This window comes from Daucus carota, chromosome 3 (genome assembly GCF_001625215.2).
Source record: "Daucus carota subsp. sativus chromosome 3, DH1 v3.0, whole genome shotgun sequence".
Taxonomy (NCBI): Eukaryota; Viridiplantae; Streptophyta; class Magnoliopsida; order Apiales; family Apiaceae; genus Daucus; species Daucus carota.
In genome coordinates this window covers 10,685,209-10,808,930 of record NC_030383.2, presented here as the reverse complement: position 1 = coordinate 10,808,930, position 123,722 = coordinate 10,685,209, and the positions used below count along the sequence as shown (strand labels likewise).

Genomic DNA, 123,722 nt, shown 5'->3' with positions numbered 1-123,722 from the left:
TGTTCTTCCTGGGAAGAAATAATAGATGTTAGTTCTTTGTCTTCCCGTGAAGAAATCAATCAGCTAGAATATCTCAAGCAAATTGTCAACGAGGTGGTCCTGCAAGACAAGGAAGACAAAATAATATGGGTTGCAACCAATAATTCTCTAACTTCAGCTGCAGTTTATCAAAGGTTAACGGAATTTTCACATAAAAATAGATCATGGTCTCAAATCTGGTGTATGAAGATTCCTCCACGTATTAAGGTTTTCTTATGGCAAGCAGAACACAATAGACTCCCCACTTACGACCTTTAGATCAGTCAGGTTTGAGAATTTATGTAAGTGGTGCAATGCTGAGGAAGAAACACAAGCACACTTATTTTTTCAGTGTTCGTTGGCTAAGATGGGGTGGGAATGTTTAAACAAATGGCTCGAAGTAAGCAGTTGGCAGGATGGAGTCACAAGTTTCTCAGGGAGTTTCCAACGGATACGCGTTCTCTACAAACATGTAAGTGGAAGCATATGTTTAGCCTCTATGTTCTGGTCAATATGGATTGCTCGCAACGAATTAATTTTTAGGGGTTTCAGAATTTCACCTAAAAGTCTGGAACTAGCAATTAAATACAGAGCATTCTTATGGGCCCGTGCAGCGAAGTTAATCTCTCAGAGTTTGATGAGCAGCTGGGCGATATCTCCAGCTCATTCAGTCCACATATATTCTCGGAAAAACCTGAATTCCTGGCTCACAAACTGGTTGTCCATCTATCAATATGCGGGCTTTATTGATGGATCGTATCAATTAAAGGCTGACGGAAATATACTGGCTGGTGTGGGATGAGTGATAATAAATAATAAAAGATTATGCAAGCTAGTTTTTTCAGGCCCTGTGGAAGTTCGGTCTAATTATGACACAGAAGTTAAAGCTTTAGTGATCATGATGAACCATTTACAGCATAATTGTCTGGGTATTCGCTCCTGTATTATCCTTACTGATTCAGCTACTTTGGTAAATAATTTCCTAAAGTTCAAACGGGGAGTTTACTGGGATACGCATTTACAGGAACTGCATAATAATATTTTTGTCCACAAAGTCACCCTTCTTTATATTCCTAGGCATTTAAATGTCCTGGCAGATCAATTCTCCAAAGATGGTTCTCCAAAGATGGAGCTCGCAGGAGGAAAATGATTGCAGGCTGGTGTGAGCATTAAAGAATCAGGTCAACTCCTTGGGCCAACGCATGTAGATGAAGATCTACCATCATGAGATCTCTGGTGAATTACAACATCTCAAGGTGTCCCTCCATGGTGTCCCTCCCATGGAGGATATTGACTAAGAAAATGCTTGTTTGTGGGCACTAGTAATATTAGGGCAAGCTACAACTGTAGTTATATGTTTTCGGTTGTAGCCTAATAAAGTTAGGATAGTATTTCAGTTCTAATTTCAGTTCCGGTAGTTTCGGTTCTAGTTTTAGTTTCGGATGTTTAGCCAATGTGCAGACCTAGGAAGTCTCAGTTTCAACCTTAGTATACTGTTCCCACTTTTCTCTTGTTGGAGATTGGTTATTAATAAAAGTTCTTGCGTTTAAAAAAAAAAAAATCTGAGCCGTGTTTTTTTTGAAAAAGTGGGTAAGTTAGTGGGATCTACTAATCTAGTGAAAAAAATAATAATTGCTATTTTAGGAAATGTTAACAATTGAGCGAGACATCTCAAAAATTAAAGTGTAGAGCAAGTTCAACTGTGTCTTAGTTGGAACCCTAGATATAATATAAAAAATTATGTCCTAGTAGTTTAGGACATATTCTACTAACTTAAACTCCAACAATTTGCCTTATTTTCACTATATGTTTAATATTTTATTATTAAAAATTCACTTTCACCATTAAAACATAATATAAAATATAGAGAGAAAGAGAGTGTTGGTAAGAATTTATTATAAAATATGAGATAGTGCAAGGAGAGAGAACCTCAAAAATAAAGATTGAATGAGTTGTCCTAGTGATATAAGGCATCACTAGGACATTGTTGGATCAAGTTTTTTCATCAAATGTCATATATTATGATTTAAACACTAAATAGGGCTAGGGATGGCAATCGTTCGGTATGATTCGGTTTTAACGAAAACCGAAATCAAACCGAATACTGTTTTTCAAAACCGAACCCGAACCGAATCGAAACCCGAAGTTCAAAAACCAAAACCGAACCACCGGTTTTCGGTTCGGTTCGGTTTTAACCGAAACCGAAAATTATATAAAAAATTCTAAAAAAATATATCTAAAATATAGGTTCATAAACAAGTCTTTTTCAAAATTTAACATATCCTCAAATTTTATTTATTTAGTTGAACAAATTTTTTGATGATACTTTTCTTTTGTTCAAATATTATTTAATACTAGATTATGTTTATTTTTTTTTATAAGAATATGTATTTAGTATTTATAAATAAATTTGTATTATATTCAATATTTGAATAAGTGATGAAAAATTATTTAAAAAAAATATAACAATATAATTATTCTTTTTTACACATATCTTTTCATCTAGTGATAATGACTACTTTTATATAAATATGACACACACACACACACACACACACACAGATATATATATATATATATATATATATATATATATATATATATATATATATATATATATATATATATATATATATATATATTGTATATCAGGTTCGGTCAGGTTTCGGTTTGGTTCGGATTCGAATCGGGTTTCGGATATTCGGGTCGGTATCGGTTCGGTTAACCTAAAAACCAAATCCGTACCAAATTCAATCGGTTTTTAAAAATAAAAACCAAACCCAAAACCAAACCATAAAAATCGGGTTCGGTAAAAACCATTCGGGTCGGTTCGGTCGGATATCTATCGGTTCGGAAAATTTTGCCATCTCTAAATAGGGCAGCTGTTGGACTTGCTCTAACAATATGTTTGGACGGAGGTAGTAAATGACTTAAAATGTGTTGCTTTGCAATTGTGATAGTACAACGTAAAATTACATGTTACATGTATTTGATACCCGCAATGATTTTGTCTGATACTTTTGCAATAAAAAATATAAATCTACGTCAAGTGAATATGCAAGCCTGCTTTTCTGGTTAAAATGATAAAAATGAGCCAGAGATGTGAGACATACGGATTACGGAGTCCTTGATAAATAATTATACAGTCAGAGCAAGTCTAAAGGTGAGCTAAAAATAAGTGTACTTATTGTTATAATATAACACCAAAAACAAAAAATGATTTTTGATGCTAAAATAATATAACATCTCCAATGGTTGGTGCTCATCTCCAATGATGAGCTATATTATTATATGTCTAATACAACAACCTTGAGGCATTTAATTCAAAGTGATTATATACCCTTTGCTCCAAATACATATTTTTATATATATATATATATAAAGGTTATTATTAACTTTTAACACTAACATATTTATTAGACATTAATGTCTAATCATTAATATACATTCAATTACTTCATATTTAAAACTCCAATACATATATATATATATATTTATATTTATATTTTAATAATAATAAAGAAATATTCAGTGTTATAAAAAAATGGGAATCCGGAAATCTACAAAAATATTCAGTATATTTTTTGGTTTGGTACTCTCCTTTTGGGACTACAAGTCTACAAATGTGGAGTCTATGACTATCTATTAGTTTTACATTGTTAAACAATGTCAAATACTAAAAACACTCATAACAATATATTATCATATAATATTTCATTCAAAAAATTGTAATGATGTTATTAATAAAATTATAAATATAAAATTTTGAATATCATTTTTTAACAAGAACCTTTATATAACTTTTTTTAAATTTAACGTGTTTTATTTAAATATAAAGACGAACCATTTACACGACCGTCTATGTTTGAAAAAGATTTGAATTTTTTGATTTTTTTTATTTTTAAATCTACGTGTACCAAATTCGGATTAAATGTACTAAAATCCCAATGCTGACGTGGCAGATGACGTGGCAGTGCCACGTCAGTAGGTGCCGACGTGGCAGATGACGTAGCAGCAGACATGCTGCCACGTCAGCGTGGGCCCTCCAAAAAATTATAAAAAAAATAAAAAATAAATAAATTGGAGTTATAATAGCAAAAATGAGAGTGAAAATAGTGGTTTTTAGATTTGTATGATAGCTTGGTTTGTAGTGGAATAGCCACCTATATATACAGAATATATATACACACGCACTAATTAAATATAAATTGATTTTAAGTTTATCACAAATTCAAATAACGTACTATAGCAACAAGTTTATCACAAATTCAAATAACATACTAATAGCAACAAGTTTATCACAAATAGACTAAATTGCACTTTAATGGCTTGTATTATAAAGTTTTTGCACATTGATGGCCGACGTTTAAGAGTCAGCATTTGTGTGGCTAAAGAAGTGATTTTTAAGCAACTAAATGGCTCCGCACTCTCTCCGTTATAAGACCTTTAACGGACGTTTGGTTTAATTGAAATAAAACATAATTCAAAGGTTAAAGCTGCTATTTAACAAACTACCGTAGATAAGTTTATATACTCACTCCATTTGTTCATCCAGATGCATAAATATATTATCATTGAAGCCAATCTTATCTCTCAGCTCAACAACTTTTGCTATTGTGTTGTCGAAACTTGATGAGATTCATCAAAAGATTTAGCTTTGCTCAGTGCTTCTGTTTCGAGCACATATCCTTTCTCTGCCATGGCTTTCACTGCATCTTGAGCCAATGACATTGCTTCTCCAGCATAAGGAACTTAAAGAATGCTTTCCATAACATGCTGCTGAGATAGTTGTATAGATGTTAATAAAAGGAAACAAGGTTAACATGGAATTAGCAAAAGTAAGAATTAGCACTGCCAATAAACAGGAGTACGCGCAAAAGAATGAAGATAGAGAAATCCATCATCCTGCGGTTTACTGAAGATGGAGAAACCCATCATCCTGCGGTTTATTGAAGATATATTACAAAAACTTCATAGATATTTTTTGACTCAAACTTTATTCTTTTTGTAAACATTATGCCTGATGCGGAGTGTTCAATATATGATAAAATGAGCACTGGAACAACCTCATACATCAAAACTTCTAGATTTGATCATCCTGGCCTTGACAAACTACTTGATTTTCTTTTAATACAGTTTTTATGGAGTTGAGTTTTTTGCGGACTTATGTAGGCATGTAGCTGACAAATTCATTCTAACTTGAGAATTTTTTTGAAGTAAATCATTATTTTAGCACAACACAAGATAAAACACCAAGCATCTAGATCCTTGATTAGAATAGTGCCTTCGGTTAGAGTTGTTTAACTTTTGTCCTGACTAGCACCCTAATCAAAATCACAGGAAGGTAAAGAGTCACGTTTCCATCATCTGAGTGGAATTTAAGTAGCTGAGTGAGATTTAAGTAGCATCTGGATTCAGATTCAGTGAACATTTGAATGTTATATTCATTAGCTCAGATCATTTTTTACTTTCATTTTTCTGAAAATCTTCTGTTCAACTCTTATAAGGGATATTAGGGAGGTGAGGTGAAGGTAATTTAGGATGGCAATAGTAGTTGCATCTCTCTTTGGCATTTATACAGTGTGTTTAAAGAATGGCAGAATATGAGGTAATCAGGTAATGTACAGTATAATCTACTCTTCACATTTATAATTTCTCTTCAGTTTTCCGTTCTCCCGCCTAGTAAAACATATGATTGTTTTGCATAGCAGATGACAATACATGTATATACACACAAAAATAAACCCACTAAAGTTCCCAAAACACCCTTCATTCAGTTAACGTCGTGTAGACGGAATATGTGGATCCATTTAATTGCTTTAAAAACATTTCTTCAGCTATACAAATGCTGAATTTTAAATGTTGGCCATTAACGTGCAAAAAAATTATCCACTAAAGTGCAATTTAGTCTCACAAATATTAAGATAACTCTTAGGCCTCGTTTGTTTCGTTGTATTTGGGGTATGTAACTCTAAATTCCTTGGAAATAAAATAAAACCCGCGTTTGGTTTGTAAAATAAAAAATTAAACCCAGTATCTTCTAATACCTGTGTAGTTGAAGTTCCCCCAAAACACGGTAACTAAGTTACCGCCCTAGAGCGTGGTCACTCCAAATCCGCAGCTGCTTACTGGATCAATTACTCCGATAAATTTGGGCGCCAACTAGTGTATCGATTGCCGCCAATTCTTTCCGATGATTATCTTATATATTCTTATCTATACCAGTCTTCTTTTGAGCCATCTTCAACACAGCTGCTGAATCAAGGGTTTGAAGAATTATCGTCGATTTCTCCAGGTATTCACATGTATCTTGTTACTCAATACAAGCAATTGATCAGGGATGATATAATGATATCATTCCATTGTTCAATTATCTTTTTATTTATATACTATCACTTCTCTGTTATAGCATAGTCTTGTCTCTTTTGTTTCGATTTTCTTTGTATAGTCCAGATAACCATTAACTATCAAATTATAGTTGAGTTTTACATTTTGATTTTATTTTTTTTTTGTTATTTCTTTGTGACTGCTGTACAGATGGCCAGAATGCCATTATCTAAGAAGAAACAAATTGTTGCAGCGTGTGTTACAATATATATATAATGAGATGATTAAAAAGATTACGGAGCTTTTGATTGAAATTCTGCATAGTTTTGTTCAGTTACATCTTAAGATACCCAGGCAAATAAATTTTCTTTTTGACAACTCTATAGATGATAGACTTCAAGCAAGATTTTTGAACATTAAATCCATTATTCAAATTAGTGACCAAGTATGTATAAACAATATTAGAATGGACAGAAATTGTTTTGACAAATTGTGTGGGATGCTTAGAGATATTGGTGGGTTAAGAGGTAACCGAAATATGGATACAGCTGAGATGGTCGCGTTGTTTCTTTACACACTTGCACATAATAAAAAGAACAGAACAATTCAAGTTTTTTTTAGAAGAAGTGCGGAAACGGTATCACGTCACTTTACTTGCGTTCTGAATGTTGTCCTTAAATGCTACAACCATCTTCTTAAGAAGCCAGAACCGATCACTGAAAATTGCATGGATTCAAACTGGGGGAGTTTTAAGGTAAACAAGTGTACGAGACTTATACTTTTACAAGTATAATTACATAAGAATATATTAACTAGTGTGTAACTATTTTTGTAGAATTGTTTAGGTGCTTTAGACGGGACACATGTGAAAGTGCGTGTTCGCGAAAATGACAAAGTTAGATACCGAAATAGAAAAGGAGAAATTTCCACTAATGTCCTCGGTGTATGCTCAAAAGATTTGCAATTTATTTATATACTACCCGGTTGGGAGGGGTCGGCTCATGATAATAGAGTACTCCGAGATGCTCTTTCAAGAAAAAATCCTTTGAAGGTTCCTCAAGGTAATGATATAGGCGTTAATATATTTCAGTTAGTGGTGGGTTTGTGATGCTAACTAATACATAATTTGCTTGTTTTAGGATGCTATTATTTATGTGATGCTGGATATATGAATTGTGAAGGATTTCTTACTCCTTTTAGAAGCCAACGATATCATCTGAATGAATGGAAAAATGGTCGACAGCCTGCAACACCAGCAGAGTTTTTTAATATGAAGCATTCTCGAGCAAGAAATGTTATTGAGAGATGCTTTGGGATGTTAAAACTCAGATGGGGTATTATGAGAGATACTACTTGGTATCCAATAAAAACCAAGTGCAGAATTATTTCAGCGTGTGCCCTGCTTCATAACTTTATAAGATCGAATATGAGAATTGATCCAATAGAGGCCAGGGTTGGTGAAAATGGAGAAAACGGAGATGCACTTAATGAAGATTTTGTTCTTCATCTTGAGTCAAGTGTTGCTTGGAATAATTTTAGAAATCAACTGGCCAATGAAATGTTTAATGATTGGCAAAACTCTAGGCACCTTTAATTATTTATATTTTAGAATTCTAAGTTTGATTTTCCTTGCAATGTATCTGCTTCACTTGGCTTTGTATGCATGCATTCATCAATTTTATATAATAATACATTAAAATTGGTTACTGCCATTTTCATACAGTTTAATTATAATGTCATGTTTCTTGTTTTTGATCTATTTTTGTACTTTGACAAAGTCTGCAGGTAAAGCATTATGGGTTCAAATGCTCAAGTAAAACAGGTAGCTTTTAAAAGCAATAATACTACTGTCAATGTTAGATGGGGAAGTAAAGAGGATGCTACACTTGTAAAGTCATTGTTAAAGCTTGTGGATGATGGAGGTTGGAGGGCTGAAAATGGACAACTAAAATCTGGTGCTTATGGCAAGCTTGAAAAAATTATGGGAGAACTCCTTCCTGGTTGTGGCATGAAAGCTCGTCCCCATATTGAGTCTCGGGTTCGACTACTGAGGAAACAATTTTTTGCAATCGAAGAGATGCGTGGTCCAAATTGTAGCGGATTTGGTTGGAATGAACTAGAAAAATCTATCACATGCGAAAAGAGCATTTTTGAGGAATGGCTAAAGGTGAATTATATTCCTCCTAACTTGTTTTATATTTTATCTACTGGCAACTATTTAAGATAGCAGAATTGATATCTTTGCCATAACTATTCAAGTTGTGTTTTATAACAAGCTAGTAGACTTGTATCTTTGCTACTTTTTTATGCAGTAAATGCTGATGTTTGTATCTTTTTTTTTTTTTTTTTGCAGAGTCATCCAAATGCTAAAGGGCTAAGAAATAAATCTTTCCCATTTTATGATGAGTTAGCTCAAGTTTTTGGCAAAGATAGAGCTAACGGGGAAGGTGTCGAAAGTCCAGCTGATGCAGTGGAAGAAATTGCTAATGACGAGGAAAGTAATTTGTATCAACAAGCTGGACAACAAAAAGATAATCTTGAAGATGAGGTGAGTCCTAGAAATGTGCAGCCTACAGATACAGGTGCCCGTGGGAGTAAAAGAATCAAAACAGATTCACTGGAAATTGTTAAAGAACTCACATTTGGGCTACAGAAAATCAGCAATGTTATGGAAATTGGAAATGAAAATATCGCAAAACTAACTAGTTGCTTCCAACACGAATCAGATGGTGCTAATAAAAGGATGATGGTAAACTCTGAGCTTTTGAAGATTGAAGGGCTAAGTCCAGACCAATTTATAAAGGCAGGGAGGAAAATTGCCCTTGATCCTTTAGAGACCGACTACTTTTTTAGTCTACCTGAAGATTATCGATCAACTTATGTTCAGGCTTTGCTGCTTCCTGATTCTTAATCTTAGATTATAACAAATGTTGGCTCCTGCTCATCATTTTGGAGGACAGTGTCTTTTGTTTGGTATTTATTTAAAACTCCTAGTCAATCTCTTCTTTTCCGGAGTACCTAGACAGGGAATACAATTTCCTTTACATATCTGTTTATTCTTTTCGTGGCCTTCTGCATGGAATTTGAGTGTTTACAAACTTCTTGCAAATTGTTTGGATGATGTTACTGCAAATATTGAAGATGGGCAAATATACTCTTTATGATATAAATATACTCCTACTAGTTTATTTATGCAGTTCAGGTATAAGAAGTATAAATATTGGGTTACCTTTATTTCTCATTCTGTCTTCTTGATATCTACCTCATTCTTATAACTGTCTCGCATTCTGTTTAACTTCATTGTTCGATGCACAGAGTCTGATGCCAGAGAGATGCTATCTTATTAACTAGTTTAAGAAACTTTTGTAGTTATTTGATCCTCTGGTGTAAGGCAAATTGATCAAGCAGCTACATGTTGGTTAGTTTTTTGGCTATTAAATTAGTGATTCTAGCTTCAGGTGAACTTGAGTCAATTTTTTGTCCTATATATACATAGATCACAGTACTGTGAATTTGCGATGGACGAAGTTGATTTCTTTATATACAACTGCTTTGATCCATTAGTTCATTAATTGCAAGAAATTCCTAGGAAGTTGATAAATGAACCAAACAAGAGTAACTATGTAAGTTCTAGTTACATACTAATGAACCAAACACAGGTTTTCAACTTCCCGGAAATTAAACACAGTAAGTCAGTTCCATGGAATTCCAAGTTCCCAAAGGAACCACAGAATTAGCGAAACAAACGAGGCCTAAATAAGTGGCAGGACAAAACAATTAAGTACAGTGCACTAGTCGATCTGAATAGTGTGGGTATCAGATACATCGTGCACTATGTATCTACCGATGCGAGGGATATCGGGACACGGAGTAGCAACAGCAGCTCGTCTCCTCCTCCCTCCCTGCACGGGTACCAGTATGGCGGTCCGAGTATCAGACATAAGTATTTGAGAAGCGCCACAGACCATAGTAAAACCAATAGAAAGCATGGCGAGCGTGTAGCAAATCCAATCATCAGCACCTGGGCTGGTCATGGTGTAGATCGAAACGTATATCGTCCAGACAAGCATCAACATACCCAGCAGATGTGAAATAGATTCAGGATAAAAAACAGCCCTATTGCGATATCTTGGCACATATTGAAAAAGTCTGACGTTGACAGATTTATAGTCAAGGGCTAGTTTTAATGCATATGCCATCCCATATAAAACAGTTAGGAAAGTGAGAACATAACCCCTTATCATGCGAGCATTCATCGTTTCCCCAGGATATTTCAGGGATATGAGAGCAAACAGTGCTGAAAAAAATATTGGACCGAATTTTGCAAATTCGGTCCAAGTTACCTGCATTACAAAATTGAGCACACTTCGATGACATTTAAAAAGTGTTGTGGTAGTAACTGATTATTAAGTAATATTAATCCTATAGTAGTCATCTATGGTCTGTGCAGTAAACAGCGAGTTTATAATACGGGAGTAGAATTTACCATTTCACACTCGATGTTCTCTTCCTCGGAATCAGAATCATTCTGTGTGGATGCATGACTTCCTGACCCATGACTTCCTGACCCTCCTGACCCTCCATGACTTCCCGACCCTCCATCCGAAATATCTAAGTTAACTGCATATGATTGTAAATAAGATGCAAATCAGTTTATATAAGATGCAAATCAGTTTATAGTATAAAAGTTGGGGGAAGGAGGGGTACCTTCGAACTCGGGCATCTCTTCCTCGACATTCCGTACTGTGATGGATAAATGACTTCCTGACTCTCCATCCGAAATATCTAAGTTGAAAACCACATGATTTTAAATAAGATGCAAATCAGTTGTATAATATAAAACATTGGGGAAGGAGGGAGACCTTGGACCGGGGGCATCTCTTCATCATCCAAATCTGTAGAGAAAATATTTAGTTTAGTAAGTACACTGAATTAACCTACACATGAAGACTAATTTTTCACACCCAAACAAAACACAGCCTAAAAATCTAACACTGGACTCGGTGACTCTGCGATTGCAAGAACTCAGGAACACTCAACAGAACTAGACACAAGAACTAAAACGCAGCATCACTGCAAGACATTACGAAAACGCTAGCAATAATAACTAAAGAGACGCGGTGAATTCAGCACAAATATGCATGACTCGGACAGTGATTCGGACTCGGCAACTACGCGTACAAGCATTCTAAACCTACTCAGCAACACCCAGCAACTCATGTGCACACTCAGGTTTTGAAAATCGCATGTGGGAAGGAGGGATACCTTGGCGCGGGGGCATCTCTTGGACCGGGGGCATCTCTTCATCATCCAAATCTGTAGAGAAGATATTTGGTTTAGTAAGTACACTGAATTAACCTACACATGAAGACTAATTCTTCACACCCAAACAAAACACATCCTAAAAATCTAACACTGGACTCGGTGACTCTGCGATTGCAAGAACTCAGGAACACTCAACAGAACTAGACACAAGAACTAAAACGCAGCATCACTGCAAGACATTACGAAAACGCTAGCAATAATAACTAAAGAGACGCGGTGAATTCAGCACAAATATGCATGACTCGGACAGTGATTCGGACTCGGCAACTACGTACAAGCATTCTAAACCTACTCAGCAACACCCAGCAACTCATGTGCACACTCAGGTTTTGAAAATCGCATGTGGGAAGGAGGGATACCTTGGGGCGGGGGCATCTCTTCATCATCCAAATCTGTAGAGAAAATATTTAGTTTAGTAAGTACACTGAATTAACCTACACATGAAGACTAATTCTTCACACCCAAACAAAACACATCCTAAAAATCTAACACTGGACTCGGTGACTCTGCGATTGCAAGAACTCAGGAACACTCAACAAAACTAGACACAACAACTAAAACACAGCATCACCGCAAGACATTACAAAAACGCTAGCAACAATAATAACTACAGAGACGCGGTGAATTCAGCACAAATATGCATGACTCGGACAGTGATTCGGACTCGGCAACTACGTACAAGCATTCTAAACCTACTCAGCAACACCCAGCAACTCATGTGCACACTCAGGTTTTGAAAATCGCATGTGGGAAGGAGGGATACCTTGGCGCGGGGGCATCTCTTGGACCGGGGGCATCTCTTCATCATCCAAATCTGTAGAGAAGATATTTGGTTTAGTAAGTACACTGAATTAACCTACACATGAAGACTAATTCTTCACACCCAAACAAAACACATCCTAAAAATCTAACACTGGACTCGGTGACTCTGCGATTGCAAGAACTCAGGAACACTCAACAGAACTAGACACAAGAACTAAAACGCAGCATCACTGCAAGACATTACGAAAACGCTAGCAATAATAACTAAAGAGACGCGGTGAATTCAGCACAAATATGCATGACTCGGACAGTGATTCGGACTCGGCAACTACGTACAAGCATTCTAAACCTACTCAGCAACACCCAGCAACTCATGTGCACACTCAGGTTTTGAAAATCGCATGTGGGAAGGAGGGATACCTTGGGGCGGGGGCATCTCTTCATCATCCAAATCTGTAGAGAAAATATTTAGTTTAGTAAGTACACTGAATTAACCTACACATGAAGACTAATTCTTCACACCCAAACAAAACACATCCTAAAAATCTAACACTGGACTCGGTGACTCTGCGATTGCAAGAACTCAGGAACACTCAACAAAACTAGACACAACAACTAAAACACAGCATCACCGCAAGACATTACAAAAACGCTAGCAACAATAATAACTACAGAGACGCGGTGAATTCAGCACAAATACGACTCGGACAGTGATTCGGACTCGGCAACTACGTACAAGCATTCTAAACCTACTCAGCAACACCCAGCAACTCATGTGCACACTCGGTTTTGAAAATCGCATGTGGGAAGGAGGGATACCTTGGCGCGGGGGCATCTCTTGGACCGGGGGCATCTCTTCATCATCCAAATCTGTAGAGGAATTATTTAGTTTAGAAGACTAATTCTTCGCACCCAAATGCAAAATTCATATTTCAGTACATTAATATTAAGAGATTCATGCATCAAGTTTATTTTTCAACAACACTCAATAAAACTCAATCCAAACTCAGATCAACGCAAGACATTACAAAAACGCTAGCAAAAATAACTAAACAGACGCGGTGAATTGAACACAGATGCATGACTCGGACAGTGATTCGGACTCGGCAACTACAAGAAAATCGCAGTAAATCAAAGAACAGCTTAAACAAAAACGCACCCAAACACAGCAAACAGACTCTCAGTACTGTTATACATACCTTTGCCGAGCTGTTGCAGATAGGCAACATATGGCGCATATGGATTATACGGAACCATGGCGAGTGGCCCGTACCCTTCGTCGCGGGGAGGAGCCACCGGCGGCAGAGCTGGCAGAAATATTGGTGGCAGATTCACCATCAGCTGGAATGCAGGAAGCGCCGGCGCCGGAACATATGGCCCGTACCCTTCGTCATGTTCGCCGGAAAGAGCATCTTTTTCCATGTTAGTACGCTGGAGGAGTGAGAGAGCTGAAGTTGTAGTGGAGGGGGGAAGTATATATGCTGATTCTGTTTTACTGTACCCAGCCTAACCACCTCTGCAAATGTGCACTCATTTTATCTCCCATATGTCGTAAAATGCCAAAAATTTTGTATGGAAATTAGTAGTGGATATTAGGAATGGAATGAACCAAGAAATGAAATTGTTAGACCTCAATTAAATTATAATTTTCAATCTAATTTTATATTTTCATTGAGTCGAATCAAATATAACATAAAAATGTTATTTCTCGGAATAAATAGCTACTCTCACACTTGCGCATTTAGTCCTTGTGAGCGAAGAAATCTGAAATCTACATGAAATGAAGTGTCACTTCCAGAGTTTTGAAATAATAATTCCGAAAATTTTAAATTTTCAGGCCAACTCCAATATTAGATTTAAAATTGGATCATAAAATGATTTATATTTATAACAAATCCAACTTTTATTATAATCCCGTGATTCAAATATATATATCTGATAGCTGTAGGGATTAGCAAGATGATGACAAGCAGTTCGGGCACCTAATTCAGTAAAGCTTTCGGTTTATATGGAACGGGCTCATAGGTCTAGGGGACGGATCGGATACCGTAGTCCTGTGGGTTCGGGAAGGGACATCGTATAGTCGGATTTTTGGTCCTAGGGATTTAGGAGCCATCAATATCACAATTCATACATTATTATTATATCTATATATCTATATACATTGATTTTTAATATTTTAAAAAAGATTAAACTAATTTCATCAATAATTATAATAATAACATAAATAACTAGACAAAGATAAAACACAACAAAATAATTCTAAAAAAAAAAATGGTACGTAAAAATAAAAAAATATATTAAAATATGATATAAAAATCATCATATTATAATTTTCATGTATTCTGAAATTTTATTCTAGAATTTATAATCATTTTCATTATATTCTAATCTTAATTAATTTATTTTTAATAACATTAACAAAATCATCAAATAATAAATATTTTAATATTAAAAATGTTTGGATTAATAAATATAATAATAATTCAAAATTTGGACCTGATTCAGATTTGAATCACTTTTTAATTCATTATTGAAGTAGTTTGGGATAAAATTATCTCAAATTAAAACTCTGAGTTACTGGTCCCTCATGCCCACGTGTAATGTGATATTTTGTGTATCGCTCAAATTATAAATTCTATAGATGCTTCTGTGATAGTTATTGGCGATTTTAACTTAATTGGAGAAGTTGCTGACAAAATGGGTGGAAATCAGCATATCTCTAAAAGTATCGATGAGCTTCAGAACTTTATTTCTAATGCAAATTTAGTGGAAGTTCCCTTTAAAGGGGTCAAATATACTTGGACTAATAATCGAGATGAAGCTCATCATGTTAGGGAACGAATTGACCGAGCACTTGTAAATGCAGATTGGATGGAATTGCACCCTCAAAGTGTCCTTACTCATGGGCCAATTATCGGAAGTGATCATACTCCTTTAATTCTCAAAACTAAGTTTCAACCTCTAGTTAAAAGGAAATTCAGGTTTGAAACAATGTGGTCGCGTTCAGAACAATGTGAAAACGTTATTAGGAGCAATTGGCAATATGATGAACATGCTAAGTCTTCTGATCTTTTGTTGGCTAACTTGAAGTTATGCAGTTCTGGTTTGTCTAAATGGAGCAAAAAATGTTTTGGCAATAATAGAGTTGTTATCAAATATTTGTCTAATCAACTTCAAATTCTTCAGAATCAGCCGCCCTCAGAGATTAACAGGCACCGCCAACAAAAACTTTTAGAGCAATTAGATGAATTATGGATTCGGGAGGAGATGTTTTGGCACCAAAGGGCAAGAGTTAACTGGATAAATTTTGGAGACTCAAACTCTCAGTTTTTCCATATCACAGCTTCTCATCATAAACAGAGAAATAAAGTTGTTAAGCTGCGAAATAATGAAGGCAAGTGGATCTCATCAGAATTGGAGTTAAAAAGTCATGTCAAAGATCATTTTTCTTCTCTTTTCAAATCTGATGGTAGCAGGGATTTCTCTTATTTAATCTCTTTGATCCCTCAATCTATTTCGGAAAATATGAATGCTACATTATGCAAGGAAGTTACCGAGGCAGAAATTCAGAGAGCTGTTAAGCAACTTGGGCCTTTGAAAGCACCTGGTAAGGATGGTTTTCCTGGATTCTTTTTCGAAAGTACTGGGATATTGTCGGTGTTCAAGTCAGTTCAGCTGTTAAGGAATTTTTCATTTCGAAGATAATGCCACCATCTCTTAATACTACTCAGGTAGTTCTTATTCCTAAAGTTCCGAATCCTGAAGATTTAAGTCAGTTCAGACCTATTAGCCTTTGCAGTTTTGTTTATCGCATTATTTCAAAAATATTGGCAAATCGGTTAAAACCGATTATGAAAAACATTATCACTCCACAGCAGTCTGCTTTTATACCAGGAAGGTTAATTCAGGATTGTACAGTAGTAGCTCATGAATGCTTTCATCATATAATGCATAAAAAAAAGGGTTCTATTTCGGAGATGGCTATAAAGCTAGACTTAAATAAAGCTTTTGATCGTGTTGAATGGGATTTCTTACTTGCTGTTATGAATAAAATGGGGTTTTCTTCTACATGGCAATCTTGGATTTCGCAGTGTATCTCGACTTCTTCTCTGGAATTTTTGATTAATGATGAGGTTTATTGTACAATAGAGCCTCAAAGGAGTTTGAGGCAGGGAGGTCCCATATCTCCGTACTTGTTTCTTATTGTGGCTGATGTTTTGTCCCGCTCTATCTCAAATGCAATTAATAATGGTTTACTTTCTGGTATCAAAATGGCTCGTGAATGTCCAACGGTCTCTCATATTTTCTTTGCTGATGACTCTATGATGTTTTTACATGCTACTGAATCTGCGGCAATAAATATTCAGCTTCTTCTTCAGGAGTATTGTCTAGCCTCTGGTCAGAAGATTAATTTTTCTAAATCTTCAGTTCTGTTTAGCCCAAATACTAATTCGGAGCTTAAACATAAAGTTATTGATATTTTGGGAATTTCGGAATCCTCTGGAAAAAGTAAGTATTTGGGTCTTCCGGCTATTCTTGGTAAAAATAAATCAGAGGTGTTTGCTTATATTCTCGAAAGAGTTCTAAAAAAGATGCAAGGTTGGAAGAGTAAGCTTTTATCGCAGGCAGGAAGAGAAATCTTAATAAAAGCTGTTGTCTTGGAAATTCCCTCATATGCTATGCATTGTTTTTCTTCTTTCTCAGAGTATGATTAATAAAATTATGACTGCAGTTAGAAGGTTTTGGTGGGGAGGTGATTCAGATAAGAATTGTATCTATTGGCGAAAATGGGATCTTCTTACAAAGGAAAAATCAGAAGGTGGAATGGGGTTTAGAGATTTAAAATCTTTTAATCTTGTACTGTTGGCCAAGCAAGGCTGGAGGCTTCTTGTAAATCCTTCTTCTTTTTGGGCTCGTATTTTAAAAGGCATTTATTTTCCGCGATCTTCTTTCTTATGTGCTAAAAAGGGTCCGAAAGCTTCTTGGCTTTGGCATAGTTTGCTTCAGGGTAGAGATATTTTGTTAGCTGGTATTCGTTGGCAAGTGGGTAATGGCAGAAGTATAAACTTTTGGTGTGATCGTTGGATTCCCAATAATCAGGGCTTTTTCGTTCGAGATGCTAAGGGCCCTTTTAATGTTAATTCTTCTGTAGCTGATTTTATTTCATCAGGTAAATGGAATCTGAGTAAATTTAAAGAATGTGTCTCTGTAGTACCAAGGTCGAAAGTGTGGAGCATATGCTTTTTGAATGTGAATGGACTCGTCCAGTTTGGTTTTCATCTTCGTTAGGTCTTCTAAGATCTTCTTTGCCTTCAAGTTCTGTTAGTCAGTGGTTATCTTCTATGATATCAATGTTTGAGTCGAAGAAGGATGTGTTGTTTTTCCTTTCGACTTTTGCTTTTGTGGGATGGTCTGTTTGGGTATCCAGAAATAAGTTTGTTTACGAAAATGTTCCAGTCAGCCCTGTTTCGACTTTAAAGGCTAGTGTTCAAGCTCAGGCAGAGTTCTTATCTTTATTAGAAACATCATGTTTAGAGTCTAGAAGCTCCACAGCTGTTTCTTCATTACAGTGGATCCCTCCCCCTGTGAATAAGGTGAAGTTTAATTGTGATGGAGCTTTTAAAAATGGCTCAGCAGCTATCGGAGTTATTGGGAGAGACCATGTGGGGCAGCTTGTTGATGGTCTGGGTTGTTCTGTTAAAGGTGTCTCCGCACTTCAAGTGGAATTAATAGCAATTCGAGAAGCATGTCAAACTATCAAGAGTCAACAATTATCTTCCGCAATTATAGAATCTGATTGCAAATTTGCTGTTGACTTCTTATCTTCGAGCCTGGATCCTCCTTGGAGTTGCGCTGTTTTAGTTGAAGACATCAAAGTTATAGCTTCTCAGTTTTCTATCGTCTTCTCTTCTGTGCCTCGTCTTTATAATGCTCATGCCCATTGGGTTGCAAAACAAGCTTTTCATGGTCTGCTCCCTCTTGATTGGGTTTCTAGCCCTCCAACTGATTTACTCTCTTTATTGAGCAGTGATTTGTCTCGTGTTTCTTGAACTGGTAGCCAGCTCTTCTGTCCTGTCCAAAAAAAAAAGACATTTAAAATAAATACGAGAGTTTGTTATTTTACCGTTAGTGTTTATGAGTATTTCTTCAAATCAACATAACCTGCTATTTAAATTATACACTTTTTTACGATATACTTGTCTGCCTAGAACAACATATTGTCCCACGTAAATAACTACATTTTTCTCCCTGAAAATAGAATTTGCATATTGTTCCATGTAAATAACTTTTTTTATCATGCCAGGGATGGCAACGGGTCGGATCGGTCGGATATGCAAAATATCTAAATCCAAATTTATTGTTAAAATCAAATCCAAATCTAATTGGGTTTCATAAATCAAATCCAAACGGGTTTCCCGATCGGGTATATCCAAAACCTAAATCCCAAAATATAAGTACTATTTGTAAAAAAAAAATTATGATTTTTTCGTCCTTGAATTTCATTTTATTTAAAATTAAACTACACTAATAATAAAATATTACACATTAATAAAATATCGAATCGTATCTAATAATTTCTAAACACAAATCTTCACTTTTATTTTGAAAGTAAAGAACTAATTTCATTAAAACGAAGCATCAAACAAACAAGCCTCCACCAAGTGATGAGAGAGAGATGTAAAAACTTACAGCAATTAATAACACATCTCTCCATTCGGTTCGGTTATTTTCAGTCGGTTTTTATCGTTTTTCACCGGTTTTGATTTGGTTTTGGTTTTTCGCTCAGCCCTATAAATAAATACATCTCTCCATCCTGCAGCATGTTATCGTACACACTTAGTGAAGCTGCTGAGCCTGTAGACCGCGAGAAGACCAGGGCATGATGAGAAACATACCAAACTAATACAAATTTTTATAAATTTAAAAAAATATGTTATTTGTATTCTAAGCTGATCATTTGGGTTTTTTCATTAGTTTTTATTGCAGTTTTTTTTTTTTTTTTTAATTCTGGTTTGTTGAAAACTCACCCTCTTGATTATGGAGTATTATCTAGACTCTAGAGTAGCTTAGCTGTAATTTAGTGATAGTAATAACAAGCATGCTCTTCAGTTTTCTATGTGTTTCCTTTTTGCTGCAAGTTAAAAGGGTGGTTGATATTTGAGCTTGACTTTTTGAAGCTCCTTTCGGATGACACTGTTACCAGATTTTCTGATCAAAGATAAGTATAATTAGGGGTTCTGTTCATGAATCTTTTTTCTGAGTATAGCTCCTGACAGTTGAAAACCCACCAAACTGGAAGTTTAATGGCTTTTTACTGCACTAGCTAGTAGCTATAGGCTGTCACACTTGTTTGCTACCGTTCTTATTTTGATTAGTCTGTTGGCGTGTTTGGCTGGACTTTAAATCTGGGGTGAACTGGAAACACTGGTGTAAAAGCTTAATGTTGTGTCCAAAGCCTTGTAAGAACCATAGATTAATGTTACGTTGTTCTAGTGGTTTGGTTCAAATGCGCTTGTAGTGTGATTATATGACTGGACTCTTTGCTCATGCCTATTGAATCATATCTATACTCTTGTTGGTTTCTTTGGATAACATAAATAAAATAATAATTTTAAACTCCTCCTAAATTTTTATATATATTATTTGATTTTTTATACGTAATTTTAGATATTTTGATCACGTATTTAAAATAATATTTCTATTTTCTAAATAAAATTTTACTTATAATTTATTATTTAATTGATTGTTAATGATTCAAATTTATAAATTAGTATTATTTTTCAAAATAAAAATTAACTTAGTCTGGAGTAAAATTTATTATTATAAAATTTTAGTCACAAATATATAATTTTAAGAAAAATAATATTACAACATATCTTATAAACTTTCATGTGAACATCAAGTCCTATCCGGTGATTGAGTAAATTAGCAGGAAGAAGGGGGACTAGGAAACCTGGTTTTCCAACTTCTGCTTATAAACCTCTGCTGCTTATTTGTCCAAACGCATTTCAGAATATGGAAATCACTTTTCAGACAGGAAAAGCGCTTCTTCTTTGTACCCAAACACCCACCAAGCATTCGGAGTACTCTTTATAAGAATAACTTTTTAAACTAAACTATATTCTTTTAAAACTAAACTAAACTACTACTACTTTATTTCATCTATATTATACATACTATACCATAATAAGAGCAACTCCAAGAAGCTCCTCTATGAGCTCCTAAAGTCAAAATTTGAGGAGAATGTAACAAAATTCTACTCCAACAAGCTCCTAAAGCTTCTTCAAATATTTAAGAGTCCCTTCATCCTCTTCATACTTAAGACTCTCTCTCCTCTCCCTACTTCATTTTTTATTAATATGCATCACCTACTTTACTTTTAACCTTGCATCTCCTTTTCTTTCTTAAAAAATTGCAAGTACAATTAATAATAAAAAACAACTTAAGAGGGATGAATAAAGATATTGTTGGAGATGATGAGTGATTCTTGTATCTTAAGTTGTTAAGAGGCAATTAATTATATTATTTTTAGCAAATATTTTAGGAGCTTGTTGGAGTTGCTCTAAATCAACAAAAATATAATTTGTAATCCAAAATTTTAGTTATATTTTTTAGTTCGGTATTATCTGGTTAAAACTACAAGTCTACAACATGTGAAGGTCTATTAGTCTTACATTACATTGTTAAATTATTTTAAATACTAAAAAAACTCATGACAATACATTTTCATATAGTAATTTATAAAAAATTATAATGATGTTAAAATAAAATTATAAATATCCAGTTTTGAATCTTACAAGAACCATCATAAAACTCTTTTAAATAATTTTCGTGAGAAAATATAATCAGTTGATTAATATAATTTAATTAAAATTTAATTCATTAATATTAAAATGCTAATAAAATGGTGTTCAAATTTAAAATATAAATTACGAACTTATATACCCGCTCGTAATTTCCACGGTTACAGGCTTGTGTATTAAAAAACGCCATCACAAAATGTAGGGGTGTACGCGGTTCAGATCGGATCGGTTTTAAAGTCAAAGTCGAAACAAACCGCAAATAGCGGTTTTAGAAAATCTACAACCACAACCGCATTTGCGGTTGCGATTAACCACATAATTTTTAACCGCGGTTTAACGATTTATGCGGATCGGTTTGCGGTTCAACCACCTATTATAAATATATATAATAATTTAAGAAAAATAAATGTGAACTATTACAAAATATTACATACCTTAAATCCAAAACATTATTTTTACCCAAAAATAAAATAAATGAGTCATAATAGATAATACATGATTTAGAATTTTGTAACTAGGAGAAGATGAGAATTAATCCATGCACATCCACGGAGCAGTCACATAAGCACTTGAATCATGAATCTCAACAATCCAAATCTTTTATCTACATGCAGATGAACAAATTCTGTAAATACATGCGCATTCATTTACAAATCTTATAATATCATAAAATTAATATTATATAAATATATTTGTGTATAATTTATTAATTTATATAGTATAATAATATATTTTTAAAAAATATAAATTACTATAGATATATATTTGCGGTTTGCGGTTGCGGTTTTACGATTTTTAAATATTTAAAACTGTATCGGGACCATAAATAAGCGATTATTTAAAATATCATTCGCAACCAACCCACATGTTACGGATATCCGCACAATATGGTTCGGATGCGATCGGTGCGAGCGGTTAATGCGGTTGAGCGGATCGTTTGTACCCTCGTGCTGTCAGATGATAAATGATAACAGAGTGTTGTAAACCGGCCACGACTTCTATGTATTTTGGCGTTAGTGCAAAATTGTGTGGATATTAGTACAAGAACCTTATTTTGACATAATAATGAATTTGTATTACCAATAATGAAATTAAATTATTATTGAGTTTTCTTATTGTATCACACCGGCAGAAGTCAGAATAAATGAAAGAATTATTTATCTAAGCATGCGGAGTTGGCCCGAAATGAGAACCAATATGTGATGCCTTTAGAGAGTTGATAAAAAATGGGTAAATTTCTGAAAATGCAGCATGCTCGCAGTTTTAGCAGGTTAGATGATATTATAGAAAAAGTATCATAGGATATTATATAAACACAGGACCACACTAACAGAATAAGAAAAACCAGAAATACTCCTAATTAGTCTTGGCTTATTACATGACAACAAGTGTCAACAAAAGACAAAATACTGGTAACTGAAAAGCAAAAGAAGCAAGCAAAAGAAGCTGAGCTGAACTGTCCATCTTGAGCTGTGTTATGCAGGCATTCCTCATTATCTATATATGGTTAAGCTGGTTGTATGCTCCAGAGTTGAATTAATCAAAGCAATCAAAGCATTGAAAGCACCTTTTGCTTTCTGTTTCTTGCTTCTTAATCTGTAAAACTATCAATATATTTGTTTAGCTGGAATTTTTGACTTGAGTGTAGTTTGATTTGGGAGGAAAAGGCCTTGTTCAGTTAGTTATTCAGGTTTACACCAAGCGTGCTTCTCGAAGGAGTTTCCATCTCTTTTTATAGGCTAAAATATAGAGTACTTGTTTGTATTTAAATAATGGAAATTGAGTGGCTTGTCTTGATTAGGCCAAGTGAGTCCTTGATTTTTATGCTTGAGATCTGTTTTTATTATTTTAGCTGTCATTCTTAGAGCAACTACTATTTCAATGACTTGAACAGTAATAGCGGAATTCTTGGTGGTCATAGAAAGTTCCACTACTCACATTCACATATAGACATTAACCATTGTCTTACAATGTATACTACTTATCCGTTTGTGATGTTAAAAGTGAAATGTTTGTCCGTTCTTATTGTTATGTTGCCTAACAAATTTTGAAAGATGACACGACACTGTTTATTCTCAATACTGTATTATGTTCTCCATGTAAATAGGATTGAGTGGAATTCCTCAAATTATCATCTTATTCATAATTTATGTCATTGCATGGCATAGCCTTTAACTAAGGTTGTAAAGTTCTAACGGATTTCAAATACAAATGCGCAGTTGAGAAGTTATACAATGTTGTGAATTCTTTACTGCATATCTTTATACAGTGGGTTAGTATATGATAAAGGGAATAAAAATGGTTTTATTTGTCTTGCTGGTGTAATTTTATTGTATATATAATATGTTCATCATCACAAAATTCGTTGAATTTTAGAGAAATATTATTCTGACCCAACTTACAAAAATAAATTACACTCCCTTTAATTTTTCATATAAATATATCAACTCTACAATCTCCGGCATCTCATTAATCCTGCGATAGGTAAAACACTTGGTAAAGATTCCTAAAGCAATTATAGTAGTTAATTTTGAACTATGATTCATATACAAGATTTTGTCTTTGAACTATGGCCAAGATTGTTCGCACATCAAAAGTTTAAAGCTGTAGTTCTATTTCAGCCTGAGTATCATGCATATAATATGCCTGGTGCAATTACATTGTCATGGTGGCAGCTGACATGGATTGAAGGGCAGTTTAGTATTTACATCTACTGTCCTAGTATTTTGTCTTATTGTAGTGTTGGTTGGTAGTGCAGAATAGCAGCACGATAAAAACAATATTCTATTTTGAATCAATATACAGTGCTTATCTTTCCAAGCAAGAAATTGTCTCTACTGTCTCTCCTATTGTTGTGCAGCATGCTACTTGTTTTGGGATCGTTTGGGTAAGTTTAAAATAAGTGTTTTTTGCTTAAAATAAAAAAGTGAAGTAAAAATCAGAAGCAAGTTAAGACTTATAAGTGATTAAACTGTTTGGGAAATAAGTAGAAGTCCTGAAACAAAAGCTAATAATCCTAACTTCTTTTAAGTGTTTCTTGACTTTTAACACAAACGATAAAAATAAGTGCTTATAATTTATAAACTCAGAAGTCGGCTTATTGTGGTCAGCCAAACACCACCTTTATCTTTAGTTGCCTATGCCAGGCAATGGAATAAAGAAGCTACAAAGTTAATTTTCCTGATGAGTTTAATAATTTAATGATAGGCTTGTAATTAAGTACTTAATATTTATACGAGAGAAAGAGAGAGAGAGTATGGCATGCTTTTCTTCGGTTTGCACTTGTGCAGTGAAGTTGTTTGCTCATGGTTTTTTCCAAAAGAATCTGTTCATCGTAAAATTCACTTCTTTGGGATCCATGTTTATGTGAAGAGTAGTACTAGGTGCACAAAATTGTGTACATAATTTTTGTATATAATAATGTGGCAATGAATGTGGTGAATTTTAATTGGGTGGTTGATGTAAATATAGGGGGCGCATCCCAATTAAAACCCAAGACATGTCATTATGTACAAAATTTTGTACACAATTATGTGCACCAAACATTTTCCTTTATATGAAATGGGTGGATGATCTATACTATGTTAAATTCGTTCCTTCACTTTAGTTCAGAAGCACAATATAAGCTCACAATTTACTAATTTAGTGTAAAAACAATAATTTTGTTACATGTGTATGGATATGTAAGCTCATCAATTTAAAAACAAATAAACAATGAAAGGGATTAGTGCTGTATTTTTCTGACAGTTGCACAAAGGAGTACGAGTGACATGTGTTGAAAAACAATAGTAATGCACAAAGCACTCTGAGTCTATGAAACATCACTGCTAAGTTTCCCTTATTTCTACTCACATTTAACTGAAGCGTGTGATAAGATGCATGGGTGCATTACCTGAGGTTAGCAAATGCAATGTTTCTTTGTTGAAAGGTAGGGCTTACGCATTTAGCTTTTTTCTGGGGACAACCGCCGTCACAATGTTATAGTGTTATCTCAATGTCAGTATCAGAAATAAATACAATTATATATCATCAGACATTCTGTTATCATATCATATGATCTGCTGCAGAAATCATTCTGTGGATTTGTTTTTCTAATTTTGTTGAGTATATTAGCGAAATTATATGTTGAAGCCTCTGGATGCTTTGCAAGGCTTATTTAGTGCATGTAGTTACACTGGAGAAGTGTGAAGTAGTATAGGAGATACTGTTCATCGTTGACATGAGAGATGTTTGGAGCAAACTGGTAGGTGTTTCTCCTTAGAATTGGTAGGTGTCTTTTAGGTATTATGATCCAAGGATTTCATCTTGGCAAGATGCTCCAAACACGTGACTTAATTTTCTAGGAAACTTTTACTTTATCAATCTTGCTCAGAGCAGTGACGATCCCTAGGAATATGTTCATAGTTATACTGTAACTAACAAACCGCGCTAAAAAATATAGCTGTTATATAAGTGAGAGAATCTTTTCGTCTGATTAATTTGGACTCATTATGCCCGGAATAGAATTTTGGTCACAATACAGAAATACAACTCTCAGTGTAGTTGATGTGATTATTTAATTATATATTTACCGCTGATATTCTAATTAATAATGACAATTTCTGAGAGAGGCCTGTCGATAACAATGTGTCTGGACTCTAAAACCCAATAACATTTGCAACCAGTTGTACCCCAGAATGATTAGTACACATCAATAGTGATCAATTCTAGTGCTTGCTTTGTCCAAAAATTTCATTACAGGCGTTTAAGTAGTATGTGGAGACAATAAATTTACAAGAGTACTCCTCTAATTCTACTAAGCTAGAATACCAACTTTTTCTAAGCAAATTTTCATAATTTCCATTGTTTCTACGAACAAAGGTTTATATTTTTATTTGTTGTTACCTGAAGATAAACGGACGACGAGATTTTGGGGGAGCTTAGAGTTATGGAGCAATCACTCCATGACCGTTTCTTAGAAAATACAACATTCCCATGCATTTCGAAAACATGCAGCTGGACGTGAATCTTTTTGCTTGTGCAGCGCGCAGTTGCAGTTGCGATGGTATGGCCTTCTCTCAATCTCCATATCGGCCATTGATAAACAACTATCAAAGGCATAATGAAGCATCATGTGACTTGCTGCTGCATCCGTTGCCTTGCTGCTGTCTTTTATCCTTTTTGTTAAATTTCGTTCTTGTTTTTGTAATATGGTTGAAACTTGAGAAGTGAGAATGAAGTTGATGCCGGGTTTATATACTGCACGTAAATTGATTAGAGGACTATGTTGTCTAGGCGAAAGTGTTAGTTAGCAAGGGGAATGTTTGTTGCAAACTGGTAACTGTTGCTTCCTAGAATTTGTTGTCTTTTAGTCGTAGTAACATTTTCCATGAAATTGTTTGTGTACTATATGTTTGAAATAACAACTTCCTCTTCTAGGCATCTCCAACTTTATTTTCAAATGTGCCACTGGTGGCATGCATCTCCAAAGGAATCTCATAGTTTAGTAGTAAGACAAAAAGTTGCACTTAAAGACATAAACTGTTATATGTAAGTAAACAAATCATCTCCTTAGAGAATTTTTATTGTTTTGGATTCATGGTTATGTATGAGATTGGTGGGTATGTCTATACAGCATTAAATCTGTATTATATGTTTTGTTAGTACACATATGCTGTTAGTTAATAATTATGAAAACCAATAACGGTATGCTATACTAGGTTAGTTGTAATGTCCTGGTAGTGTGGGAGTCACAAAATCATTCTTTACTAGTCAAAATGGTTTATAATGTCGTTGAAGTCTTACATAATCTTCAGTGTTTTTCAGTTCCTTCTTGAAGTACATCTTAAGTCGTTTCTCCATAGCAATCACTTGTTAACTTTTTACTCTTTGTATGTACTGTCAACTGATACGGGTTAAACAAAATGCCATCCACAGACTGTATTGATGTTAATCTGTAAGACTGTAACAGTATGTTTTTAATTTACAGTTTATTGCTTTGCTAGATACTCTACTCATATCATTCGTCAGTAAGTTTTCGAATCTTTCAGCCTTCATAGTTGATTCTGGAAACATCCAGTCTTCGAAATGTACCTAATCTGATTTCTTCTATTTAGAACTGAATATCAGGTTTGCTTTGGTTTGACTATTGAGCATTTGAGCTGCAGTGTTAATTAAAAATTTAAAATAGTGATATCCGCCTTTTTTTTTGTTACAAATTTGTACGCTGTGAAATTAAAATTTGAAAATGTGGCATATGGATTGACTGATTTGTTAGTGACCTGGTAGAAGACAAGAAAGAAGACTTGGCATATACCTTCTAGCCTTGCCAACATGTATTTAGTTGTTTTTTCTGTTTTTTTATTAGGTACTCCCACCGTCCCGATTTATAGGTCTCTTTTGGAAAAAAACATGCATACTAAAGAAAAATGTTGGTTAGTTATAATTTTATTTAGTGCATTGATAAGTGAGAATTGTTAGAATATAAGATCCTGGAAAGGGCCATTGTCTAACACCTTGAGGTTTTAGAGTAACTGGTTCCTTGACATGGAGAATAGAGTTGAGTTTCAAAAAAATCACAATAAATATAGAGATTTAGTGCATTGAGAATAATGTTGAGTTTCAAAAAAATCACAATTAATATAGAGATAAATTTGTATTGAAAGAAGAGAGGGACAAGTATTTTGAGATCAAATTTTTTTCCAAAAAAGACCTATATTTTGAGACAAATTAATATAGATTTTTTTTCCTTCAAAAAAGACCTATATTTTGTAATCTGCTTGATTATAAGTGAAATATGTTGATGCCATCACATGGTTTTGGGAGGGTATATACTGCATGTAATCTGAGGCTCAGAGAAATGTGAAGTTGTCGATCAGAATGTGTTAGTTGGTGAGGGCAATGTTTGGTGCAAATTAGTAACCGTTTTTCCCTATGAAATGTTGTCTTCTAGTAGCAGTAACCAAGGATTCCATTTAGTAATTCTTTTGGGGTTTGTCTATGGTGTCCCATAAGCACATGCTAAGCACTAAAATTCATAAATTTGAAGAGTTTTAATTGGTGTGGTTGTCGTAAATGTAGGTGAGTCTATCATTATTAGAGAAGTTAAGCCAATCAAAACCCTCCAAATTCATCCTTACAAAAAAAAAAAAAAAAAAAAACCCTCCAAATTCATGGATTTTAGTGCTTAGTAAACACTAGAAAAACCAATACTTTTGAAATAACAAATTTTGTTCTAGGTATCTCCAACTTTATTTGTTCTAGTGTTGAAAAACCAGTAGCTGAGAATTTGTAAAAGTTCACAAATTTCTTCTTAATATATTTTCACTGGTGGATCAATCATTCCACCCGTATTTTAAAATACTTGGTATTATTGCTTAACTGTTCTTGATTGTGTTATTATCTTGAATTTATTAAAAGTTTTAAAAGATAATTTCAAAAAAAAAAAAAGTTTTAAAAAATTGTATTCAACCCCTCTCTAAAATCTTTGTTCTAGTTCTGTGTAAAATAACAATTAGCCTCACTATAAGTGGCTTTTGTTTGCTTCTTGGTAACTCTCTAGTTAGCTGTCAATCTAAGAAGCAACATGTGGTTTCCAGATCTACTACAGAATCTGAACTTAGAGCTATTGCAGATACTTCTTGTGATTTAGCTTGGATGCATTTATTGCTTTCTAAATTGCTCATCCCTCAGTCTTTTTCTATTATTACCTCCATCCCAAATTAGATGGTCCCGTTGATTTTGGGCACGTAACTTCGTCTACTTCCGAAATTTATTTTTTTATTTTTTCTTTTGTAAATAAAAATTTCATATTTAAATATTTATTTGCAAAAATAAAATTTTAAAAATAAATCATGTAGCTATGCGGTCAATGAACCTTAAACTGTGTGCCCAAAATCAACAAAGCCATCTAATTTGGGATGGAGGGAGTAATATTTACGGTGATAGCAGGCTGATCCAGTTTTTCATCCATAGACTAAGCATTTTGCTATTGATTATCATTTTGTCAAGGAACAAGTTCAGTTGAAGATACTTCAGCCAATTTACGTTCCTAGTTCTCATCAGCTACATCTATTCTTACTAAAAGACTAAGCAGAAAATCTCATTGGTGTATTTTATCCATGTAGAATGTGTTTTCTCCCGATTTTAATCTGAGGGGGGATATTGAACCATGTTATAAGTCAAGTTGACATTTGTAATAATTAGTTGGACAAGTTGCTAAATTTTGTTACTGCAGCAATGTGTAGTAATGGTGTATAGGGCTGAGCATTCGGTCGGTTCGGTCCAGAACCGAACCGGACCGAAAGAACTGAAACCCGAAATTAGCTTTAGACCGAACTGGAACCGAACCGAAATAATTCATTCTCCGTTTTAGTTCAGTGTATTCGTACTTATTAAGTTCAACATATAAGTTCTGATAAGTCAGCTTTTCACAACTATATTCATGTATGGAAGCTAGCTTCTTAAGGTACTCACTACTCAGACAATTATTTTTTGAATCAACTAGAGATATGTTAGAATTCAGAAATCAGTGTTCAGGATACCAACTGCATATACAGACCAGCTGATATTTTAAGTCAGCAGAATGCATTTTAAATCAAAATACGTAAACAGCCCGCTAATACAGAAGTTTAGCAAACAGCTGCTAAACTTATGTTGCAAACAACACATACAAGCATACAACAGTAAACTATGCCATTCCTTGCAGTTGCACATCAGCTGCTGCTAACTTCTTATCATCAGGAATTTTGTTAGAATGAACATGTCGTGCAAGTTGAATCACTCCCACAATAAATCCCAAACCATATGCAAACTACAAAAAGAGATCAAGTTATGAATTTATGTAACTGCAGGCAAAATATACATCACGTGAAAACTTCAAGTAATACTTTATTTACTATAAGTAGAATATGAAACTTGTGAACTGCATTGTGTATTAATAAGATAATATCTTAAATTACCAAAACAATAACATCAAATCCAAGTGAGCCATAGAATATCCAGCAAAGATCATTGAGGGTGTTGGTCACCACTACAGGAAATGGCATGTAATCAGCACTCTCATCTACTACCTGTTATACACACATATATACATCATGTTCCGGGAGCAGGTATATAATCAGCACTGATTTCCTTTTTAAACAAATATATTTATTCTGGTTGTGAATACACCTAATAATTTTGACACACAAGCCAGACATACGTACCACATGGAAAAAACGGGATAAGTACATCATGAAGGCAGAGTAAACGCACAATAGTCCCATAATAAACCTTCTCCGCGAAATATCATCTACTAGCCCAGTAACCAGTCCACTAACAACACCAATCACTGCCAACTCAACCAACAATACACCTCCTTTGTACATCTGCAATATATACATGTGTATGCTTCTATCAGTACACATAAATTACATGAATCCCAAAGCCATTAGCCGTTAGCAAGTATAAAGGAACTGAATACATGCCCTTTCATTGTCTGTGGCATAGATGAGAAAGATGATGAGATAAGCAAGGTGCATTACAACACCAAAGCCATTAGCTGTTAGCAGAAGGATGTTTCCTGGACAAACAAACGGCATACTAAATAACACCCAGAGGAGACAGTTCATTGTCGCCAAAAGATGAAATTTAGGTTTGACCTCGTTCACTGAATTAGTCTTAATTACTCTGTAAAATGTTGGCCTGCACGTGAAAAAACAGGATCAATAAAAAAATCAAAACAGAAATGTACCTTGGCGGGGGGGGGGGGGGGGGGGGGGGGGTGCGAGAGAGAGAGAGAGAGATATTTTACACTGGAGAAGCAAACAGGCCAAACGAAATGATATTCCCTGTCCAAAGAGAATCCAAGAAAAGATGAAGGCATTTGAAGATATGTTCAACAATAAAATATGTATAATAAATCACAAACAATATAAGTGTATATACTAGTATCAATCTGTTATACTCGATCTCCAAACAATACAGATAAGTGATGGTATAGGGTACTTATTCAAAAACATAGTACATGTTTTCTTCAGCATATATACATGATACATCAAAACATTGTTTTAAAACTCATAAGCTCGTAATTGCACATCTATACCATTGTATAATACACGAAACATTTGAAAGTTTTGGTTTTCGGTTTTCGGCAATTTATTATTAATATTACTATTACTAATAATTAACCAATTACCTTTTTCAACTAAAACATCAATCACCTTTTTCAACTAAAACATATTACCTTTTCTATTTTTCCCAACTTAAACATCTACTTATTCAAAAATAACATGGTCAAATCTGTTAAATAAAATAGAGTGTTACACTATAATTATTAATAGCTCACCCAAAAACCTATTTTAGCTAAAGCACGTTACCTTTTCTAATTTCTCTAATCAAGTCCCATAGGCAATTCTATTAAATTACATAAAATAACAATATTATAATTGTTAATAACCAACCAATTAGCCTTTTAAAACTAAAACGCCTTATCAATTCAATTCAAATTAATGACATAATATTAAAATTTTAATTCAAATTAAATTAAAAAACCATACAACATTAAAAAAAATATCTGTGGACCGCATGGGTTTTAAGCTAATAATACCTTAATGTATACATATCACTTACATAATGTACACAAACATCTTTTTACCTGCTAGCTAAACATGTACCACATATAAAATTATAAACAAGTCGTTCGAACTAAAAAAGAATTATTATTAATTGAATAAAAACCATCACTATAAACACAATGCCACTCACATCTATGAATCAAATCAAAAAGCAAAAGAAAGCAAACAATATGTTTTAGCTGAATCAAATTAGCTAACTGGACGATTATAAACACATTCAATTCATTAAAAAAAAATCGACAAAAGCTTAGTAACATAAACGGAATAAGATTTCATTCCATCTGAATTAATCAGGTAATTCACTTCATTAAAAAAAGTATAGCTAATATACTATGCAACAGCCAACACCAATCCCTTAATTCACTAGCAGACTCGCCCTTTCCAATACCATAATATGCGTACAAAATCCATTAACACCTATAGTTAGTAATCACATTGTGCATCACAACTGACCCCTTCCAAACACAAAAGTGTGTGTGCCGCGGGGGGGTGGGGGGGGGTGGGGGGGGGGGGGGGGGGGATTGAAATTGAAGTGGATTTGCGGAACATAAACACCAATTAACAGTAAGACATCATCAAAGAACCCAAATCAAACACTCAACTCAATTAGCTAACTGGACAATTATAAACACACTCAATTCATTTAAAAAAAACCTTACTAATTCAGAAACCTGAATCTAAGAGCTCACCGATTATTCCAAAGACCGCACGGACAATGAGTTTGGCATGCACCATCCTTGAGATTTGTTAGAGACAAAATGAGATCTATTAGTCTGGTCTGGTATCCACAATCAGCAGTAAAGTGAGAATAGGATGGCAATCTGATCGGATATGGGCATAATTTTTTACCCATACCCGAACCTGAAATATACGATCCAATGGATTTCGGATATCACCCGAAACCCGAAAAAAAAAGTGGATTGTATATGGATAATACCCGAAACCCGAAAATTTTCGGATTTGGATATCTGAAATCCGAAAATAAATCCACAGGTAGTAGGCAGACTATACACATCTGAATCCTGATTCTCTGAATTCATCCATAACATACATCATTCCACAATTCATGATCAAACCAATTCAACATCATGGGTTGCATTTAACATAATTCAATCTTTTGTTTCTAAAACTCTGCGACAAGCAGGAACTAAAAACAACAAAATGACAAGAAACTAAGCTCATCCGTCATCGATAGAAACAAAAATCATTGTCTTGTTCATCCACATCCAAGAGGCACACTACAAAAGAAATAGAATGCATAGCACCGAAGATTGAGCGATTGAAGATGAACAGATGATACTAACCTGATTAAGTAGATAAAATTCTGATTAAGTGTTGACTGTATGGCGCCGAAGGATCGTGGAATCGCCAGAAGTTCGTGTAATCGCCGGATTTCGTTGAGTGCTGCGGCAGATCCGCTGTGGAGTTGAGTCTGCGTCTACCCCTAATCGGTTAAGTTACTAGTTGATATAATTCTGATTTAGTTTTTTTATTCGAAGCGGGCGGTAATGTTATTTTAGTTTTCATAAAAATATTATATATACTTAAAAATAATATTAGTGTAATAATTTTAAATAAATTATAAATTATTATTAAATAATTGATATTAATAATATTGATTATGTCTTCTTATTTATGAAATTAATACTTTTAAAATATAAAAATGAATCAATAATATATTAAAGTTTAATATTAACAAATTATTATAATATCTCTAAACAAATCACGTATAATTACATTATAATAGTAGGTTACACAGTTTACTATATAAATTAATAATAAATTATTTTAATATCATTCATGATACTGGGGCTGATTTGTAATTAGTTACTGAAATTGACTATTAAATCTTATTCAATAGTGTAAAATAAATTTTTCTATTTTATGCACTAATAAAAATATAATAACCCAAGTATGTTTATTAATTATTTTGAAAATTATTTTACCTAAAACGTATATTATTCTAATATAAATCTATACTCACACTAAAAGTAAATATCAAAACATACCCGATAAATTAAGGAATATTACAAGTGATTTGTACATGGCACACGGGTAATAAGTTACTACCTTTATCTCTCTTTTTTTTTATACTTTTTTTCATTTTAATTGTAGTGATACTTTTTTTATACTTTTTATAATGTAATTATATTTATTTATCAACATCAACATATTCAACATGCACACCAGTGAAGGTTAACCTATACCCACTATTTTACCATAAGGTAACATAAATTTACCCAACCTTCTCACACAAACAACCCATTTTAAATATAGATAGGTAACATAAATTTACCCAACCTTCTCACACAAACAACCCGTTTTAAATATAGACTAGCTTATAGCCCGTGCAAGGCACGGGAGCTTTTTAATTATTTATAAACTTTTTAAATATATTTTAAATGGTGTGAAAAAATTAATTTATAAATAATAAATTAAAATTGTATATATCATGCCAAAGTATTAAATTCTTTCTATCAAATTTTAAACGAACTCCTATTATATTATATTTATAAATGTATTTTATATTAGAATTATTATAATGTCATTTAAAAATTTTTATGGTTCGAGATTAAAATTGATGAACACAATTTGTTTTGAATTAAGAAGATGAATCATAAACGTGCAATAAGATGGTAGAATTTGTTTTGGATTAAGAATTTTTTTTTGTATTTGTTCCTCACATAAATCGGGCTTATTAATTTTGAAATATATTAGGTAAAAATAATTTTGTGACTGTGCGATTTATATGATTCTACAAATAAAATTGGTAGAAAATATTTATTTTGGATCAAAAAAAATCATAAACACGCGAAATACTGAATTTGTTTTGGATTCAGAAAAGGATTTATAAACATGCAAGTAGATATCAGCTATCTTATGGAACAAAAGTTAATTTTGTTCTAATCCGACGGTGCTTATTTGTTCAATATACGATCCGATGGATAAAAATAATCTTGTGACGGTGTGATTTATACGATTCCACAATTAAAATTTGTAGAAAATATTTATTTTGAATTAAAAAAAACCAAAAACACATGAAAGACAGAATTTGTTTTGAATTCAGAAAAGGAATTATAAACATGCAAGTAGATGTCAGTTTCCTTATAGAACAGAATTTAATTGTGTTCTAATCTAACGGTGCTTATTTGTTACGATCCAACGGATGATAAGGTTTTGGACCACAGGACCATGCGACCAAATTATCTCCCTTACGCTTATTATATATAAGTATATAATAGGCCGCATACTATACTTCACTTCTCCAATTCATTTTAAAAATAAATAAATAAATTAGGTAGACTTATTTGAACCAACATCAAACATATTAACATCAACATCTAACATAACATCTAACATATTCTTAATGCACACTAGTGAAGGTTAACTCATACCCACTAATTTTATTCATTGTATAAAATAAATTTACTCAACCCTCTCACACAAACAATCCGTTTTGAATATGGATAGTCCGCCTACTATACTTCACTTTTCCAATTTATTCTTCAAAAAAATACTCCCTCCGTTTTGAAATATAAGTCGTTTGGTTTTTTGCACGTACTTTTAAGTTCTTTGACCGCATGTTTAAAATCATTATTTTTGAAAAAAAAATTCTGAATAATAATATCAATCATATACTTTTATTCAAAAAAAGAAAATTTTGAAAATAATAATTTTAAGCATGCGGTCAAAAAACTTAAAAGTACGTAAAAAAAGTCAAGCGACCTATATTCCAAAACAGAAGGAGTAAATAAATTAGGTAGACTTATTTGAATTTGAAAAAGTGATAAGAGCATCTTTAGGGGCTCTCTAAATGAGCTATTAACTTCAAATTTAAAGAGTATGCCAAGAATTAGAGCTCCAATGAACTTTTTGAAGCTCTTTAAAAATTTAAGAGCTCATCATCTCTCCTCTCTTTTAAAGAGCACGCATGAACTCTTAACATTTTCTTAATGAATATAATATTACTTTCCCTCCAACTTTATCACTAATATTTCGCTATTTTTACTTTTTACTCTCATTTATATGAATAAAATATGAGTAAGGAGCAAATATAAAAAGAGTATTAGAGACGAATTTTTTTTTCAATGTCTTATATTTTAAAGATTGATTTAAAAATCTCACCGAAGATGCTCTAAAGTTAATCTCGGACTTATTTGTGGAGCCCGAGATCAGGAATCATCATCAGTTCTCGCTTTAGCATGTGAACAACTGCTCTTGGTGTTTTAAGTAATACAATCGCTAATGTCAATAATATCTCGATTTCAAAGATCTTTTTACTTATTCGCTCATTCTCAATCGTTGTTTCTCTTCGTAGCTTGGAAATCGATATGTGTCGTGAAGTTTCGAAGAAGTCGCCTAGGGCTTTTTGGGCTTTCCGGCGACTTGGTTATCAGGTGATATAGATAATGTCCAATCGAATCATGTTTGGGTTTAATTTTGTATAGTCTGCTATGGTTTTCACTCGAATTTCTATTCGCTTACATGTTTATATAATAATATTCATGTGATAGAAACTGGTTGATTTGGAGGCCTGGTCATCAATATCAGGTATCACAGAGCTTCAGATTCTGTACAAAATCAATAATCAAGTGTATTGTTATTCTATACTATCTAATTTACACATTATTATTTGCCAATAATCTTTCAAAAATAATGTTTTCCACATGCTACAGGTGACACTTATGGACTTGACAGTGTTAAATTTCAAGAAGGCAAGTACCATTCGATTAACTGATTAAGCGGACGAGTATTCTGTGAATTGTTCTTTTATATTTCCGGTAGTTGTTTTTTGTTATGCATGTGGCCTGATCATGCTAGGACATCTAAATGTTTTATCTAATTAGTATAGAGGTGCTATTGTGCTATCTAATTAGTATACTGTTTATCCTGTTAATAGCTTCTATGTTATGTTAATTGAGCTTGGCAGTGTAGATTATGTTTGCATGCTTCTTTTAATTCATGTGTGATGGGATACAAAGTTCTTTTTAACAATCTTGCTTTTGCCTAAGTAGCATATTGAGATTAATGACTAACATCATTTTTTTGTATTATTCATAGGGTGTATAGTTTTTCCTTGGGACAGAAAGAACTTCCCAAATTCAGGAGAAAGGGTGATGACCTTCACTGACTGAGGCCTTTTTGGCTAGCTACCGAGTTGTCTTTACTTATTTGGATGGCAAGCACTAACTAATTAAGTCTAATCAAGCATGGTACGTATATAAGAAGGTTTTTCTATATTGCCTTTTAGCATTTTGTGTTTTGGTATTTACTTATAATAATATTATTGAGCGGTCACAATCCCAGGGGGTCCAAACACTGTCCATTTGGTACTGTATAACTACTTAAAAAACCACATGCACAATCCCAAGAGTTGGCCAAGTCATAATTAGAAGGTATGATTTAAACCTTCCCACCTACATTAACATTACTATTACTTTTCCACCGGCATCATCAAACACAAACATCAGCTATTTTTCGCATCACCTTCCGGGACACTTGCATCACTTATAATGCTCTCTACTAATGAAACTGTTTGTCTAAGAGCCTGAAGCAATTTAAAGCCTTTTAAATAAGTAACAATCAGGATTATAGAAGGCAAATGATTAAAAATAAAACAAAATATAAGAGGTAAGATAATCAAAAGCCCTATACTTTGAGTTTTTTTGTCAGGCCTATACTTTGAGTTTTTTCAATATTAGTATCTCTAACAGTTTCATTTGAATAGGTATAGGCATGAAAATAAACAGGCCTATACTTCAAGATAAACAAAAGCCAAAATAGCTCGGAGGGATCTCACGTTTAGCTAAGCTAAGACGGCACACAAATCTCATGGCAAGTATGCTGATTAAGCTGCAAATCAGGACGCGATCTCCGCACAAAATGAAAATGGTAGGATGCTCTGTCACTCACTCTTCCTTACTCTCTCTTTCTCTCCCCTTTTTACGCTCTTGCTCTTTTCTGAATTTAATTAGGAATCTGTAATTGATATAAGTATCTCAATTGAATACCATATCAAACCTTTCCTCAATTAGACTCTGTAAGTGATAGCAATTGTGAAGAATTTCCCTGATTTCTTAGGCTGTCGAGTCTGTTGAGCCTGTGTTGAACAGTCCAGATTAGATTTGATCTACAAGTACTAGCCTCTGCTGACAAGCTCTTGAGTTATTTTTGGCATTTGCAGCCCCATTAAGGTACAATAATATACGATACACCTTTGGGACACAAACCACTGGAGGAAGAAGCTGACGGCATTCCTGTGTTGCAACTTGAATGATGAGTCTGACAAAAAATTTGAGCATAGCCACTCCTCTATCTTAAAGGAGTTGATATACAGAATATCACTAAAATATTAGGCAAGTAATTAAACTCGGATAGTTATACGAGAATTTTAAATGGAAAATACAGGAACCAGGAATCTCATCGATGATCAGAGTAGCAAACTCAAACTTTTTATGTTTTAAAATGTCTGTGCTGATTACATGCAGGTTCTAGAATGGAAGAAAAGCCGGATTCGAGCGAGACAGGTAAGTTCTACATTCTATGCCGTAAAATCCCTAACTATGCAGCATCTACTTTTCTTACCGTTTTAATGTTTTCCGTAGTCCGTGTGTTCTTTCAAATAAGGTGCGCAATTTGCTCCAGACATATCCTAGACATTTGACGGTTTTGTTGCTTAATGGCTTGAGTCATCCTTTTGGTTTGAGAATAATATCAGTAAATTCATGTTTACTCTTAGTTACTGATGAAAATAGTATGATAGGGCAGTGTTATTAAAAGCGCGCATATGCGCTCGCATATGCGAGATGAGATGCGATGCGAGGTAAATGCGCATTGTTCTGATTATGCGATGCGAGGTTAGAGATGCGCGCGCTTTTCTGCGCATGAAGAGCATAAGCGAGATGCGAGAAGCGCAGGAAAAGCGCGCTTTTTTATTTTTTTGACTGGGCTGTTGACTGGGCTGTTTGAATGGGTCTTTTTTAAAAGAAAAGGGTCATAAAACCCTAAAACAGACAGACACGCATCTTTGATACCATACAACACGTACATACACATACATAGGCGATCGATTGAACAAGATCTGTGCAGGATAATCTTCTTTCTTGTATACACACACACATATATACACACACATATCTATACACATACACACACACATATACACACATTCACACACACACACACACACATATACAGAAATATATATACATAATCTTGTCTATACATATATACTGATTATGATAATGATTATTTAGTACAGACATATATTATATATGTGTATATATACATGAACATATTATTTATTTTTTACTAATAATATATATATAAACACACAAATATATATATAATACCACTGAATCATCATCTAAAAGACGTTTAATTGATGAAAGTGAAGACGAGGAAGATGAAATTGAATTTACCGAAGGGAATAAGCATCTTGAAGATGATGATTTTGAAAATCTTCAAGAAGAGCTTGACGATGATGATGATGATTTTTAGTTTATGTCAAATTATCAACTACTAGGATTTTAGATTATCTATTTGTGCCCTAACTTTGAACCTGATTATCATCAACATGTTCTGTGACAATCTAATATGCTTATTACTTGTTAAATTTAATTGTTATGCATTTTTTATAATTTTTTACGCTTTGTTTCAAAAAGCGCGCATCTCGCATTGCGTGTTGCGCTTATGCGCCAGGAGGCCCTTTGCGCTTCAGTGCGCATATCGCATTTAATAACACCTATTGTCTGGGGGAAATAGATAAGCTGCTCCTGATGTTGATTTTAGCTACTGATATGAGCATGCTGAAACATCAGGAGTAGCCAGGATATGTTGCTGCTAGCTCAGATCACAAGAGTCTGTTGCAGCACAGCCTATGCTTTATTGTCAAAGGAACATCTAAGTTGGAGAGGAATAGGTGTGTTTTCTTACTATAAGGCTACATATATTTTCTTTGTGCACATTATGGCTAATGTTGTAGCTACTCCTGAGATAGCTGAATAGAGAGCATTTTCTATCGATAAATACTTAAATCTTATCCTCTTACTTCAATAATTCTCTTATATACCTAACGGATATAAAAGAAAAAAAAATCTTCTTCTATTGCGGATTATGCCCGGATAAAATAAAAGATAACTTCCTAACATGATCAACTTCTTTATATCCACCATTAGCTTGCTACTGTTGAAAACCAAAAAACCAGGTTAATAAATGGGAGATTGAAACTAGCAAAAAAAAATAAAAAATGGGAGATTGAATGCAGTAAGAGCAAGTCCAATGCAATGTTATAAGTGGTGCCATTTCTATAATTTGAAATCAAATGCTAAAAATCTCAACTCCAATGGGGTTCTATATTTGGATGCAAATATGCATATATGCATCCTTGGTTCTAAATTTGAAACCAAGGATGCATTTATGCATCCATGCCACATCATCAACTAACTATAATTGGTATGTATAGTGGTGAACTTTAAATAAAGTTTAGGAGAGAGGGACTAAAGTCACTTAAATTTGGAATTATTTGGATGCAAAATGCATCTAGCATTGGAGTTGAAGTTCTATTTTAGCAATAAAAAACACTTTTTAGTGCTAAATTATAACAATAGCTATAGCTATTTTGCATCTTGCATTGGACTTGCTCTAACACTCTACATTTCTGTTTTAAAAGACATTAATACTCCTGGCTATGCATTTTTTTTGTATTGTTATTACTTATTAGTGGATGATTACAATATTACATATTGTACAGAATCTTACAGAAACATTAAAATGATTTAAGGATGCTTTTGTTGATAAAGAATACACTCAGATTATAGGCATGGCAAAAAAAAATCAAAGTATAGGGCTTTTGATTATCTTAAAGTATAGGCCTGTTTTTGTCAGGCCTATACATATTCAAATGAAACTGCTCGAGATACTAATATCGAAAAAACTCAAAGTATAGGCCTGACAAAAAAACAATATTTTATCTTAAAGTATAGGCCTATACTGTATCTTTGCATAGGTACAATATTGGCTTCTTTGTTTTTTGTAGCAATTTTTTTTTGTCTTGCTGCTTTGGAAGCAGTTTCTGTGTTCTTATTTGGCATGCCTTCGTTTATTTTCTCCGTAGGAGAATTTGTATCTCTGCAAGGGTCTCTGCTGCATCTGAAGTAGGGAGTTATAAATAATTACCTAAAGTTAAAGCTCCCTACAAATACATGGCAGGATCTGTCTTTACTTTGTATGAGTAGTATCAACCTTGCTCTAAACTCTATAAACTATAAATACAGTATCAGTGATCAGGGATCGAGGCAAGGATGCTTGCATGACAACTAAGAAGAAACACATATAAAAAGATCCTATCTGATGCATTATAAGGCTGATAATCTTAGAAAAGGTGGGAGAGAGAATCAAATATATTTCAGGTTGGCTCTTATACACATTCCCAGAGAGATTTGTGTGCCGTCTTAGCTAAGCACGCCATTGAAAGATGAGTGTTAGCCTCATTATGTCATTTGGTATCTGCCCACTTGGCAATGTAGTAGAGGGTCCTGCCACTGGTGCCTCTTTAGGATCATCAATTTCAGGTGGATCAGATGCCACTGGCTGATTGAATGGGAATTAAGGGTCTGCTTCCTCGAGAATCCTACCTGAGCTGGCACAACCAATCGTAATGCCTGGCAACAAAAGGTACATAGTAGTTTTGAGTATGTTTGAGCTGTGTAACTGGAGCTTGCCCTTTTTTTTTTTTTCAATCGTACTAGGAATTAATATGCACAGATACAAGTGAGGTTGGAGGGTCAGGAGACTTGAGTTGATGAATTTGAGGATGTTACTCCTTAGTATTTGCAGTTTGTTTGTGCAACATGAAAAAGAAATGTAAGATCAAACAGAAGCAGAGATTAGTTGTGTGACTCTAATGTGGATTTTAATTCATTTAACCATATTAAAATATATGGGTTCTGTATTCTTCATACCCATATGAAGAATACAGTACCCTTCTCTCAATTAGAAGCTCTGTTATTCTATAATTGACCTATTCTCCTTGTTTATAGGATTGTTAGGAAATAAATCATTTGTCTTATGTAAACTAAGCATGTCTATAAGTCATGTGATGCGTAGGATTGAGTGTCAACATGATTGTTGCAGTGAAATGACGGGATGAAGTTTTATATATTTTTATATTTATATTGTTAGAATAGATTTGGCTTCTCTTTTAGTAAAGAAAAATGCAACTGGCATGAACTTCCACCTCAACCTAATTGTTGCATGGCTATAACCCGGTAATGTCAGAACTTTTTAGTATGTACTTGCTTATTGATTCTAATAATCCTACAACTAGCTGATTCAGAAAAAGGACAAGCTTCTCGAAATGGCGTTTCTTCAAAAAGACCTGTGATAACAAGCAGCAATAGACTGAGCTCTTCTGGTGAATTTGTCGAGGGACGCTCGAGCCGGTTGGTAACAAGCCTAGGTCGATTGTCTACTTGGCAGAGGATTCGATCTGGATCATCAGAGTCCAATCCTCCTGCATATTTCCGCCACACAGCTGCCAAGAAATCTCGAGATGAATACACATTATATACATATATATGTTAAAATATATGTTACAATTATGCCACCGTAGTAATAAATTTATTTTTAATTTATGTGATATAGATTGTATTTTCCTTATTACATTTAAATTAAAAATTAAAAAAAAAACAAATGAGAAGTTAAAGCGTTATTCAGACTAAAAAGTTATCATGACAAACGTATGAGTTTATGATTTAACGAATTAAGAGTTTGTAATTTTTTAGTTAATCTCAATAATGTACATGATTAGTTGGGTGATTCTTATTTATGTTGTTAAAACAGTATTTTTTTAATAAATTTGATAAAAATATTATTAATATCACAGTAAAACATTAGTTACCAATTATTTATCTAAAGGATGTTTATTGTATTTATCATAGTCTTAACTTAATAAATTTTAATGTGTAATTTTCATTATATAAAGAATCTTTTTCAAAACTATACTCTCGTCGTAAAATCATAATATCAATACAGTTATTTGGCTATATTTTATTAAATTCCATATTTTCATTTTTAAATATTTAATATTCAAAATTTCAATTGATAATCATATATATCGATAATATAAAGGGTCTTAGCACACGTAGTGCAGACATAATTTCCCTTTTGTATAGTTGTTTAACAGTATATACACATGTTTAATTATATATCATTTTTTGAATATAATGATGTTAATAAAATTAATAATTTTTTTACGAGGGTCTAAGCATATGCTTTAGCCAAAATTTCTCCTCGTTTAACTTTGTTTTTATCGCTACAATATATACAAATGTATAATCTCCTATCATTTTTTGAATTCATCAAAGTTAATAAAAATAATAAATTTTTACGTGGGTCCCCGCACGCGAAGCGCGAGCAAAATTCCATAGTTATAAATTAAAGTGGGTTAGCTTAACTTTGAAAATTTTATAGAATGCAAGTTTTAATGTAGCGATGGAGTATATTTTAAATTTATATATTATATATTATTTATATAAGTATGATTACAATTTTGGACAAAATTTGAAGATGATCATATCAATTTTTTTGAATGTTCGTAATTATGATAACTTTTTAGATTTAAAATAAAAAATAACTGATAAGCATCTATAAAAATAAAATGATATGAAATTAACATTTTGAAATAAATGAAAAAAAAAAGAATAGAAGAAAATCTACGTTAGTTTGTAATTAAAAAGAAATGGTGAAATATGTGAGAAATATGGATGAAAGAGAATTAGTAAATACTCTAATTTATGAGGAATAGAATGGTTCGTGAGAGATGATGTCAGCAATCAAAAGACAAGTTGACATGTGGCAGTGCTGATGTAAGGTGGGATTTGTTTTAGTAATAATAATGATTAGTATGCCTCTAAACTGATGGGATTTGGATCGAATTTACCTAAATTCATATCATAATTTATTTAATTTTACTGGACTCGGATTGGATCAGAATCGAATCGGGAAGTCGGATATTTTACAAGTCAATCATATTCGGTTCATTCGGATAGTGGATAATTGGATCGGAGAGCTGATCCACTTAATTTTAAAAAATATATATATTTTGCACCATGAACAAAGTATTAATCTTCCACAATGAAAAAAGCTAATATTTTCCAGCTATATTAATTCATGAATTTTAACTTAACAAATATAAAAAAAATTAATAAAGCAGTAAAGTAAAGTTTGCGGTTTTATGTTATTAACAAAAATTCAACCGAAAACCATCAACATAGAATGTATCAAGAGCAAATAATAAAATCGTAAATATTTGACGAGAAAACGCTCATCGTGATTTAATAGTAGCTAGGTTCGTACCATAGTTGCGAACGAGGTCGCAGAGAAAAGGGGTGGTGCGAGAAGGAACATCATGGGAGATGAGAACGGGGTTGGATCTTGTTGCCATTAACATAGACCCGTGATCTTTGCTATCTCCATACAGAAAGCGATACAAGTTGCCACGAAATCCTTGTTTTTTCAGGTGTTTTTCGAATTTTTTTGGCCTCAACCAGATCTAGCTGAAAACTCTCCATGCTAATGTAGTTAGGCCTGTCAATGGAGCGGAGCTCCGATCCGATCCGGGCCTTCTTAGCGGATATGGATTCATCAAAAAAAAATCCGATCCGAAATTTGATCCGATAATAAATAGAGCGGATATGGATTTAGGGTGATCCAATCCGTTAATGATCCGATCCGGTAATATATATATATATATATATATATATATATATATATATAGATATATATTAAAATATATATGTATATTAAAATATATATTATAATTTTTAATTGTGGTAGTTATTTTTAATTACGGATTTTTTTGTGTGTGATCATAGGCACACTAACAACCACTTTTTATTCAAGTGTTGAATTTTATTGGTTATTATCTCATTAATAATGACGGCCCTATGCATGCACAAAAATTTGTACCGATTAAAATTCTTCAACTAAGTAAAAAATAGCTGTTAGTATGTGCCCGTGCGCACATACCAGAAAGACCCTTTTAATTATAATAGTCACGGAATACATTTATGTGAGTCCTGGGTTGCGATTGCATTTTGTACTAGTATCCCGAAAATTTTACCACTTAATTTGTGATTTTTCTTACCGAATGAAAATGTGAAAATGATGAAGCTACTTGCATCATGATGTCTCATTTAATCTTGTCTTTTTTGAACTTGAAGTATCACCGACATGAATTTTTTTAAAATACTTTTAAAATTTAAGTAAAAAAGAATTAGAAAAAATTAAATGGATCCCAATATCCGATCCGTGATCCGTGATCCTAATGGATCCGGATATGGATCGACCTGTAAAAAATCCGGTCCCGATCCGATCCGAATCTGAATCCGATAAAATAAATGGATATGGATATGAATTTAGGCCGATCCGATCCGAACTCGATCCGTTGACAGGCCTAACTGTAGTTGCAACCACTAGCAATATCTCTGGGAAGCTGGCCGCCATTTTTAACCCAAACTTTAGAAAATGAACAAAGTAATCAATTTTATTATATCTAAAGGGATGCGACATTTATTTGGTATGTTTCATATATATATATTGGGTTAAAATGTTATATAGTATATTATATTATACTTATACACATGCAAAATTGTTTAAGAGTGTATATTCAATTGAGATTTTAAGAGATTTTATTTTTCATTTACGAGATTCAGGAGTATTCGATTCCGATTTAGAAAATGTATCGAAATCCTGGGTATTCAATTAGGATTCTAGATTATGCTAAAAAATCAGTTGGTATTCAATCGGGATTTTAAAAGTATGCTTAGAAATATGATAAAATTATTTAAAATCTATAAAAATATGATGGTATTCAAATGCCCCAGATATTTTTGGACTTTATCTTATCACAGATATCATGAGATTGTTCAGTGCATTTTAAGACTTTCAAATCCGACCGAAATTCATGAGATTTTAAAATATCGTACTTAGGGGGTGTATTGGATTGAGATTTTTTTTTTCATTTATGAAATCCGAGGATATTCTATTGGAATTGTTTAAAATCTATTAAAATCTTGAGATATTCAATTGTGACTATAAATTATGCTACAAAATCTGGTGGTATTCAGTTAGTATTTTAAATTATGATTAAAATCCGATGGTATTCAATTGAAATTGTTTAAAATCCTTAATGGTATTTAAATGTTGATGATTTTTTTGAATTTCAGAAATTGATAGATTTTTTTAATATTCTTTAGTGTGTATTTTAAGTTATTGGAACTTATACACTTAACAGTGGTTTCGACATTACCCTCTTCAGCAAAAGCAAGAAATCCTAACTCGTGAATGGTGCTAACAGGACAGGATGGTTTTAAGTGGATTTTACCCCAGATGATCTCAAAAATACATACTGTAAGTCAGATTTTACTTACTACTGTTTAACTCCTAGGATTAATGCTTGAAGTGAGTTCACAAGGTATTCATGAAAATGATATAACGTTCCTTTGAAATTGTAAACAGGACAGTAACCCAGGGAAATCTCTGTCGGCCACTACAATTCAATAAAAACTTTTTTCGAGTTGTTACTGTCAGAGATTTGGCTAGGCAGTGAAAGCCACCGGGATTATGGTTAAATATTCAGGTGACCTCTAATCTCCTTGTCATTTTTTGATAAATTTATTCCTGACATTACATTATAATTAGTTTTGATCAATCACCTATTGATCAACACAAATATTGGAATTGTGATTGTTTTGCAGCATGATGCTTTTTACAGCCATCACAATTTTACCATGAGAAGTTTTGTAATTTCTGCCTCTCAAAGAGTTATTGTGAATTATATTTCATCACCAGAGGAAATTTCATGAGAAGTTTTTTTACACAATTCAAGCCAAGCCCAACAAAACTTAATTTTCAATTCGGAGGACAGAATGACACAGAGCCTTCAACAAACCAAACATATGCTTCTCTCTTGAAGAATCTAACGTTCGTCAAAACATTTTCTTCTGGAATATTAGTGCAAAAGACTTACATATGGCCTTTAGATAAGGATCTATATCTGGAGCCTCATACCTCAGCTGTCCTGGATGCTCATAAAGAGGGACTCAAAATTTATGCGTCTGATTTTTCGAATGATGTGCCTCTTGCTTATGATAACGACTATGATCCTGTAGCTGAGTATCTGAATTTCATTGAAAATGACAACTTTTCAGTGGATGGTGTGCTTTCAGATTTCCCTATAACTCCGTCAGAGGCCATAGGTAACTTCTTATATCTATTCGTTGCAGTTTTTAATCTGAGTTATAAGTTCCATTTCCTTAGCTTCATTTGCTGGTGACAAACAAGTCTACAATGCATTACTATATGAAGGGAAGATCAGTAGTAGCCATTTTGCTATGCATCAGTTTGTTGGAAACCCCTGCCCTGTCTCGTCCATTTCTTGACTCTAAACAACCGTTTGTAACATCATCAGGCTCTCAGGTTAAGCCTGATTTCTCTTGGCTTCAAACTCCACCGCGTCTCCCGGGGCCCTGGTGGTGGTTTATCCCTCCCCATAAGCCCGGCTCAGCCACCGCCTCACACGGTAAATGGCCAGGGGCTCACCCTCCATATCCTCAGGAACCCCGTGATCAATCTTCTTCCTCTGTTGGCACTCAACAAGAAAAGGATTCAGCTCAAGTACATTCAGATTCCTTCTTTGCTTTACCTGGACGAATGCTTCCGTGGTGGTGGCTTATCCAGCCAGGTGGTTTACCACACAACTCACCTAAACGAAAATGGGCTCATCCACCACTTCCCCACTCCCCAACTCCTGCAAAACCTCCTGGACACTCCCCTGCTTCGGCTGGACTGGAAGCGACTGGTGACAACGATATCGAAGCGGCTGCTACTGCTGCAATTGAGAAATGCTGGTCCCCTTTGGCTGGAGTGGGAAACTGTGTTTATGACATTCTGTCTGCCTTCACTACTGGTACTGCCGAATTTGATTCCGCTTGTTGCTCTGCTATTAACAACATGGCAGAAGAATGTGTTGCTAGTTTTCACAATCAAGAATTTGCTGATACCCTTAGCAACTACTGTTCCATCCATTGAAAGTGATACATTAGGTGTGAATTGTGTGATGGACTAAGCAAGGTAGCTTACTAGGGTTTAGTTACAGGTGCAAATAAATGAGATGATCCTAGTAAGTATGTAGTTCTAGTAGCAGCTAGTTGATTATGTTCTTCCCCGATTGATATTGTAAATCGTAGTTTCTTATCATTTCCGATCAAGAGAGAATAAATGTCTTTTCTTTAACAGGTGTCTAGTCTCTAATTACGTAGCGCCAGTACATTTCTTGTTCTGAGAAGTATATTTTGAACAGGCATGATCAAAATCAGTGAATACTACATAGCAAATAAGGTATGAAGACTTGCCCAAATATCATGATCATGATGAATTTGACTTGTCCAAACACAACTAGAAAGCAGTATAAACTTTGCACTTTGTGGAAGCTATGAAAATCAAAGACAGGCAGCGCATAAGATGAACTCAAAGTTGACAATGTAAATATAGGTCTTTAAAATCACATTTTATTAGCTTTATATTTGAGGTGGTAAGTCTATATAAGCTTTTCCAAACATATTGTGCATACATTGCATCATCGCAGTCTTATATGGATGTTTATAAATACCAATCAAAGCTTGTGTAGAATCAAGCGAGCACCATACTCGGGCTGAAGAGTAATTTTATTGACCGGTGCATGCTTATAGGATGGTGAAAGCTCAAAGGAGAACTTCCTTAATATCCTGGCCATGGCTAGTTTTGCTTCCACTAAAGCAAAGTTTTGTCCAATGCAGATCCTAGGCCCTGCACCAAATGGGAAAAAGGCCGCTGCCTGATTATTTGTTGCCTTTGAAACACCTTCTGAGAATCTTTCAGGGTTGAACTCCTTTGCATCAGCGCCCCAAATATCATGATCTTGATGAATTTGATTTATGGGCAAAACAATTTGCATTCCTGGCAGTAAGGTCATATCTGCCAATGTAATTTCCTCTTTTATCTGTCGAATTAGAGCAGCTACTGGTGGATATAATCTCAAAACCTCATACAGAATCATTGCCACCTGCAGCAAAAAAAAGAGAGCGGATTTAGTTATGCCACAGTCTTTTAAATGCTAATTCTACCATTCCACCTCGATTAGCACGAAAATAAAGCACTTACAGTTTTCAGATGATTAAGATGGCCTATATCCGCTTTGCCATCCTCGAATACTTGAAGCACTTCTTGTCTAGCTCGATCTTGCCAATCCGGGTACATACTTAACAAGACCAACGTCCAGACAAGCAAAACTGAGGTAGTGTCTTGGCCAGCAAAATAGAACACCTTGCATTCTTCCATTACATCTTCAATGCTCATTCCTACAGTTTTATTTCCCTGTCCGACTTCTTTAGAGTTTGCTTCCAACATTCTTCCCAATAAATCGTCAGAGCTATCCTCTCCTGCTTCCACGGCCTTCATCTTTTTTTCAATAACACCTCCTAGCAAAAGTCGCACTTCTCTGGCAATTTCCTTCATCCTCTTGTTCCTCTTAGTTGGTATGAACCTGAACACAATGATTTGTGATTTCTTTCATTTCCTTCGGGTACAACTTTCTATAGAACTTAGACAATCAAATTTTACCATATCATTTGATAAGTCTATAATAAGAATTTACCTGAATCCAGGCAAGTAAACTGGTTGCACAGCCTTAAATGCGTGGTCTGCTTGTTCCATTTGTAATTTAAATACCTTTTGTCCCTCTTGATAGCTACTACCAAATGCAGTACGTGAAATGACGTCACTTGTTAATGTTTGAAGAGAAGGCCAAACATCTATCTCGCATGAATTTCTCTCCTCCCCTATCATTTCCATCCATTTTGTTGTCATCTCATAGCAACACAAATCGAATGCTGGTAGCATACCCTGCAATAGCAATAATAGTCATACCAGGTAAACTAGAGAAAAGCCGCACAAACTTTATTCTTCTCTCAAATTCATACCATGAAATACATACTTCGCATTAGATTTTTATGATTTCGCAGCATGCACAATATTTGAGGCCACTTAAATCATTACCTTCAACTTTTCAGCGTGAAATGCAGGATTAAGAAGTCTTCTGTGTGTAGTCCACTCACTTCCGTCAATTGTTGGGAGGCCATGTATGAATAACTTAAACATCGGGTGTTCCTTTGTCTTTTGATATTTGAAATTCTTATTTAAAACTTCTTTTACCATTTCAGGGTTCATAATAACTACTCTTGGTGCTGGTCCAGCCCAGAAAAAGGTTCTTTTACCTGAAAAACATAGTAACCTCAAACACAGTCGAAAATCAAACAAAGAGATGAAAGAAGTAAAAGAGTTGCACAAATTTTGATTCTGAAATATCTGCAGACCACATCTGTCCTAGAATCTTAACAGAGCAGCACAGTGTAGCTCCTTCAAATACTAGATCATCTTGATTCTGAACCCTGTTATGTTAGAGGTAAAATATACCTATGGTAATAACTAATAACACTATAATACATAACTGCATCCCAAAGAAAATGCATACGGACAGTTCATCACTGATGAACCCAAGTTGCTGCATTTGGGCCGGTGTGTTTCGGCTTATTTTCGGATTAGGAGTTTGAGACTGACCCGATTTTTTAAAAAAACTCAGGATTTGACTCGGGTTATCACATAGTAACATCTGCAATTCAGACATTTATCTTTCGGTGCACAACAAACATAGTAACATCTACGATTCAGACACTTATCTTTCGGTGCACAATAACTAAACAAGGATTTGACCCTGGTTGTCACATAGTAAAATCTACAATCCAGACACCTATTTCGGTGCACAACTAAAGAAGTTGTAATCCATAGGAACTAGTTGTCAATAGCAATTCATTAAGAATTTACGTTTGACTCAATCAAAGACATTCAGATACAAGCATAAATTTGATTATTTGAATCCACAACTCAATTTATATCACATGAAATTGACCATTTAAAATTAGTTTTATGATTCCGAACACAAAATATATAAATTCAAATTCAATATTATTGAAACTACAAATTATCACACCCATAAGTCGATCTAAACTCAAAATCGAGCGTAAATTGCTGATAGCAAAAACATAAAGTAAAATTATCATCTAAACCGAATACAGAACAATGATAAAAACATAAATATTTGACGAGAAAAAGCTCATCGTGACTTAATAATCAAGTAGCTAGGTACGTACCATAGTTGCGAACGAGGTCGCAGAGAAAAGGGGTGGTGCGAGAAGGAACATCATCAGAGATGGGAACGGGGTTCGATCTTGTTGCCATTAACATAGACATGTTTTCCTTGCTATCTCCATACAGAAAGCGATACGAGTTGCCATGAAATCCTTGTTTTTTCAGGTGTTTTTCGAATTTTTTTGGCATGAACCAGACCCAGTTGAAAACTCTCCATGCTACTGTAGTAGCTGCAACCACTGCTATTGCTATTGCTATCTCTAAGAAGCTGGCCGCCATTTTTTTACTCAAAACTTTAGAAAATGAACAAAGTAATAAATAATTTGGTATTTTTCATATATTAATACTAGTATATGTCGGCCAAAATGTTATATAGTATATTATTATACACGTGCCAGATGGTTTAAGAGAGTATATTCAATTCAGATTTTTAAAGATATTTTTTCATTTATGAGGTTATGAGGATTCCGCTCCGATTTAAAATGTATCATTATGTTAAAAAATTGGGTAGTATTCAATCAGGATTTTAAAAGTATGCTCAGAAATCTGATGATATTCAATTGAAATTATTTAAAATCTATTAAAATGAGATGGTATTCTGATGGATTTTTTTTAGACTTTACAAAATCATAGATTTCATAATATCGTTCAATCTATTTTAAAATTTTTCAAATCCGACCAAAATTCGTGAGATTTAGAAGTATTGTACTTAAATATTAAAAAATCTACTTAGCAAAAAAAAATCACATCAAATTGGCAATATTTTTTCTAGAATCTAGAATCCATATAAAATCAAGATCAGATACAATCTATTAAACTTAGTAGATTATATAAAATCTATTAAATTCTATTTAAATAAACATTTCTATTTTTTAAAAAATATTGATAATGGATACGTTCTTCGATTTTTATTTATTATACATTAAAAGATGAGTGCTTTTTATGAGTTCCTTGGTAAAGTCATACGTTGTTCTATTTTTATTTTTTTTACGTGTTAGTTTTTCTGTTTTTCCTTTTTTAGATAAGCACGGTTATTGAAGACACCTCCAACGAGAGGCGGAAGAAGACATTACAACCAGAAACTCATCCAGAGCCTGCCCCACTAAAAGACTAAGGGGTGTTTGATAACTCTTAATAGCATCTTAATGATCATTTTACTTATTCGGTCAGAGAATTAATTTTTTAATAGATTATCAAACATACTTAATGAAACTAAAACATACTCTTATTCGTCTTATTCGGTAAGAGAGACTCTGAATAGGGTTTTTTCAATATATATCCTCTAACCCAACCCTTTATTTTCACTCTTCCTGTTCTCTGTGTTTATGCGGGTGCTGTTTCATGTGCACATCACTTTTTTTTAAAAGAGGAGTTGATTAATCTTGATATCTGGATTATAAAATTATAAAAATTTTAGCTGATTTTTATAATTTTGATAAATTTTTTATGATTTTGGATAAAAATTTTAACATCATAAATCATCCAAAATTATAAAAATTTATCCAAAATTATAATTTTTATAAAAATTTTATAAAAATAGATCATAAATCATCCAAAATTATAAAAATTATAGTTTTATCCAAAATTATAAAAATTATAAAAAATTTAACATCATAAATCATCCACAATTATAAATCTTTTTATAATTTTGGATGATTTATGATGTTAAATTTTTTATAATTTTGGATAAAAGTATAATTTTTATAATTTTGGATAAATTTTTATAATTTTGGATGATTTATGATGTATTTTGGAATTATAAGGGTAAAATGATAAATATATTGTCATTCAGATATTTTAACATGATTGTTATCAAACAATAATTTTTTTCAGTAAATTTTTCATTCAGATAAAATTTTCATTCAGTGTATTCAGCAAATTTAATGACTCAGCATTTTTTATTCAGATTTATCAAACAACCCCTAAAACAAAACATGTTGATGCATGTTGCTATCGCATAGAGGATACTTCTACTAATGTGTTCTTTTTATATTTTACACGGACCATGAAATATGCTTCTACTAACCTGTACAATATTAATAATATATTATTTTTTTAATTATAACCAACAAATATATTCAATACCATCGAAGTAAAATATGTTACAAATTTAACGAATTTTACATAATATCCTACCGCTTCAATTTGGTATAATCACTTTAATTCTAATACGACATACTAGCTACTAATTAGAAGTTAAAAGTCCCCTCTTATACCTTTGATATTATCCTACATATTTTTAAATATCACTTAATTCGTTGCTTTGGTGCGGTTGATAAGGCTTCCGCGTAGAAAACATTAACGAGTAAGTCTCGGTTTTCTTTTGTTGATCGGAATGCGGGTTACTGTAAGTGTTCTTAATTAGAGTCAGTTGATTGAGTTAATTTTTTTGTCAATTTTAATTTTTATTTTCAAATTTGGTAGGAGATGCGCCCGTAGTCATTGCACGCGATGGCTTCTCTGGAATATTTCCAGATTCTAGTTTGGACGCATACAAGTTGGTGTTACAAGCCGGTTCGCCAACTACGATATTGTGGTCTGATGTGCAACTAACAAGTGTTGGAGTCGGAATCTGTTTCCTAGAACTTACACTTGATAGTGGTTCCGACATTTCGCGCTTGTTCAACAAAATCAAGAAACCCTACCTCGTGAATGGTGCTAATAGAATAGGATGGTTTTAAGTAGATTTCATCCTTAATGACCTCAGAAAGAAATACATCCTGTAAATCAGGTTTTACTTATTGTTTAACTCCTACGATTGGTGCTTCAAGTGAGTTCACAAGATATTTATGAAATGATTAAAATAAATTTCTTGAATGATAACGTTCCTTTGAAATTGCAAACTGGACAGTAACCTAAGGAAATTTCTATCGGCCACCACAATTCAATCAAAGCCTATTTCGAGTTGTTACTGTTAGAGATTTGGATAGGAGTTAAAGCCATCGGTATTATGGTTAATTATTCAGGTGACCACTGTATGCTCGTCATTTTCTGATAAATTTATTCCTAATTTTACATTATAATTTGTTTCGATCAATCATCTACTGATCAAAACAAATAATTTGTGATCGCTTTGCAGAATGATGCTTTTTACATCCCGCACAATTTGAGCATGAGAAGCTTTGTAATTTCTGCCTCTCAAAGTGTTATTGTGAATTATATTTCATGAAGTATTTTTACACAATTTAAGCCAAGCCCAACAAAACTTATTTTCGGATTCAGAGGACAGAATGACACAGAGCCTTCAACAATCCAAACCTATGCTTCTCTCTTGAAGAATCTAGCGTTCATCAAAACATTTTCTTCTGGAATATTAGTGCCAAAGACTTACATGTGGCCTTTAGATAAGGTTCTATATCTTGAGCCTCATACCTCAGCTATCTTGGATGCTCATAAAGAGGGACTTGAAATTTATGCGTTTGATTTTTCAAATGATATACCTTTTGCTTATGATTACGACTATGATCCTGTAGCTGAGTATCCAAATTTCATTAAAATGACAAATTTTCTGTGGATGGCGTGCTTTCAGATTTCCTATAACTCCGTCAGACGCCATAGGTAACTTCTTATATTAATTTGTTTACATATTTATCTAGTCTACGAATACCTTAGCTTACTAGAATCTAGATTCTGGAGGGAACATGTTATTTTTTTCAAAATTCGTTACTTTTCTCCGTAGGACGTGGGGCACAAAGACATGTGTTATTTATCATCCGACTTGATGCAGACGTAGTACTTGTGAAAGTGATGATAGTACTTATGTTAAATAATTTTGATGCTACAAAGTGCTTCTCTTATATGGGCAAAACTCTCAATGAACGAGGTATGTTGTTAATACATGATGTTTTATTAACAGCCTCTTCTTTTCTAAAAACTATATATTGACCTGCCTTGCAAGTTGTATCAGGCGATGCTGACGTTCTTGATTTCCTGTTCAAATGACCAAGGATGGAACACCACTATGTCTATGCTCTATAAACCTCATAGGAAAAAACCACGGCTGCTCAAAGGTTCAGTAGCCTAGAAAAAATATATTTCTGAGCTAGATGGTAATGGAATAATCTCCTTCAGCCTCAAATGGAGTGATATACAAAATCTGAAGCGTAAATGAGCATTTGTTTTTTCATACTTAGGCAGTATGTTGGTGATATGAAATTCATTGAAAAACACACTTGGAACTTTTAGTATATATTTTGTTTATGGTTTTCTAACTTTATGTAATGAATCAGAATCTCTGGCACACTAATATATAGTTAATGTGCGAAGAACGTGCGATGAACGTGCGAAACACGTCTGAAACCTGTGTGAAATACGTGCGAAGCATGTGCGACTATATAATTGAAATTTTATTTCTCATAATTGTTATGTTCAGCAACTAACCTCTAAACATGGCTGAAGTCGGTGAAGATAAGCACGTCGAAACTTCGATGTACAAGCTGATTGTCCCGCAATGTAATGTTCTTTAAAGTGATATAATTGATATGTAATTGCCGATTATTAGATATATATATATATACATATATATATATATATATATATATATAGGGATAGGATCAAATAAAAATTTTCTTAAGTTACTAACTTACAAACTTTTTTTTTGAATTTTTTTTATTCTCCCATCGTATCAGTCATTAGTTATCGAAAATATACATGTTGAAAATTCTCGAAAACAAATCACAATTTTTAAAAATAACGCATAGATAAATCGTGCATTCAACACATTTGTAACTGGGGTTCAACATGGGGTGTAGAACATTAGTTATCATTATGTTGAATATATCAATAGAGATGCTTAAACTATAACTCTGGGGTTTGGGTAGGGTCTAGAAAGATAAATATTGGTTTTATAATACTTTTAACTTAGTTTTTACACAGAAAAATTAGTTTATGTACTTCTCTAACACAATTTTAATCGATGTTCAACAAAATTTCTTAAAAAATGTTGAACTCGAGTTATATATGTGTTGAACAATAAAAGTTTGTAAGTTTGTAAGTTTGTACCAGAACCCTCCCCTATATATATATATAGAGAGAGAGAGAGAGAGAGTCTTATTCTAATACAAACCATCTTAATCTACAAACTAAAAATTACAGCCAGCCCACACATATATCAGCCCAACCCACGCTATTACAACTGGCGCCCATCGTTCTAACATAATTCTGAAATATACACGAAGTATATATACAAACTCTTACATATTAACACAAACCCACTTTCTCTTCATTCTTCATCTTCTTCGATTTCAAGATGTAATTACAGCATGTTATTGGTGTTTTGAGCAAAATTTATCTGTTTTAAAGTATGATATTCTCGTTTACAGGTGTTTTGAAACACAACAAATGTGAGTTTCTGCTCTCGAGTTCACGGATATCACTAATTTATAAAGCGAATATCACTAATTTTAAAAGCGAACATCACTAATTTGCACAACATAAATCATCGATTTCTATAACTATATCAACAGCCACCCCACCTCCACCTCTTCCATCACCTTCATCTCGACCTCTGTCATCACCATCCCCACCTCGACTTCTACCACTACCACCTTCACCTCCGCGCGCTACCTCAGCCCCTACCTCTGCCATACCTCCACCTCGACCTCCACCTCCGACATCTCAACCCCACCCCTGCATCCTCTATGCCCTCGCCCTCTCCATGTCCACACCTACATCCCCACCACCGCCACCACCACCGCCACCACCACCAGAGTCAACAAATAAGAACGAATCTGGAAGTTTTCATTAAGTTCTGGAGACTATAATGAATATCACTAATTTCTACACCGAATATCACTAATTTCTAAAGTGAATATCACTAAAATGTACAGCAGTTGGTGATGGCGGAGATATGACGAGGATAGTGATGACGGGGAGAGAGTGTGAGAATTGGTAAAGAAGATGGTGAAATGAGGACGGTGAGGTGGGTGGTAGTGTTGGCTTGGGTGGGATAGCAGAGGTGGAAGGAGCGGAGAGATCTTGGGCAGATGTGGATGGGAGGTTATTATGCTGGGTTATAAGAGTAGGTGAGTGCCTTTAGTAATTAGAAGAGTTGCAATAGTGGTTTTTAGTTTTTATTTTAAGATTGGTTTGTATTTGATCATTAGCCTATATATATATATATATATATATATATATATATATATATATATATATATATATATATATATGGGACCTGTTCTACAACCATAGTTGGATATGTTTTATTATCCAACCAACCCATTTTTAACCCTCGAAATAGATAATCAACGGTCAGATTGAATGACTTCCACTATATAATATAGCGTATACGCTATATTATATAGAGTAAGTATCTTAATTTGTACTTAGGGTTTTTCGCCTACAACTAAAAAAAATCTGAACCTACGCTATATTATATAGAGTAAGTACAGATAGACCAACACTGCATCACATGTTCCCTCTGAGATATAATATAGCGTATTATCTTAGCTCTCTGCAGGTATAGTTTTAGATGTTCAATGTCTTGCCCATCTTAATTAATTTTAGATGTGCTATCACGTCCTAGTCTGCTACTTCTTATGGATTTCACACTCCACATTTACAGGACTCTATTAAACCTACTGAAGCTTCCGGAGTTGGAAGAAGTTTGAAGAAGATAATAAAAATTAAACTTTTATTTGTTAATATGAAAAAAAAAATATCTAAAACAAATATTCATAAATATAAATAAGATTAACTTAAAAATGAGTTCTGTCAAAAAATATCTTAAAAAATAAGAATTAAATGAATCAATTGATTTTAAATTATTTTAGAGATATTGTATTAAGTATTTACTAAATGTAATAAAATTTATTATTCAAAGCTATAATATTTTTTTTATTTTTCATAAGTTTTACATTATTATAAATTATGTGATTTCTATTTTTTGTGTTATAGTACGTACTTTTGTAATATTTAATTAGTTGAAGTGTTACATCATTATACAAATAAATCTAATAATAAATAAAAAGAACAACATATAAAATGGGAATTAAATTTTGTGTAAGATGAAAATATAATTAATTATCATCTTGCCATAAATAATTTGTGTGCATAATTTTATAATAATCTAAAATATACATTATTTTAAATAAAAAAATATTTTTATATATAGAAAATGCCTCCTATAAATATCCGTTTAGGGCGTCAAATATAGTTGAGTCGCTCTTTTTGTGTACTCATACATAGCCATCTATTTTGTTGAGTAGCAAATGAAAATAGAACACGTATACTTGATTTATCTTGTGAAAGAGTGAGGACAAAAGAGAATACAAACCAGCATTCGCACAGTTAGGGTCACACATGGTAACATCAAAATGCCACACAAAAACAGTGAGTCTATAATAGAGCGTATACGCTCTATTATATAGCGTAAATTACGCTATATAATATAGAGTAAGCACACATTTTTTAACTGTTGATTATTATTTTTAACGGTTAAAGATGGGTTGGTTGGATAAGCCACCATATCCAACTGTGGTTGTAGAACTTTTTCCTATATATATATATATATATAAGGCCAACGGATATTATATTTTTTATTCTACTTTTTATTGGATGTAATAATTGTAGAAATTAGAGTGTTGGAAGCTGAGAGGTCCTCACACAACTTACAAGTAACGGGTGGAAGCCCATTCGGATTAGCCCACGAGGTTTTTGAATTATGGTCCCGTAATAGAAGAAAGATGCTCCCAACATCCACGTTCCCTCCAATATTAGCGGAACCGTTTTCTCACTCCCGCATCGGGCGGGCACATCATAGGGAGTCGTTTCTAGCTCTTTAAATACACATGTAACATTACTTCATTATTCACTGATATACACACAAATCCTTGCAGTTTTCATTATTATTCAGCTAAACCGACTGGCTTATTCTCACTGAATCGAGGAATAATCCCTTGCGTTCTTCTTGCAAATCATATCGGGCTTTACATCTCCGGCAGAAAACTGATTGCAACATAGAGATAGGAACTATCTTTCTCAAGTTTTAGCATCATTTAATTAATTTGTCTTCAGTGACTATGGGTATTCATTGAATTTTTACGGTATTCATTGAATTTTTCCAATATTTTTTGGACGAGGTTCAGTTAAAAATTTTTAAAGTATTCTTATCATCGTTAAGTAATAAAATATTCCTTGCATTTTCATTTATGAAGTTTTAAAATTTGTTAAATTTATAGAACAAACATCAATATAACAATCGAGAAAATGTATCTTAATAACTTTGATTTATTAAACTGAGTCGAACTTTTAATTTTTTGGGTAACATGTACGTCAAATTTTAAAGTAAATAAAAAATAATTAAAGCTCGCATAAAATAATTGTATGTTATAGTGTTCAAGAAACTCTAGTCAACTAGCATTATAACCACAAGTTCGAATGCAAATTGAACACTTTTAGAATGCACTCAGTCCGAATATGTTAAGATGTAGTGTCAAACTGTTCTCTATTTTCATTATTATTTTGATTTTCTCAATTTCTAATGAAAGTCAATCACTGAAGATACATTTTTGAAAACTGTTTCTAGAACTAGGATTAAAGAAAAGATCAATTTTCAAAACTATTTTATCATATTCAAAATAAATATAATATCAAATCTACTAGAGCATCTCCAATAGTCTCCTAACCCACTCTTAAATCTATACTATACTATAAAAAGCCAACATAGGTATAATTTGTAGTCGTACAAAATTTTTGTTTGGTACTCTCCTCTAAAACTAAAAGTCTACAAGTAGATATCTATTAAACAATTTCATATACTAAAAACACTCCTTATGTATATTAATATCTTTTTAAATATAATTTGTAATTAGTTAAAAAAAAAGATGAAACTACTGTTAATAACATATATTAATATTAAAAATTACTTATAGATAAACGTATAACTAATTATAAATATACAATTTTGAATATCTTTTGTTTAAAATACATATAAATAATTAAAGACGCTACTTTTTAATTATCACGTGTTCTACTCGAAATTTAACACTTACGTATTCTATTTCATTACAAACACGAGCCATTATGAAGATATATGAAATATGAAAAATTTGATTTAAATTGAATAATAAATTGTCACATATTAATATAGAAAAATATTTATAGATAGATAATAAATTGTGAAAGCTAAATTTCCGTTGGAAGATATAACGAGTTGGTTAATATAATTTAACTAAAATCCAATTCATTAATACTAAAATACTAATAAAATGGTGTTAAGAATTAAATTATAATTAATAAATTACGAATCATATACCCGCCCGTGCTTTGCACGGGGTTAAAGGCAAGTATAATATAAATTATTAACTCTTAAGTGATTTAAAGTGGGTTCAACTCCAACAATACTACTTATGTTCACTCCTTATTTTGTTTTATATTAGGGGAAATAGATTTTTTTGTCACCGAACTTATTATGTTTTTAGAAACTTGCCACTCAACTAATTTTTTTTTCCTTTTAACCACTGATGTTAGGTTCAGAATTTTTTTTGCCACTAAAGTTAGGTTCGGATTTGATTATTACCATTATATTAATTCTTTGTAGTATTATTAAAATATAGTGATAACCTGTAATATTTTGATGATCTGATATATGTCTATCTTTATATATAGTACTTTTATGTACCCAAGAGGCCAAGATCGTTTATCTTCGGTGATAAGAGTTAAACACGCATTTTACGGTTTCTAAAAGTGTACTCTCATAAATTATTTTATTTTTTCTTCCGAATAAAAATTTAGTATTTAAATTTTTATACGCAAAAAGAAAATCTCATAAATCATCGAAAATTAAGTTTTCCTCTCTATTTATTTATCTTTATCTTGATAATTATAATAAGATAAAGTTATTAAAAATTATGAGGATAAATTTAAGAGAGATCTTAGGCTGAACTAGGTGATTGAAACTTTAATAGTGAAAGATGATGCATCGTATCACTCAATTAGACTTTATTTTATCATGGAGAGCATAAATTATTTGAAGTCATTGATTCCATACTGATGATTTAATGAATTTCTAGAATTCTAATTACGATTTTTCCTGATTTTAATATTATATCACCTCATTTTATGTTATTATTGCTATATACAAAGATATAAACATACACCATATTAGCAAAAAATTATATACTATCACTATGTATTAATGATGCTACAAAAAATTATCACAATGCTAATAATCATATCCGAACCTAAGTTAGTGACTAAAAACAAATCCAAACCTCACATCAGTGACTAAACGGAAAATTTTTTTAGTTGAGTGGCAAGTTTCTAAAAACATAATAAGTTCAGTGACAAAAAAATCTATTTTCCCTTTATATTATTAAAAGTAAGTTATGTGCATAAAAGTACAAAAGAAAGTGGATGGAGAGAGAATGTGTGGTTACAAATTTATTATAAAATATTAGTTAAAAGTGACTAGTAGCTCTTAAAAGTGAGGAGAGAGAGGAGAAATTTAGTAAACTTAAGAGCAACTAAGAGGCTATTGGAGCAAGAAAAAATATCATCCTCCTCAAATTTCAATTTAAGAACCACTATGAAGAGGCTATTGGAGATGCTCTTACGTCTTCACATCCGGACCCACTCAACGACAATACTCCCTCCGTCTCTAAATACTTTTCTTATTTGTACTTTTCACGTTTGCCAATATACACTTTCGATCGTTAATATCTTTCATTTAGTAGTAGCATTAAATATAAAAACTTCACTGTATTAAAGTACTTGTGAATACGAATCTAACAAGATCACTCATGACTATATTTAATTTTATAGATTAGATGTAAATTAGTAATTTGTCTCATGTTATGAACAGTACTGACATCACAAACAGGAAAAGAAAAAAGAAACGGAGGGAGTAGTTATTAGCCAAGTCGGCCAAATTATATTCATATCATGAGTCATCTCACAATTCACATATGCATATTGTACCACATTTTTTGGACCCCGTGCCTTTCTAGTTTCTACTTTCTTACACGTAAAATTGTGTTTCACGTACCCTTCAACTTAAATATAAAAGCAATTCCTCGCGGCCTGCTTAAAGATCACGTAAGATGGCTTTTCCAAACTTATAAACATAAAACAACAAATTTTAATGGTGTACTCAATTGATAATTTAAAGAATTATTTTATTTATAAAATTTGGGATATTCAATTCAGATTTAAAAAGTTTGTCAAAATATTAGGATAATCAATTAGACTTTTAAATAATGTTACAAAATTTGGTGATATTCAATCTAAATATTAAATTATGCTCAAAAATATTACAATATTCAATTGGAATCACTTCAGATTTATTAAGTCTGACAATATTCAAATATTAATGGATTTTTTTGGATTTTTAAAATGATAAATTTATGAGTTTGTTTAGTGTATTTTAAGATGAGTAATGCTACGTTTCTCAAATTCTGTTCTCAAAATCTTTTGTCACAAATGATTATGTAGACACATGAATAATTTTATTTGGGTGGTTTATGTGTATACACGAGTCCTGTTATTGTTAGTTTAAGTTGAATTAATTACATGTTGCCAATTACATTTGACGAAAAAGAATTTAGGAAAGCTTTTTTGGGTACTTAGCATTTTTCTTTTGAGTAATTCTACGTAACTCAAATTATATTCTCTTTTTTTTTTTCAAATGATGTGGAAGAGAGATGACTAATTTTAATTGGATGATTTATAATTATATTTCCAATTTTTTTCAAATGACGTGGAAGAGAGATAACTAATTTTAATTGGGTGATTTATGTGCATGCAAGGATTGATTTTTTTTAGTTTTTGTTTCAAATATGGTTTATCTGTTCTAATAAATTCTCGGGTGAGTAGGGGAACTAGGATCTCTAACGACAGAGAAGCTATCTAACCGTGCTCAGTTGAAGTGAAATTAATCATACATTACCAATTAAATTTAAGAAAACGAGACATTTGAGTTCACACAAAAATTCATAAAATTTTGAAATATGATGCAATTATGTGATTATCTAGAATTCACATAAATCAAAATTAGGTATAATCCAATAAAATCAATAAATTATATAAAATTTATTTAAATCTTAGAAAAATACATCTGTTAAACATTTTCTCTGTTACGAGTAGTAAGAGAACACAAAGTTTTGGATTTTGCTAAACATTTCACTTAGAAGTTTCGGCTGTAAATCAATAGGTGGTAAGTAATATTAAGAGTTTATTGCAAAACGCAACCCCCTACATTTCTGAAAAATCATTTTTAGGCATATATTTTATATAATCGCACTTTGCATTCTGTTGGTTCGTTTGGTGCGTCACTTTGCACCCTTTCCGTTAATTTTGGCTGTTAAGGTTAAAAGTTTCGGGGGTAGTTTGGGAAATTTAAAAAAATTAATTTTAACCAGATTTTATTTATTTTTTTTACTCTCTAAACGATATTTTTTGAAAAATCTTAAAGAATGAAAATTGTAGAGAACGAAAAAATCTTTTTAAAACAATAAAATTCAGAATTATTGAAAGCTTTTTTGTAATTGTTCAATAAATTACAAAATTTTAATATCTTGTAAAAAGTCGTAATAAATTCAATTAATTTTCGATTTCGATGATTTTTGATGATTTGGAAAACACTTTCAATTGCCTATAATTTTCAAATTTTATATGGAAGCTAGAATCAATTAAAACCTATTTTAATTGAATTTAAAACAAAAAAATGAGTTGTAAACATTATTTCGAAAATATTTTGAAACATAATATGTGGAAAAAACATGAACGAAAGTTATAGGCAATCGAAAGAATCTTCCGAATCATAAAAAATCATTAAAATATGAAATTGATTGAATTTATTACGAATTTTTACAAGATCTTTGAATTTTGTAATTTATTAAAAAATTACAAAAAAGATTTCAATAATTTTGAATTTATTGTTTTAAGAAGATTTTTTCGTTCTCTACAACTTTCGTTTTTTAAGATTTTTCAAAAAATAACGTTTAGAGGGTCAAAAAAATTAAATAAAATCTGGTTAAATTAACTTTTTTAAAATTTCCCAAACTACCTCGAGACTTTTAACCAAAATTAACGAAATGGGTGCAAAGTGACGCGTCAAACGAACCAACAGGCTGCAAAGTATAATTATATAAAGTATATGCTTAAAAGTGAATTTTGAGAAATCCAATGAGTTGCGTTTAGAATAAACTCTAATATTAATGGAGGATCTGATTAAAGTAGTTCTTCTTGTCATATTCAAACATTTCTTTATTTAACCAGCTAGTTATATATCTACTCGTTAATATTAAATTTTTTGAGAATAAGCTCATACTAGTATATGATATAACCAGCTAATTGCATATCTCTTTTGTCACTAAAAATTTCGAAAATTGCATGTATTTGAGATAAGCTCGTATACTTTTCCTCATATAGATGAAAAATTCTCTTGTAGAGCATCCTAAAATCTAGCCTAATTTCTAGATTTTAGAGCATCTCCAACCAGTACTAAACTCCCTCTCCAACCCATGTCTGTAACTAAAAAAACTTTTAGATAATCAGACTTGGTTCTCCATATTTACAATCCGCTATAGATCTGTAAGGTGATCCACGTCATCTCCCTCCATTTTCCATCTCCCCTCCCCCACACCTTCCCACCAGTTTCATACTTTTTTGGGTGAAAATCAATGATAGAATATTATTTTTAAATATAGCTATCAATTTTAGCTAACATGATTGGAATAAAACACATTTGTGGTTATCCATAACTTAGCAAACCTATATTTTATTATATTTTAGCTAATTTTTTTTGCTAATGTGGTTGGAGATGCTCTTGAGTTATTAGTAATATTCTGCATATTCTAATATTCAATTATAGCTCCATCGCTTTTACTAAATTTTGAAATAACAAATTATAAATATATAAACCTGTCATGTGTCAGGTGAGATTTTACTGAAAGATCTCTGCTGCTTATTATTTGATCGATAAATTTTTATTGATGGATATAATTGCAAACTATAACCAGTGTTATAGAAGTCGGGAATTGGATCAAATCGGCTGAGTTATCGATTCAAGATTAATCAGAAATCGGGGATTAATCGGACTGAAAATCGGTTGTATTTTAATATTAAAATATTATTTTTAATACTTAGTTATTATTAAATTAGTTATTTAATAACAAATATATTTATTATATCGTAAATTCTATAATTGTTCGTATTTAAAGTAATATAGTATTCAATTTTAATAATTTATTATATATACTTCAATTGAGAATAATTTATAAAGATTAATCGGATTTCAAAAATCGAATTGATAACTGATCAGGGATTAATCGGTTAAATCGACATTTTTAAAACACCGACTATACCATGAAACATATCTTTAGTAGTATAAACTAATGTATTCAGAAAAACGCTAAAAAAGGAGTGCCGACGAAAGAAAAGGGCCGGCCAAATCACTCTCAAAAGGGTCCAAATGATATTGAAATTTGTGAGAGATTATTATTAACAAGTACAGCTTAAAAAAAGCAAGACCATCACGGCTCGTCTGCTCCCACTCGTAAACGTCATGGCTGACGAATATCATACTCCTCCAATTTTCAAATATTTGTTTTGAATCTCTTAACACATTCCGGGGCCGTTTGGGTTAGCTTAAAAGAAGTGATTTCTTGCTTAAACTAAAGAAGTGGAATAGAAATGAGAAGTAAATAAGTTAATAAAGTGTTTGGAAAAAAAGTAGAAACCGTGAGAGAGAAGCTAGCATTCTCAGTTTCTTAAAAGTGTTTCCACTTATTTACACAAACGGGTCAAGAGAAGTAGAAGCCAGAAGCAACTCCTGCTTCTACGAAACAAACACGCCCTCAATTGTTCGTTTTATCTGAAAATTATGTTTATGTCCCAATCCCAACTATTAAATTAATATTTATTAAATTTTTTATTGATTTTGGACCCACATTTTTTAGTGCGTGTTTCTTGATCCACACTCTGGACCATTTCATATTTTTCATATTTCACCCATCAGACCACTTGCTATATAAAAAGCAGCCAGTACGAGAGAGTTTTGAGTGAATAAAAATGGCGTTGAGCTTATCAGAGATAGCAGTAGCAATATTAGTGGTTGCAGCTACAACTGTAGCATGGAGAGTTTTCAACTGGGTCTGGTTCAGGCCAAAAAAATTCGAAAAACACCTCAAGAAACAAGGCTTTCAAGGCCACTCTTATCGCTTTCTGTATGGAGATACCAAGGAACACATGTCTATGTTAATGGCGACAAGATCCAACCCCATTCCCATCTCCCATGATGTTCCTGCTCGCACCACTCCCTTTCTATGCAAGCTCGTCCGCGAATACGGTACGTAGATCACTTTAATTCAAACAGTTGAATATTGAGGAATATCAACATGCTGATATCTACAAGTTATTCTTTGTTCTATATTCGTCATGTTTGATCAGATCCAACTTAATTGAATGTCAACTTGTTGTTTAGTTGATTTTGGACTAAATAATGGCGTTGTTCGGCTATCCTTGTTTTACCAGCTTATTCTTGATTTATCAATTAGGAGAAGCTTACCTAACATTTTTGTAAATTACTTATAAGATGATAAGCCAAATTCCAACTTATAACCGAGAGTTTGAAAAATTCAAAATCCTAGTTATTTTAAGTGATTTATTTTTATTTTGAATATTTGGATTTACGAAAATGTATTAACCACTTTAGAAAATAAATTATAATATGAATTATTATATTAATAATTTCTATATCCGATAGGATGTAAATAATATTTCAACAAACATATAAATTACTCTGTCAAAAATATATATATATATAAATTACAAGTTATTTTTCACTTATGAATAACTTGTCACTTGTAAACAATAAACACTTCTTTTGACTTATGCACTCTTTACTCTTACTACACAGAAAGTGATTTTAACTTGGTGAGTTGTTCAACATTGAAAGATATATGTATTGATAGCTACAAGCCTACATCTAATGTTATATTGGGTTGGGGTGAATGAAAACGGACAAAATGAAACCAAGTATTCTCAAAAATCTGAGTATTCCAAAGGGATATGGAGAGTCGCTGTGTTGCCAAAAAAATCCCGCCTTCTAGTCCCTAAATTTGCAAGGTTCATAATAAAATGTTTTGTCATTCAGACTGTATCTAACATTTAGTATGTTTGTTTGCAGGTAAAAGGAGCTTCTTCTGGGCTGGACCAGTGCCAAGGATATTGATTATGGATCCTGAAACCATAAAAGAGGTTTTGAATAATAATTTTAAATATCCAAAGCCTAAGATACACCCAATTTTTAAAATATTCGTAGAAGGCCTTCCATCGCTTGATGGCAGTAAGTGGACTACACACAGAAGACTTCTCAATCCTGCTTTCCATGCTGAAAAATTGAAGGTAATGATTTAATTAACTTCTAGTATTTTTGCATGCCATATAGTCATAAAAATTCCAGCGCAAAGTATGTATTGCACGATATGAAACAAAGAACAGAGTTTGTGCATGCTCTGCTTTAATTATCTGATAAATTTTCTTGTGTTCTCAGGGAATGTTACCAGCATTTGATTTGTCTTGCTATGAGATGACGGTAAAATGGATAGAAATGATAGGGGAAGGGAGAAATTCATGTGAGATAGATGTTTGGCCGTCGCTTCAAACATTAACGAGTGACGTCATTTCACGTACTGCATTCGGGAGTAGCTATCAAGAGGGACAGAAGGTATTTGAATTACAAACAGAACAAGCTGACCACGGATTTAAGGCTGTGCAATCAGTTTATCTACCTGGATTGAGGTAAAGTCTTACTATATGACTACTTATTATAGGAATATTGTAAAATTTGATTGTTTGAATTCTATGGAAAAATGTACACAAAGGGAACGAATCAAGAAGTCACCAATTTTGTGTTCAGGTATTTACCAACTAAGAGGAACAAGAGGATGAAGGAAATAGACAAAGAAGTACGATTTGTACTAGGAGGTATTATTGAAAAAAAGATGAAGGCCATGAAAGCAGGAGAGGATAGCACAGACTTGTTGGGAATATTGTTGGAAGCAAACTCTAAAGAAGTGAGACAGGGAAACAGAATTGTTGGAATGAGTATTGAAGATGTAATTGAGGAATGCAAGGTGTTCTATTTTGCTGGCCAAGAGACCACCTCAACTTTGCTTGTGTGGACAATGGTCTTATTAAGTTTGTACCCGGGTTGGCAAGATCGGGCTAGACAAGAGGTACTGCAAATAATTGGGGATGGCAAAGCTGATATGAGTCATCTTAATCATCTGAAAACTGTAAGTGTACTTTATGTTTCATGCAACTTAAAGCGCGTAAAAGACTTTTATGGTGTAGTAATTATATCCCTTTTCTTTTTTGTTTACCGCAGTTGACTATGATTCTGTACGAGGTTTTGAGATTATATCCGCCAGTATCTGGGCTAGTTCGACAGATAAACAAGGAAATTACAGTGGGAGATATGACCTTACTACCAGGAATGCAAATTTTATTGCCGATAAATCAAATTCATCGTGATCACGTTATTTGGGGCGCTGACGCTAAAGAGTTTAATCCTGAAAGATTCTCAGAAGGTATTTCAAAGGCCACAAATAATCATGTAGCTGCGTTTTTCCCGTTCGGTGCAGGGCCAAGGATTTGCATTGGACAAAACTTTGCTTTAGTGGAAGCAAAACTAGCCATGGCCATGATATTAAGAAAGTTCTCTTTTGAGCTTTCACCATCCTATAAGCATGCACCTGTCAATAAAATTACCCTCCAACCAGAATACGGTGCTAGCTTGATTTTACACAAGCTTTAATTGGCACTTATGAATATCTAGATTGTCATGATGTGATGTAAAATAGCAAGCCAATTATATAACGCTTATATGGAGTGGAGTTACCATGTCCAGTAAATAAACATGATTTTAAAGACCAGTATTCAAATTTGTAGCTGAAATTACATTTTTAATGCCACTATCTGTGATTCGTATTCTCTGCACAAACAGCAGTTTGGATGAATAAATATCGATTACCTTTTACAATTACCAATAAATAAAGTACAAGCTCCATTCTTTCTTCAATTGGAATCTTTGTAGAGCTCCAATTCTGGAGGCATCATCATTATAGCCAAGACTCTTAAGAAAATCAAGAAGCTCTGAGTTTGAGAGCTTGGTGGTGTATCAAAGTTGTTTGATCTGTCGTTCAAGGAGCCAAGTTCAGGGGATGATGATACTTGGTGGAACTTGCATGTAGATGGAGCGGTCAATGGAGATGAAGCTCGAGTGCATATAGTCTTGATTAGTCCACTAGGAAATCGTCTGGTCAGTGCCATTCATCGAGGATTCTCAACAATTAATAATGATGCGGAGTATAAGGTATTAATCGGTGGATTATCTCTGCCTTTGGAGATGAAAGTTCGGAACGTTATTGTTCTAGTTCATCATGTCAATGTGGGGATTCTAGCAAGGATATGAAGGACTAACCTATACATGCACATTACTCAGGAGTTGATGAAAGAATTCAAGAAGGTTCGCTTGAAAAAAGTTCCTAGAGAGATGAACACGGACAGATGCATTGGTCAATGGCCAAGGCAGGATTGTCCACAGTTGTATGCAAATAATGCCAAATATAAATATTTAATATATATTTCATAAAATAATGCATAAAAATGTATTTTTGAAATATATTTGAATGAAATTTTATTATTATATCTATAATAGATGTATACGAAAACTACATAAAAAGTACACAACAGGTATAAAACGAAACATATATGAGTTTGAGATTAGGCACACGAATTAAATGGGTCGGATATGGATTATCTTCGAGTACACGAAACATGAAAATTCACGACAAGAAAACACACGACACGACACAATTGTTAGGTCCAGTAGAAATTAGCCCCTCCTGGATTGCTGTTTGTGCAGAGTGATCATAAGAATCAAAGACATCAACTCATAAAATGAACTCAAACTTAGCAGTATAATATAAGTCTTCAACATCATATTTATGATATATATATTAAAGGTGGCAATTCTTATCAAACATATATCTCGCATACTTTGCATCATGCATGGCAATCTGGATATTTGTAAGCACCAATTATAGCTTGTGTAAAATCAAGCTAGCACCATATTCGGGCTGAAGAGTAAGTTTATTGACAGGGGCATGCTTATAGGAAGGTGAAAGCTCAAAGGAGAACTTTCTTAAGATCGTCGCCATGGCTAGTTTTGCTTCCAGTAAAGCAAAGTTTTGACCAATGCAGATCCTTGGCCCCCCACCAAACGGAAAAAATGCAGCTACATGATTGTTTGTGGCTTTTGAAACGCCTTCTGAGAATCTTTCAGGTTTAAACTCTTCTGCATCAGCCCCCCAAATATCATGATCATGATGAATTTGACTTATCGGCAACACAATTTGCATTCCTGGTAGTAAGGTGATATCTGCCAAAGTAATTTCCTTGTTTATCTGTCGAATTAGCGCAGAAGCTGGTGGATATAATCTCAGAACCTCGTACAGAATCATAGTCACCTGTTGTAAACAAAAAAGAGAAATATATGTAATATATAATTGTTATGCAATCTTTTAATCAGATACTAACACTACGTTTCTGCCTTAAGTTACATGAACAATAAAGTACTTACTATTTTCAAATGATTAAGATGACTCATATCGGCCTTGTCATCACCAATTACTTGCAAAACCTCTTTTCTAGCCCGATCTTGCCAATCCGGATACATACTCAATAAGACCAATGTCCACACAAGCAAAATTGAGGTGGTCTCTTGGCCAGCAACATAGAACACCTTGCATTCTTCAATTACGTCATCAATACTCATTCCAACATTTCTGTTACCCTGTCCGAGTTCTTTAGAGTTGGCTTCCAACAATATTCCCAACAAGTCATTTGTGCCATCCTCTCCTGCTTTCATGGCTTTCATCTTTTTATCAATAATACCTCCTAGTAAAAATCGCACTTCTTTGTCTATTTCCTTCATCCTCTTGTTCCTCTTAGTTGGTAAATACCTGAACACAAAAATTGGTGACTCTTCCGTTTCTTTTGTGTACACTGTTCTATAGATTTCAGACAATACAAAATTAACCATATCACCTAATGATAAGTATATAATAAGACTTTACCTTGATCCAGGTAGGTAAACTGACTGCACGGCCTTAAACGCGTGGTCAGCTTGTTCAGTTTGTAATTCAAATACTTTTTGTCCCTCTTGATAGCTACTACCAAATGCCGTACGCGAAATGACATCACTCGTTAATGTTTGAAGGGAAGGCCAAACATCTATCTCACATGAATTTCTCTCCTCTCCGATCATTTCCATCCATTTTATAGTCATCTCATGACAACACAAATCAAATGCTGGTAGCATACCCTGCAAATACAACAATATTAATCAGATAAATTGAAGTAGAGCATGCAAATATTAGCATTTAAAGAAATAATTACCTTCAACTTTTCAGTATGGAAAGCAGGATTGAGAAGTCTTCTGTGTGTAGTCCACTTACCTCCGTCAATTGATGGGAGGCCTTGTACAAACATCTTAAAAATTGGGTGTAACTTAGTTTTTGGATAGTCAAAATTATGATTTAGAACCTCTTTTACCATTTCCGGATTCATAATAGATATCCTTGGTACTGGTCCAAGCCAGAAAAAGGTTCTTTTACCTGCAAACGCAGTACTATAACCTTAAAACACAATATATATTCAAACAAAGAGATAAAATGTATCAATATTGAATACAAAACATTCCGCTGACCATATATATATTATAACCATAAACACTCTGGCTCCTCCAAAAATATAATTATTACCCCTGCAACTTTAGAGTCAAACAGAAGTGTGTAATCGAGCTCAGTTGAGTATAATTGTTAGGCTCGACTTTGATATCGACTAAAAAATTCGGCTCGAGCTCAACCAGCTCGCAAAAGTTTAATATATTCTAGTTCTACGACTATCACATATTGACAAAAGCTATTTAAGCTCGAATATGATAAGTTTGGCCTGGTTAAATATCTAAATACCACATAAATGTCAAATTTTTTTGTAAAAAACATATTTATAATGATAAAATCTCACATGATATTATAGTCTAATTCAAATGGACTAAAACAGGGACTGGGATATGAATTCAAGGAATTATAATCTTTTGCAATTGAGATAAATAAGGTAATAATTCGGCGATTATAATCACTCGAAACAAACATGTCCTAAAGGAATTAAGCTTTTCTATATCTTCTTATTTTTAGTCTTGTGGCTGGCAATCGGGACACATAGGCCCTCTTTAAAAGTTAGAGGTTTGGGGCAAAATTAGAGGTTAGACCACTAGAATCCACTAATATTAGTGTTTGGTATTAGCGGATTAAAATAGAGGTTTGGATCCAAAAAGCTAATTTTGAAAAAGCTACTTTGATGAGCCTTTTGGGTTAGAGGTTTTGGTTTGTGTCAGAAAAAGCTAATCAATCAGCTATTTACCAAACAATTTTCCGAAACAGCTAATTCAATCCGCTAGTCAAAACATTTACTTCAATCAGTTAGTCAAAACATCTAATTCAATCCGCTAACCGCTAATTCCCAAACAGGGCATAACCTTTGATGTACAGCAACTTAAAAGTCTGAAATCAATTTTTTAGATAGGAATCCAAAGTATTTTTGCTTGAATTGCTGAGTTTTTATTAAATCACGAGTAAAAAACCTTCTCAACCGCTGTTACTAAGAACATAACTGTATCCACGAGCTACATCAAACAAGAAACGCCAGACTAAAAATACTAACAAGTTACTTTCGTTAAGATTTGAGTGGAAAACACTCCAGTCTGGCTGATGAATTAAAGTAATCTACGTACCATATTCGCGGACGAGCTTGCATAGAAAGGGAGCGGTGCGAGAAGGAACATCATGAGAGATGGGAATGGGTTCTGATCTTGTTGCCATTAACATAGACATGTGTTCCTTGGTATCTCCATACAGAAAGCGATACGAATTGCCATGAAAGCCTTGTTTTTTCAGGTGTTTTTCGAATTTTTTTGGCCTGAACCAGACCCAGTTAAGAACTCTCCATGCTACAGTCGTAGTTGCCACCACTAATATTGCTACTGCTATCTCTGATAAGGTGAACGCCATTATTATTCACTCACTTTCTCTGTTTCTCACTTTGTCATATATATTGCGTGAAATGCTTTTTATTGGTTGCACGGCAACTAACACGCGTTGCGAGAAAAACAATTGGTGGGTCCCTCTCAAATCTCAATAATTCTTACACGCTTTTCAGTCACTTCCGCCTCTCATCTCTCGGATCTACGTTACTTTTTGAAACGTTTTTTAAGATTCATTTACAATATAATTTTATAATATTTTTTAATTTTTTTCCTGAAAAAAATTTAACGTATAAATGTATATTCAGAAGAAGAAAATTTTCATATTATGAAACTATATTTTATAAAAATCTCAAAATTTGTGCAAACATTGAACGTAAATACAGTGAGCAATATTTAAATTTCAAAACTTTCGAGATAGTTCGTAACTGTAAATTTGTTAAGAACTTTTTCAAATCTTTCTAAATTTTGATCAGATTTTATTTGAATCCGATTCCAATAAATATCACAGAGCCTATATTTAATTGGAAATTTAAAAAGAAATATTTATGATATCAAGAGAGATTCAAGTAAGATTTTAAAAAATTATCAGAATCTTGGAATATTCAATTAGGATTTTATATTATACTATAAAATCTATGTTATTCGACTAAAATTTTAAATATATATTAAAATCCGATATATAATTGTGATTATATAAAATTTATTAAAATCTAATGGTATTCAAATGGCGATAAATTTTCTTAAACTTTCAATTCTAAACAACTAAAATCACAATCACACAAACATGAAACGGAAAGAATCTATACTTACTATACTATAATAAGACAACAAGGTTTTAGTCCAAGGTTTTAGTTATATTTGTAGTCCAAGGTTTTAGTTATATTTTTTTGTTTGTTACTCTCTTTTTGATACTACAAGTCTACAAATGTGGAGTCTATTGGTATTATATTGTTAAACAATTTCAAATACTAAAAACACTCATAACAATCCATTATCATATAATATCTCATTAAAATATGTATAATGATGTTATAAATAAAATTATAAATATACAATTTTCAATATCTTCTTTTAACAAGAACTTTCGTATAACTCTTTTTAATTTTAACGTGTTCTATCTCGATATAAACACGAACTATTACATAACTCATTCTAACTCTAATCTTAAAAGTTATTGTTGTCAAAAAACCAAGATTACAAAATTACGTTGAAATTCGATTGATTTATTGAATCTTTCAAAGGTATTACACGATCGTCTATGTTTAGAAAAGATTTGAATTTTTTGATTTTTTTATTTTTTAATCTACGTGTACTAAATTCGGATTAAATGTACTAAAATCTTGATATATACACACACACACACACACACACACACACACACACATATATATATATATATATATATATATATATATTAGGGTTTGTCTATTTTCAAGTAATTAGGAGAAAGTATAGTCAGTTGAATGATATAATTTAATTAAAATTCAATCTATTAATACTAAAATACTAATAAAATAATGTTAAAATTTAAATTATAAATAATAAGTTACGAACTATATACCCATCTTAAAAGCTAGTAATATATAAATTATGATCAAAGTTCCATCAATTTATCCAATAAATCCAACAGTCAAAAATTGTGAGAGAGAAAATATATGAATCAATAATTCACTCTTTTAAACTTTTAATTCTAAACAACTAAAACACAATCACGCAGAGAAAGTGAACTTCACATGAATTAAATAAACAATAACTATTCATTCTAGTATACATGTAAAATATGAAAATGAAAATGACACAACTTTTAACATATATTTCATGTTTTATTGACCTGAAGATATTTTAAGTTTTTCTAGAATGAAAAAGTACTCTTTTAACTTCTACGAAGAAAAATTTATCTGCTAAAAGGCTCATAATTTAAATATTATATATATCATGTTTTATTAATTTGAAGATATTTTGAGTATTTCTTGAATAAAAAACCTATTCTTGGAACTTATAAAAAGAAAAAATTATTTGCTAAAAAGTTTATAACTGAAATGATGTCGGACGTTAATGTTTGAAGACAAGGCCAAACATCTATCTCACATGAATTACTCTCAACCCCGTCATTTCCATCCATTTTATTGTCATCTCATTGCAACCTATGTATATCAAATGCTGGTATCATTCGCTTCGCCCAGGCCCATCATTTCCACCTCATAAGAGTCACCACTCATCAACACTTGACTTTAACCAGACACTTTGACTTATCAATTTTAGTAATCTATCACGTGCTCATGGACACAAATCTTTTTATTAAAGAAAACCCAAGTAGTGATATCACTCGTGGTCGTGCATCAAGTCTTTTACACAGACAAAGTATTCAAATAATCAATTCACAGACTTCAAATCCAAATCATATGTCGAGAATTAGAGGCCGAGTTTTAAAAAAATGACTTACAGTATTACTTAAAATAAAGAAGTGGATTGAAAATGATAAGTAAATAATTTAATATAAAAAAATGGATTAAAATTATTGAAGGGTCTCAGGATATATAAACATGCACAAATACAACTAATAATCTATTATAATCACGTAAAGCATATATATCATGTTTGTCCAAAAGTAATCAAGGAAAATAATTCGGTTAAAGATGACTTAATGGTGAGGCATGTACTCATTCTTACTGATATTGAAAATCCAAAGAATACATTTTAAAGTCTAATTATTTTATATATGTAAATTTTAGTCAAAATTCGCTAAATCTAAACACCAAAAGTCAAACAAGAGAGATAAGATAAATTGGGACGCATGGAGTATAAAAAGTTTATTCAACTGGAAAAACAGTATCTTATTTTTGTAGAAGCAAAGTTAGCCCCTCCTGGATTGCTGTCTGTGCAGAGTGATCATAAGAATCAAAGACATCAATCCATAAAATGAACTCAAACTTAGCAGGATAATACAAGTCTTCAACATCATATTTATAATATATATATTAAAGGTGGCAACTTTTATCAAACATATATCTCACATACTCTGCATCATGCATGGCAATCTGGATATTTGTAAGCACCAATTATAGCTTGTGTAAAATCAAGCTAGCACCATATTCGGGACGGAGAGTATAAGTTTATTGACAGGGGCATGCTTATAGGAAGGTGAAAGCTCGAAGGAGAACTTTCTTAAGATCGTCGCCATGGCTAGTTTTGCTTCTAGTAAAGCAAAGTTTTGTCCAATGCAGATCCTTGCCCCCCACCAAATGGAAAAAATGCAGCTACATGATTGTTTGTGGCTTTTGAAACACCTTCTGAGAATCTTTCAGGTTTAAACTCTTCTGCATCAGCCCCCCAAATATCATGATCATGATGAATTTGACTTATCGATCGGCAACGCAATTTGCATTCCTGGTAGTAAGGTGATATCTCCCAGAGTAATTTCCTTGTTTATCTGTCGAACTAGCGCAGAAACTGGTGGATATAATCTCAGGACCTCATACAGAATCATAGTCACCTGTTGTAAACAAAAAAGAGAAATATATGTAATATATAATTGTTATGCAATCTTTTTAATCAGATACTAACACTACGTTTCTGCCTTAAGTTATATGAACAATAAAGTACTTACTATTTTCAAATGATTAAGATGATTCATATCAGCCTTGTCATCACCAAGTACTTGCAAAACCTCTTTTCTAGCCCGATCTTTCCAATCTGGATACATACTTAATAAGACCAATGTCCACACAAGCAAAATTGAGTTGGTCTCTTGGCCAGCAACATAGAACACCTTGCATTCTTCAATTACGTCATCAATACTCATTCCAACATTGCTGTTACCCTGTCCGAGTTCTTTAGAGTTTGCTTCCAACAATATTCCCAACAAGTCATTTGTGCCATCCTCTCCTGCTTTCATGGCTTTCATCTTTTTATGAATAATACCTCCTAGTAAAAATCGCACTTCTTTGTCTATTTCCTTCATCCTCTTGTTCCTCTTAGTTGGTAAATACCTGAACACAGAAATTAATGACTTCTTCCTTTTCTTTTGTGTACACTGTTCTATAGATTTCAGACAATACAAAATTAACCATATCACCTAATGATAAGTATATATTAAGACTCTTTACCTTGATCCAGGCAGGTAAACTGACTGCATGGCCTTAAACGTGTGGTCAGCTTGTTCAATTTGTAATTCAAATACTTTTTGTCCCTCTTGATAGCTACTACCAAATGCTGTACGCGAAATGACGTCACCCGTTAATGTTTGAAGGGAAGGCCAAACATCTATCTCACATGAATTTCTCTCCTCCCCTATCATTTCCATCCATTTTATAGTCTTCTCATGACAGCACAAATCAAATGCTGGTAGCATACCCTGCAAATACAACAATATTTATCAGGTAAATTAAAGTAGAGCATGCAAATATTAGCATTTAAAGAAATAATTACCTTCAACTTTTCAGCATGGAAAGCAGGATTGAGAAGTCTTCTGTGTGTAGTCCACTTACCTCCTTCAGTTGATGGGAGGCCTTGTACAAACATCTTAAAATTTGGGTGTGGCTCAGTTTTTGGATAGTTAAAATTATGATTTAGAACCTCTTTTACCATTTCCGGATTCATAATAGATATCCTTGGTACTGGTCCAAGCCAGAAAAAGGTTCTTTTACCTGCAAACACAGTACTATAACCTCAAAACACAATATATATTCAAACAAAGAGATAAAAGGTATTAATATTGAATACAAAACATCCGGCTGACCCTGACAAAAAATAAAAATAAAAAAATCCGGCTGACCGTATCTATATTATAACCATGAACACTCTGGCTCATCCAAAAATATTTATAATGATTGAATCTCACATGATATTATAATCTTATTCAAATGGACTAAAACAGTAATTGAGATATGAATTCAAGGAATCTTTTGCAATTAAGATAAATAAGATAATAATTCGGCGATTATAATCACTCCAAACAAACATGTCCTAAGAGCATCTCCAACGATGTTGACTATAATCGTCGTCTAAATTGAACGTGTAAGACATTATGTAAAATTTGCTGAACCTCTAAGACAATTCGCTTCGGTGGTATTGACTATACTGGTTGGCTATAATTTAAAACTAGTATGTTCTTAATATTTGGATTGTTATAAATAGACTATATCACTTTAATATGATAATAAGTGATGTATAATTTTTCTACAGATTTTATTAAATATAGCCGTCCACAGGAGGTGGACTATAATTATAGATAACAGGTGGGGATGGTTGGAGCATGAATTTTTGAAGCCATTAGTTAGAATTTTTATTATTGATATGACAACTAAGATTTAGTTAAGGGGTTTTCGTGGTTGGAGATGCTCTAAAGGAACTAAGCTTTTCTATATCTTCTTATTTTTAGCCTTGTGGCTGGCAATCCGGACTATAACCTTTGATGTACAGCAACTTAAAAGTCTGAAATCAATTTTTTAGAGTAATGTACGAGAGTGAAGACTACATCAAAGAAGAAACGTCAGAGACTAAAAATATAAACAAGTTGATTTCGTTAATATTTGAGTGGAAAACACTACGGTCTGGCTGATGAATTAAAGTAATGTACGTACCATATTCGCGGACGAGCTTGCAGAGAAAGGGAGTGGTGCGAGAAGGAACATCATGGGAGATGGGAATGGGCTCTGATCTTGTTGCCATTAACATAGACATGTGTTCCTTGGTATCTCCATACAGGAAGCGATACGAGTTGCCATGAAAGCCTTGTTTTTTGAGGTGTTTTTCGAAATTTTTTGGCCTGAACCAGACCCAGTTGAGAACTCTCCATGCTACCGTTGTAGTTGCAACCGCTAATATGGCTACTGCTATCTCCGATAAGGTGAACGCCATTTTTATTCACCCACTTTCTCTGTTTCTCACTTTCTCATATAGAGTATATTGCATGAAATGCTTTATAATGGTTGCGCGGCAACAAACACGCGTCGCAAGAAAACAATTGGTGGGTCCTGTTCTAGCAAGAATATTACTCATATACCCTCTCACCAATTCTTACACTTTTTTCATCTTTTCAGTTACTCCGGTTACTTTTGACACGTTTTTTTAAAGACATTCAAAATATAGTTTCATAATATATTTTAAATTTTTTTTTTTGGGAAAAAGTTTAATGTTTAAACATTTATTCAGAAAAAAAATTTCAAAAAATATTACGAAACTATATTTTGTAGAATACTCGTGCAAACCATGAATGTAAACAACCTAGAGGGACAAAGAGAGTAGTATTTAAATTTCAAAACTTTTAAGATACTTCATAGCTGTAAATTTGTAATGAACTTGTTCGGATCTTCCTAAACTTTGATAGATTTTATTTGAATCCGATAAAAATGACTCGAGTAAATATCAAAATAATCTTTGAGGCCGTATTTAATTGGAAATTTTAAGATTTTTTTTTCAATTTATGATATCAAAAGATATTCAAGTCAGATATTAAAAAATTATCAAAATCTTGGTATATTTAATTAGGATTTTATATCATGCTATAAAATATGATATTCTATGAAATCGAGTCTTAAAATACGTTCTAGAACTACTTTATGAGAGTCTTAAATTACGTGCAAACTGTGTACGTAAACTTTTTGACGGGACGGAAGAAAGGGAGCATGAATCAATAATTCATTCTTTTAAACTTTCAATTCTAGACAACTAAAATCACAATCACACAAACATGAAAGAAGTGAACTTTCATGTGAATTAAATAAACAATAACTATTCTACTATACATGGAAAATACGAAAATGAAAGTGACACAACTTTTAACACATGTTTCGTGTTTTATTGACGTGAAGATATTTTAAGTTTTTCTAGAATGAAAAAGTACTCTTATAACTTCTATGAAGAAAATTCTATTTACTAAAAAGCTCATAAGTTAAATATTATATATATCATGTTTTATTAACTTGAAGATATTTTGAGTATCTCTTGAAAAAAAAACTATTCTTGGAACTTATAAAAAGAAACTGAGGTGATTGTTAAAAATTTCAAAACAATGGATCATATAATATTTTGTGATTTGTTTTTCTCATTATCATGGCGGTAATTTGGAATTGTCATAATTCATGACAGTGGAACATCTACTCCCCTCATCCAACAGCAAGCATGGTAAATTGCCAGAGTGCACCCTTCAAAATACTCCCTTGAATTGTTTTTTTATAGACGAAACACATTTCACGGGAGTGTGTTTCCGGAACCTAAGCACAGAAAAGCTATTAACAGGAAAACCTCATATAATATTAAACCGTCTTCCCATCAATTTAAGGCCGAGTTAAGATTTTGAGAGAATCACTTGAGGATTAATAACCTGTAAAGTGTTGTACTCCGATTTGCAACGGAAGAGTGAGTGAAGATGGCAAGAGATGACGTGGAAGGTTTGAGATGATGTCAAAGAAATCAACAAATATAGAAGATGGATAGAAGTTTTGTAAAAATATGGCTCATAGACCATATATATAACTAACAGATACATGAAGTTGGAGTTGCTCTAACAACACAACTAGGGGAGGAAAAACTAAGACTTGATACATAAAAACAACTAAAGCATATAATTCTAATTTTTGGGCAAGGAAAAATGAAAATACAAACCCAATTAGTAATTGTTTGTTATGAGTTTGGGTTTAGCAGGCTTTCTCTTGAATCAGTGTATTTACAAGTGCAAGAATGTTGTTTTGTATTAGAAATGTGAGTGAGTTATATATATAAGAAGAAAAATTGTTTCGCTATAACAAAATTTGGAATAAAATAACAATAATACACCAAATGTGAGAAACAGTGGCTTAACATAGGACCTCCTGGGAAACAATTTTACCTACTGGCTGTCACCTCTGCTTAAAAACCTCGCTTCAATTAACTCTAGGCCAGGAATCACTACAGCTTCCTTCCGTCGTCCAATGATGTATAGCAAGAAGGTGATATGCCATAACAAGTATCCGAGAATTGTTTCTGCTCTGTGGAATAAAAGATGATGTGATGTTACTCTTCAAGTCCAAGCATATTTAACTAGTGGAATTACAGTTCATCGCTACATTTACTACTGCAAAGTACGCGATTCCTTTCATGATAGCTACAGCTTTCCTTCTGAACGATTCTCACCGTTGGAAGGATAATCACAAGGCGACGAAACTATAAGAATATGCCTTGATTGTTCATGTCCGTTGAGTGATTGTCAAGTTCGAATAAAATAGCACCAAGGATAAGAATAACCAGCCCTCTTTAAAAAGAAAGGAATAAAACTTAAATGTCATACTGAAGAAAGCACTATAAATCATAACACACCATATATACGCCAACAGCAACATCAAGCAAGTAAACACGAGCACCAAATCATGAGCCACGGAATTGGCACCAACAATTCAGTGACGAACCAGAGGTATAGGCAGGATGGAGACTCCAGACGGTTATATGGTGGTGCCTTGTATGCTCCCATCAGCAATGAAATGAACGACTTGTCGTTGATTCCACATTCACTTCCTTTTGGGCATAGTCCGGTTAGTACTAGTTTGAATCACCAAACTAATTGATCTTAAGAACACACAGACAAATCAGTGTTTTTTTAAATATTCATACTCAATGTTAGATGGAAAACAATATTGTTAGATGGAAAACAATATTGTTTGTATCAATTTACTTTTAAGTCAGATTCTAATGTTGGTCGATTTGGTACATTCAGAATACTATAGGAGCTATCAATCGTTGGATTGCCAACCAGGATAGAGGAGCAAGAACAGAACCTTCTAACTCGATCAGGTTATTGTTTTATCTTCAGACAATTGCCTCCCAGTCGAATTATTCTAAATTACGAAACAATTTTTAATATAATTGAACACAACTTTTAAGCTCCAAGCATATTTCAGGAGGCCTGTTGGCGCAGCCACACTACACTCACACTCACCAGTGAGAATCATAGTCCTCGGCAATGTCATGGCCACAGACATGTTCCCGGGAATGATTCCAGAATCTTCTCCGTGGTTTCCAGCCACTCCCCCGCGAGATCATTTCCCCTTTCCTGCACAAGAACAGTCAATTTTGTCCCCGGAAGAGCAAGAAGCAGCTCTGAAAAAGCTGAAGAGGGAAATCTATAACCCTGCAGCCAAAAAGATAATGCGAAGCTTAAGTCTGTATTATCGCGAAAAAAATGTCAACAACAATGCAAGTACAAAGGAAAAAGAGGCAGATGAAGATGGGAAGAACTGTGCAATATGCTTAGAAGAGTTTGAACCTCGGCAAATGGTGATGCTCACTCCGTGTAATCATATGTTCCACGAAGAGTGCATTGTCCCGTGGGTGAAGAGCCACGGACAATGTCCAGTTTGCAGGTTTGCTATTTGCGAAAGAATTAAAAACCGAACAACTATAGCTTCAAACACTAACAACGTAAATGTTGGCAATTCATCGCCAGGGGATGTTATGTCCATCATAAGAGCAATGGAACAAGCATATTTATGAACAATTGAACATATATAATAAGATCCTCAATGTAGCACCATGGCTACTGAATTACTTCTGCATTAGCTTATTTATTATATACATTTGTTTTTTAAAATCTTATTGATTGCTTTGCAAAATGAATTAAATAGCATTTGATAAGTATTTTCTGCGGATGCTTATCAAGTGAAAAAAAATAAAAAAATTCAAAGCCTGTTTTTATTTTTCAATAATCACAAAGCCACGAAGAATTCATGAGTCTAATCGACCAAGTGAACAAAGATATTAAGCAAAGTTAGTGTACATGTGAGACGAAGCCGGAGGCGTGCACGCGTATATGACCATTCCATAATTTCAACAAGAACAAAAATGTCTATTTCTCAAAGAATGAAGATCCAATGAAAGTCTCGTGTACACATGTATTAAGATCTACAGATTTCAGACTTAAAGGAGATATGAGATATCATTAAATTTTAACATTTTTTTAATGAAATGACATGTTTTATGTGGAACTTAGAATATAAGTATATAAGTATATAATTATATAATTGATAAGTCATAAATAAGAAAATATCAATTAAAAAAGTCAAAAATAAAAGATAATCATAAAAAATAGGGAACTCTACAAAACTACCTACCTTTTCTTTAATTATTTACAAAAATACTACCTTCCAGAATTATTTTTAAAAATACCTTTTCATAAAATTGTTTTTTCAAAAATACTGTTTGCAACTTTTGCAACCTCATTTGCAACTAGCCAGCCGTGTTGCAACCTCTTTTGCAACTTCATCTGCAACTGAATTTCTGATTTCAAGTTCCAGTTTTCAAATGTCGTTTTCGACCTCATTTTCGGAATCGATATATATATATATATATATCGATTCCGAAAATGAGGTCGAAAACGACATTTGAAAACTGGAACTTGAAATCAGGATTTGTAATTGCATATATGGTTGCATATGGTTGTATTCAGTTGCATATGGTTGCATTCAGTTGATTCTATTGTAATCTAATGGCCCTGCCAGGGGCACACCATACATCTGTTGTTACTTACAGTTTTCAGTTGCATTTAGTTGCAACTGAGGTTGCAAAAGTTGCAACTGCAGTTGCAACCTCATTTGCAACTTTTGCAACCTCATTTGCAACTTACAGTTTTCAGTTGAACTAGTTGCAATTGCAGTTGCAACAGTTGCAACTTTCCATTTTTATTTGCAACTTTTGCAACCTCATTTGCAACTTTTACAACCTCATTTGCAACTTTTACGGCTGCGCCGCCCAAGGTTGCAACAGTTGCAACAGTTGCAACTTTCCATTTTTATTTGCAACTTTTGCAACCTCATTTGCAACTTTTACGGCTGCGCCGCCCAAGGTTGCAAATGAGGTTGCAAAAGTTGCAAATCGTATTTTTGAAAAAAAAAATTTATGAAAAGGTATTTTTAAAAACAATGAAAAAGATGGTAGTATTTTTAAAAAAATGATTTTACAGATGGGTATTTTTAAAAAGATCCCTAAAAAATATGCTTAAAAAATAATGATTTAGTCCGAACACTTGTCTGTAAGGTGTGATCCAAATAAAATTAAGTTGACTAGAGCTAAAATTTTAATTTTGTGAAATTGAATCAAATACTCAATTACTCATGAGTTAAAATTCAAATTTATAAACTTGTTTGTAATAATACTTATAGAAATTATGAGACGTTCTCTCGGTATCGTGAAAGGTGTAAATTGCACTTAATCGACAGTGCACAGAATAAAGATCAATTAACATTTAATTAAATTATTTCGGAAATATAATCTTTAAACGGATTATTAGGTGATATTAATCGCATCAATTTACAACAATGCATTTTCTTGATAATTGAAGCCGAGTGAAGCTGATATTTACGGCCTTCCACAGCAATAAAAAAACTCCTACGTGCTTGTATAGGAGCCTGTATAAATAACAAGGCACACACAGAAAGCCACGTAGGAGATTAGGAACCACATCCATTCACTTGAAAACCCCCAATTCTTTCTTGCTTCTCTTCTTCATCAGCTCCCACTCTCTTCCACCCACATTCAATTTCTCAGAGGTACAAACCCCCTTTTCTCTTTTACTCTTTCATGCTTTATTTTCACTTTTATCACATTTTAAGTAGCTTTGAAATGTTTTCTTTTGATTTTCAATTAGTTGTGTTCAGAATCATCTTTATATTCATTTTGAGTTGAAAGTTGTTATCTTGAGCTACAAAAGTATCACATAATGTTTTCTTGGTTGGTTTGAGGCCGTCAGAACTTTTGTTGTGTAGTTGTAGGAATTCTATGTATGTGTAATTTTGTGTGATCAGATTTATTATTCATTTATCGATAATTAAGCTTTTAGGAAATGGTATGGAGGACAAATACTTCAAGAAACTTGGTGTCAAAGGATAGATCTTGAATAGTTACATAGAGTGAGTATTATCTTTGTTGTGCCCACGCAATTATGCATATAGTCAAAGAATTATCGGTCCAAGGGATATATATGCACTATTGAATTGATTAGATCTGCAACAGATTTTTTTTCTTGCTAGCTTAGCTGGTTAGAGGTCTTTTATGCTATAGTTGTGTGAAGTCCTGTGTTCAATGCCTTTGTTGAAAATTCGAGTAAACCATTAAGTTGGGTTGTTGGTCTATGTGATATTTGTTTTATATTTAATTTTGGCTACCCTGGATAACAATTTTGGGTCTGCCTCATTTTTGTTCTTCCACTATCGTAGCGGCATGTTATGTTAATTGAAATTAGATTTTAATTACTCTTTTTACTGTTCTCCATGTTCTTATAATTTTGCATAGTATCTGGGGATGACATATACTTTCACGTTAGTAGTTTATTCTAAAATTGATGTTGCATCTTCAAAACTTTACAAGACATTGATTTTTTTCATATACATTGGTCCAGATGGCAGCTTCATCCGCATGCGTTGTTGGAAGTGGTATATCTACCCCTAGTACTAATACTGGTTTAAACAAAGAATTATACGTTAGGCATCTATATTCATCTTCAACTCGTCCGTCACTGGTTAAAGTATCAAAAGCATTCACGGTGAAAGCAACTTTGGACCAAAGGCAACAAGAAGGAAGGAGAGGCTTTTTAAAACTGTTGCTTGGAAATGTAGGACTTGCCACACCTGCATTAATAGGAAATGGAAATGCTTTGGCTGATGAACAGGGTGTATCGAACTCAAGGATGTCATACTCGAGGTTTTTAGAGTATTTGGACAAGGACAGAGTCAATAAAGTAGATTTGTTTGAGAATGGAACAATCGCTGTTGTTGAGGCTGTTTCTCCTGAATTAGGTAATCGTGTGCAGCGAGTTCGTGTACAACTCCCAGGCCTCAGTCAGGAACTTCTTCAGAAATTTAGGGAGAAAAACATCGATTTTGCAGCACATAATGCTCAAGAGGACTCGGGTTCTCTTTTGTTCAACTTAATTGGAAATCTTGCTTTTCCATTAATTTTGATTGGAGGTCTTTTTCTCCTTTCAAGAAGATCTGGCGGAGGAATGGGGGGTCCTGGTGGGCCAGGTAACCCTCTTCAGTTTGGTCAGTCAAAAGCTAAGTTCCAGATGGAACCAAACACTGGTGTAACTTTTGCTGACGTTGCTGGAGTAGATGAAGCTAAGCAGGATTTTATGGAGGTTGTGGAATTTTTGAAGAAGCCTGAAAGGTTTACAGCAGTGGGAGCTCGCATTCCTAAGGGAGTTCTACTTGTTGGTCCACCAGGAACTGGGAAAACCCTTCTAGCCAAGGCTATTGCTGGTGAGGCAGGTGTTCCATTTTTCTCGATTTCTGGTTCAGAGTTTGTTGAAATGTTTGTTGGTGTTGGTGCGTCTCGAGTGCGTGACCTTTTCAAGAAAGCCAAAGAAAATGCTCCCTGCATTGTATTTGTTGATGAAATTGATGCTGTTGGGAGGCAAAGAGGCACTGGTATAGGAGGAGGGAATGATGAAAGAGAACAGACACTGAACCAGCTTCTGACAGAAATGGATGGTTTTGAAGGAAACACTGGTGTTATTGTAATTGCAGCAACAAATCGTGCTGACATTCTAGACTCTGCCCTATTAAGACCTGGCCGATTTGATAGACAGGTAATTTACTAATCATTTATATGTTGCTCTTTGAATAATTGGGAATTTAGTCATGTGCTTAACGTGAATCATGGTTCTAGGTAGCTGTTGATGTGCCAGATGTTCGGGGAAGGACAGAGATCTTAAAGGTTCATGGTAGCAACAAAAAGTTCGATGAAGATGTATCTCTTGAGGTGGTAGCTATGAGGACACCTGGTTTTAGTGGAGCTGATCTTGCAAACCTATTAAATGAGGCTGCTATATTGGCTGGCCGACGTGGGAAGACTGGAATCTCATCCAAAGAAATTGATGATTCAATTGATAGGATAGTGGCAGGAATGGAAGGGACTGTCATGACAGATGGAAAAAGCAAAAGTTTGGTAGCATACCATGAAGTAGGACATGCCATTTGCGGGTACATCCCTATATACTTTTGCTTCTATTTTTGGATCTTAATTTTCTGTTTTCTTTTTGCTAATGTGAAAGTTTTAGACCTCAGATTTTCACTAAATTTAATGTATGCTAGATGTCCTATTTGACCAATATCCTAGTTTTCTGAAGGTCGAGTTTGTTCTGAATTGTTTACTGTGATGCAGAACTCTAACGCCTGGACATGATGCCGTTCAAAAGGTCACACTGGTCCCACGTGGCCAAGCAAGGGGTCTAACCTGGTTCATTCCTTCGGATGACCCAACCTTGATCTCGAAGCAGCAACTTTATGCAAGAATAGTTGGCGGACTTGGTGGAAGAGCAGCTGAGGAAGTGATATTCGGAGAATCTGAGGTGACCACTGGTGCAGTTAGTGACCTGCAGCAGATCACTGGATTGGCCAAACAGGTAAATATTGGTTCTGAATTGTTATGCACCTGAACTGATGCCCAATAGACTGAATCCTTAAAAAATCTTGAGATGAAATTTAATTCTGATATGGTCCATCTCCAGCTGTTTGCGAAAGGTAGAAGATTCTGCAGTATTATTGCAGTGAAATATTTGAGAAGCAAAAATTAAAAATTACCTTACGGGTTGAATATGCAATTTTAATGTTACCGTCTTCAAATCCAGATAATCATTAAGGTTATTTGACTGAGAAGTCCATGTTTTCTACCAGTGATATATCTTGATAATATTCATGAATGATATGAGATCATAAATTTGTTTGCAGATGGTAACTACATTCGGCATGTCTGACATTGGCCCATGGTCGCTTATGGACTCATCTGCTCAGAGTGATGTGATCATGAGAATGATGGCTAGGAATTCTATGTCTGAAAGGCTTGCCGAAGATATTGACAAAGCTATAAAGAGGCTTTCAGATAGTGCATATGAAATTGCTCTAGGCCATGTTAAAAACAACCGTGATGCAATGGACAAGATAGTGGAAATTCTTCTTGAGAAGGAGACTATGACTGGGGATGAATTCCGAGCAATCCTGTCCGAGTTTACTGAGATTCCCGTTGAAAACCGTGTATCACCTTCAGTATCAACTCCTGTCCCTGTATAATATGGAGATATACCCTTGCAGACCTGCAACTTGTAATGTTCAGTTTTAACATTTCTCAACTAAATGTAAAACCTTGTATCATTCCACATACATAAGTCCATGTAAACTCTGTATTTAGTCGAGACTTCTGCAAAATATACATATAATTCTGTGTATCTGTATACCAAGTCCAGGTCACTCCCACTAGCAATTTTTTATCCTTTCAAGACCAGGAAATGATTCAGTTTTGTGTTTTATAATAGTCCGGATTCAAAAATTGATAATGTTCTTGTGGAGAGTACTGTCGCCAATACAACAAAAAAGGCAGGGGTGAACTTGAGTTCTTCCTGTTACATTCGGTGATATTGATCATGTGGGTTTTGTAAACTACCACATTTCATGATTGAACAGAGTTTTGGAGATCAATTGTGCTGAGAATTTTAAACCTGTTTTTTATGTGATCAACATCAATGTGTTGCAGTTTTTAGTCACCACTTTAAGCAAACCAATGGACTCACTCAGAATAACTTAAATACCATCTCCGGTTCCACAGCTTACTAGACAGCCCAAAACAGAAGCAGAAAGTTATCAAGGCTCAATAATTTGGCCACCTGTAGTCAGTGTTGTCAAAAGCGGGAATCAAACTTAATCGGTGAAGTCACGGAACAAGAATTAATCAGAGATTAATTGAATTGTTGTAGTCGAGATTGAATTCTGTAGTATAAAATGGTAAACAAAAACAAGCTTATCAGACGAATATGAATCTAGCAGCATTACCAGTTTTATAATAAGGACACCCATGGATCGACGATACACGCCTGAAATTATTTTCAAAGCTTCTCATATCCACAATGCTTTCGTTATGACCAACTGAAGGAAAATGACATACCAGCTCTCCTAAACAATACCAATGGCAATGCTATTCTATGAAATCAATCTATCTACTCTCCCTGTACAATACCAATGGCGATGACCACCAAAAAACCTACATCTTATTTGATCTGCAGATGTGCCACTTTTTTCGTACTCATTCAGCCGGTCAGCCCTCTTAAAACGAGAAGTGCTAAGATTCCTTTCTGAACTGACAACAAATTTGAGGTTTTGCTCTGAAAAAACACCCAGATAGATTGTTTTCTTGCAAAATTCAACCACCCAGAAACTAACATCCTTGCCTCAGTTTGAATATCTGATCCAGCTCTTGATTGTATATTTGACATAATGCCAAAAAGAAAAGAAAACCCTTAAAAGATGGTGTGCCCTAAAAAGGAATCCAAATATAACTAGTGATTCTGAACCTAGACCTAAATGAGTACCTAAAAAAGAAAAATGTCACTGGCAGATCTGACTTGTATGTTTTACCGGAGTGAAATTGAATATGAGAACAGATTAGAGAAAAGACTCAAGAAGAGACACCATTTTCTGCTTCAGAGGAGGCTGGAGAATCAGTAGCTTCAGCAAGATTTTCAAGCATTAATAAGACTTCATTTGTGTCATCCAGATAATATTTGGCTTTGCTAGGTTTTTGTCCAACTGTGCAGGCAAACACAGAAGTGTTGGAAGAAAGAATATTTGGGGATATTGAACTACCAATGATTTCAAACATATCTTCATCAGATCTATCATCACCAATGCAAAGCACAAAATCAGCCTGCCCCCCTTTTTCAGCGATTGAAGTAAAGATCTTTGATGCGACTACGCCTTTGCTGACTCCCTGGGAAAATTTAGCAGGAAAGAGGTGCAGGTTCAGTCACTAATAGAATAATATTCAAGCTCCATACCACCAACTTTTATACATAATCAGAGAAAGTAAATTCATGAACTGATGACAGGACACACTGGAAAAGTTAACACTTGAGTGAAATAAAAGTTTTAGGATTTAAAACGTTCAAAGTCAAAAACAATTGATATCATTTCCAAAGGTTGATGTTGATCTAATTATTGTCAAAATGAGTCCAACATTTCAAGCAGATCTACAGAACCTTTTATATTTTTCTCAGAAAGTGTCCAAAATCCTAGAATATCTATCCTTGCATACACAGTAAAGTATAGATTAAAAACATCTCAACGACAATCTCAAGCATGCTTTGACCATTTGTGGCGGTTTTATGGACAGTTATATCATTCTATACAAAATCATCTAGTGCCACTTTTTAACCTTTAATATTTATAAATATGAACTAAACAGACAGAAAGACAGAGAGGAATGCAACATTATACTAGAAATTTAGATGTCGGAAGAATAGTAATATTTACCTGAGGTTTTACTTCTACAATGAATTGACCACTCTTCACAGCGACAGGTTCATTCGCTAAAACGCTCTCTAGATGATCTAACATCTCCTTTGCCTGAGAAAATCCAAACACAGGGTCAGCATCTTTGTATTGCCAGACAAGAGCACTTTCCTTTGTTTCAACAGAAGAGCCATCTGTCGCCTCAGTATATAGTTTCATCACAGGTTTAGCCATCTCCATCCAACCAAATTCAGTACTCTGTCCACAAACCTCCCATTCTTCATCATTTGGCTGCCTGAAAATTATTAGTACAGAGCAGTTAAAATATCTAGCCTAAGAATTATATTCTTAAGCTAGCATTTTATATTTTATGATAAATTGCAATGAACTAATGACTTTTTTGGAGCATTTTCACGATTTCCACTGAGAACAGCACACCTGCTCTAGGTACTCAATATTTCACTCTATTACTGGACATTTAAAATCAATGTGGATACATCTGGAGCCAATTATCGCTTGGAAAGTCTCTGCTTCCCAGGTCTTGCAAAACGTTTACCCTTAGGAATATTAAATTACATGTCCTTTAGCAATAACCTTTTCTGGATATTTTTATTTACCAATAAGAGCAATTGTATATCATAGATAATTCTACAAATTAGGCAATCTTTCTCCATACCAACTTGGAAATCCATAAATTAACTGAATTCTACTATCTAATGTAACCTAATGTTCTAGGTTTGTTTCATTAGATAATATATAGATTCCCAGGTGGGTACGGAGAAGGTTCAAGTAATAACAGAGAAGCTTATTCAATTTTAAGAGGTCTTTTTTAAAATAAAAAAGTATAAGTGGGACAAGCATAACATACGGAGACTATAATTGGATATTACAATTGAAAAGGATAGTGTCATAAATAAGAGGGCATTCTTCCGATCATGGAATGATCAAGATTACATGACTTATTTGATCTATATATCAGCCCAGGTAGAGAGTTTTTTATATCCAAATCAATGACATTTTAAGACAGCAAAATTTTGCAAGCCAAAAATGGATATCCGGATATTAGGTCAAGGAACCAATAAAATTACCTCAGGAAATAACCATGTTCCGCCGCAATTCCAAGCTTCCGGCAGGAAGAAAATATATGACTTAAGCTGTCCCTCCCACGCCCACTGACAATAAAGACTGTATTATTTGGATCCCCGGCAAGTCTATTAAGAATGGAAATGACCTCACTACTAGGAGTTTTTATGATCGAATTCTGGGGCATTACAGTACCATCATAATCCAACAAAATGGCTCTTCGCTTATTCTTGATATAAGCTGACACAATATCATCTATTGAAAGCTTTCTAAAATTAGGATCTAGTGATACAACCCTAAACCCAAAACCTAAACCAATTCCCCAACATCTCTTCTTAAAATGATCGGCACAAGTTCTCTCCATATCTTGCAAGAAACTACGTGCCCAATAAGCAACATCATGTGTGCTGACATAACGATAATGTTTCTCATGTCGCATTTGTGCCTCTGTTTCCCCCACTGATATAGCCTCATTCATTGCCTCTGCAGTTGCTTCCACATTCCATGGGTTGACACGGATCGCTCCACTTAGGGAAGGAGAACACCCTATGAATTCTGACACAACCAACATGCTCTTCCTGGGTCCACTTAGATCTGAGCTTGTTTCTGCGCCAGATACTCCTTGTCTACACACAATATATTCATATGGAGTTAAATTCATTCCATCCCGAACCGCTGTGACAGCAACACATTCTGCTATACTGAAATAAGCAATCCTTTCACTGATTGATAAAGGCTTGTCAATAAATACTATAGGTTCATATCCGGCCTTCCCAAAATTTTCATTGATTCTTTTACAGCTTTCTTGTATTTCAGCCTGTGTCTGCTCCAAATCTATTCCTTTACCTCTTGCAGGGTTTACAATTTGTACTAGCACAGCTCTTCCTTGCCACACTGGGTGCTGCTTCAGCATCTGTTCCATTGCTAAAAGTTTTAAGTTAATACCTTTAAAAACATCCATGTCATCAACTCCTAGTAACACTGCTTTCCCTTCAAATTTTTGCTTGAGCTCCTTAATTATCGACTCTTTATCAGCGAGTCTCATCACCGACTCAATCTGACCCATATGAATCCCAACTGGCATAATCTTTATTCCAACAGTTCTACCAAAATATTCCAAGCCGATATAGCCCCTCTTTGACTGATACTCCAAACCTAACATTCGACTACAACAGGAGAGGAAATGCCTGGCATAATCAAAAGTATGAAAACCAATAAGATCAGAATTGAGTAAAGCCTTTAAAATTTCTTCTCTAACAGGAAGTGTTCTGTATATTTCTGAAGATGGGAAGGGACTGTGAAGGAAAAAACCCATTCTTAGACGATTAAAACGTCTCCTCAGAAAGGTCGGGAGTACCATTAAATGATAATCATGTATCCAGACAAAATCATCCTCTGGATTTAACACCTCAATCACTTTCTGTGAAAACAACTTATTAGCTGCCACATAAGCTTCCCATGTACGTCGGTCAAACCGACTCCCTCGATTAGCACAAAATGGCAGCATATAATGAAAAAGCGGCCACAACTGCCTCTTACAAAACCTATCATAAAACTTCTCCAAGAGATTAGGCGGGATAAAAGTAGGAACACACTTAAATCTCTCCAACAAAACTTGGGAAACATCATCCTGCTCCGTCGAATTAACATCAACACTCAACGACCCAACATACAACACTTCCATATCTTCAGTCAAACCATCCTTAAGTCTAAACAGCAGCGAGTCCTCATCCCAACTAAAACTCCACCCATTATTATCCTGCCTCCTCTTAGCCCTTATCGGCAACTTATTGGCCACAATGATCATCCTATCCGAAGCAAGTGAAGAAAGATTATCCGAGCAAACACTACTAGACTGATCATCATCAAGCTCTGTAATACTCCCAGGCACCGTCATCACTCTAGGAAGACGCTTCCTCTCCCGTTCCCGACCCATTACCGGGAAATTCCCAGACGCCAAATCCAACAAATTAGTATACGATCTGGACATCATCTTTACTAAACTTCCTAAAAAATCCCAACCCCAGTTAATCTCAACCCCAAACAAGAAAGTCCCAAACCCAATTCTCTGAACAACCCACGTTACCAAAATATCTGCATAACACACAAACACATAAATATTCAACACATTTCCATAATTGGCCAAACACAAGCACCAATAATTACAAACATAGATATATATAGATAAACACAAGAGCCGACAAGTACATTTACAGACCAGACAAGAGTAAAAGTACAATGATAGAGACAAATCATGCATGAATAACAGAAAGATAGAAATGTGAGATCGCAGAGTGAGTGTGAAGAAAAGAACCTTGGGAGTGGTGATGATGATTTCACAAGGAATTTTAGAGATAAATTCAGAAATTTTAGTGTAAATGCGTGATACAACTCCAACAAATGATCTAGGGTTTGTTTGTTGTGTTCATCTGCGAGTGTGTGAGGTGTGATGTGATGATTTTGGCGAAGCGAGTGATATTTATACAAGGTAAAAAAAATTGAGATCATTCATATCAAGGTATGATGAATATTCGGAGAATAATAGCGCACAACACATACGTACGCATAAACTAAACTATGCTTATACAAGTTAAATCTTTAAATGAAACGCCTTTTTAGCAATTTATTAGTATCATTAAAGCATGTATATATTTTTATGACAAAAAAAAAAGAGCATGTATATTTTATGTTATTTTAAATATTTTTCTGATACTTATCATCTAATTACAACATTTTAAATCCAATAAAAATATAAGTATAATATAATTTTTTTGCCAGAATTTAAGGAGACCCATTAATACTTAGAAAGCAATTCAATCGGGACAAATCATCAATTGATCGTGCAACCAAGTTGAAAAACAAATAAGCAAGTTAATTAATTAGCCGTTTTATTTTCGGATTACTTAATTACCTGAATACAAATATTATGAAAATTAAAAAATGAAGATAATGATTTTCCGAGCAATCAAGCTTTCATCTCCCTTAAAAGCAGCAACTTCACAATTGCAACTCACAATAATTACATGGATGGTACAAAATTTAGAGGACTCGGTTGCAAAATTTGAGTTAAGAGACCTCATGTTATGAACAAATATTTTTTGTGAGAGGAAAAAGAATTGAGATAGGTAGAAAAGATAGATAGAGATGGAGGCGATTAAGGTCCACAAGAGATGAGACGGTCAACTCTCACGTGGAAGAGAAACTCGGTTACAAACTTTTAGCTTTTTCAATTAAATAATCAAGAAATATTGTTTATAAAACCCTTTTATACAATATATATGTGTGTTTTTGTTGTAAATTCTCGTGGTATGTGCTAAGCTAAATTCTAAATATCTAGTAATAAATTTAGTTTAGAATCCTCACATAGATTATATAGAAATTAGGGAAATTATCCAAAATATTGCCGAATTCCGACAATTCATTTATATCTTCTGTTAATGAAGTTGAATTTGATGATGAAACGGATGAATATGAAAAAGGAGTGACATCGAGACCAGTAATTACTCTGATGCTATTTTTGATAAACATCCTTAGAAGAATTTAATGATAAACACAACTCAGATCGGAATGATTGTGAGTGTAATTATGATTATTTTTGAAATAACGCTATTTCGAAGTATTAAATTCTAAAGTTGTATTTGTTGCTGATTTTGGTTGATCGGTTTTAAACCGTATTTTTGAAAATATTTTTTTAAAAATCGGGATTTTCGATTTTTTTTGAAAGTATTTTTGAAATATTTTTTACAACTTGGTTATTTTTTAGAATTATACCATAATAATTCACATAAAATTTGAAATGTTCTTAAAAATATATTAATATCTATTTAATAATTTTAGGATACCTAGTTATAAATGAAAGTATTAGAATATCTAAAATAAATATTATTTGAATATAAAAAAATTAATAAAAAGAATAAATTGAGCATAAGATCTGAACATATAATAAAATGATGAAATCCACTCTGTATTTTTTACACATAATTGCTTTTAAAATTAAAAAAAATTCTTTTTTTTAACTTATTGATTTGTCTTGACATTTCACTCTCTCACACTAATATCTATGATAATTATTTATAACTATTTTGTATTGATAATTGATTTGTGTTGGTTTAAATTATTTTTTCAATATTTATATATTTCCAATTTTTGTTAAAAATCCAAAAAGAAAGATAATTAAATATACTTTAAGTTTATTTTATTTACATATTCTCAAATTTGTTTAAATAAACAAAAAATTGTTAATTTTGAATCATTTTTCCTAATCTCACCATCTAAATTTTAGACTAATTAATACACCTATATTATAAATTTATCTATTATATTATTATTATTATTATTATTATATATTCACTTTTCTTTTGAGTATATGCCCGGAACAAAACAAATAATATGCAAATATGCAATTTTTTTATACTTTAAGGACACGGGAACAAAGTGTAAAGGAAAAGTTTAGGAAGGGGGCAAATAAGTAACTCTGTCCTTTCTTTGATCTGCCCAAGAATCTAGCCATCCTGCAAGAACAACAAGAATCACTATTTGTTTGTATATATCAGAGAGAGAAAGAGAGAGAGAGAGAGAGAGATGGCTGGTTATAGAGGTGAAGAAGAGTACGATTACTTATTCAAGCTGGTATTGATAGGTGATTCTGGTGTGGGTAAATCAAATCTCCTTTCCCGCTTCACTAGAAACGAGTTTAATCTTGAATCTAAGTCCACTATTGGTGTTGAATTCGCTACCAAGACTCTTAATGTCGATTCCAAAGTGATCAAAGCTCAAATCTGGGATACTGCTGGCCAAGAAAGGTATAATTATCAAATTTTTTTATTTTTTTAATAAGTTTTACATGTATGGAGTCTTTTGTTTGAGTGATTAGTTCTCTTTGGCATGTGGGTTTTCAATGCTGTGATTTGGGAATTTTTGCATTGGTTCTTTTGGATCAGATTTGTACTTTTTTTATTTTATTTGTTGAATTGTTGATGGGTTTGGTGATGTGAGCTTTGATGTGTTTCTGACGATATGCTATATTCATTTTAATGCATTGGATTTATAAGTATAGAGGGAGGTGAATGAGGATTCAAATCACAGTCTTGATCACAGGGGGATCAAGGGCGTAGGTGTCTGTTGTGACGACGCCCTTGAATTTGGATGATTTTGATATCTGTTTTTTGGGGAAAGAATTGATCTTTGCCTCTCTTTTGTTTTGGGATCACAAGATTTGCAAGGTTGAGCTTGTTTGCATCTTAAAGAAGTTAATTTTTGTTGTCATCTAGGTTATTTTGGTCTGATATTGCACCTGGAACCTGGTTGATCTTGTTTGCATCTGAAAGTTGTTGTTTTTCGACTTCCGTGGTCATTTAGGTACATTTAAGTTAATATGAATTTAACCTAATTGCTTGCACTGGACCAACTGCAACTTTAAACTCTGATTAATTTTATTTGGTTACTCTTCCTAGTTATGTTTATAACCTGTGCAATCTACAGACTCCCAACCACGATGCCATTGAATTTGTATGTTGCAAGGACAACCAATTCTTCTCATTGATATTTTTGGGTCATTTTATTCTTTTTAATATTTCATATCTTCTTCTGTCATGTTTGCAGTCTAATTTTTCTCATAATTTCTTGTTTTGTTTTTTGTTTTTTGCTCTATATTTATGTGTCTTGTTGTGCTTATCATTATATTATTGAGACCACCCGTAAGACCCTTCCTCAGATGTTCAATTCTTAGATTGGTGTCGATTGACATGTTATTGTCATCATTACCCATCACCTCTTGTGCGATAAGTTCCTGATTGCTTCTTAACTTGACTTTTGAGTTTATTTCTGCATTTGTACTCTTCTTTTTATAATCCTTCAAGTTGAAGTCGCCCATGAGGAAGGTTGTATACACTTTTATGTCACATGGGGTGGGTCTTAATGCTTCTAATTTAGGTGCTAAAAAATGTTATCTATTAACTACATACTAAACTTAAATAACGTAGCTGGTTGTGTTTTAAAAATCTGATAAGTTGTTCAATTAGGCTAGTGTAGTCCAATAGCTAAAATATTAGGTAAACAAAATGTACATATATTTGATGAATAGTGAGATTGATACATGTATTTTGTGTGTGTATACAAGTGTTCTCTACTAAACTCTATATGAGATGGTTCCGTATGGAGTGTGACGCTATATATATATATTCTTCTTTTTGCTAATGTTATTAATGGAGGGTCAACTCAATAGTATGTTTGGAGTTTGGTCGCTTGTGTTCTGAGCCGGTCTGCTTGTATAGTAAACCAACTCTCATCGGGCAAAGTTATTAAAATAGCTCAGAAGCGGCAGGGGCCCAAAATGGCACATCTAAGATGTCCCATTCTAAAACCTCTGACGATATTGTCCTATTTCAAAACCTCTGCAACACAAGTAATAAATTTGTTTAAATTTTGTGGACTGAACACATTCCCTAATGATGATGTCTAAGTTCGGTACAAACCTACAGGTGTAATGCACTTGAAAGATGTGTTACACCTGAAACAAACGCTGAAATTGCATTGCACTTCCTGATTAATATAAAAAATGATGCAACTCTGTGTTGTGTTTCTGCGTCACATATACTCACATATACTCTAATTTCATTATATGGGTGTTTAAATGAGCCAAGTTTTTCAAACTGGTCATGTTGGGTATTTTACCTCCAAATGGTGCTAGAAAGGGCCTATACACCTTCTGGTACATAGTGTATAGATTATAAGAATGCCTTTTTAACATTTCAAAATCCTCTAAAACCATTTATTTTAGCATTACATGCGAAAACTGAAGACTGCTAGAATAAGTATTTTAAGTTTTACTGGATGTTCAGGAAATTTGCATATAGTCAGTGGTAAACCAACTTGTCCAAGTAACAATTTTGATCATATATAACACATAGAAGTTATATGTTAAGTTGAAGTCAGGAAAGAATATTAGAGATTGATGTGTCTAAGGGTGTCCTTTAAGAGAGAATTAGAACCCATGCTGTTTTTTCAACATAATATTGTATTTCACACCTCAAACCTACTTTGCTATCTTAAGCTTTTGTTATTTTTTTATTTTTTTTTGACAAATTAAGCTTCTGTTATTTAATGTTAAAATCATGGTACCTCATGAGTGCCCCGGTTCCTTAGACCCTACACCCCTGCATAGAGTTACTCATGTTACATACCTCGTATAAAAATGATCATATCAATATATCATCAAAGATGCACTTTTTATGTTAAATATCTGCACACAGTTGTGATGTGAACATAATTTAGTGCTTTTTTCTTTTTACTTCACATACTGTGGTTGCAGTAGAATTCTGTTTGTGATGTTAATTATTCCTTTGTTTTTGTGGTAAAAAATAGTAGAATGTTACAGGTACTGTTACTAAATGGTTGTGAATACTGTGTCCTCATGTAGCTAATGATGGAATAGTAGGTCCCTAAACGCTATATTCTCGTACCATAAGCAGCGAAAGCCCTTCTCACTTTGTATGCAGATCTTAATCTGTATGCTGACTTTATGTACTTGAAAGTGCTAGTTTAAGATAAGATACCGACTTTCAAAACTTTTTAGTGGAAATTTGAACTTTAATTTGAGCCCCTGGTTTTCGCAGATACCGTGCCATTACCAGTGCTTATTATCGTGGAGCTGTGGGTGCTCTGCTTGTGTATGATATCACTCGAAATATCACTTTTGAAAATATTGAGAGGTGGTTGAAAGAGTTGAGAGACCACACGGATCCCAACATTGTAGTAATGCTGATTGGAAATAAATCAGACCTTCAGCACCTCGCAGCTGTTTCAACTGAGGATGCAAAAGCATTTGCGGAGAGGGAATCTCTTTACTTCATGGAGACTTCTGCGCTAGAGGCAACTAATGTTGAAAACGCCTTTAAGGAAGTTCTTTCGCAGATATATCACATAGTCAGCAAGAAGGCAGTTGAAACTGGGAATGAAGCTGCTTCCCTTCCATCGAAGGGAGAGACAATCAATGTGAAAGATGATTCATCCGCTCCCAAGAAATCTGGTTGCTGTTCAAGCTAGATCTTAATCTAATAATTCATTTGCTACATCAGGCTTATATCTTTGTACATCATCTTTTCATTCAGGGTCTTGGTATCCATGAAGAATGTAGAAAGAGATATTTTTGAACCAACGTTGTTTAAATAGAACAAACCAGGACTCAGTATTGTTTGTGTGCCTTCAATAATATGATATTCCTTTTATGTACATCCTTTCTCTTAAAAGCATACCCTGCAAGTTGGTCGTTTACATGGCAAACATGTGCTTAGTCCATTCAAGATTTTGAACGCAATGGGGTTCATCAAACTAACTCTCTGCAAACTTTAGAGCAGAAAACGTGTATGTCATCTTTTGATTTGATATTCCGTTGATTCTTCAACATCAGTCAGTTTGGACCTCCACTTAGTTTCACCCAAGCTTTTCTTCAATGGTAAAAACCTTTAGCTAAAAGTATCTAGATAGCACTTCCGTCACATCTCAATGACAATTTTTAAGATTATGTGAAAATAAGACAACTCCAACTCTCTATCCCCGAGTAAATGACCAACCATACTTCGCTGACTATATTTGTAGATATAATTTTTTGTGGGAATAATTATAGATAATCCCATTGAAATATATATTACTTTGCTTAGCTAAAATTTTACACAATCAACATAGCTAAGAGCTCACCATCTATGTTACCCGGATTCAGCTGAAAGTGTCCAAACTGGATATGTGTTCGAGTGTCGGACTCGGCAATATTTTGAAAATTTTACATGTTTTTGGCCTAAAGTAAGTGTCAGAGTGTTCATACCCATGTCTGAGTGTCGAGTGTCTGACACGAGTACTCGAGGCCGAATGAAGAGTCCGGGTAACGTAGCTCACCATTATCATCGTTGATGTTCTTAGCGTGTTAGGAAATGACTTAATACGTGTAATTATCTCTGGTGGCAAACATCAGTGATTAAGTGTAGTATCCAGCTCCATGCATACAGATGTGGCAGCAGGAGGGTTTCAACATTGATGGCTGTTATCATGGACAAGTAGCCGATATTTTTCCTAAATCGGTGACATTCCTGTTCTGCAAAATGCAAATAATGTACATCAGATTTAATACACTTCAACCTTATTTTACGCCTATAATATTAATTATAAGATTTATCCTTAGAATCTTAAATAAACAATGACAACAACTGGTGGTTAGTTAGCAGATTCGATTTGTGATTTTGACTCATTCGCCAAGTAGCAGATTAAATTAGTTATTTTGTATAAAACTTTTTGATACATAATTGTTTGATTTTTTTATAATTTTTTTATCTTTACCCTAATTTTTTCAAAATTAACTTTTTGAGTTTAAACCGCTATTTCAATATATTTTTTTTACCAAACTCAATGATTTACATCATCAGTCCTCTGAATCTCTGGCCCAAATTTCCAATTGTTTATCAAACATCTCATAACTTATAAACCAGTTCATTTTTGGTTGGCTAAGATGTCTTCTGTTGTAACACAAGGCAGAATACTATTTATGACAGCATCTCTCTTTTTGTTTCTCTGTATCTTATGCTTCCTCTTTTGACCAGGCAACAGGGTCTCAGTCACGGACCAACTGACTACAACATTCTGTACATGTAATAACTCATTTCCGGCTGCCCAAAACCATTAGCTCCTTCTACTTGTGCTCATTTTCCTTGTCCAAGACCCCTTTTGTACGTCACAAAGAGTCCAATGATTAGAAGCAAACAAGTTGCCATTTTGTATATATCTTCAAACTCTAGTGCTTGGACAAACGTGTGTATAAATATATTTATGCATCTTCTTCATATTTACTAATTAATGATTAAGACATGAGCCACTAACTAGATTCCCATAATATCCAATATAACTTATGGGCCATCATGCATAATTCAATTATTGTAAATCAGTTGAATAGAGTTTTGTCAAACAGTTTTAGAATTAATGGCAGCTGAACAAGTTCTTGAACTTTATGATTCTTATTGGTTTCATCTTGATATCTTCACCAGCAAGCATACTATCCCAGCAACCATTTTAGCTGGCAGCCAGAACCAAGTTGAAGAAGAATCATGTCTCTGTCCACAGGTTGAAGCTCGATCGCAAAGTCTATATTGTCTTTGCTCTGGTACGAGTTTTAGTCCGAATTCTCCATCTCTGGACTGTGGTTTCTTTGTACCAAAACTCGAAACTGTAGTCTCTGGCAAAGAAGGCAGAGATGATGAAGTTGAGGTACCTGTGAGGAGGAGGAAGGTAGAAAAGAAGCAGAGGAGGAGAAATAAGAAAGGTAGTAGGAGCTTAACAGACCTCGAGTTTGAGGAGCTAAAAGGGTTTATGGACTTGGGATTTGTGTTTAGCGAAGAAGATAAGGATTCGAGATTGGTTTCAATTGTTCCTGGACTACAAAGATATGGAAGAAGAGGTGATGAAGAAACCGGTAATGGTCAAGACCATGAATACAAAGTTTCAAGACCTTATCTTTCTGAAGCATGGGGTGTTGTGGATCAAACAAAGGTCAGAAATCCATTGATAGATTGGAGACTTCGAATTCCTAGCGGAGAGTCTGACATGAAGGATCTTCTTAAAGTTTGGGCTCAAAGTGTTGCATCTGCGGTCAATTGATTCACCATGTTGAACTTTTTTTTTTTTCTTTTTTGAGGAGTTTATGTGTTGTAGTACCAGATCCTAAACCCCAAGACTTACCCTGCTCAATGAGCAGAATATCACAGGGTAATGTTTGGTATGGTGATTGTAAAGAGTAGCTTTTACAACATATGGGATCATTGAAACCCAACTATGTTAGACCTTCTATTTGATTTTATTGTGAAATTCTTGAGGCTGAAAATATATGATGTTCTGGGCTTAGTACTTTAAGTGAGAGATAAGAAGTTTGCATAAAAATATGCAAACATTTGCTCTAATTATCTGTTATCTGATATAATAATACAACAGATAATATACAAGAACTGGAAACTCAGAGGCATCATGCGGAGGAATGCATACTGGCAAGACCTAATTGAAGCCTCAAAACATCACTGCAAGTCTGCAACATGATTTAATAGCATATTTTTTCTATTTAGTAAGACTGTGCCTTTAATCTTTATGTTTTGATTACAGAGGTGCTTGTGTAACGACTAAACTTACATTTGCATGTCATGCAGAGATTCTTTATAATGTCTACACTACATATGGCTGTAAAGAAGGCAAGATTGAGTGAGAGGCTACATCTTACTTCTTTTGGGAGATTTCCACAGGAAGTTTAAATGTGGGGGGCATATCCACATTCCTCTGCATATACAATACTCTCCTCCTTCTACCTGGCGCTGCAGCTCTTCGCTATCTCTCTATCTTCTACATCTGCAAGTCAGAGACAGGACAAAGAAACCGAGAGAAATATTACATAGTGCGCTACAAAAAAAAAATGTGCCATATATGAAATCTTGCTAGGGCATACACAATGCGCCAAGCCAGTGAGAAATCAAGTTTGTGATATTTAAAATCAAAATCTGATAATTACTGATACAAGTCATTCTGGGAAAATCTTGGTGTCTGTATCATATTCACAAGTTCATCTGTGAAGAGCGTCATTAGACGATTAAAGTCATCACCCAGTTAAGACTCAAGAGCACTTTGTTTTGACTTGTTTCAGGAAAATATAAGCAGCACCACTTATGGAGAATTATCTTGCAAACCTTTAACTTGAACTAGGGGATGTTTGAGTTCTTAAAGAATTGGCATCTTCATTGTTTACATGTTTTTCTTACTTCTAGCCATACAGCATCCAAAGCTTTCACAACTTTAAGATAAAAAGACTGCCCAGAGAGGGTATGACCTAGTGTTTCGCCGTATACCCTCTTTACTGTAAAGGAGGCTGAGGGTATGACTTGAAGAAATAGCTTATACTAGGATTGCTGTCATTAATTCGATTAAATGCATGATTTTCTGAAATCCAATACTATATTCTTGCATGGGTTCAACATTTGGAACTCAAAATTACATCAAAAGCAGGTAGGAAATTACATTGTTTGATGAATTTACCATGAAAAAGGACGAAAAACGATCCTATTCTAAAAAACATAACTATGATGTAAACTCTGGATATCGTCTCAACCTCAATTCCCGATATTCTGGGACTTGTTAAGGATCACACCCTCGTACTTGACTTGGAACCACTTCATTGCATCCTCCTTGGTAACTCTATGCTGAATTCCAACACGAGATTTGCATCTTCGACGTCGTCCCACACGGTAACCAGGACGTTCAAGTACAACATAGAAATCCATACCATAAATACCGGTAGAGGGATCATACCTGAAGAACAAATACAACAATAATAATTAAAGGAAAAACAAGGCCATCAACTATGAAGACAGCCTGCAACCAAAAATTAAAACACAGATTCAAATAAAAATACCTAACTTGACACAATAAAATTCTCCCCACATACCATTCTGAGGCGACAAGTCTTTTGCAAGGCATATAGTTTATGGGCTATCAAGAGTTCAATACCGACACTGAATAACATAAATGCTAAGATCTATGAAGATGTAAAAATTCGATCCCAACTAAATGCTATTGTTAAGCAACAAAACATGATAGGAACCTCTCCATCCACACAAACAAAACACACATTATAACTCGCATATATATAGGCCATTGTTCTTTATAAAATAATACAAATGAATGTTAATGACTAGAGATCCATTACATGCCTACTGAACTGTTATAAAACAGCTTAATCAACCCATTTGAGGAAAACTCTAAAAGAATAAATGATAATTGCTGAAACATATGGAACACGAATGAAGTCAATAACATTTATTCAATATAGAAAGAAAAAAAGATGACTTAGAAATATAAGCTTACTTGATTCCAAGATCAATATGCTCCTGGATACCAAAGCCAAAACACCCAGTATCACTGAAGTTCTTGCGCAGCAACTCGTATTCCTTGACCTTCAGTCCACTCTCCAACAGCTGCATTGCTTTGTCACCTCTCACAGTAACATAGCAAGCTATCTTCTCATTACGCCTGATTCCAAAAGATCTTACAGTATACCTTGCTGTCAAGGAAAAAAAAATATTCTTCAACAACTTATTCGACTATTTGGTTTAAAGCTTCAAGTTTTTGAAACTGTCACTAATCAAATATGAGACATAAACCAACATGTACAACATATAACTAGCTCTAATTGGCTACTTCCATGTAAAAAATAAAGATATATATTTGGCCTTATTTCAAAGACTAAGGAAGACATATAACCAGCCCAATGAAGAGGGTAAAGATGATTAAGGTTACTGTTCTATAGCATTGTGGAAAAGCATATACCTACTTTACTGCCTTCCTCGTCAATCAAATACCTAATTTTCCTTTAATTATTACTAGGTTCCCTATTTGCATAATCAAACACAAGGCACCACTCAACATTTCTTAACCCTCATTTTCTACCACCTTACATTTCTCGATAGATTTCATACATTTTTTCAGAACTGGTAACATCTCTGTAGGTTGCAATCTTAATTATATGCTAAACTTACACCGGCCCAGATAATACATCGTGAATGGGTATAATTGGAAGAAAAAAAAACGCACTACTTACTACATTTATCGAAAACAATCGTTAAATTACCAAAACCCATTTAAAAAATAATAGGGTACCTTTGGAGAAAACCGGGGTCTGTCCCGAGAGCTGCTCCAGGACCTGTTAGTGCATCCACATAACTTAAAATCATTCATACAATGATACAAATAGAGAGATTAGAGAGAGTGTGAGTGCGAGAGAGAGAGAGAGAGAGAGATTGTTGTACCTTGGAGGCTCGGGTGAGCCTATCACCACTCTCGCCAACAGAGATGTTGAGCACAAGTTTCTGGACCTTGATTTCCCTCATTGGGTTCGCCAGCTTCCTGTCTGAAGCCTGCACAGACACCACCCCATATTCAAACAACTAATTACACCACATATTATTAATTCACGAATAATTCATTAATCGAGTTGAGTAGTTACCATTGTAGGGGTTGCGCCACAAATGGGATTGGCCGATTGGGGATGAACACACAAACCCTAATAAATATCGAAAGCTTTTGGGCCTTCTTTTCCCCTGTTTTATACGCCTTCTGTTTACCATTTCGGCCTAGCCCATCTAACTTCCAGGTGCTCCTGTCCTGGTCCTGGGTCCTGATGGCTGATACAGTGACCAGGATTTTTTGCCTGCTAGGCATGGTATAAAATTTTGATTTTTATTTAAATTTTAAAAAATAAATTTTATTGGATTAGTTAAATTTTGTTAGCACATATACTTATAAAATGAATAGTATTTGATTATTTTTTGATACACAAGTGATTTTATTAATACGATTTAAAATTCAGTCAGGTACGAAAAATAGATATTAAAATTTAGTCGGGACAAATCCCGAACTATCAACTACAATCTGATTGTGAAACAAAGAAGGAACTAAACAAATAGTCGTCTTGTTTTCAGATCGCTTAACACATTGAAAATGCATATTTTTTCATCTAAAAGACATTACAATGATATCTCCATCAATCCAACCTACATCAGTTATGAAATTAGTAGTATCGCAAATGACCCTCATATAAGCATCAATGTTTAGAACTGTTAGTCAAATCAATTGATCCGGAGCACTAAACGTCCCCAAACACATGAACAATTTTTTGTTGTGAAAGATGAGCTCTTGCGGTATCCACCATTGTCCAAAAATCGATGCGAGTCTTACAAGTGTCCCAAAAAATCGTATAAATCTTTTTCAAAATGATAAATGAAAGACATACCACGATACATAAGAATAACAAAACATAACACACTCATATAGTTACATCCTTAAAAGATGAGCACACACTAACATCCCAAAAAAATGGACATAACCTTGATATCAAGATACTCAGCAATATCTAATCCAAAAAGATTAGATCTGAGTTTTATTGAAAAACTAGTAAAATAATAGAAGGGATGAGAGAACGAAATGGCTAATTGATGAGGGAGATGAAGATATAGAAGACGGAAAAATGACGGGTTAAAGGGCCAGAACCCAATACAGAAGTTTACTCTCAAAACAAGGAGAAAAGCTTTTAAATACTCCCTCTGTCCCTCTCAGAGCAAGTCCAATAGGTGTGCTAAATCAAGTCTTAAATCCAAAAATAGGGAATATGAGATAAAATTGCACTCCAACACTATGCTAGTGATGTGCTAAATCACTAGCACAAGCCTCCCCTTCCCTATTTTTAGAATATGCTAGCCACTTCTAAACTATTTCTATCATTAAAATATTCATTTCCCTCTCTCCTCCACATCATTTCCTTCTCTTGTTTTTCCTCTTTCCCTCTTTTTTAATATTATTATAATAATAGGGAGTGGATATAGGGAATACTATTGGAGCTCATGTGCTAAATCTTATGCTAAATCACTAAGACATATTATTCTATAATATTTTTAGGGAACCTCTTAGCATAATGTTGGACTTGCTCTCATGTTTTTACAGTTACTATTTTGGGATGTCCCTCTCATTTCTTTACGTTACTATAAATAATAAGTTTTTCCCATCATTACACCCACTATCTTCCCCTACTATCTCATATTTAACAATAAAAATTACTATTACACCCACTACTTTCCTCCACTATCTCAAATCTATTACTCCCTCTGTTTCATATTACATGTCCACTTTTGATAACTAAAAATTGTTTCAAATTAGTTGTCTCATTTCAGCTTTCAATGCAATGTAGTCAATAGTTGTATTTCTAAATGAAGTTTATACCACATCCTACTAAATTATATTTCCTAGATCAAATATATCCCACATATTATACTTGGTCAATGCAATAAATACAATAATAAATGAAGTTTTTTTTAGAAAAGTTAGTTTTTCTTAATATGTGTGATTTGTTCAAAAGTGGACATGTATTATGAAACGGAGGGAGTATTAAATATTGATAGATCCCATCACTTTATCCACTTTTCATCTAATTTTACTCATTTTTCACATATTGTCTTGGTCTCCGTGTCTCCCTCCAATGTAAACAATTGAGGGGGACGTTGGGAGTATTTTTTATATTTTGTGAACGCTACTTTTTTTTTTTTTGACTAATATGGCTTATAGCCTTACAAAGTGAGTATCTGTTCGAAGATATTCTCGGGATGAGCCAGAGTCGAACCCATGACCTGGGACGACTGGGCTATCCGATCGTGCTCGTGAACGCTACTTTTAAGTAGCATAGAAAAGTGATAAATGTAGCATGTAGCAGAAGTTAATGTGGTCGGTGAACAACAACTGGACACAGTGAATCTTTGCCTGTTTCCGCCCCCAAACAAAACACAACTCTTACGTTCTCTCTTATTATTGCTTCCCACCCCATCTCATCTCTTACCATCTCCAGGTACTTCACTTTCTCTCCATCTCATCTCTTACCTACTTGCCTATTTACTTATGCGTATTCAATTTCACACACCAATTATTACAATAACATCACCCCATTGACCGCTTAATCAATAAGCAATCACTCTACTTGATTCATATTTACTTGGGTTTTCATCAACTTCACTCCTTCAATAATATCTTAAATATTTCATATATCTTAGTTAAGTTTGAAGATTGTAATTTTTCTTTTTTAAGTTTTTTCTTTATTAGGTGAAGGATTTGATCTTGTTCCTATTTTGCTTACATATTAGGTGATGGTGAGACATTTATAAGGCCAACGATTAATTTCCGTGTCAATTTCGCTTTTCTGGATCAAATCTGTGATTTTGTTGAAGGGTCTTCTGAAAACTAGTAGACCCTTCTGGTTGGATTGGTGCTAGTAGTTTTCTTGGCTTAAGGCTTGCTGTGTATAAACCACCATGCCAGTTGTACAGAAGCTCTACAATGTTTGTAAAACGTCTCTTTCGACTAATGGACCGGTTTCTGAAGACGCCATCCAAAAAGTTCGCACTATGCTAGGTAACAAGAAACTCATTTCCCTTTGCATACTTGCATCTCTGTTTGTTTTAGTTTAGATTTTTATATGAAGCCTTTATTTTTGAATTTGCAGTATATTTATGTGTACTTGTTTTATTATGAAGTTTCGTGCTTTGTGTTTAATAATTTCTGCTAACTTGAAGTCATTTCTTTGTGGCCATATATCCAGAATATCTGGCCATTTTCAAATTTTGATCTATCAGAGATATGTGCGATTATCTAAATATGTTTGACTAGGAAAGCATCTGGACTGTTGAATTTGTCCCATTTCTATGTTCACTTCAGCGATTCCACTCATAGCTGTCTTGTATTACGGGAACTTGTATTTATGATATTGCCTTTATTAAACCTATTTAATCTTGTAGAAGGTATCTTCTACTATATGCAGCAACAATGTATCTTACCAGTAAGCATCACTTGTAGCTCAAGTGGTTGAGCCTGGGTTCTCCTTGGATGTCTCATGGTTAAACCGCATAAAATGTAGTTGTTGCTAAATTTGTTGAATGGGTATTCCCCCTCTTATAAACTTACATTTAAAAAAGGAGTCTGTCCCTATCAAGGTATTCTTTCCAACTTAAAGAAGCAACCATAATAAGCCTTTTCCGCCAAAGGCAAAGCTGAGCGAGCTTATATGTTCTTCTAGAAGTAATCCGTACAATTTCCAGTTACTATCTTGGCAGGATAATAACCATAGTACTATACTTTCTATGGAGTATACTAAACCACTGATGTGTCTCATGATCAAGTTGATGTTATTTTTTGTTATTGTTGTTCCGGTCTCAATAATGCTGTCAAATTGCGAGATTGACGCTCAATTTTGTTTCAGATAAAATTAAGCCTTCTGATGTTGGTCTCGAGCAGGAGGCACAATTAGTTCGTGGTTTGACAGGACCTGTAAATCAACCGAGGGGATTGGAATGCTCACCACCACCAATCCGATATATTCATATATATGAGTGTGACAGCTTTAGTGTAAGTGTCATTCTTGTAGCATACATATGTATTTGGATGTGTTAGGAATACATCTTTGTTAGTAAATTCATACGGAAATTTTACATTGTCTGAGATGCATTACTCTGTAACTCGTGACAGCTGGGAATATTTTGCATGCCACCTTCCTCTGTCATCCCACTTCATGATCATCCTGGAATGACTGTGCTAAGCAAGCTACTATATGGTTCATTACATGTTAAATCATATGATTGGATTGAAATTCCTGGGCTTTCTGATCCATCGCAAGGTGTGCTTTTCATCCTATAATACTTTCTCAAGACATTAAATTGATTTTCTAGGTTATGTTTAATGTGTGCACTTCGTTGATTCTGTCGATTGGTCATTAGGTAAAGCTTCCATTCCCTCCTGACAATTATGAAATGTGCCGCTACCTTGTTTCCTATATAGATCATTTGATCACTTGTCATTTGATTTTAAGGTAGCAAGTATTCAAGATAAACTATCTACTGTAGTACTCTATATAAAATGCTGAAAGGCTCTTTTCATAGCTGGCTGTTGTATTACCAAGAACCCCTCTCAATCTATATTCTTTAATCTATTAGACTTCTAGTTATCTTTTTGGTATTATTATTTTTTATTCTTTTACCTTGTTTTGAGGTTTCTTCTAGAATATTAATATTCTGCTGAAATTCTATCAAAATTTACAATTTATCGCAATTATATATCTGCATTTACGTGAGGAAAATTTTAAAAACAATTTGAAGAGTACAGAAAAAACAAACATGATTCTAGCACAATAGGGTATATGGATGGGCGTCACCCCCTGTTCTCAGTCCAATCCCAAACTAAATCAGGGGATGGGATTTTTTTTGGGCATACAGCAGGGAAATAATTTTCAAAAAATTGGGAGAATGAAATTGAGACGGTTATTAGTGTAATCAAGTGACCCTGATACACATCAGTATGGGTGAATTTCCATTCAATTGTAGCAAATAGCAATAATGTTTGTATTGTACTTGTACAGTGCAAGTTAACTACAGTCTACAAGAATGGGGAACCTTGTATATATAAGTTTTGTTGGGTTAAGTTCTATGGAGTACACAAAAACATTGGAGTATTGGAGTACTAGTCATACTTTTTTATTTTGATAAAAAAATAATACTTTTAATTATCCAAATTTATATATAATTTATCATTTATAAGTTGTCTTAAATATAATTATCAATTAATCATTAATATCTTTAAACTTTAATAAGTATTAATATTATTTAAGATTATTGTGCTGCTTATTAGGTAGTTATATTGCAGAATATAGTGTCCTACTGTCGTGTGATTTGTAAAAATAATTGTTCAACCTTTTGATTATAGTGTTTATGTTGTAGAACATAATCTGCAGGTCATCGAATGTTTACAAATATTGTAGAACAAAAAAAAGTAAAATTTAGATGACTAGATTATATTTTATCCAATTTTGTACTCTAATACTCCAATGTTTTTGTGTACTGCATAGAACTTATTTTGTATATTTAAGTTTTACGGAGACATGGAGACTCTAACCACTCATATTTAAATTATTTAATGATTAAGAATTCTATACCTGTAAATTTATTTTATATGATTCATAAGAGATCTCGTAATTATATGATTTTTATCCATTAGAATCTCTAAATCTATTTCATAACAAGTCACCTCAATTTTTCTTTAAGAAAAATAAATACCGCTTTGCAAGTCTAAAAAACCTATTTGACTTTACAATGGTTATCAATTAATAATCTATTCCATAGCTTGAAACCATAAATCACTTAAAATGAAATTTCTTGCAATGATCAACGTTATTTTCATACAATATAAGAAATTTATAAGAGATGTTTCATACAAATATTTTTTCTACCTTCTATATAATCATATTGAATATACTTCGTATTGACCAATTTTTTTATTGTTTTCCAAAGAAATTACCATAATTACTGAATGCGAACAATAATATTTGGGATAGACGGAAAATGTGGCCAAATTGAATGGGAAGGAGTGAGTAAATTAAATGTAAAGATCTGGGTTAGAGTATAATCCTTGGCTAAAAGTGGATCAAAATACCATGAACAAAAATTATATTGTTTAGCCAACCCTGTGATATTAGCAATATTTGCCAAATCTCTAGAGAGCTGTAGTGAAATTTCAGATCATCAATGATCGCATTGAAATAATATATTTTATTTTTAACAACTTGAAATGGTTATAACATGCTATTCTTAAATATTGCCAACTTCCATTGGTATACAACATCTTTGAGAAATTTTACAAAATCAACATTTTATATAATTTTAGATGACACCATTGATAATATACAAATAAGAAATAGAACACGTCTTGTATTTGATAATATCATTTTCTGAGTATGCTACATTTACTTTTATAAAGAGCAATGTTTATTAATTAAAAGAAAATATGGAGTATGTGGAGCAACTAATTGTGAATTGGACTAAATATATTAGTCATTCTAGTGGAAACCAAAATCATTTTTGTAAGTAGCAAGTAGCAGCAAACATAAGGAGTTTTAATGGTTTATTTTCAACTTATATTGAATGAATTATCAAGTTTGGAACATTGATTGTCTTCAATATTAATATTATAAAGTTTAGATTTTTTTTTACAGAAATGACATGTACTTGGCTCACCTTGATATATTATGTTCCGGTTGTTGTGAACCAAATTTAAATAACGAAACAAAATCGTGGAGTTTTAAAGTAGAAGTGGATACTATTTTATGGTTCCATTCTTTCATATTTATTTATTTTTCTGATGACATTGGTTATTCTCAAATGGCATCTTACATTAATTAATAAGTGTCTCATACAATCTATTTATTTTTGTTTTTTTACCACATGGTACTTGTAAATAAGCTATACATGGAAAGAGGTAAATTGATTAATGAATTATGCATCCAACGGTAACCACAACATATAGAAAAGAATATATACAACTTTATTGGAAATACTAGAATTGTAATATGTCAAGATCATACATTGACAAATAAAATCAAGGGGGAATTTGAAGGACACAATACACACTTTTTATTTTTTACAGTAGATCTGCTTCCTCCATTGCTTCTATAAGGAAGAACCATGGAGCCATCATTTTCCAAAAGTTATTTCAGCAAAATTGAAACACTATCATTCTATCCCCAATGACAACTAAAGAGGATAAATAGAAAGTAGATAACAATATACTTTTGGTGTGTTTTGAGTAAGAATGATGTCCTCCCTTTATAGTGTCCATAAGGAATGTTAGAATTAGAAGACATTTATAAGCAGATTAGACATTATCTTTATATTATTGTTGCTGACTTGGCACGTATGACTCAAATGATATCATCGGCTCAACACATCAGTCAAATGATATCATAGACTTGGCTCATATCACTTACATGACCATCTGGTGCCTATCATATACCAATTTCGCAATCACTTCCAGTGTGGTACATCATTTTATTCACATGTCGATTTACTTGAGCGTCTTGAACTAGAATATATTGACCCATAATAATACCACTATAATTTAAGCATCGTTAAATAACTAGTAGAACAAATTGAATATTCTTACATTTTCCCATAAGTTTTGGAATTCATATGATAATATTTAGTTTTAGATACTGGTATAGCAACATCTTGAGTATTTTCCTAGGTTACTATGAACTAGTATCAACAACTCAATTAGTAAGATAAATGATCATCAGCGGATTGATTATAAAATGTTGCTGTTTACATAGACACGTTACATGGTTCAAGTGCTTTCATGACCCTGAAGTGCTTACTTAAATGCAATTTGTTGTGGTTGCTTTTCGCATTTTGTCATTAAAAATCTTGCTTGCAAATATATTTAAGTAAAAGGATTAGCAAGTTTTCTTATAGTCTAGACACTTGCTAAATTGCTTTTTTAAACAGGGTTGTAGTTTTAATTTTGTATTTTACTTTTTGAACCTGTCTTAACAGAGTTGTAAGTTGTTAATTGCAGAGAAACCTGCGAAGCTTGTTAAAGATTGTCAAATGACTGCACCTTGTGGAACTACAGTTCTGTATCCAACTGCTGGTGGCAACTTACATTGCTTTAAAGCCTTAACTCCTTGTGCTATCTTTGACATCCAGTCTCCTCCTTACTCATCCGATGATGGTCGGGATTGCACTTATTATTGCAGATCCCCAAGAGGGGATCTACCAGGTAGTCAAACTTACTTTTGTTACTGCTCCATTAGTCTGTTCATACCATTCGATTGCTCTTTTAGAAGTGGAAATGTTAGTGCTCGTTTCCTCTCGTAGTAAAGAGAGATTTATAAAGATTCATCTATTGATTTTCCTCTTTGCTTTCTTGAAGGTAATCTTGAAGTGGATGGGTTGTCGGTCGTTGAGGTGACTTGGTTGGAAGAGTTTCAACCTCCCGATGACTTTGTGGTTAACAAAGTGCAGTACAAGGGCCGTGCTATTAAGCCGTAATGATTTATATTCAAACAAACATGCATCGCATTTGAAAGAAGTGCAGCCTTGATTGAGGGCAGTATTGCTAGTGGTACCGGGGTTTAAAAGTTTAGAGAAATATTAGTTTTGCCGGAGATGTAGCTTAGACATATATATGAGTTGTACATATTATAATATTTGGACTATGTTCTCCAATTTCAGATCAGGGACACTGCTGAAGCAAGTGGAACACTAAATGTCTAAATGATGTTTGTAATGTGATGTCTGGATATTCTTGTGACTGTAATTTGATTCTTTCGGCATTTCAGCGGCTGTTGCTCTGTAACTGACTTATATCAGATTGTTTTCTTCCCACCAGGGAATCTGAAGGGTAAGAAAGATAAAAAGAGAAACGTTGGTCCAACTCACCTGCTGATACAACGTATGCAAACAAGAGATTCAAAAGAACCAAAAGGGTGATTCTTAAAAACATTTTATTTTTGTTTATAAAAAGAATAAAAGAACTCTTGAAAACAAATCCGACTCATTATTTATATTGAAAAAGGATTTATATTGAAAAAGGTGTATAAATCCGGTGAAACCAAAAAAAAGAAGAAGAGGGTATATGGAATCTGATAATCCAGGACTCGTTTATAAAAATTAAATCTACAGATAATAATAAATTAGTCACCAAGAGAGGGAAAAAAGAAATCTGAATGATAGAATACTACTAATATTTACCGAGTGTTAAAAGCTTTTGCGAAGTCGTCTGCTAGAGCCTAGAACAGACTTATCACTTCGCTACAATGAATCAGCCCATAAATAACTTATGACAGAAGGTTTTTGTGCGCGAACTTGCTTTTTATGACCGTCGTAGCGGAAAGTTTTCGACACTTTTGCTGTTGTCCTTTGTCCATCAGAAAAAAAGAAGCTTTGTTGGGGTAAATAGAACTGTACAAACTGTACTCTTTCCCCTGTGCGTGTTTTTGTGGAGGATTACTACATGTTCATGTGCTTCTTCATTACAATAACTTAATCCACTATAATATGAATAAATATATAGAAAACAAGCAAAATGAGCAGAAAACACACGAACAATTGATGTTTTAACAAAAGATTGACAAACCATAACATAATGTGAAATGAAAATTACCATCTTCCATGTGATTGATAATGGTACAATACAAGTGATTGTTGGCAAAATCTATAGATGATATGGCAGAAAGCAAAAAGTACTAAAATTGGTGTCTAAATCGCGGATGGGCTCTTGGGCTCGGTGCATGCATATAAAAAATCTAGTGGTGATGCCTTTCGGCTATAAAAATAGCAGCAAATAGTTGATACAACAATCACTTGTCACAGATCAGGATCCGAACCTCATATGTGATATATATTTGGCATAACTAACATAAGGTATTTTAGAATATTATATATTCTGCTTAAAACACACACCTCCTTCCGATGGAAGTTTGATTTTCCGTAATGTATTCTAATTTTTGACCTAATACTTCTTCTGGTGATCAACCTCTAATCAAAAAGACATATCTTGATTATATTTCATCTCTTCAAAATTTTTAATAGTGAGCATAACGGCCCTCTTGTTCCAATGGAGAGAAGAACTCTCGGGGCCAGCCCTGCATGCAAGCACATATATATAGACTATAGAGATACTAAATCAACAAGTTTAGCAATGAGCATAACGACCCTCTTGTTCCATTGGAGAGAACCCTCAGACCTAGCCCGGCATGCAGGCACATATATATAGCCATACTACATCTAATTAGCATCGTAATTTTGCTGTATAATTTAGTTTTTTTTTCAGCAATAGAATTGAAAAACTGAGTAAGCAGTGAATATGTGTTGCATACTCCACTCGTAGTTTAGACGAATCTAAAATTAACTTGTTATGTGATCAATTAATTACTTACTCCTATTACTTAACAGATGGAAAGTAGCTGTAACCCACCATTGTTGCTAGTGTTGACTTAAGCATCACATACTTATGCTTTCTCTTGTAATTAGTACATGGAATGATGGCACGCAGAGACGTTAAATTACCAATTTTCTCAATCCATCATAAAAGAGCAGAGAGAGTCACTTGATCAAGAAATTACCCAGAGTCTTCGGTAGAGAAAAAGCTCCAATACAAATTTCCAAGCAGATTAAAATCAAATGCAAACTCCCGAATTAAACTAGTTAACAGCACAACACATATGAACTAGGCCTTAGATTTATTTTCGCAGCGAATTGAAAATGCAGCCTGAATTTGGATCCATCTGGAACTCATCTGATCAATAGAGCTCCTGCACCTTTCCCACCATCTCTTTTCCAGACTTGGCACGTATCATCCTGCACATACAAATCATGTTAAAAGTCTGATAATACTCACAGCTAGCTAAAAAACTTGTGAGCTTTGATGTGTAATATAAAGATATGAAGAACTACGGGCTCCACAACTGCATAAGTTTAAGGGTTTGTCTAATGTGTGTCCATGGGAACATGCTAAGCACTAAAATCTATGAAATTGGATGCAACTCCATCATTATTAAAGAGTGTAAGCCAATCAAAACAAGTGAAAATTATCAAATTTTGTGCTTAATTAATATGTGCCCATAGGCACACCATAAAAAACTGTGAGTTTAATTACTAGGAATTGGACACACTTCACGCAGTCACAAATTCTTAATTCTGCAGTCTGGTATATTTACTATATTAGTGGTTTCACTAGTTCAGTTAAGATAGTGAATAAGTAGTCTAGAGGCATTCAGTCATTCACACATCATCACAATCAAGTTAGGGCTACAACATAGAGGAAGAATGTTTCAAGTATCCTGCAGCTGTCATCTTTTGTGGACTAAATTAGCATCTACAGGGTACGTCCGTATACCCAGTATCAGTTATTAATGTCGCTAAGATTAGTGTTGGTGTTTATGTCTTACCTGCAAAATATAGTGCAACAATCGGGTTCTTCCTCCTCCCTGAACGGAGTCTGAGTTGTATGTATGTATGTCAAGGAAAACTTGTGCATAATGACAAAGTGGGATAAAATTGAGAGTCAGCCGACAGAATCCAGGACAGCGGTAAACAATCCGATAAAGTTGCAAAGGACAAGTTTTAATGGGATATACATTTTCTGAGGCCCTCTCAAAGATTTTCTACACTAATTAAAGGTTTAAGCAGTGGGGCACTATAATGAACTGGATTTGCAACTTTTTTCCATTAATTAAGTTATGATTAAAGACCATCCACTGGTTTGTGGTGCATCTTATTTACATTAAATTATGTTCTGTTATTTAAAAGTTCTAAAATTATATATAGTAGAATAATGCGAATGGCTATAGGAGATTTTGTTGACATAAGGCTGCAGGAGATAAATGCTACACATTATGCACCACAGATGTAATAAAACACTATATATTAGCAGAATATAATATAGTTTATATTCACTCCAATATTCTTCCTCCGTCCCATCTTATATGAAGCACTCCTCTTTTCTGGATGTACCAAAAACAACTATGAAATTGAAGTCAAGCATTTATTTCTTAAAAACGAGTTAGTTAAAGAAGCTCACATAAAAGGGATGGAGGGATTATATATACCACCATGCAAAAAGGAACACCAGTCCAAAAACGGGGTGCAAGAAAAATCTGCAGAATCCTTAAAAGAAGCTACAAACAATATTATAAAGCTGACATGTAAAAAATTGGAAATCAATTGAAAGAGATTCCTTTACTGTTTTTAGGTGTGTGTCTGACAGTACTGAGATTTCTCAAAATATTTGACCGCACGGGCTATATACTGTTTTAGGGTTACTATATAAAGCACGGATAATAGTTGTAGTACTTTCAATATCAGGTACTACTATTTAGGGTTTGGCATTACCCCATAAGTTGAAACCTTCTCCTGTATATTTCTCCCTTGTTTCAATGAAAGTATGTGTATCAATTAAAGTGTGATGATATCAATTATCCATATTTCTGAATACAAAGATGAACATACTCGAAAATATATATCAGTGGTTAAAGATAATACTTATATGCAATGGTTTCTATGTATTTGTTTATAATTTAGAGATTATATAGTAATTTAAGGATATAATAATTTTAGTTATTAACCAAGGTGATCAAGATTTGAACTTTCTGATGTGAATCGAATTTAGTATATATATATATTCCAGTTCACTTGAATGAAATCTTGTTTTTGAGACTGATTCAAATACAACACCATATCAAAAACAAGGCAATAGACCGATCTAATTGATCGGTCAATACCAATATCACTCAATTTTGGATTCATAGCTGCTCGAAAATAGTTGTTAATTAGTCGGTTTAAACCCTGACCGATTTGAACAGTACCGTTACTTGCAAGTAACTAAGATCATAATTGGATGATAGAGATTTAGTTTCCGACCTCCACACTGTTTGATTGAATCATATCATATACGTGCTGAAGATATAATTGCTCAGAAGCGCTTGACCCTAATTATGGATCTAGACCTCAAGGGTCTGCCTCCGGTAAGGGCCATGAGCTTCAACTTTTCTGTAAAGTACTTAAATTTTTTGTCAGTAAACATCATTTATATATCATAATTTACTGTGCTTCATTATACTTGTGTCAACCAAATTGAATTCGCGGGTTATTTTTTGATAAGTTATAAGAAATCGAATCTAGAAGTTGAGACCACTTAAATAAGTCTTAACTAATAGGATATCCCAGACGCTCCATATATATAGCTATATTGATCAGCTGGTTGATAAACAATTTTATCAAATTTCGTTGGAAAATATGATTGCGATTTTCCCTAGTTAAATACTACTTTAATTATATGGAAACTGGCATTGCTAATCCTGACAATATATATTTTGAGGTTTATGATCACGAGCTAAAACTGAAAATTATATATATAGCTTGGACAGAATATAATTACCATATTTTTTTCTAATGAAGATTAGGAAAGTCGGCTCCTCCAGTAGTGGAATCATCATCTCCTTTGCTCTTTTTCTTCTTCTTTTTGTAAGGAATCCCTCTGGCCTTTGCTTGGCCCTCCTTCACTTCCCTTAAGTAGAGACGAATTGTACTGCTAGCAAACGGATTAGTCTCCGAAGATCCTCCATTTTCTTCATATGCAGCTCTTAGCCTTCCTATGAGTGAGTCGAGGCTGCCCCAAGCTTGTCTCAGCGGACAAGTACAAGGGGCAGGAGGCTCTGGATCTCCATAAAATATGCAGCCTTGCATATGAACTTTAGTCTTTCCAAACTGATCCAGATAGCCCAGGAATTCAAGCACGTGGGTGCTAGTACACTGTGACAATGATACTGGAGGCCTTTGGTTCCTCATGTACTGCCTAAATGTGTTCCAATCTCGTCGTTTTTGTGACTCGTATCGGCTTGGTGATGGCGGGGGATCGCCAGATCTTGACGATCCCTCCACAAGTTCTTTTCCTCTATCCATTTTTCTTTTGGATTCTAAATCAGGCCATGCATGAATTATTGATGTTTTAGGAGATAGTTGACAGAAACAGGATGAAGTGGGGGAGAGGCTAGAGTGGGAGGAAAATAAATGTATTTTGAAGGTGAAAGATGAGGATCACATCATGACCTATTGAATCCAAGTGTAATGGGCCATTCTTCCAAGTGCTTTTTTTCCTTCCTTCTTTTGTTGGTAGTTCGTAGGATCAATAATTCTTTCTTTAAATAGTGCCATCACTAGTAAGTAACCTCTACATTTCCTACTAATCTCATGTAATACTTATCAAGCACCTATTTTTTTTTTTTTGGCTTATTTGGGAGCTTGAATTTCATCTGAAATTCCGGATTTGATTAAATGCATGTGACATGTTTGGATGAAAAAAAAAAAAGTTGGATTAGAATTTCATGTGATGTTCGGGACACTCAAATACTAGTATAAAACTGATACTTTGAAATGATATCTCAAATCATGTCATTTGAAATCCAAAATTTGAAATAAAATACATGTTTACAAAATGCAATCTAAAAAAATTGATAATCCGACCTTCTCTAAAAAGAGCAAACTACTTTGAACCAGATGTCTTCAACAATAAAACACATTATTGGCTTATTGCCCATGAATGTATTTTATTAGGTTACCCTTATCCTTAATTTTGTCAATATTGCGAAAGCTGGTCACCGTTAATTTGATTGATTAATAGCAGGATATATACTCACAGTCATTGTAATTAAACTCACTTGGACTAACAACAGATTGATATTGGACACAACGGAAACAAAACATAACGGGATACTTGAAGATAAGCTAGATCGCTGCAATATGGCAGAATGATTAGGAAGGCATCAGTCACTTTAGATGTTAAACTAAAGCTAGGGTAGTAGAGAAATTAGCCATGATCATCAGTTGAACACTACTACTTATAATTAAGACTCTGGTTGATATTAATATATCTGGATAAAGTATATATATGATTCGATTGAAAAGTAACTTTGTAATTTGAATTTCGATTCAACTAAAATCAATACATTCGAAATTCACTTCAAAATTTGTTAAGTATATACCTCTAGGGACTGCTGCTTTATTACACCCTACCAAAACAGAATAATTAAGGGGAGATTTCTTGGAACACCAGTTCAAAAAACAATTATATCAATCCGTCCAGATCAAAACAGTTTAAACAGACTGAAGAAACATAATAAGTACTTAAAGAACGTTTAGAATCAACAAGTGACATAAGAATCAATGGTTAAAAGGGTGGATTATGAGATTTCTAGTGGCTGTTTTGCGCTGTGTCATTCAAATTTCATATCGAGTTATTTTTAATGTATGACAAATATAGCCGACTAACACCATGACATGAGACTCTGAAAGTAGCTCAAAAATAAATGTAAAAGAAAAAATGGTGTTAAGTAACAATCGGAAAAGACCCAGTTTCTTACTCTTACAGTGCATATCACATACTGGCCACCGTCAAACATTTATATACTGGGGTGCTCTCCACCTAGAACACATTTTAACAGAGAAACAATAATCAATTTTTTTTTTAATTTAGCCAAACCACCCTTTTATATTCTTTCTTGACAACTCTAGCATGATTTGTATAATTGTAAGTGCTTGAAATAATTTTAAGAGCTTATTGCAATTCGCACCCCTTTACTTCCGCCCAAAAACACTTTAGTATGCATACTTTGGATAATTGCACTTCGCCACCCACCGGTTTTTTGGGCGCGGCATTTTCCACCCTTTCCGTCTAATTTTAACGGTTCCGTCAAAGCTTAAGCACAATTAGACGTTTAAAAAACAATTAAAGAATTAACCCACTCTTACTGGGTTAATTAAACAGTTTAATAAATAAACTAAATCAAGCGCGCCCAAAACATAAACCTCAACAGCGCGGCCATTGAAGTAATCTCGATCGACAGCTAAACCCAATCTTTCTAAACCAAGTTCATCTTTCTAAACCCCAATCTTTTGCCACGAAACCCTAATCGGCTACCACTAAAAGCTAATCGCGACTATCAATCATGAGAGGAAGACTGAGGCAGATATCGAATGCAGTCAAAGAAGGCAAAATCCAAAAAGGGGGCGATGATGTAAATGTTTATGGGCTCCCAAATGGGAAAGAAATCCCATAATGGAGCATCAATCCACCTAAAGTACCTACAACGGTCACAAGAAAAAAAACGGCGGCCGGGATTGGAATCTGTCCAAGCAGTTTTGGCGACGATGATGCTTCCACAAGCACACTGCTCCCTCATCTTTTCTGCAGTTGGAAAAGCAAAAAACAAAGAAATTAGTGCTACAAGGTATGAAATTAGGGTTATATACAGTCAAATGGGGAAAGAAGACCGTTAGAACTCGATTTTCCTATTTTACCCTTGACTAAACTAACGTTAAACACAATTAATTAACGGAGCTTGACGGAAAGGGTGGAAAATGCCGCGTCCAAAAAACCGGTGGGTGGCGAAATGCAATTATCCAAAGTATGCATACTAAAGTGTTTTTGGGCGGAAGTAAAGGGGTGCGGATTGCAATAAGCTCTAATTTTAAAATAAATTATTATCACTAAACGTTATTGTATACTTTCACTACAAACTCCGTGCAGTACTGCTGCACATATATGATACATGTACACACATTAACCAGCAGCCACAGCCCATAGCTCCAAATTACAATATATACACTCACTCACCGTCTCAGTCACAGATACAGTACCGATTTAAGACATGCATGACTGAGGCAAGCCTCGAATCTATCAGCTTTCTGATAGATGGTTTTCACAGTGAATCAATTTTGAAGATATGCCTACGTAGGTACTTATACAGATATGATTACAAAATATTTCGAGTTCAAATACAAGATTGTTGAATTTACTGTAATATTTATACATTGTTTGTCTTTATCGATATTATTTTGGTAATTATGTAGAAGTATATATAAACAGAAGCGTGGGGGCGGGGACATGGCAGGGACAAAATGTAAGGTTGGCATGTGAGAAACTCAGAGTCAAAGTATTAGAGGAAGATTCCCTAATGCAGTAAACCTTGTTTAGATTCATGTATATTGCTCTTACCCACAACTTCTGAATGATTGAGTTGAGAGCGAGTTGATTGATAGCTATTTTACCTTTATTATTCATCTTGCTAGCTAAAGTATCAACAAATCATGTTATCAAACAGCTTAAAACAAGACGAGACATGACAAGTCTTTTTCTGGAAAAACACTACTATCTCATTCCGGCAACTCCTCCGACCGATAACGCGGCCCTTTAGATCTGGGGAATACGATTGAAAATGTTTACGAGGATTAACTAGAATTAGTGAAATTGTAAATGGTTTTAGTTTAGTGTAATGAATAGGTAAAAAGAATTACACGATTAATATTGATGACAATATTTTTATTTGCACACATCATTTCTCTTGAAACATATATGCAAAACGTTCATTTTTCGTTAGTAGAACGGACTCTCGTGTATCAAACGAACCCGGCCATAAGAAACCCTAGGACATATCTTTGTATTCAATTTAATTTCATACTCCCTCCGTCCCAGCCAATTCTTTAGATTGATTTGGGCACGAAGATTAAAAAATATGTACAAAGTAGTGAAAAAGTGAAAGAAAAATATGTGAACTAGTGGGTTTTAATGTATAAAATGAAGATATTGTAGTAAAAATGGTGTGAAAATGAAGGAACAGTGAGAAACGATGTAAAGAATTGGACGAAACTTTTTAAAAAGAAAATCATGGTTGAGACACAAGGGTATATAAGAAAGAAAGTTGGACCGCCCTGTTCAGATTCGATCGGATGAATTTGGTAATATTAGTTATGATTTAAAGGTTTTTTTTTTTTTTTTAAACTAGTTATGATTAAAGTTGAAGTGAATCAATCAATATATATATATAAAGGAGGATGCGGGCGTATCTGGAATTGTTCGATTCAGTCTTCCGATTTTTCTTCAATTTCGGATAAAAAATATAGTTATAATTCAAAAAAACAAGTTTAAAGGATTCTAAAGTCAATACAATTCTTTTCTTATCGGCTTCTAAAGTGTATAAAAGGTATTTGAGTTTAAAGAGAAGAAGAATTCGGTTTTTTTGTTAATAGTTACAAGACAATACAACTAGGATACTAGAAATTTATCTTTTATTATCTAATGTTTTTTTTTATTCGCCTGTTTAAAAAGAATCTTCCCTCAATCTGCTATGCTTAAACTCGGCGGAGAATTGGGAGGTGGTACCTGGGGCATAAGTTATGAACGTCTCTTTTAGTTAATCTCATTAATGAAAGTTAATTTTTAAAGTTTGGCACGACATGAATTTTATTTGTCTACCGTCTTTTGTTCTGATATTTTTAGAGTTCTATCGAATCAATTCTTTTATAATCCGGCGGGATTGAAAAGGAGTACTAAA

The 123,722-nt window shown here is 33.7% G+C and overlaps 15 protein-coding genes and 2 pseudogenes across 18 annotated transcripts; 9 read left to right on the top strand and 8 right to left on the bottom strand.

Moving 5' to 3' along the window:
• The first annotated feature begins 6,032 nt into the window (after positions 1-6,032).
• Positions 6,033-9,485, top strand: LOC135151219 (uncharacterized protein At2g29880-like). Of its 3 annotated transcripts, XR_010289825.1 has the most exons (4): positions 6,033-6,313; positions 6,967-7,099; positions 7,181-7,406; positions 7,485-7,993. XR_010289825.1 is itself a non-coding variant. In XM_064089016.1 (3 exons), exons 2-3 carry the CDS (start codon positions 8,141-8,143, stop codon positions 9,254-9,256), a joined length of 930 nt encoding a protein of 309 aa, XP_063945086.1. In that variant the 5' UTR covers positions 6,033-6,313; positions 8,131-8,140; the 3' UTR covers positions 9,257-9,485. The 3 variants fall into 3 exon arrangements, 2 of the variants coding, with proteins under 2 accessions (XP_063945086.1, XP_063945085.1); XM_064089016.1 differs by lacking the exons at positions 6,967-7,099; positions 7,181-7,406; positions 7,485-7,993 and adding exons at positions 8,131-8,512; positions 8,699-9,485; XM_064089015.1 differs by lacking the exons at positions 6,967-7,099; positions 7,181-7,406; positions 7,485-7,993 and adding exons at positions 8,124-8,512; positions 8,699-9,485.
• Positions 9,486-10,016: 531 nt separating this feature from the next.
• Positions 10,017-12,868, bottom strand: LOC108212215 (uncharacterized). The gene is made up of 8 exons (XM_064089782.1): positions 12,853-12,868; positions 12,434-12,484; positions 12,030-12,062; positions 11,611-11,661; positions 11,208-11,240; positions 11,053-11,130; positions 10,832-10,965; positions 10,017-10,688 (listed from the first exon to the last, which is right to left on the bottom strand). The coding sequence occupies exons 1-8, from the start codon at positions 12,866-12,868 to the stop codon at positions 10,137-10,139; spliced, it is 948 nt and encodes a 315-aa protein (XP_063945852.1). The 3' UTR covers positions 10,017-10,136.
• A 4,289-nt stretch (positions 12,869-17,157) lies between these two features.
• On the top strand, positions 17,158-18,485 carry LOC108212213 (uncharacterized). The gene is made up of 2 exons (XM_017383939.1): positions 17,158-17,605; positions 17,704-18,485. The coding sequence occupies exons 1-2, from the start codon at positions 17,158-17,160 to the stop codon at positions 18,483-18,485; spliced, it is 1,230 nt and encodes a 409-aa protein (XP_017239428.1).
• An 11,219-nt stretch (positions 18,486-29,704) lies between these two features.
• LOC108214265 (bidirectional sugar transporter SWEET5) lies at positions 29,705-33,341 on the bottom strand. Of its 2 annotated transcripts, none has more exons than XM_017386187.2 (7): positions 33,139-33,341; positions 32,524-32,570; positions 31,012-31,048; positions 30,686-30,902; positions 30,425-30,586; positions 30,179-30,289; positions 29,705-30,030 (listed from the first exon to the last, which is right to left on the bottom strand). In XM_017386187.2, exons 2-7 carry the CDS (start codon positions 32,567-32,569, stop codon positions 29,908-29,910), a joined length of 696 nt encoding a protein of 231 aa, XP_017241676.1. In that variant the 5' UTR covers position 32,570; positions 33,139-33,341; the 3' UTR covers positions 29,705-29,907. The 2 variants fall into 2 exon arrangements, with proteins under 2 accessions (XP_017241676.1, XP_017241677.1); XM_017386188.2 differs by having other exon boundaries at positions 32,524-32,612; positions 33,139-33,294.
• Positions 33,342-48,509: 15,168 nt separating this feature from the next.
• Positions 48,510-51,358, bottom strand: LOC108212212 (cytochrome P450 72A397). The gene is made up of 5 exons (XM_017383938.2): positions 51,082-51,358; positions 49,931-50,148; positions 49,530-49,777; positions 49,037-49,418; positions 48,510-48,938 (listed from the first exon to the last, which is right to left on the bottom strand). The coding sequence occupies exons 1-5, from the start codon at positions 51,356-51,358 to the stop codon at positions 48,510-48,512; spliced, it is 1,554 nt and encodes a 517-aa protein (XP_017239427.2).
• Positions 51,359-52,008: 650 nt separating this feature from the next.
• Positions 52,009-56,825, top strand: LOC135151370 (glycerophosphodiester phosphodiesterase GDPDL3-like; annotated as a pseudogene).
• A 9,145-nt stretch (positions 56,826-65,970) lies between these two features.
• LOC108214843 (cytochrome P450 72A397-like) lies at positions 65,971-68,955 on the top strand. The gene is made up of 5 exons (XM_017387059.2): positions 65,971-66,365; positions 67,206-67,423; positions 67,572-67,819; positions 67,938-68,316; positions 68,409-68,955. The coding sequence occupies exons 1-5, from the start codon at positions 66,089-66,091 to the stop codon at positions 68,835-68,837; spliced, it is 1,551 nt and encodes a 516-aa protein (XP_017242548.2). The 5' UTR covers positions 65,971-66,088; the 3' UTR covers positions 68,838-68,955.
• A 1,000-nt stretch (positions 68,956-69,955) lies between these two features.
• LOC108214533 (cytochrome P450 72A397-like) lies at positions 69,956-73,204 on the bottom strand. The gene is made up of 5 exons (XM_017386578.2): positions 72,879-73,204; positions 71,483-71,700; positions 71,161-71,408; positions 70,665-71,046; positions 69,956-70,551 (listed from the first exon to the last, which is right to left on the bottom strand). Exons 1-5 carry the CDS (start codon positions 73,153-73,155, stop codon positions 70,123-70,125), a joined length of 1,554 nt encoding a protein of 517 aa, XP_017242067.1. The 5' UTR covers positions 73,156-73,204; the 3' UTR covers positions 69,956-70,122.
• Positions 73,205-76,022: 2,818 nt separating this feature from the next.
• On the bottom strand, positions 76,023-79,039 carry LOC108214532 (cytochrome P450 72A397-like; annotated as a pseudogene).
• Positions 79,040-81,399: 2,360 nt separating this feature from the next.
• LOC108211675 (uncharacterized) lies at positions 81,400-82,653 on the top strand. The gene is made up of 3 exons (XM_017383337.2): positions 81,400-81,637; positions 81,820-81,896; positions 82,004-82,653. Exons 1-3 carry the CDS (start codon positions 81,476-81,478, stop codon positions 82,593-82,595), a joined length of 831 nt encoding a protein of 276 aa, XP_017238826.1. The 5' UTR covers positions 81,400-81,475; the 3' UTR covers positions 82,596-82,653.
• A 1,809-nt stretch (positions 82,654-84,462) lies between these two features.
• On the top strand, positions 84,463-88,317 carry LOC108214540 (ATP-dependent zinc metalloprotease FTSH 2, chloroplastic). The gene is made up of 5 exons (XM_017386602.2): positions 84,463-84,646; positions 85,495-86,682; positions 86,763-87,076; positions 87,258-87,498; positions 87,824-88,317. The coding sequence occupies exons 2-5, from the start codon at positions 85,495-85,497 to the stop codon at positions 88,160-88,162; spliced, it is 2,082 nt and encodes a 693-aa protein (XP_017242091.1). The 5' UTR covers positions 84,463-84,646; the 3' UTR covers positions 88,163-88,317.
• Positions 88,318-88,941: 624 nt separating this feature from the next.
• LOC108214508 (probable alpha,alpha-trehalose-phosphate synthase [UDP-forming] 7) lies at positions 88,942-93,972 on the bottom strand. The gene is made up of 4 exons (XM_017386528.2): positions 93,771-93,972; positions 91,462-93,550; positions 90,395-90,668; positions 88,942-89,852 (listed from the first exon to the last, which is right to left on the bottom strand). Exons 2-4 carry the CDS (start codon positions 93,447-93,449, stop codon positions 89,541-89,543), a joined length of 2,574 nt encoding a protein of 857 aa, XP_017242017.1. The 5' UTR covers positions 93,450-93,550; positions 93,771-93,972; the 3' UTR covers positions 88,942-89,540.
• Positions 93,973-95,878: 1,906 nt separating this feature from the next.
• Positions 95,879-99,685, top strand: LOC108214509 (ras-related protein Rab11D). The gene is made up of 2 exons (XM_017386529.2): positions 95,879-96,258; positions 99,070-99,685. Exons 1-2 carry the CDS (start codon positions 96,038-96,040, stop codon positions 99,497-99,499), a joined length of 651 nt encoding a protein of 216 aa, XP_017242018.1. The 5' UTR covers positions 95,879-96,037; the 3' UTR covers positions 99,500-99,685.
• Positions 99,686-101,256: 1,571 nt separating this feature from the next.
• LOC108215289 (uncharacterized) lies at positions 101,257-102,337 on the top strand. Its single transcript, XM_017387720.2, has one exon. It carries the CDS (start codon positions 101,420-101,422, stop codon positions 102,092-102,094), a length of 675 nt encoding a protein of 224 aa, XP_017243209.1. The 5' UTR covers positions 101,257-101,419; the 3' UTR covers positions 102,095-102,337.
• Positions 102,338-103,410: 1,073 nt separating this feature from the next.
• LOC108215290 (large ribosomal subunit protein uL5) lies at positions 103,411-105,631 on the bottom strand. The gene is made up of 5 exons (XM_017387721.2): positions 105,477-105,631; positions 105,280-105,387; positions 105,131-105,173; positions 104,339-104,534; positions 103,411-103,783 (listed from the first exon to the last, which is right to left on the bottom strand). The coding sequence occupies exons 1-5, from the start codon at positions 105,477-105,479 to the stop codon at positions 103,585-103,587; spliced, it is 549 nt and encodes a 182-aa protein (XP_017243210.1). The 5' UTR covers positions 105,480-105,631; the 3' UTR covers positions 103,411-103,584.
• A 2,088-nt stretch (positions 105,632-107,719) lies between these two features.
• Positions 107,720-114,177, top strand: LOC108210926 (plant cysteine oxidase 4). Its single transcript, XM_017382389.2, has 6 exons — positions 107,720-107,864; positions 108,157-108,424; positions 109,269-109,414; positions 109,535-109,682; positions 113,408-113,611; positions 113,765-114,177. The coding sequence occupies exons 2-6, from the start codon at positions 108,325-108,327 to the stop codon at positions 113,881-113,883; spliced, it is 717 nt and encodes a 238-aa protein (XP_017237878.1). The 5' UTR covers positions 107,720-107,864; positions 108,157-108,324; the 3' UTR covers positions 113,884-114,177.
• Positions 114,178-116,056: 1,879 nt separating this feature from the next.
• LOC108211241 (protein LIGHT-DEPENDENT SHORT HYPOCOTYLS 10) lies at positions 116,057-119,427 on the bottom strand. Its single transcript, XM_017382785.2, has 2 exons — positions 118,772-119,427; positions 116,057-116,193 (listed from the first exon to the last, which is right to left on the bottom strand). Exon 1 carries the CDS (start codon positions 119,293-119,295, stop codon positions 118,783-118,785), a length of 513 nt encoding a protein of 170 aa, XP_017238274.1. The 5' UTR covers positions 119,296-119,427; the 3' UTR covers positions 116,057-116,193; positions 118,772-118,782.
• Positions 119,428-123,722: the final 4,295 nt, after the last annotated feature.

Coding starts and splice junctions, on each gene's coding strand:
- LOC108212213 (XM_017383939.1), top strand. CDS start 17,158: ATGACTGCAGTTAGAAGGTTTTGGTGGGGAGGTGATTCAGATAAGAAT. Junction 17,606..17,703: donor AGCTGATTTTATTTCATCAG/GTAAATGGAATC, acceptor GGACTCGTCCAG/TTTGGTTTTCATCTTCGTTA.
- LOC108211241 (XM_017382785.2), bottom strand. CDS start 119,295: ATGGATAGAGGAAAAGAACTTGTGGAGGGATCGTCAAGATCTGGCGAT.
- LOC108211675 (XM_017383337.2), top strand. CDS start 81,476: ATGAGCCACGGAATTGGCACCAACAATTCAGTGACGAACCAGAGGTAT. Junction 81,638..81,819: donor TTCCTTTTGGGCATAGTCCG/GTTAGTACTAGT, acceptor TGGTACATTCAG/AATACTATAGGAGCTATCAA. Junction 81,897..82,003: donor GAACCTTCTAACTCGATCAG/GTTATTGTTTTA, acceptor AGCATATTTCAG/GAGGCCTGTTGGCGCAGCCA.
- LOC108214509 (XM_017386529.2), top strand. CDS start 96,038: ATGGCTGGTTATAGAGGTGAAGAAGAGTACGATTACTTATTCAAGCTG. Junction 96,259..99,069: donor GATACTGCTGGCCAAGAAAG/GTATAATTATCA, acceptor TGGTTTTCGCAG/ATACCGTGCCATTACCAGTG.
- LOC108215290 (XM_017387721.2), bottom strand. Junction 105,174..105,279: donor GGCTCACCCGAGCCTCCAAG/GTACAACAATCT, acceptor ATGCACTAACAG/GTCCTGGAGCAGCTCTCGGG. Junction 104,535..105,130: donor GACCCCGGTTTTCTCCAAAG/GTACCCTATTAT, acceptor TTTCCTTGACAG/CAAGGTATACTGTAAGATCT.
- LOC108210926 (XM_017382389.2), top strand. CDS start 108,325: ATGCCAGTTGTACAGAAGCTCTACAATGTTTGTAAAACGTCTCTTTCG. Junction 109,683..113,407: donor GCTTTCTGATCCATCGCAAG/GTGTGCTTTTCA, acceptor TGTTAATTGCAG/AGAAACCTGCGAAGCTTGTT. Junction 113,612..113,764: donor CCCAAGAGGGGATCTACCAG/GTAGTCAAACTT, acceptor GCTTTCTTGAAG/GTAATCTTGAAGTGGATGGG.
- LOC108215289 (XM_017387720.2), top strand. CDS start 101,420: ATGGCAGCTGAACAAGTTCTTGAACTTTATGATTCTTATTGGTTTCAT.
- LOC135151219 (XM_064089016.1), top strand. CDS start 8,141: ATGGGTTCAAATGCTCAAGTAAAACAGGTAGCTTTTAAAAGCAATAAT. Junction 8,513..8,698: donor TTTTTGAGGAATGGCTAAAG/GTGAATTATATT, acceptor TTTTTTTTGCAG/AGTCATCCAAATGCTAAAGG.
- LOC108214843 (XM_017387059.2), top strand. CDS start 66,089: ATGGCGTTGAGCTTATCAGAGATAGCAGTAGCAATATTAGTGGTTGCA. Junction 67,424..67,571: donor TCCATGCTGAAAAATTGAAG/GTAATGATTTAA, acceptor TTGTGTTCTCAG/GGAATGTTACCAGCATTTGA. Junction 68,317..68,408: donor ATCTTAATCATCTGAAAACT/GTAAGTGTACTT, acceptor TGTTTACCGCAG/TTGACTATGATTCTGTACGA.
- LOC108212212 (XM_017383938.2), bottom strand. CDS start 51,358: ATGGCGGCCAGCTTCTTAGAGATAGCAATAGCAATAGCAGTGGTTGCA. Junction 49,419..49,529: donor GTTTACTTGCCTGGATTCAG/GTAAATTCTTAT, acceptor CATTGTGTTCAG/GTTCATACCAACTAAGAGGA. Junction 48,939..49,036: donor ATCTTAATCATCTGAAAACT/GTAAGTGCTTTA, acceptor TTTTTGCTGCAG/GTGGCAATGATTCTGTATGA.
- LOC108214265 (XM_017386187.2), bottom strand. CDS start 32,569: ATGGTGCATGCCAAACTCATTGTCCGTGCGGTCTTTGGAATAATCG. Junction 31,049..32,523: donor TGCGGTCTTTGGAATAATCG/GTGAGCTCTTAG, acceptor CTCTTTGGACAG/GGAATATCATTTCGTTTGGC. Junction 30,587..30,685: donor ATGCCACAGACAATGAAAGG/GCATGTATTCAG, acceptor TATATATTGCAG/ATGTACAAAGGAGGTGTATT.
- LOC108214533 (XM_017386578.2), bottom strand. CDS start 73,155: ATGGCGTTCACCTTATCAGAGATAGCAGTAGCAATATTAGTGGTGGCA. Junction 71,047..71,160: donor GTTTACCTACCTGGATCAAG/GTAAAGTCTTAT, acceptor TTTTGTGTTCAG/GTATTTACCAACTAAGAGGA. Junction 70,552..70,664: donor ATCTTAATCATTTGAAAATA/GTAAGTACTTTA, acceptor TGTTTACAACAG/GTGACTATGATTCTGTACGA.
- LOC108214508 (XM_017386528.2), bottom strand. CDS start 93,449: ATGATGTCCAGATCGTATACTAATTTGTTGGATTTGGCGTCTGGGAAT. Junction 90,669..91,461: donor GAACATGGTTATTTCCTGAG/GTAATTTTATTG, acceptor AATAATTTTCAG/GCAGCCAAATGATGAAGAAT. Junction 89,853..90,394: donor TTGTAGAAGTAAAACCTCAG/GTAAATATTACT, acceptor AAATTTTCCCAG/GGAGTCAGCAAAGGCGTAGT.
- LOC108214540 (XM_017386602.2), top strand. CDS start 85,495: ATGGCAGCTTCATCCGCATGCGTTGTTGGAAGTGGTATATCTACCCCT. Junction 86,683..86,762: donor CTGGCCGATTTGATAGACAG/GTAATTTACTAA, acceptor TCATGGTTCTAG/GTAGCTGTTGATGTGCCAGA. Junction 87,077..87,257: donor GTAGGACATGCCATTTGCGG/GTACATCCCTAT, acceptor ACTGTGATGCAG/AACTCTAACGCCTGGACATG.
- LOC108212215 (XM_064089782.1), bottom strand. Junction 12,063..12,433: donor AGAGATGCCCCCGCGCCAAG/GTATCCCTCCTT, acceptor TTTTCTCTACAG/ATTTGGATGATGAAGAGATG. Junction 11,662..12,029: donor AGAGATGCCCCCGCCCCAAG/GTATCCCTCCTT, acceptor TCTTCTCTACAG/ATTTGGATGATGAAGAGATG.